The sequence below is a fragment of the Galleria mellonella genome, unplaced genomic scaffold, assembly GCF_026898425.1.
Source record: "Galleria mellonella isolate WM207_F2 unplaced genomic scaffold, CSIRO_AGI_GalMel_v1 utg300, whole genome shotgun sequence".
Classification (NCBI taxonomy): domain Eukaryota; kingdom Metazoa; phylum Arthropoda; class Insecta; order Lepidoptera; family Pyralidae; genus Galleria; species Galleria mellonella.
This window is the reverse complement of record NW_026442068.1, coordinates 3,249,769-3,393,947: the sequence shown is the minus strand read 5'-3', so window position 1 is coordinate 3,393,947 and position 144,179 is coordinate 3,249,769. Positions and strand designations below refer to the sequence as shown.

Below are 144,179 nucleotides of genomic sequence, written 5' to 3'. Positions count from 1 at the left end.
CCACCCTTGTGACATTTCGTGATTTTTTTGCAAACCCCCTCCCCGTTCACTTGATTAAATAGACGACCCCTTACTGCTGAGATAGCTCATACTCATTGCTTAATACAGCTTACCAAATACGTGACATCTGAGATAAATTGCCACGACAATACGGAGTAGTAAATAAACGGCCACTTATTTCATCTCAGTTTTACTCGTACGATATAGAACATAACATGATGTGTTATGAGTGGCCTAGTATAATCTGTGATAGCCGTGGTATTATTTACATTTATAGATAACTACCTCTTTCTTGCAATTTCTTCCATAGCGACCAGGATATATTCTGATCGCAATAAAAAGCATCCTATGTCATTCTCTATCCTATTTAGTGTGTGTATACTAAATTATATAGTAATTGGTCAAGTTACTAAGGTGTCAAGATGTAATAAACAAATAAACTTCTTTTCACAGTTTTAGTTTCACAATTTTAATAAGGATTTCTTCACGTTGTCTGTGGCATTAAAAAAGTTCTGACCACTCGTATAGCTACATTACAATGTCGAAGTAACAAACAGTGACGGATTTTATCACAATCATATGTCATTTAATGAACTATATGTCGATTTGAAAGAAATAAGGCCACAACAGACACACATGAGTCGCTATAAGTCTTATTTTATATTACGTGATATCAGTGGCATTATTCATATTTATAAATTTATTTTGTACATTTTTTTAAACCACTACTAACTTAGTAATAAACAAACATACAGTCGATAAATACTTAATATATATTTATAAACCATAAACTATGCTACACGAAAGTCTAAAATTTAATATGAATACAGCCCGTCTGATGGTAAGCGGTTACTGCAACAACACCAGCGATGTCATGTGTGTGTGAGTGCGTGTTTTCAATGGATGATAATGGAATGATAACCCATTTCCAGCAATATACCATATCAGGTTGACCTCTACGCGGTTTTCCCTGGAAATCAACGTGATAGATTTATTGTTGAATTTGTTACGTTTTTTTTAATGGATGATAATGGAATGGTGACCTCGCCCGCGCTAATGATATATGCTGGCGAGGCACCAGTGAGGGATGATAAGTAAGAATGAAAAGACAGGTCAGTTTTTTTTAATGTGTGAAAATGGAATGGAAACGCTACCTTTGCTATCGGTATACACTGACAGGGCACCAGTGAGGGATGATAGGTGAGGATGAAGCAGGTCAGTTAGCCCACCGTGACGAATCCAACAATAAATCAAACACGATGGTTTTCAGGAGGAACCACGAGGAAGTCGACCTGACAGGGTATATTGCTAGCAATGAGGCTACAAATACCCATTACTAACAATACCTGCTCCCCCCAGGCAGATTAGTTAGCCCATCGTGACAATTACACCTGGAATTCACACGATGCTTTCCAAAGGGGACCCCGTCGACGTGATCATTGCTAGGACAGGGCACATTACTAGCAATAGGATAGGTAGTTCGCTGTACTAACAATCCCTTTCTCCCATTACATGCGTGTTGGCGACCCTACAAAAATCTTAATAAGTGCGCTCTTTTTGAAGAATCCCACATTGTAGTCTCAGGGAACACCACGGTAGAATACACATTGTCTAAATATAGTACTAAAAGCAATTGTCTACTTTCTCGCACCATCATCAACTTAAAGTTTTATAATTATAAACTAAAGTTTCATCCCAACCATCTGGACAAGTAGCAGTCTTCCGTCCTGCGTTTTTCAAGGCGTTTTCTTCCACGCACAACTCCTCTTTGATCAACTTCCAGTAACAGTATTTCTGAACCGATATGACATCATAACTTTCAAGAAAAGAATATATTCCATTTTGAAAGGCCGGCAGCACACCTGCGATGCTGTTGGTGTTGTGGGTGATCATGGGTGGCGGTAGTTACTTACCATCATTCTCATCTCATTTGCCCCCTGTGTTGTAAAAAAAAATGATTATATACAATTTTATTGAAACTAATGTAGAGTTTCAATAAAGTTTATAAACATTTACACACTAACAGAAATTTTATTATTTATGCGAATATGGATATAGAAATATTGTTACTTTTATTTTCCCGTGTTATTTATTAGGTACCTATAAATAGAATGATTTAGTGAGACATTATTTAAGCATTAAAATGCAGCAAATTGCATTAGGTTTGAACAACAAGTCGTTGTAGAGAATCTTTCGTCGTGCAAAAACACCCTAATGCAACGCTCGGAGCAAACATAAGCTCTCGAGAATAGCTCTTCTCACAAAGTGGAATAAGTAAAATGTTACAAAAATGAATGCACGCTTGCTTTTTATGGTGTGTTGTTTTGTTTGAGGATCTTTTATCATATTTTTTATAACTTTATGATCATGTTCTAAATGTATATAAAAGTATTAATAATAAGAGAGATAATATTGTTGTTAGCAACAAAATATATTTCATAAAAATGTATGTTTGTATTTAACAAGTGACGCCATCTAGTGTCATGGTATAAAAAAGTAATGTTGTAATGATGTCCGTACTCCAAACAAGACGCAATTTATTAAATATGTGCAAATACACCAAGTTTATGTAATTAATGTTTTTTACTCCAACTCCAACTGCAGTTCTCAACAAATATAAATTAGTAAATATAAACAAGTAGAATTAGTGATTATATATAAAACATTCAAATTCAAAAAGATGTTTTCAATATTAGATACATATTTTTATTATGTTTAATATTTTTATATGACTATTATGGAACGTGTCAATCAAATTATTTTTCAATCAAAGAGATTGATTTCAACTATTTTAGAAAATATACCACTCATTACTTTATCCTCATTATTTCTGAAAAAGTAACACTGTGAATTCGTCCGCACTCAGTACTTATGTTCTGTTACATGAGTAAGTAACCAAAGCGCTGTAATTCAACTTTATTTTACTACATTAAAATACGTATGATGTTACGTAAGATTTTATATAATAATATGTAGAAATATTTAAATAAATATAGCCTAGCAATATATGAATACGAATTTATTTCATTAAGTATCATTATTTGAAACAATATATCATAAATCAAAAAGTGAACAAATAAACTTACCTCATTTCTCAACTGCGCTTGAAACTTAGCTGGGGTGACTTAAGGCGCAAACCTCTCCACTCCCCCTAATGAAATGAAGACGTTGCCAGTTTACATGCCGTTTGGTGTACAAGACAGGGCTTGACTGGCTGCCTGCCTAATTTGAGTGGCTTGCACGTGGTGGGCGCGAATTAGTATAATACTCCAAGAAATTAGAAGCTCATTTCCAATATAGAATGGCGTTAATTTAAATTTTTATGGTTTACGTCTGTAGAAAATTCAAATTAGATAAAGAAATACTTTATTTAACAAGTGTGTAAAATGTAAAAAAATGTCTAATTAATGTGGATGTCTCATATCTTTTTTTAAAATAGCACTGCATGTAACCATATGTTATCCTAAGCGAACACAGAATTAATGAATATTTATTTGCAAGAAACATGGTAAATATATAGACAATAGGTATAAGTTCATATATGTCGCCATAATTAGTAATGTAAAATTTAAAGAATATAATAGCTACAAGGACAATATGATCCATCGAGATCAACCGTATAGTAAAAATGTAACATTGATGCAAATATGATGTAATTATTAATCGTAAAAATAATACAATCGTAAATATAATATTTTCACACAAAATTTAAAAATAATTTTGAGATTTTATTCGTTAAGAAACATATTTCAATTTTTACTTTTAATAATACGAAATATATATGACAACTAAGTAACGACTTCTTGCTGCCTTGTTATGATATTCACGGGCTCAAGAAGACGATAGCTCCGTATATATGCATATAAAGAACCTTGTTTCCGGAGCATAGAAGCTGAGCAGATTTCCGGCGCATAATTTTTCTCCAAGCTGCATATTGAGGAGATACTCGGTGATTCCATTTTTGATGGGAAATCTATAACAGCGATAGCTGGTAAAGAGATATCATTAAAGTTTTTCTTTCTTTATTCTTTTAAGATTAAGAATAACTTTATTTCATTGAGGAGATGATTGAATAACTAACCTCTTAAACAATGATGACCCCACACTAGGTAAAATCAAATTCATACGACAATTTAATTACGTGAGTTTACATATACATGTGTTCGTGTGTGTGTGTCTGTGTGTTTGTGTGCGTAAGTGCGTGCGTGCGCGTGTGCGTCCATACGTACTTGCTTCGTGCGTGCGTGCGTACGTGTGTGCATACGTGCGTGTGTGTGTACATGCACTTAAATGTATATGAAAGATGAAAAAACTGCATGTTTTAACAGAAAGCATAACTTTTAAATTAAACAATAAAATTATAAGAATCAAAACTTTCCCTCTAAACAATTTAACCTAAATGTTCAATCGCGAAAATGTAATTCTGAAACAGAGTTATTTTAATTATTTCTATAATATTACTAAACTTTAATATTAATATTTAATTTTAAGAATAGAAACGTAATTGATATAATTGTGCAATGCAAATAAATATGTATATAGATTAATTACATTTTAATTTAATTAATAATTTACTTCATTTATGCCTACATCTAATTAAAAAAGGTACGAGACTTTAATAACAATCACAATTTAAGTAAGTCCAATAATAACTTTATACGCAATATTTTGCATACAATCCTTCAACGTCATCTGTGTAGCTTTAATTTCGTTTCAAAATTAATCCCCACTACGCTGGAAGACATCCGCGATCGAAAATCCTCAATATACGCCTACATAACACAGTTAGTCGGGAAATTGTCCTTCAGTATTAGGAAATAATCTCATTAAAACAAAGCTTACGCGTATCGTGATTGATGCGAGTTCGTTTGTTGTAGGCAAAGATGACGTGATTTGAATGAAGTTATGCATCTGTTCTCATAGTGACATTTTGACATTTTTTGATACTAATAGTTTTATTAGTGATTTTTATTTGACAAAAGATACAATGTATCTTTCTAAATCATCTAAAAATAAAATAGCCACTTTAGTGGCTTATAATATTGACTACATGAACAGTTTACATGGTATATATAAACATAAAAATGTTGACATAACAGATAATTCTATTAATATTTGTGACATAAGGACTATGACTGCAGATTTAAACTGCTCACAAAGACAAAGGGAAAGCAATCAGAATTAATAATTGTTCATCAGAACATACAAAGTTTTCCCGGCAGCGAGTTAATTATACAATTATTTTTAGAAAAGTATAATATTGATATTGTCTGTTTCACAGAACATTGGCTTAAGAAAGCAATATGATATATTTAAATAATTATAACGTTGTCAGCTGCTTCAATCGAAAGTCAGTTAACAGAGGCGGGTCTATGATAATTGCAAGAAATAATATTAAAGTAAAGGAACGTGCTGACATTGTTAGACTTTCTATTGAGTGTTGTATAGAATTATCTTGTATAGAACTAGAAAATTATATCCTTATATGTGTGTACAGGCCTCCTAATAGTGATTACAATGTTTTTGAAGGGGTGATGGAGGATATTTTAAAAAAAGTATTTAATAGTATTAAAAAAATTATTGTATGTGGAGATTTTAACGTTGATATTCTTTGTAACACACCCACATGTACAAAATTTATTAGTTTATTTCAGTCGTTTGATTTATGTCATGTCTTTCATGAACCCACTCGTGTAACTGCCACGTCTGCTACTTGTCTTGACAATGTTTTTTGTAACTGCGAGTATATTGAAAAATTCATAATAAATAAACTTCCTTCAGATCACTGTGGTCAAGTTGTTAAGTTTAGCAGTCAAATCAATAAAGTCAACAATAATAAAAAATCAAAAAGACAAATAAATATTTACAATATTAATAAATACAAAAGCGCGATTAAAAATAAATTGGATTTGCTGTTACAATCTAGTAATAATCCTGATTATCTTTACACCAAGCTAATTAATATTTTATCCTGAGAATATGAACAATTTTTCAAGAAAAAAGAAGTTCATGTTAAATCTAAATTCACGGAATGGGCAACAGTAGGAATACTTAAATAGAAATATTTTGTTTGATTTATACGATCAAAAAAAATATCGATTTGATGACAAATTCACCACTTATGTAAAAAATTATTCTAAAATTTTTAAAAAAAACGTATTATGGCTAAGTCTAATTATTTTAATAAACAAATTAAGCAGTCTTCTGACAAAATTAAAACCATCTGGAGCATTATAAATAAAGAAACTGGAAGATCTAAAATAGCCTGTAATCAATTTACATTAAATTATGATAATAAATTAATATCAACAACAAAAGATGTAGTTAATATTTTTGAAGATTTTTTTGCTAATATTCCGATTGATATTACATCTTCTCTGGACTCATCTCAATCTCGAGCAAAAAAATTACTAGAGACTAATATCGGTTGTTGTTCTTTAAGATTTAAATTTTCACATGTTAGCCCCTTTCATATCATAAAAATATTCAAACAGCTAAATTTAAAAAATACGGAAGACCTTTGGGGCATGTCTGTAAAAGTAGTTAGTTCTTTCATAGATATTGTTGCTCCATATCTAGCCACTATTTTTAATAAATGTATTGATAATGGCGTTTTTCCACATTTAATGAAATTTAGCAAATTAATCCCACTATTTAAATCAGGAGATAAATTTGAGCCAGGGAACTATAGACCTATATCTATTTTGCCAGTTCTAAGTAAGGTGTTTGAAAAGATAATGTTAAATCAAATGTTACATCACTTCAGGGTTAACGGACTGCTTCACAGTCAGCAATATGGTTTCACCGCCGGCAAGTCTACCACTGACGCAGGTGTTGCGCTAGTGACACATATTTTCGAATCTTGGGAGAGGTCACAGGATGCACTCGAGTTTTTTGTGACCTATCAAAGGCATTTGATTGTGTGGATCATAAAACGCTTTTGTACAAGCTCGAACATTATGGTATAAGAGATAATGATCTAAAATTAATGAGAACTTATTTAGAGGATAGGGTTCAAACTGTAGATATTGACGGTGTAAAATCTAAGGGAGCTAATATTAAGATGGGCGTTCCACAAGGGTCAATCTTAGGCCCCTTTCTCTTTTTAATCTACATAAATGACCTTCCCTTTATGGTAGAAAATCGATATAGTGCTGTTTGCGGATGATATATCGTTAGTGTTTAAAATTGGACGTCAAAGTAATCAATTAGACGATGTAAATTGTTATGTAATATTAAAATGTAATAACCTATTATTAAATTCCAGCAAAACAAAGTGTATAAATATATATTCCTAATGTAAGACTAATAAATACACAGTTATTGCTTAATGACGAAATAGTAAATTTTGTTAATGATACAGTTTTTTTAGGTATAACAGTGGACTCGAAATTACAATGGGGGCCCCATATTTCAAAATTGGCCAGGAGACTCAGTTCTGCTGCATATGCAATTAGAAGAATTAGACAATTAACAGACGTGGCAACGGCTAAACTTGTATATTTTAGTTATTTCCATAGCATAATGTCTTATGGCATACTGCTGTGGGGTAAAGCATACATATAAATACTATATTTGTTTTACAAAAGAGAGCCATACGTTCTATTTATGGTATGGGTTCGAGAGAGTCATTACGTCAGTGCTTTAAAGACTCAAATATCCTCACAGTTTATTACAATTTTATGAAAATATTATGTATACACGGAAGAACTTAGAGAGTTTTAAAAAACTCAAAGACTGTACAAGTAGAAACTTACGCAATATAAATAAGCTTATTTTACCTAAATGCCGTCTGCACAAAATCAGTAATTAATTCTATGGTAATTGCATAAGATTTTATAATAAACTGCCTGAATATGCATTAAATCTGACAGAGAGGCAATTCAAATCTTATTTAAACAATTTTTTATATTAAGAAAGATTTTTATTACAGGATATTTATTCATAGATGAATATATATATGTAAATAATTAGTTTATATATGCATACAACGTTATAATTTTATATTTTCTCATTTTTATATAAAGATTTAATTGATTAATTTTAGAAATATGAAAGCGTAATAAATTTTTTTGTATTAATTGCCGCATGCATTCTTATTCCAAAATGTGAATACTATAACTATCAGATGGCAAAAAAGTAGCGACAAAACGTGGTTAGTTTTTTTTTTTTTTTTAAAATGTCCAGACTTGTGGCAACACAGGTGGGCCGGGTCATTGGGCTCACCTGATATGGTCGAGCGCAGTGATGGCTGGCTCATCCGTCATACTCGTGAACCAGCGGCATGCTGCTTGTAGGGACTGGTCTGCTCTAATCACTATGACTGATTTCCTTTATTAATTGTTTAACCAGTTGTTATGTATTCAATATTTTTTTTTTTTTGAGTATTTAATTGAATTAGTGCTAATTGGTGGTTTGTATTCACACAATTAAACTTGAAAATGTAAAGTAATAATAAAATTATTTAAAAGAGCAACACGGAAGTTTCTTGCTCGTTCTTCTTGTGATGAGACAGCTTTCCGAACGAGCGGTAGATTAAAAAAAAATGTAATGACTTTTCAAAAGTGCTTCAATGTAAGTTTATTTGAATAAATGATTTCTATTCTATTCTATTCTATTCTATTCTCCTATTAATCATTTTAATTTTAATGTATATTTAGAATCTAATAATAAATACATATCGATTTGTCTAATTATAATTTTTACTGGTTTTACTGAGAATATGAATTAACTTTTTTATTTATATATAATCCAATTAAAATGTTATAAATAAAGTTTTAAGATTTGTTGTCTAATACTTTAGTATTATTAACTTAAATTTTTTCAACATGTTAGTATAATATATTCGTTACTTTATCGCCCTCAAATAGCTAAAAGAGTTTGAATAATAATTGGTACAACATGGACCCATATTAAAACATATAAATATATATTTACTAGGTCTATCCCTAAGTGTTTCCCATATTAATCAATACAACAAGTATTTCATGTATTAATAAACTACACTCCATAATGGCCTATCCTTGCAACAAATTTCATTACAATCTGTTCAAACATTTCATCGTGAAAGAGTAACAAACTGCGTGACAGACTTTCATATTCTCATATTACTGGCATATAACTCATCGTTCAAGAAATCTGTGTTTATATTCAATTCTAAAAAAGTTGGTATATCAAGCAAATAGCTATTACATTATGCAAAGAAAACACATCAGTCACTTCGGTGCCGACTTTCCTTACCCTTTCAGCAATATTAAATACAAGAAAAAAGAAAGTTCCATCTCAAATGTATTGGATTTTTTTGCGAGATAATTTCAGATTGCTTTATTTTAGAGAACCATTGTGATTTTTATTTGTTTTATATAAAAAAAATTAGTATCAATATGTTTACTGACCGAGATAAAATAAAAAATATAAATAAATAAATATATAAATAGATAAAGTAGCCTTCTATATCCATAATAATACTTATAAGAATATCACGTAGTAATAAATTGAAAGTGATAAATTGAATTGAAGTGATTGAAATTTGATAGATTTTTGTTGGATTTTTTGGTTAGAGAACAAATAAACAAACTCACCTTCACATTTATGTTATTAGAAAGGATTAGTTTTTCTCTGCGACTTCGTACACGTGGTTTTCAAAAATGAGAAAACCAATGAAAAACACATTTTAAGTTAAATCTTTAGGAACACAACTGCGTGAACTGCATCTATTTTAGTGCAGTGTTTTATGCAAAAGAAACAGGCAGATATACACTATTTCGTAATAATTTAAGATTGTATTCCACATAAAAAAAATTTACTTCAATTGTAGCCAAACCAGTTATTTCAATTTAAAACTAAATTACTGAACGGCTTTTGATAATAATTTTCTATGAGACTAAACTCTGAGTATTTCCTTTCAGATAAAAAATAATTTTCCAAATCGGTAAATATATCTGAGTTGCGAGGTAACAAATATAAAAAACCACACAACTGAATTCAAAATCTCCTTTTTGAAGTCATTTAAAAATCTTGTTTTGATATCTATTGGTCTTGATTAATACCTGATATTAATTTTTCTTAAATATCTCCCATGTACAGATACCATTTAGTTACAATTTTAGTATAATAGAAAGATGTATATTTTTATGTATGTATGTTACACTTAAGAAAACAGACAAATTGTGTAGCTCCTCTATATGGGTATGTATATAAAAAAAAATAATAGAAAAGGAAACTGAAAATTATAGTTAAGGTATAAAAACCATACTCAGTAGTCGTTATCATCAGTTTATCAGTCGTTATCTGTTCACTATCTGTAATAGATAGCGTTACCTCCAAATTAGCAGTAGTTGAACACCGCATGCAATAGGTATAATATTTTATGTAAACAAAATTAATTTTAAGACGTTTACAACGAAAACGATCCCATTTATATTTATAATTTGGTAAAATTGCTCAGCAAGCTATTAATATAAACGAGGGGGCCCTATGTAAGACGGAATCGGTAATATGATAAAACGTTCCCCTTACCCCCGACTCTAAGCAATTTCCCCCAAAAAATTGAATTAATTTCTGCCAAACAATCGATATGAGCATCAATATTAATGACCGATGGAATATGAGCTTTTTGATTTGCTCGTGAACAAAAATGTAAATATAATTATTAATAATAAAATGTTGAGCTAAATGGGAGACAGGCGTGACAGATATATATGTATGTATGTAATAAAATGTTATTCCGCAAAAAACACCAACTTCGATCGTGACAATACTAGTTTTAATTTAAGAACTAAACTTATGAACTGATTTTAATACAATTTATTTTATTTTTTTATACAACTTAGAATGACAAACAAGCTGACGGCCTACCTGATAGAAAGTGGTAACCGTCGCCTATAGACATGAGCAGTACCATGGACATAACAGAGTATACTGTTTCGCCCATGATACCCCCCATGCGTTGCCATTTCTGAGGACTCAGATGTTATTCCTCTGTACCCTGTAAATTCACGCCATATCCCACCCTTCAATACAATTTCCAGGATCAATCTAAATTTATTCTTTCAGATAAAAAAAAAGAATTTTTGGGTTTATAAATGATAAAGTTATGAGGTAACAAACATAAAAAATACAACTGAATTGAGGAGCTCCTCCTCTTTTGAAGTCGACTGAAAATAAAATGGTTTTATACATGTTGGAATAACAAACAAGCTGACGATCTACCTGATGTACAGTAATAACCCTGACCTATAGACATCAATACATGTATTTTTTTAAAACTATGGTTTTTATTATATACTAAGCTGTTTAGATTTTTGTTACCCCATCATACTTATTCACCTGAATGGATATATATGAAATATGATGCATAAATCTTTATTATAGTACAATTATCCAATTATATAAAGAATATCTTTTATCCTAATTAAACAAAAAAGCAAGGCAATAATAAATAAAGTAAAATAAAAATTCTTCTACTGCAATATTGTTATTCCAAACATGAAATTGTAATAGCGAAAAAAAAGATACGACAAAACTTAATTTCGATACCCTACATTTGGATATTATGCGTATCGATACAATCAATCGTAAATCTGTTAGGTATTCAGACAATAAAGAATCGAGAATCAGTCCCTTGGGCTAAACTATCGTTTAGTAGTACACGGAATATCAGGTTCTTATCTTTGGCACGTGTCCATACACTGATACCAACTTAATCCATCACCCCAAACTCTTTGATGTTTAACAGTGGGGAGCATTTAATATTTTTATGTATCCCCATTGCGAGTCGGAGGACAGATTTCATCTGAGTTAGGATTTCTGTTATAGTAATGTTTAACTATTAGACTTTAACGTTGCATGATTTATAGTTAATAAGAGACAAGAAGTAACGCATTAACTTTGAAAAACTATTATAATTCGATGATATCAGCCATTAAATGTTTATTGTTAAACATGTGTCTACTCCAAAAGGGGATTTTGCCAGTAGTTGTTACGCTTGGCAGGTGGATTAACAACTGCAATTAGACTTTGGTGATGTTTTAAGAGGGCTGCTGTCCAACTTTCGAATATTAAGTTATTTTAGACACCCACGGGAAAGAAAGAACCGGCCTATTTATATGTATGGTAACCCCGTCTGCGCTATCGGTATACAATGATGGGGCACCAGTGATAGATGACTAATGAGGATGAAAGCAGGTCAGTTAGCCCATCCTGACGAATTCGACTAGAATTAGCCACGATGGTTTCCAGGGGGAACCATGTTGAGGTCGACCTGACAGGGTGTATTGCTAATAATGGGGCTATTTGACCCCATTACTAACAATCCAAAAATCCCCGGAATGGCCTATTCTATGCTGGGACCACACGGCTATTGTAATTTGTACCAGTAATAATTATACCTTAGTATAGGGACAATATTTGTATGATATGGGATAACGAGTAGGTAGACTTCTACTTTGGAAGCTGAGGCATGATTGCGCTACATCAGCCTACTCGTCATTATGGCAGGTATAAACTGGTAGTAACATCGAGATAGTTCAGGTAAATTATTATAGTTTACCTAAATTGTCTCTTTAATTTCCATCTGTTATAAAACATAAACAATAGAGTTTAATATTAAAAGATCACATGCAATTTACATAACATGACGCTTTAATCCTTAGGAATGGCAACGCACTAAGGATATCATGGACAACACTGTATATATATTCTGTAATGACCAGTTCATTCAGATCTATGGCGACGGTTACCACTTTCCATCAGGTAGGTCGTCAACTTGATTACCATTCTAATTTGAATATATAGAATATATATCTACATAACCTTCATTTCTAAGTCCTATTTCTTGGAGAAAATTTACTCATAAATACTATCGTTGTATGTACTATTTCTATTACATTTTAATATTAATATAATATTGTTATTATTTATCATTCACTCAAAGGTGCTAGAGATATTTTATACTTCTAAAGCAGGTTCCGATCAAATCTGTTCTTTTATGGAATCATTCCCTTTTTTATTCAACTTCAATCTCTTCGCCTGATCGAAAGTTGTAAACCTCATAGTTGTAAATCTCACATGTGTTGTCATTCGTGATAAACAAATAAATGTTATAAAAAAATCACGATACTTTTAGAAGAATGTAACAAATAAATTATTAGTTTTTACCCGCGACTTCTTCTGCATGAAAGAGATATGTACACTAAAAGGGAATAAAAGGAGCTTATTTCTTTCTCGATCTCATAGAATATCTGTATACAAAATTTCATAATAATTGGCGATTAAACTTCCAAGAGGTCATAAACAAACGAACTCACTTTCTTATTTATTAATAATATAAATATATGCTGGTGATCACTTTATTTCCCCAAATTGGAATTTAAAAATGAATCTGTATTATTGTAAATATGTATAACATTTATTTGAAAAGAATACGAGCTGAGTTTCTTGTCAGTTCTTCTCATCTCGAAATCATTCCGAACTGACGGTAGATATGATATATCATAAAAGTCTGTAATAGACCTACATGAATAAAGATATTTTAAATTGAATTGGATTAAATTGATTTGTCTTACTTATTATTGTACTATTTTAATTTGACGCACCACGAACTGAAAAAAAATTACTTTCTCCCTGGTATATCCATATGTGAGGCAATTCCAGATTAAAAATATGCATCAATAATTTCAGCCTATATATATTTAGACTAATAATAATAATAATTTTGTTTCAAACTACAATTTGGTCTATTTTGTTAGTAACAATTTCATTACAAAGAATATTATTAAAAAGTGAACACACAACTAAAGCGATTCACCCTTTCATGTAACCCAGCCGCTAAAGATTGGCATCGGAATGAAATATTTAATTTTAGACGATTTGTATTTCTCACCTATTACTTTCAGAATGCTAGTGGTGCTTGTTCTAACTAATAATTCAACAACATAAGTTAAATAGATTCATATTTATGTTTGAGAATTTATAGTAAGTGATCCCCAATTTGCAGCCCTCTGCAAGAAATTCCCAATTTCGGACACCGATGTCCACAATTTAATGCTTTTATTTGATTCTATTGGGGTAATATCGAGGGTGTCGCATGTCACATTGACTGTCTCTGTACTCGTATATCTATTAGGGCACTTATTGGACAATGTATAAAATAATGGACAGTTTGAAAGACACCAGCGAACAAAATAAGATTAAGAAATTACTAATGTTTCTTATTTGTTTCTTGGCTTTAGTTTGTATTATTTAAACTAATATTATAAAGAGGTCTGATTTTTTTGCGTTTATTTGTAATAGATAGATAAAAACTACCAAGACGGTTTACAAAAATTATTTCACCTATAGAAAGACATATTGTCAGTGTCATAAGCTACGTATTATGTTAAAAAAGTATAAAAATTCTTACAAAAATTATAATAACCGTCACCTATAGACATGATTAGTACCATGGACATAATGGAGTATACCGTTTCGCCCATGATACCCCCCATGCGTTAACATTCTTGAGGACTTAGATGTTATTCTTCTGTACCCTATAAATCCACTGCCATATCCCACCTTTCAAACCGAAACACAGCCATGCAAACACAACTGCTTCACGGTAGAATCACGAATGAGACACAATGCCCAAGCAAATGACTTTTGTACAAAGTCTTCATCTAGTGAGTATACTCCTCCTCCTCCGTACGTTTTTCAAGGCACTTTCTCCCACGCACAACCACTCTTTGGAATTAACTTCCAGCAGCAGTATTTCCGAACCGATACGACAACATAACCTTCAAGAAAAGAGCATATTCCTTTTTAAAAGGCCGGCAGTACACCTGCAATGCCGTAGGTGTTGTGGGTGACCATGGGCGGCGGTAGTCACTTACCATCAGGTGAGCCGCATGCTCGTTTGCCCCCTGTGTTGTAAAAAAAAAATACTGGTAACCATAACCGAGTATAAAATATTTAGTCATATCCACAAACATTCATCTTCATAATATACACTTATAGAATTACACGAGAATTTTCATTTCATTCAATTAGAGAAAGCATCTTTTGAACTACTACGTATTTCAACTATTTCTTGGGGTCTCCTTGATCAACTCAAACAAGATTAAAGAGATACTATGAACGATACTCACCCTTGGAACAACAAATAGTCTTACCTGATAAAGATCACCTATTGCTCCGTAGCCGAAGGCAAATTTTCCTAAACAAGGGCCAGTTCGGCGGAGAAATGACAGCGTAGACTTGTTCCTGACTACTAATGCTGGTCCCGAGACATCCCAGACATTTATATCTGCTTTCTAGTAGACTACGTAACGAAGCGGCTAAAGGTGACCGGATACTGGTGCATTGAAAATAAAATTAACAAAATTGTATTTGTGTATGAAGTTGTTTTTTTAATAATATTATAAATTTAAAAGAACATTCTGGTTGCATCGTTATTTCTTTTTCTGTCGTAAACAATATGAATCATAGGAAATATTATTTAAAATTTAATATCCCTGTCTCTTCTTCTCGCATTCATATATTTCGTAATGATAATTATTAAGCATATTTAAAAGGTATGTTATAAGTCGACTAATTTGATGACCTTTATATTTAAGCGTTTGTTTAAACATAATTGAGTAAAACTGGCAGTCTATTAGGTTTATTTTCAGCAGTGTAAAAATATGATATAATGATGACGATGATGATTAAAAATTATTCAAATACTTAACAAATTTTCACATTATTGATATTAGTAGGATTAAGATAATTTGAAGATTCAGAAATTTAAACTTTATATTACTCATTGTGCAATTTTGAAATCGTTCACTAAATTCAAATGTTCTACAAAAATAAAGATAAAAACAATATTTTCAGTCATCAGTAACCGTTGCACTTTAGCAAGCATATCAAACCGCGACCGTGCCGGAGGCGAGTATAACTGAACGCCATCACGTGACCAGCTTCCCAACTATTCCCAGTAAAGGAAACACTCCCTGATGATTTTGAATGTGTCTTTTATTCGATTTTACTGCTACAGTTTGCTGCGAAAGATTTACGTAGGTCGTTTAGGAAAAAAAATTGCATATTTCATACTTGATGATCTGGTGAATTTATCGCCGCAATTTCTAGGGCTATACGTATTATAAAAGATAAAAAAAATATTTACTATTATGAGATTCGATGTTAGTTTGCATATCGCAGTCTACCTAATCATAGGTTAAGGCACAAATATATATATATATATATATATATATATATATATATATATATATATATATATATATATATATATATATATATATATATATACATAGAGAGTAATATAGTAATATAGAGAGAGGAATATTCATTAATATAATATAATATAATATGTCGCTTCTTGACGTACAGGAACTCAACGGTTTACATATAGAATAAAAACATAAGAACAAAGAATACCAGAGGGTCTACCATAAAATGAAGTCTCGAATTTTTGGACTCAATTTCGTGTTTTTATTCATACCGAAATCGATCCAGTAAATGAAGTTTAGCATTTTGTTCTTCATAAATCCTACTATAAAAATCCAAGGGAACAAAATTTTAATATTTTAAATATTTTATAACGGTATGTATCATGTCATTTTAACATCAAATTCGTATTTCGTTCGACTCCGAAATGTCGAAAAACATTTCATGGTAGGCCCTCTAGTAATACTAAGACTAAATAAATCCTTTCTTAAGTGTAGTTCTTGAACAATACAGCAATACTAAGTAGGGGTATTCCTGTTACTATAACCTAATATGAGCAAATTACGCAAAACAAAACGAAATACTGCTTGTAAATATTATCAAATTAAATAAATACAAACAAAGATTGCCATGCGTTACGATAATCGGCATCCATTAGTTGTATTCATCGATGGTGCCACGTTGAAGAAATCCTTTACACACAAGCATAGCTTTATTTACATTTCACCTTAGCCCTTATTGTTGTGTACATAAAGTTGCAAGTACGCTACGTGTTTGTTTAAACCGTAGTTGTGTATTAAGGGGAGACTTTACCTGTACCAATAATTTTTAACTAAAGTTGGCACGGGCGAGGGCGTAAGCCTAAGTGAGATTAACAGCTAAAAGCGGTCGGAGCAGTAATTACTGGCATTATTGCCAATCGATGGAGCCACGGGCAGATTTTGGATTCAAACTTTATGGTTCAGAGATTTGCTGAACCCTAATTATATATCTGAAGTGTATTTCGGTTTCCTTGTTTATTTATTTAACAAGTCAACCATATTTTTTATTTTTTTATTGAGATTTTGGCTTGGAAGCGTGTCCTTTAGCCATATTTTAAGGGAGCGACTTATACCATATAAAAAAGAAAATATATCGATGTTTCAAAAATCCCGACTGTTGCTGACGTACTGGCAGCTTTTATAGCCAAATATTTTTTTATGTTTATATTGCTTTCATTTTGAATTGTATTAGATTAAAGTTACCTGTGGTCCTGTACTTTGTATTAATTCTAATATAAATGCCCTAATAGCAACACATACTTCAATTTATTTTTAAAATTTATAGTCTCCATATTTATTCATGATACAAAATTTTTAACATATTAAATAATAAATATGATTAGGTAATACATATTTTCTAAATACGTTCCAAACTATTTAAAAAATATAGAATTATTAATGGCATAAGAAAAAAAATGTTAGAATACTTACAAAAATAAATTGAAACAAATTATTAACTGGCAATAAATAAGTATTTGAGAGGCTTCCTTGGTAAACTGGCTTGCTTCCAAAACCGTGATATGAGCACCTCTTATTCTATAATAGGTGGAGTTTATATGAAATAGATACTACGATATCGATATATACGATACCAACCGTTAATTGCTCACTCCTGAAGATAGGCCTCCCTTTATTAGGGGTTTTGCCTGTAGTTACCACGCTCGGCAGGCGAGTTAGCAACAGCAGTTTAGCTTTGATGATATTTAAAAAGGGGGCACTGCTGCCCATGTCTCGACTATTAAGTTCCCTTAGTCGCCTTTTACGACAGCCACAGGAAAGAAAGAGATAGCCTATTCTATGCCGCCAACACACGACATCGATATCAATATATGTATATGTGATATGAAATATGAGATGATTAAAAATTAAAAATAGTTGCTAATAAAAATTAGGGCGTTATAAGTATTAGTGCATAATAGTAGGTAGCATAATAGCTTTAATTAAACAAATCAATACGATGTAAAATTTAATTCTTTTCTTTTTTTTTTTATTTAAAGTTTTATTTCTAAGTCATTAACAGTAATTTCAGTTTTTTTTTTGTTTATAGAAATCGTAAAATATTAGAAGTAAACTTTATTTAAATAAACTTAATTACAAGTTCTTCTCAAAAAGTCAATTCATAAAATGTTAATGTTTATTATTCTACAGCTTGGTTTGAAATGTTCTGTTAGAAGGAAATTCACAAAAATAATAACAATGACTAATGTAGGTACGTTTTACATTTATAAATACGATTAACAACAAACACTAGTCAAATGGATAATGATGATGCTGCTTATTACAGTAAGTATTTATAATGAATAATTTAAAGTTAATAAATAATTTTAAATTATTCATTTATTATCTTCTTTTATTGTAATTGACTCAGGTCTGGGTTTTATCATCAGATATTTGTTGTCTGGTTTTACACAATACAGAGTATTTTTGTTTGAAGATCGGGCACTTAGTATAATTGTACGTTAATTGTATAGTATAATTTTCTATATTTATATTAAAAACATTTATTCTTAATTTTAAAACTTCTATTATTTTATTTGTATGTTTTTTATATCGCCACAAAGTAAGGAATCTTCATACAGTGGTTTATCGCTATAGAAATCTGATGTCATACCACTTTTGTTGCAAGGGTTGTCACATTTATGTTAAATAGACTTCAAAACAAAGAGATTCTCTGTTTGAGTATTCTTGTTTTCACATTTTCACAATGTATACCGTTTCCAAACAATTTGTTAGGAATTTAAAAAGTTGACAATATTAATTTTTGCAAGGAAAATTTTGAATGTAAAATTTTCCATTTCAAATTTTCATTCATATACAGTCTAACAATATGGATTTTTAAAATATTTAGGATTATAGAAGGTAACAAATATTTTATTTTTCAATAAATTGAAATAAAAAGTGAAAATAAAATTAAACCAAATGAGACCCACTTGCTTAAACATGGTCAAATTTGGTCAAACTTAACCAAACTTGACAAAGTCGACCAATCTTGGCTAAAGTATATCAAACTTAGCCAAAGTAGACCAAGCTTAGGCAAACTATACCAATTTCGATTGAAATAATCACACTGAACCAAACTTATCCAAACTTGGCAATTAAACCCGACTCAACTAATAAAATTTCGAGGTGAGTCCATTTCACCCTTCAGGTTACTCTGTCTAGACCCCTTCATGAAACTACTGTATGAAAAGTAGAGTTCTTTATACTATAATATTGCGTTGAATTTAAAAAAAAGAATCACCGAACAAGCCTTATGTATAAAAGGGCGGGGGGGGGGACACTTTTCACACGTCATCGTCTCTTGCAGTGTCAGCCATCGGCCTCAATGGCGCGGAAAAACCAATAGATAGTGCTCACGACGTCTTTCAACCCGTCTCGTTTATGAAAAATATTTTTTGACATGTGACATTCTTAAGGAGCTTGGCTGTGACAAAAATATCAACAGTGTATTTTCGACCAAATTTAAAAGGAGTATGCTCTAAATTCGAATTTATTTTTAGGTGGGTATATATAAATAAAAAAAAATCGATATAATTATCATGAAATATATACAAAAAAAACCTAAGATGAAAAAAAGAGCAATCATGTAAATTATGCTTAAAATTATCCTGAATTAAATAACAATACATAAGTGCAGTCGAATACTTATAACACCTAAATGTAAACCAAGTGTCTAGACGTTATAATTTTATAAAATTTGTAACAACATTTGAACTCGTTTGAAAATAAACAACACTGGCTGGTTAGAAATGAATGCGGAATTTAATTAAATTTGATCTATTTTTAGTACCATTTTCATTGTTAATACAATGAGCTGTATATCCAAGACTATCACGAAAACACCTCTTGAATGGCTGCCATATTAATACACAATACTTTTGAATTTCTAATTACTCTATTCAAAGTGGTATTTTTAGTTAAAACTACATTTAAAACTGTTACAACTATTGCTACTCAGTTTCCGTTTGAAAAAAAGGAGCGAAACCTAAGAAAAAAACCAAATTTCTTTCCTATTCTTCTCAGCTGAAATTGCATTCCGAATGGACGGTAGAATCATAAAAAAAACTATTTAAAAATGCTTGTAATTAAGTTAACTTGAATAAAAATTATTCCTATTCTTATTGTTAAGTTAATTTCCTTTATTATATCATAAAAATAGATTAATATAATTTACCTGTTTTATTATATAGGTGTGAAAAGATGACATTCTCGTATTTATGCACAAAGAAACAGACTTTTGAATTTATAATTATTCCATTCCAAGTGATATTTTTAATTGAAATAACACAACTGTTAGTATTACTCGTGTAAGGGCGTGCCACTCATTAGTGTCAAGAGATTTTAAGGTAACTATGTCTTACACGTTATAAGAATAATTCACATTTAACAAACTTAGATTATATAAATAGAGTGTCTTCATACAAAAGCTCCACCAAAAACAGGTCGTATTTTTTATCCATGTATTCATGCATGAGGTTACTATGTTTAATGCACATATTTTACTTAGTATATATATATATATATATATATATATATATATATATATATATATATATATATATATATATATATATATATATATATATATATATATATATATATATATATATATCTTTATTGAACTTAAACAACATATGCGACGATTAGTTTAACAACTTGTTAGCAAGGGAGGACTTATCTCTAAAAGAGATCTCTTCCAGCAGAGTTATATTGTCTTACGAAAATATTTGATAGAACAAGATAAACGTGCATGGTCGTGATTTTGTTTATATTTACCTGTTAGTTTGATTTATATCTGAAGGTATAAAATATGCTTTCGTTTTTATATCACTAAAAATGGCCACCATTATAATTAATATATAATATATATTAATATATTGTAAGTAATGCATACATGTATATTCATATTATATAAACAAAAAACAGTGCCATTCAAGTTTTAAAAAATTACCTGATTTGGGAAATTTTTAATCTAATTACTTGCAACACTGAGATAAAATGCGTTTTATTTAGATGTGAAAAACTATAATTCAGCTACTAGCTGACTAAATTTTGACCCATTTTTGAAACTTGATTTTCTTTTATTTGATGTTCTATCTATATAATCTAAAATTACAAATTGTTGAAAGTAACATATATTTTATCAATTAATACAATTACAATAAATACAAAGTATTTTGTATATTACTACGTTGTAGTCATCAGAAATGGTAACATCATATGTTGCCATTTTTAGATACCAGAGGTATCATGGACATCGCAATATATTTTGCGATTCCATGATGCTTTGACGGTACTACTTTCTATCAGTGAGCAGTCAGCTTGTTTGCCACTCTAAGTATCATAAAAAAGCTTATATAATTTATTTCAATATAACTTTATTATATTGTTCTTATCTATATGAATGATGGTTTATTTAATCTCGACTGCAATCGAATTCGAAATGATTTTCCTGTGAAGGTTGTCGTCGAATTACGATGCGGGCAGAATAATCATCTGAGTAGTCTTTGTTGTTAGAAATACCCTTTGGATTTGGAAAATGTTCAATGAGATCGGAAAAAATAAATATTATCCCTTACTTCAATATACGTAATTTATACCATCTATATCTATATCTATACATATAAATAAAATTGGAGTGTCTGTTTGTAATATTGAAATAATCATTTTTTAGTACCTGTATATATATATATATATACGGTACATACACCAAAATAACATTTTTTACAATTTTTGTTTGTCTATCTGTCTGTCTGTTTATTCCGGCTAATCTCTGAAATGGCTGGACCGATTTTAACGGGACTTTTATTGTCAGGTACCTGATGTAATAAGGAGTAACTTAGGCTACGTTTACTTTAGAAAAATAAATCAATGTTGCAATGGCAATGTCAGTGCAATGCAACGCATGCTACAGCTACTATACAAATGATTCTTATCTACATATTTATTTATTTTTATTTATTTATTTTAATAAGGCACACATAACAAATTATAACCTTTTGTTAGGCTTATATATAGATAATTATGGTGTTAATGCTAGGTTATAATTCAAAAACATGTGTACACAACATGATTAACATTTAAACATAACATTTCAATTTCGACACGTGGAAAACATAACAATTAGTAAACATTATATACATATATCATAATTTACATTAAAAGAAATTGAAACCATAAAACTATCATCACACAAGAAAAACAGCCCAGCCTTAGGATGGCCTTAACATGAACCACATCACTAAATACCAGTAAACGTGCAAGTTCATTCCAAACGGCTCACGCACTTCCTGAATGATGACAGCTTCATGTCGAATATATCAATGAATTTGTATGTGTCTAATATTCTAATATTGGCTAAATATTATTACAGTATGTTTTTTATGTAACTTAGAATCGCAAACAAGCTAACAGCCCACCTGATGGAAAATAGTAACCATCGGTTAAAAACATGAGCAGTACCATGGATATAACAGAGTATACTGTTTCGCCCATGATACCTCCCTATGCGTTATGATACCTGAAGACTAAGGTGTTATGCTTCTGTACCCAATAAATTGTGTTTCAGTAATCTTCATTTATATATTCTATAGGTTTTTGTTATACTAAAAGGTGACAAAGAAATGAACAGACGAAGTAAACGATTTCGGTATCGTGTAACACTTAAGCAACACTTAATAAACGCCTTTTGGTATCGTAGGTGATTGATTCGAAAGAAAGCAGTAGGCTCGCCTGATACTGGAACAAGCATACAGAGAAACAGACAAAAGTTTTATTAAGACGCTGCATATAAGTTGTTCTTAAATATCTCCCATGTTTCTTCATGTCTACAGACATTGTCTAGTTCAATGTTATTTGTATTAATAAGATGATGTCATTGTCTTCCATCGCCGGATTTAAATCAATATGTAAAATATATATCAGCCAGATCGAAGCCGTATAAGTCCCGGCATAAAATAGGCCATCCCTTCCGTTCCCGTGAGTGTCGTAAGAGGTGACTAAGGGAGCTTATGGTAGAAGGATGGGCAGCAACGTCCCTCTTAAAACATTACCCCATCCCCTAGTAAAGGTTGCTGTCCACTGCTGAATATATTGGCAGTGAACTGCTGATACAACAGATCGAATTTACCCTGTTTGCAGTTTCATATCAGACTAGTAAATTACTGATCTATCACTCTCTGAAACAAAATATTTACACCGTCAAATTATTAATATTATTATTATTTAAAATATTTATCGCATATCAAATTCGTCCTTCTTACGTAATATGTTAAACGGCTTACTTATTATTGGATAGTAAACGAGAAATGTCTGTACCCGGAGGCAAATTACCGTTCACATGTTCCAGAATGTCTCACTAATGGAAAATGGTTGTGAATCAATCACCACCTGTTTCGAGAACGTTTGTTAATCCTTTAGAGCTTTAAACAAAACATCAAAATACACATAGTGTATGAGTACATTATGTACCTAAATTATTATAATAAATCAAAATATTGCTTCATACAAAAGCCGATAATTATAATCGTCAATAAATTAATAGGAGATCAACATTAGAGTATAAACTCTTACGATTTCAAAGTTAATTACTAAAGTCGATTCAGAATTGCTGTCGGTATTGCGTAACATACACACAAAAGGTTTTACAGATATCCTAATTTCGGATTCTCACACACACATATAGTTCGACGCAGCGACTTCCTCATATAAAGAATGAAATATGCACTAAAATCATCGGTACCTTGGCTATTAAAAAAAATAAAATAAATTTTGCTCGTGATTTGAATACCTAATATAGTAGTTAGGATGTCTCAATGGTCGAGGGATGGGCAGTAAAGTCTCTCTTAAAATATGACCAAGACCTAACGGTGGTTGCCAATTTGCCTGCCAAACATGGCAACTACTGGAAAAGCCCTTCTGAATAGAGGAAGACCTATGTTCAGCAGTAGACAATTACCGGCTGATATGATTGTTGCTGTTGTAATAAACGTAACACTCGACATATCAACATTATTTTGATTTAACAGATTTAAAAATAGAAATGCATTCGGCATATCACATAGGAAGTCAAAATAGGAACTATAGAAAAGAAATTTATACAACTTAGAATGGTAAAATAGAAAGACATTAATAATAATATTACAATTAGGTAGTCGCATGTGGGTGTCACCCTTTGGTGTCAAGAGTTTTTAGGCTACCTCCGTTATACAAGCCTCCTGACATAGCTTACCGTACAACGCCTCAAAGTGTTCTCCGAAACACCAAAATTACTAATAAATATATACGGCATATAAGTAAGAGTCATTTTGTTCGTTTGTTACCTCTCGGCGTCTTAACGACTGAACCAATAAATACTACATGAGATGGACAAAGATATAACAGAGATAACAGAGAGAAAGAACATATTCCGATCACGCGGACGAAGTTGCGGGTAGTAAATATATTTTTGCATTTGTGTTTAGATATTGAATACTTTTCATTTACTCGTACCACATGTGTATTGATTTTATACAAATCGGCGAGCCACTATAAATCAGGACCGGCCCGAAACCTACCGGGCATTTATTATGGTTAAAAGGATGAAAAACGTCGATACATTTACTGCGCGCCATACTGTACCAATCAGTGTGTATTACAAGGGAATTTGTATTGAAAATAATTAAACAACAAGATAAAGCAAAATTCTTTTTTATACAACTTAGAATGCCAAACAAGCTGACGGCCCACCTGATGGAAAATGGTAACTGTCGCCTATAGACATGAGCAGTACCATGGACATAACAGAGTATACTATTTCGCTCACGATAACTCCCATGCGTTGCCATTCCTGAGGACTCAGGTGTTATTCCTCTATACCCTATAAATTCACGCCATATTCCACCCTTCAAACCGAAAGCCATGCAAACACAACTGCTTTACGGTTGAAACACGAATGGGACAGAGGTACCCAAGCAAACGACTTTTGTACATAGTCTCCCTCTGGAATTATTTATCTATGTATTTAATGCGTAGACCAATCTAACATGTATTAATAAAATATTATTTGTTTAATTAACGAAATTGACAATGAATTAAACTCAATATGTCTATGACTTGGGTAGTCAATTAATCAGATTCATAATATATAATATATCGCCGTGTTGGTCCCGGCATAGAATGGACCACCCCTTCCTTTCCCGTAGGTATTGTAAGAGGCGACTAAGGGAGCTTATGGTGGAGGGATGGGCATAAGCGTCCCTCTTAAAACAGCTGTAAAATCCTAACTACAGATATTTTTTTTAATGAGTGGTGATGAAATGGTAACCCGCGCTATCGGTATACACTGGCGGGGCACCAGTGAGGGGTGATAGGTGACGATAAAAGCAGGTCCGTTAGCCCATCGTGATGAATTCCACTAGAATTAACCACGATAGTTTCCAGGATGAACCGCGTGGAGGTCAACCTGATAAGGTGTATTGCTAGTAATAGGGAAATTAGACCCCATTACTCACAATCCCTTTCCTCCCATCCTAACTGCAGTTGCCAACCAGTTGCCTGCCAAGCGTGGCAATTACTGGCAAAACTCCCTTAAGGATTTATGTTCAACAGTGGACAGTTAAGGGCTAAAATAATAATAGTATATATTAAAAAAATCTATGAAATAGCATTATAAATAGATTAATAGATGAAATGCATCAATTTAATAACAATTGAGTAAAATCACTTATATCTCCGCCATAACTAAATACTCATAAATAATTCCTGTTCGGTAAATAATTGAAGTAGTCCCAGAAATCTTCACGTCGTTCAGTTGTCTTATGTAGTCACTAATCATGGCTTATTTTGCTATTAACCAATATACAGAACCCACGAGTAAATTCCATCATGCCGTTACGGATCGATCGCTACAACCGTAGTCGCGACGCCTCGTTAGTGGTACGTGAGCGCAATTGGGATAGCCTATTTATACACATTGTCGGCTTCAGGAGCACTCCGGACCGAACCACGTCGTAACCAGCGTAGATTGAACTTGATAACCTGAAATACTACCTCTTTTGTACGTGCTTTAGTAAGAATGCGGAGGTATACGAGGCTCTCGACAAACTGGTCGACTATTAGGTAAAAAATACAGCAAAATGAAACATTTCGCGAATTCGATCGACCCTATATAAAAAGAGTGAAATGAAACTTAGTTGAACGTTAACTCTGTGATGAATGGAAACTTTTCGAATAGCCTGATACGAATTACTCCTCCGTTTTTTTTTTTTATTTCAATTAGATTCAACATCATTTTATATTCACTGGGAGTGCCTACTCCAAAAAACTTTTTTGTTATTTATTTATTTATTATTATTACTCCCCTTATGGGTATGTAGTGGACAGTTAACGATTGATATGATGACTATTAGAAATACACTTGTACTGTTCCACAAAAAAGATTATAAATACCTGACCGGTTTCGCTTTTTAGGGTATTTTTGAAGGTTAACTTTAAACTACTTTTGCTATGCAATCAATTGAAGGATGACTGAAAATTATGTAATAGAAACAAGTTTGTCGATGAATTTAGTAGGAACCTTTTTTTATGGAAGAGTACTTACAAAGGTTTTTCTAACAATATTAATATATATACAAAATTCCACCAAGTGTCGACAAATCACGTTTATTAACACATTTTATATTATAATTCGTAAGAAATTTAAAAAAATCTATCATGAAATGACAGTGACAAATGAATCGGTGTCGTGATAAAGTCAAAATACACTACTCGCTATCATTTACCGAATGTTATAAAAGGCGATAATGGTTATATAGTGTTTTATTGCAAAAAAAGAGAAATTAAAAAAAGAAAACCTATACCAAATTGCCTGACGAGATTGATGTAAGGGAAATGTGCTCTTATTATAGAGCAACTTGTGTGCTTAGAATAATATATACCTAACTACAATTTATATCTATCAAAAAGTATTATATTGTAATTCGTGTATACGACTATTATCAATTTTTAAAATTATTTTATTTAACCAAATTATAGGCATTAGCTTTTTCTGGGAAGTTTTTTTTATTTTATTTTATTTTATAGGAAAGTATTCCTATTAAAAACTACGAAAAATACATTTTTATTAATAAGACAGAATTCAAGTGCTAAGTTTTACCTATATTACGACGAATATGTTTTTTAGCTTCTACTTTTACTAATATTATAAATACAATAATTTGTAATGTTGTTTAAGTTAATAGATAGTGAAAAATTTTGGTACGAGTTAAATCCACTTGAATTAAGATATAAAATATTTTTTACTACGAGTAACTCTGACAGGAGAAGCCACATATTATAGTTAACTTTTAATGTAAATATTGCCAAACATATTCGCTACTGAAATTTTCATTTAAATACTAATCCATAGCTTTGAAATCGTTCTGCAATTAATTTCAATGTACTAAACAGATCCAACGAGCTCGTACAAAAAGGCTCATTTAATCAGCACAGTCCGCAGTGATTCAGTACAGAGTTGATAGCACAAAACGCACGTAGGATTAATATAATCGGCGGTCAGGCCAGTCCAGACAGAGGTGGACGCAGCGTTACCTGTACTGAATACTAATTTCACAAAATTCATCCCCGGTCCGAAAAACATTTTGCGTATTCGATATTGTGGGACCGGTAAAACCCAAGACGTGTACAACCCTTTTAGAGCCCTTATGCTAATAGCTTCATGATATTATTTGTTTGTAGCTGTTGATTTCTAAAGAAAAGAGCAACATTTAAATAAAAAAAAAAACATTTTAGGTACAGCTACTTAATAGAAAATAATTTTAAAAATAACACTCAAACTTTATTCAAAAATAAAACTCAAAACATGAACATTTGCAATTGTTGTGAAACAACCGAGTAGGATTAAAACTGATGGACATAAATAACCTGCAAATATATAATTTGAGTTTCGTCTGAATCAAAGGTATTGGATCTCTGATGTTTGTACCTACCCTAATAAAAGTTATGTATTTTTTTTTATTAAATTAAGTAATTAATAAAGCTAATTAAAGAACTATTTAATATGTATAACAGTGAATAGAAAGGTCGTTAATCGGTACGCACTTCGTATTCTTTCTTTCAAAAAGAGTAGTATATAGAGTCTTTTTTCAGACCTTTGCGATTTAAACTTTACGATGAGTGTAGTTAGTAGCAAGAGATCTATAACCAAGATAATAGGTATGAAATAAGTGGTAACAAATGTGTTTACAGACGAACAATGTACGATATCATTTTCTACGGTGAGGAAAACAAGAAATTATGTGATAGATTAGAACCTATATATCTGTAGAATTCCTATTTTAAAAAATGTTGTCATAAGAAGCTGTGGGTTTAAAAGAAAAGAGACCGCTCCCGATTCATATGCATCCATTGTTCGCGTGTCTCTCAGGCATTATCCCACTGCCAACCTCACGGGAGGTGACCCACTTCGTCGCCATATCCCTAAGTGCTTACGCATCGACGTTATTATACTATAACGGTATCGAAATCGATAGCTTGATATACGATATCGAATATCGGCCGCTTTTACCACAGATTGCGTAAATGGAAATCTGGCTTTGCGGCTGAATAGGAAAAACAACGCCCCTGCCAAATGAACGCAGTTGCCGCAGTGAAATAAAATTGTGAATTTTATGAACGCCAAAACAATAAAATGTTATTTTTTGCTATTGAAATCGAATCTACGTCATGCGAGACATTTTTATTTTATCCAAGCTTTATATGGATCTTAAAAAATATATATAACCAATATAATGTAATTACGTAATTCTTTTTTGCTATATGTGGATATTGCTTTTGCATACATTAAATGAAGTGAACCCAATAATTTGAATAGGTAAATTTAAATCCAGTCATATGAAGACTGCATAATAAAAAGTTATAAACCGTAGTAAAAAAAGCCCTGAGTTTAACATTTCATCAAAACTGCAAATTCAAGTTTCATTCATGACTTTGTGAAAAGCTTTATCTATGCTTTTAAATGCAGCTAGTAAGAGATACCCTATTACATGGTAAATCCCATGATAGTTCAGACTAGTTGCATTGTCAACTCGCGTTATATTACACATTTATGTTTACAGTTCACCTGAATTTTGTTCAAGGAATATTAAACTTTACAACCTAAATGATAAGGATCAAAGAGGATTATGTGAGTTGAAGACACAAACAAGTTAAACAAAGTACTCTCTAATACTGGCACGTGGCGCAGACGCAACTGTGTGTAATCTTCATCCCTTGCTTTGATGTGAGCTGAACGTCCCTATGTTTGTCTAAACGCACCGCTTTAATTACAAGCTCATTAATTTTGGATTATTTACCGACGGATCTTGTTGGGTGAGACATGACCGGTAGCAACGTTGGGCTGAAAGTCCATTTAAATATCCCTTTTGATAAATAAAAAAAGAAGTTGATTCTTTAACATATTTTATTGATATTTTGTGTTTTATAATATATAAAAATTTTCATTTTTTATATTTACTTAAATATAATAATAATACAATAAGTTTAAATAAAGTATTAATTTAAATTGTAGTCATAAGAGTCACAACTCATTTTTATTCATCAACCTTACACACACATTTACGTCACTTTCGTAAGCCCTACTCGCATCGCACCCGGCGAAGAAAACTGTAACAAATTGCTGTAATTACTTTAAATTTGTTTCTTGAGCTAAACAATGCTAATTCTGAACCATCTGCTGCTCTGTATGCAGGAGACTTTCGTACAATTACAGGGATTATTGCGACTGAGTCGCGACTGAGGATCATTAAACGGGCGTTATGAGACCTTCCGCTTTTTGCGGAGGTGTGAGGAAGGCATCAGATGAGATATTATTCTCGGCTCATTGAATTTTGATTTGTTGCAGATTTTGTAATAATGCAGTATATAATGAATAATTAAACATTAAGTATTTAGTAAAAACATACGTACTAATTTGTAACAATTAATTAGAAAAAAGTAGTATATGCCCATATATTTATGATAATAATAATTAAAGATTTTTATTTTTACCTACACATTAAAAAAAATACATAGTCACTAACTACGTAGTTTTAGCTTAACTCTAGTAGCTATTATTAGTAAAGCTGAAATTCTAATTAGATATCCCAAGGATTTACCCGACTGATATAAATATACGCAGAAAAGTAATAAGCCTTGTTAGCAAAGAATAATCCCAAATCAATTGTCCAACTATATAATTCTACAATCCTTATTAATAGTAAAAGTGAAACGAATATGAACACATAAGTATTATCACAATTTAAAGTTGCTCGACAAATTAAATAAAACTATAATCGATTTACAAGTGATTAGGCACCATTATAATCAAATCAAATGATAGATGGCTGTGAATAACTTTTAACAGTATAAAACACAAGTTATAACGACAATTAGGTAGTAAAAGTGCTAAGTTTTTTCTTTGTTACAAAGTACTATTAATCTCCATGAATCATAATGCTAACTGGAGCATGATTCGTCCTAAAGTTTTCCGCCGGGAAAATTGTGGTACATTTGCCTCGCTCTTGTAAGATTTGCTGCATACTTTGACACCAACATTGGATCCAATAATATTGGTATGATGCGAATATTTCATCAAATACTAATGATTATTTCATTATGTTATTTCAGATGTCAATTTGTTCTCATTAAATCTCTTATGTTACGCATAAACAGATTGATCTAACTAATCTATCCAATCTTTCGTTTAGTTTTTTTTTTACCTTCAAATTTTACTCTCTTTTACTTTATATTAAAATATTTATTAAAACATCAAACGTCTCACAAAATTATTTAGCTATTGGAATGTTGTCTTTTTTATTTAATTTCCAATTTGAAATGAAGTGACTAAATACTAATAATAGCTAAAGTAGTATTTATTATTGTATATTCATATTTGACACAGATAACAAATTATAAAGGAAATAACAAGGTACACGTGCGATCTCATTACTTAAAAAGACTTCCTTGAGAAAGAATCTATAGGGTTTATATGTGGAGCGTAACATATAATATATTTATAGTTCATAAATAATATTAGAAATAACAAAGTATAATCGATATCTATTAATTTCTTACTTTTGTATGAATAAGGAAATTATTTTCTAAATGCTATATAAAATCTGCGTAGTATGAATCCAGGTATGAAATATTGTACGAATCCAGTACACCAACCATTATTATATACCAAATATATTGTGGTACTAGCATTTTATATCTTAAATTCGATTGATTAAAAATGATGAGGTAATATTTTAATTAGTTGAATTTAAGGTAAGGTAAAATAAAGTCTCTCAAGATTTAAGGCATTAAGTAACAAGGTAATCTAAATACACAGGCAAATAAATAAAATGACTTCAACATTTTTAATATATAAAAATCCCGAGTCATGATGTTCGTTCGTTAAGTACCAAAATCGCTTAACCAATTTTAATAAAATTTTATAAAATGTATATTGTTCGCTCCGATTGCAGAGTTAGGATAGTTTTATCTATATAGATGATCTCTCTCTCTCTCTCTCTTTCTTTTCATTTAAGGGTTTCCTCTTGTCGATGCAAATCATTCATGCATCTTCTTCCAGCCAGTTCTATCCCTGGCCATATCCTTGACCTCCCTATACGACATGACATAGTGTTCCTTTTATCTGTCCCATGTAGTTATTACTCGGTCTTCTTCTTCCTCTTTTGCCCTCTATTTTTCCTTTTACTATGCTCTTTAAAAAATCGTCATGTCGTATAAGATGGTCCAGCATTTTGTCTCTTCTATTCTCTATAGATTACCTACAGAAGCTAAAACAATGTTTGCCAATACGAATGGAAATGCACTGAAAAATATCCACTAGATAGCAGTTACATTCAGCGTGCAAACGTTGGTTCCAACATGTAGAACGGGACTAAGTGTTATCTCCGCGTACCAGGTGACAAAGTAAGAAAATAAAGTTGCTACAGCAGTCTTGGACATCGGATGACATTATTCATGTTTATCGCACCACGGCGGCCGGTGCGACACCGCAATTAGAGAATTTTCCCCCGTTCCGTTTAAATACGCAAAGCTTTCGAATGTCGTCTTTTTTATGGCGATTTGCAGTAAACAGTATTTAAATAGAACGTGCCGTGTTATATTGAGGATGAATTGATCTCTTATTGATTTTATTAAGGGATGACGAAATTCTTATACAACATTTATAATTGTTTTATACCACTAAAGTAACAAACAGGCCCACCAGATGGTAATGCAGTTACCGTGGCTTACGAACGTCTGCATTACATACGTGTTGCCGACCTTAAAGAAACCTCTTTCCCCTTTTTTCTATGCTGAAGTCTCTTAGAAAAACCTTGACACGGAGCTTATTCCATAACCTGAGCATTCGTGAAAGGAAACATATCTGAAACCACTGTACGCAACCATCAACGCTTCAAGGTAAGAGAGTAAACTCCCTGTTGATAGCAAGCTGTTCGATGATAGAAAATGGCCATAAGCCAATTAAACAATAACATTAATATAATTTTACTATATAATTAATATATCAGAAACCAGTCATTTATAAACCCTTACTATGAAGACTATATTTTCGTACAGGCTACTTTGAACGCTAAAATCTCGGGTTTATATTTTTAATTTGTACTTTGTCTGTCTTTTAATTTAATTATCCACAAATCCAGATAAATTTAAGAACAATGAAATTAAAAAAAAAAGTTTCCTGAAAGAAGATTTCGAGAAATTCTTACCGGACCTGTCAGTTTCTTGTCGTGGCTTCTCACAGGAACCGACCAGTATAAACTAATAACAAGCATCCTAAATCCACCAAAATAATTGTAGGCATTAATAGTTGCTCTATGTAGGTGATTCAAAGATAGTGGGGAAGGGATTGTTGGTGATGAGGATATAACAACTCCATTGCTAGCAATTTACCCTATCAGGTCGACCTCCAAGCGGTCCACCTGGAAACCATCGTGGTTGACTCATATCGAATTTGTCACAATAGGCTAGCTGACCTGCTTTCATCATTATACGAGTACTTATCATCTCTCCCTGGTGCCCCGCTAGCGTATACCGATAGCACAGGGGGGGGTTGCCATTGCATGTTCACCCATTAAAAAAAAATACAAAGATGGTAGTTAATTTAAAGTTCTGTGCTTAATATTTTATTAGAGTATAAAACACTAGAAATATTTCAAATTGAAGGTGAATATATTTTACTTCTAATTATAATGTTTGTAACTATAGAGTATGAAATAATTATACATTAAATACTTAATAAAAATATATTACATAATTAATAATAATTCAATGAGAACAGTAACAAAGTAGCATAATCCCGTCAGAGATACGCACGCTTTGTGTCCGCGGGTTTATCAGGGTTCTGTAGAGAGGGATCACTCAGTATTAGAGAGAACCACGGGAGTAAAGGGGGGTACAGTCAGACAGATAAATACGTCATATACTATCTTTTCTATTCGGAAGTAATAATTTAATATTAATTGTAAATAAAACAAATCATCACAAATATGGCGGATAAAAAAATATCATAGAAATCCATTATCTTAATTATTTTCACAAAATGAGTGAAAATAGCTATTTGGGTGTAGTTATTTATATATTCTTCATTAAACTAGTTAATTAATAAACTAAATACCTAAAAAAAATGAATCTTTCTAATAATTGAGTTTATTGACTTTATCCAATACAAATGATACTGGTTATAAAGATTAACAATATGTACAAACAAAGTGAATAATTATTTAAATAAACTTTGACAGAATGATAATAGTTAACAAAAGCCACATCTAAAATTGTAGCCGTGATGATAATATTTTTAGTACCTATTTTTAAATACACAAAATAAAATAGTAATTTTATTATCTTAATCCCATGGACTACTCAAGATACAAAATATCTTAACATGTTAACATCGTGCATACATAGAATTAAGCATCCTACATTAAAATCCTTTTAAATGATATAAACATAAAATAGTTTTCCATTAAATGTTCAGTTTACTTGAGTTTCCGAATGTACACTAAATCTGCATTAATATTCTAACTTTGTCGATCGTGTTTTGTTTTCGTGCGACAGTGTTTTTGTTTTAATTAGTTGTCGGTTTCGGACTATCGCTTTGGGTAATCGAGTCGTTGTAATTTCGATGGGGTTTGTAAATTTCAATAATTAAAATTCAGTGCAGTTCCCATTTTAATGTTTATATTATATGAAAACTATATCCATTGAAATGTAAACAAAAGTTTTATTACAGTTATTTGCTTAACCTAATCAGCTATTTGCTTAGTTGTTCATCTGTTTGTTGTATGTAAAAACTGTTACTTCTTTTTCTAATGTTATAACTATCAGTTTATCTTACGTATAATTAGATCGAGAAAGCTCGACTAGTTTCGGAATCAATTCGTGATCCTTAGTCATGAGCAAACTGTGTATTTTTATTTTATATAGCTGTGGAATTAAGTGGGCAAAATTATAATACATATATATGCTTTTAAAAAATGTAATGTGTACCTTCGAATTATAAACGTTTAAATATTGAAACAATTGTTTGAAAGCTAATTTGGAATTAATAATAAAAAAAAAACATATAAACAGTACCTACTCTTTATCTAAATTTAATTCCAAAACATGCTAATGGAGTGTTACCAAATTATTTACTAAACACCCTTACGTATAGCAAACTTTTGTCGGAAAAATGGCAGCTTATTTTGAATCAAGAGGCAAACCTTAGCCGCTAGTCCCCTTTTTACACGGATTAACCGCCACAGGTACCACCTTGGGGTAGGATAATATAATTACAGACAATCGATGGCTCCTCCCTCAAGACATCGAGGACTGAGGGCTCGAGACGTCGTGCTGTGATATTTATAAGCACAATTTTCCAAGTCACGCCGGGTATCCGACGTTAAATTCGCATTTTAGTTGTGTTATAATCAAAATATCTTATCACGTAACGACACTTATGTTAATTAGTACTAAAAGTAAATTTTCAAGTTATTTAAATTTACTCTCAAAATTAATTTGAATAAAACGAACAACAGTAACGTATGTGCCAAAGATTTTATCAAAATTTTCACTTATTAGGATTATAATCCTATTAATGTTTTAAAAGTGAAAATTTTATTTTAATTATTTTACTAATTATAATTAGTAAAATAATTAAAATCAAATTTTAAATTAAATCGGTCCAATTTAAAACGACTTCAAAAAGAAAGGGGTTCTCATTTCGGTTGTATGTTTTTTTAGTGTATGTTACGTCATAACTCCGTCAATATTAAACCAATTTGGATTTTTTTATCTGAAAGGATATACTGACAGATTAATCCCATTGAAATTTATATTTTGGTTATAAGATTGGTTCATTAGTTTAATTTTTAAATCAAACTAGTTTTGCCACTAATGAAGTCGGTTTCTTTTTGTAGAATACAAATTAATTATTATTTGCATAAATTTCATAACTACTACATTGCTATTTGAAACTATCAGGCGTTTACCGCAAATTAATTAAAACAAACTAGTAGAAACATTTTTCTTGCTCAGTTTATTATATTCTTTCTTTTTTATGACATAGAAACATATTTCACACTATTATCTAAGCTTATATATTATCACTGTATCATACGAAAATAGCAAAGACCCACTATTTTTATTATAAGCGGAAATTTCACCAGAGATCATGCCGCGGAAATGCGACTTTGAAAAGAAAAACACCATTCATCATAAGAGGAAGCTCAAGGGATTCCCGGGAATATGCATTCAGGACGGAACCAAATCTTTTTCCTCCAGTGGTTCACTTCGACATTGTGTCCTCCGATGACGAATGCGTATAACTGAATAGGCGCCAGTGAGTGGTAAGTAATACGAGGGCAGGACTTTTTCCTACAATACGACGTTTTAACTTATTCGTTACGTTTGAAATAAGATCATATATTCAACATAGTTGGGTACCGTAATGTTTTACAAATTCTATGTGCCCTTTTTGTTCCTTTGTCAATATTTATAACTTGATTGTTTTTACATGTAAATGATGCGATATCTTCGGCAATTCCGAAATGATTTATTATATTTATTTTTGCAATCTATACTATTTTCCTGGACGCATGTTGATACTGTAAGTATACTAATTTTGTTACAATTAAAGTAGTTTCTTTTTTCATTACATAATTTTAATTTTTTTCTTTCGTTTACGTGTTTTTTTTTTTTTAATGAGTGATAATGGAATGGTAACCTCGCTTGCACTATCGGACGGGTGAGGATAGAAGCAAGTCAGCCCATCAAGACAAATTCAACAAAAATTAGCCTCTATGGTTTCCAAAGAGAACCGCATAGATCGATCTGGTGGTACATTGCTAGTAATGGAGCTATTTGAACCCATTACTAACAATTTTTAGGCTCCCATTTTACGTATTATATTATATCTAGACATAAAAATAGAAAATATTGTATTATGCTTATTATGTTCTAATGTCAACAAAATAAGCTTTTGTACCCACTGCCTTTTAACTACATGACATAACCTATGCAACATAACACACCCAAACAGCATTAACAATGAATGACGTTGTATGAATTCCAAAAGATATGAGGAATACGGGGGAGCCGGCTGTTATGATAGCACCTTGCCGAGTCATTTCCTTCTAGAACCCTCGATAGGTCATTAACCTTGACATTCACAAACAAATGAAAATCGAAGATCGATAGATTCAAAATGGAAACTTTCATTGAATCTTACATGGTTTAATTGCTGTACGACTAAAAATATTTTGAGATGAACAAATATAATTAAAACTTAAAATATAATCTAAATCAATATTGTTAAAAAAATATTTGATTTTTTCTAAATTTATTTACATTGGGTACACTTAAAAACTACTTAACTGATTTTAAGGATTCTTTATCTCTAGAAATCTACAGTATTAGAGAATAGCAAAGCCTATAAATAACTTAAAGAAATACTATTCAATACCCACAAATAAGAAAAAGAAGAAGAACTTTTAATAAATAATAATAAATTAATTTATCTATTTAACTAGCTTTTTGCCTTCTACTTCGTACACGTGAATTTCGATAGTTTTTTCTTATCTACAAAGGTGGCAAACAAGCATACAGCCCTTCTGATGGTAAACGGTCACTGTAGCCTATAGTCGCCTATAATATAAGGGGTGTCATGTGCGCGTTGCCGACCCTGAAAAAACTTTAATATACTCTTTTTGAAAAAAATAGTAAAAATCTAATAAAATAGACCACTTTTAGATGGCATAATAAGATATAACATATACCAGACTTTAAGACGGGACGAGCGAGGTTTAGAACTTCAGGAGTACACAACTGTGGATATTGCTATACAATTTTACATTATATTATATCTAGACATAAAAATAGAAAATATTGTATTATGCAATTTAGTACAGTATTCATTATGCAACATTACACACCCAAACAGATTAACAATGAATGACGTTGAACAAATGTACAAACAGATGAACCCTCGATAGTCATTAACCTTGACATTCACAAACAAATGAAAATCGAAGATTTTCAAAGAAATTTTCATTTCTTCCGCACGAACACTTAAAATATAATCTAAATCAATGTGGAATATTTGATATTTTATAAGTTTCTTTGCATTGGGTACACTGCTACTTAACCGATTTTAAGGAATCTGTAGATCTACAGTATGGGGTTCTTCAAAAATACTATGGGAAATAAAAGAAGAAGTTTCTTCTATTTAACTAGTTTTTTTTTGCCTTCTACTTCGTAAACGTGAATTTTTATACTTTTTTATCTACAAAGGTGGCAAACAAGCATACAGCCCTTCTGATGGTAAACCTCTGGTATTGCCTATAATATAAGGTGTTCATAGGCTTGCCGACCCTAACCACTTACCATCAAAAGACTAATAAAATAGTGGGCATAACAAGTATAACTTGTTTAATTTAGCCACAACTGTGGATAATACAATCAATTTAGTACAGTAGTCGTTACGATGGTGAACAAATGTACAAACAGACAAAATTTCAAAAAATTAAAATCTCTTCTATTACTCTTATTAAAACTCCTCACATATTTTTTTAGATGTTCTATGTACAGACATTGTCCAGTTACAATTTTATTACATTAGTAAGATAATATTTTTAAAAATTATCCCTAATTAGCTTTATAGTATCATTATTGTTTTCAAATTTCGAAACACTTCTGCTCCAGCCAGACGACATATCAAATAAACGGTGTTTGAGTGTTGAAATCCTCGTTATTGGTAGACAGAACCCTCCGAGGGGGCCCAAATCCAAAATATACGAGCATTTAGCGTTTTCGTTTAATCCTTTATTTGCGTTGTTCCGTCAGTCTAAATAATTTTCCCGGCCCGGACACGCCGCAGGATTAATTTGAGTACAAAAACCAAAATGGCGGCAGGTGGATGAAAGTTTCCGTGGTGAACCAACGGTTGCACTCACCTGCAAATCCTAGATTATCACGTGTTGCATTATAATAATTTAAGATATACCTACTTTCAAGCGTGATGAAAAGCGGTACAAAGTTTGTGAGTATAGTTTTCAATTAAAAAATAAAAAATTTAAGATTGTGTTCCACTAAAAAAAAATACCGAGTACCTGCAGTCGTAGCAAAACCAGTTATTATGATTTAAAAATTAAATTAATAAACGCATTTCGATAAAATGTCTACTAGACTAATCTGAAAGTACATATATCCTTTCAGATAAACAAAACAAAAACATTTTTTCTAAATAAACTTATAAATGACCGAGTTCTGAGTGAAAATGTTCTTAAAGGAGCTCAGACTTTTAAGTTTTCCTTTTGTTTATGTAAGTAGATGCTGAATAACAATTCAACATTAGTTGCCGTTTTACCTTTTTTTTTACAACACAGGGGAAAACGAGCATGCGGCTCACCTGATGGTAAGTGACTACCGCCTCCCATGGTCACCCACAACACCTACGGCATTGCAGGTGTGCTGCCGCCTTTTAAAAAGGAATATGCTCTTTTCTTGAAGGTTATGTTGTCGTATCGTTCGGAAATACTGCTGCTGGAAGTTGGACCTTTACTTTTATACACAAGTCAAAATATATTCTTTATAAAATCTGTATAAAGTGCTTCGGTAATCTTAAGTAACATCCTTAAAATTTATAAATGTGAAAATGCATTTGTTTATTTGTTTTTTTTTTCCTCTTAGCGCCTTAATGCTCGACAAATCCCGTTAATATTATAAATAAAGAATTTTGTAAAGACCTTTGTTACTCGATCAGACATTAACGAAAAAGCAAATTTGAATGAGATATGGAATAAAGATGAAATTACTAGATTAATAGGTACATAGGTTACTTTTTATCATAATTTACGGAGGCAAAGCTTTGGGAAATAGCTAGTAAATAACAATATCATGGCAAGTTGCAGTTTATGTATGTACGTACATTACGTAGCACTTCTACGCTTGCTACGAAATTAACTTGTTATGTGAGAGAAAACTGGTAGTAACAGCCCCCTATAAAAATGTAACTTGTTATCAATAATGAATAATACTTACCATTTTAACATGTAATTATATAATTTAATAAAAAAAAAATCTAAAATAACTAAAATACGAGTATAAAAACTATAGAATGACAACGTAATCAATATATAATAATTCTAAAAAATAAAACAGTTGTAAGTTAACAGTGTTAAGTTTAAAAAAAAAATACTATTTTCATTATTTTTTCTTCCAATTTTGGTTTAATTCTTTACAAACTAATGTTGAACAAGTTACTTAAGCATTTATTTTAGTTATTTTAACGGTACCTAATTATAGTTATAATTAAAAAAATATATAAAAAATAAAATTGTTTAAAAATCAACCTTTTTATCGTTTTCCTAAACGTGCCGGTGTTTGTAGTTATTAAAGTAATAACTGAAAATGATAAAGTATTTATTTATTTACTAATTTCATCAATTGGATGAGCTTAACAGTCTCCCAATATGCTCATCCAGGAAACTCATACACATAATTAAAAGAAATAGTATTAAAAAGATTTAACTTAAATAGAAATAGCATTAGAGCTTAAATGTCTGAACATAAACACTATATGTGTAGAGATGCTTAATATAGCTCACACACTTTCAGTAAGTAATAACACAAGCATAACAGTTATAGCGCGGAAAATCCAGAATGGTGTTTATGTCTAAATCGACAAAAAATCATCGCAAGTGTTCCCCTCCCCTCACTGAGGGGTGTAAGTTACCCCAGCGCGACACCTGCTGCTAGCAAGATGTTCACTGATGTACTAAGCCGTCTTACTTTTTGTTTTCGCCGTTTGTGCGTGTGTTATAATTTATTTACTTAATGTTGTATCCACTTTTGTTCTTCGAATAAAATATATTTTTAACGTCGTTATTAGGATAAAAAAATAATTAATTATACTTACGATTATATTTCTTAAAGGGTATTCAAAGACATTCTACTGTTGCGGTTTTTTTTTTACAGATGATAATGGAATAGTGACCCCGCCTGCTCTAACCGTATACGCTGGCAGGGCCATCAGTGAGCGAAGATAAATGAAGATAAAAAGGCAGGTCAGTTAGCCTATCGTGATGAATATACCTTAAACTCAGTGCTATGGTTTCCAGGAGGACCACTTGGAGATCAACCAGACAGGTTACTTTGCTAGCAATGGGACTGGTAGTCTGCATTACTAACAATCCCTTCCTCCCCGACTGTTGCAGTTTGTCTTTAGGATAAAAATAATAATAAAATAAATAAATATGCTTATAATTATAGTGCCTAAAAATTCAAGATTCAATCAAGAACATTCGTCGATTCTTATATTTGTAGTGAACACTGGACTAGCCCTGCATAATATCTTACAATATTTTTAAAATCATTTTATTAAACTTATATATATTATAAAAAGTTCTAATAAAAAAAAAAAATATATAATGTTATTATACTTTTATGTGTATTTTTTCATCATTCCTAAGTCGCTTGTCAGAAACATATTGTGGAATATTTAGTTCTCGTATTATTTTTAAATATTAGAAACGGAAACCGTCACTTTAATCGTGTGACCAATAAAAATAATCTTTCCTACTGCATAGTGCAACCTTAGTACTTCCATGTAGACAATGGATGGCTACGAAGGCGGTGCAAGTGCAATTTTCGCACCCTCGCTCACGTAAAAGATACGGGCTCGTGACTTCCTACTGGTGAAAAATTACTTTGAATATTAAACAATTGCTTACGTAACATACGTTCTAGATAATAGCAAATCAAGCCTCACTCCGCTGTGTATTTTGTTGCATTCTATAATTAATTAATTCAAACCAAACTTTACGTATTCAATGATCGATATATATATGATTATGTCTTTGTGAACTCCCAGTACTCTTCTTCTCTCTCATTTCTCCATTATTGAGGGTTGTCTATACATGAGAATATTACTTCTTGACTATGTGGTTCGCCAAGCCGTGTAACCTTCGGTCATCTGTGTACAATTTTGATGCTTTATGTGGCCGGCTTCCTTCACTCATATAAATTGTAAAATTGTAAAATAAAAAACATAAATACAACTATATATGTAACATTAAATTAGTATTAATTTCATTTACTTAATTGCAACTTAATTATTATCTAACAATACACAAAATGGCCATCATCATCATCATGTCTCAAGCATCTAGATGAGTGACGGTCCTCTATCGTGAGTTTTTTCAGGTACTTTCTTCCATGCAAAACCACTCTTTAGAATCAGCTCCCCGCAGCAGTATTTTCGAACCGATACGACATCATAATCTTCAAAAGAGCGTATTCCTTTTTAAAAGGCCGGCGGCACACCCGCAATGCCTCTGGTGTTGCGGGTGATCATGGGCGGCGGTGATCACTTACCATCAGGTGAGCCGCAAACTCGGTTGTCCCCTGTGTTATAAAAAAATGTTGGCCATTAACTGCCATAAGAAACGGTCGCAAGCTACCTGTACCTACTGACACCATACAATAATACCTTATAAAGTGTCGCTTTATCTAGTGGGGTGGTCGTCCTACACTGCGTTTACCTCTACGGGGTCGCCACTCAAACACCAAACAGTATCTACTAGTACTTAATGAATTGTGCATTATAATTTCATCATCATCATCGTCATATCAGCCATCGTCTGCCCACTGCTGAACATAGGCCTCCCACTATTGAGGGGTTTTGCCCGTAAGCGTGCCACGCTTAGCAGGCGGGTTAGCAACCACAGTTAGGCTTTTGTCGATATTTTAAGAGGGACGCTGCTGCCCATCTCTCGACCATTAAATTTCCTTAGTTACCTCCTACGACACCCGCGGGAAAAAAGAAGTGGTCATGTCGGGACCATACGGCAATATGTGATATTTATTATTTTTTTATATGTGAGATGTATGTTTATGAATTTAATTAAAAAGAAAAACAAAATATACAAAAGTCCACCATTCCTGTGAAAATATACAAAATATTTAACCTTAATTATTTATTTATTACATGGAAATACCCAGGAAAATATGAGCACAATAACATATAAAAAGGAATATTACACAAAAATAATATAAAAATTTAAGATTTATCTCAAACAAAATTTCAAAATGTTTCAAACAAACAATGGTATTTCTACAGTAACTATGTACTCTACATACATACGTGTAAAAGAAAAGTAACTAGAACTTTGCTTTACCGAATATTGAAATTTAATTTCTCGTGTACACGGTACAATTTTCTACCACACAAATTTCAATTATAAAGAGAACAAAGATAAATTAAACGGCAGTTTAATTTAGTAATAAATAATACTGTTACATATCGTATAACTAATGAATTAAATTCAATTTGCTGTAACTGTCTAATTAATAAAACGATTATCTGTAATGATTAGAGTAATAAATGGGTATTATCAATTTATTGCTTCCCACTAAATCACTACACGTCACCTGTATACATTGAACCAGTAAAACTAGACCCCGCTGTTGCCCGCAAATATTAAATTTGTTCGAAATTATAAGGATCAGGGCGGGCCTCAATAAAGTGGCGTAGTCGACACCTCTGCTACGGTATTAATGAAATTAATTAGTTCGAGATAGCGTCTCAGGCTCGCGGCTATATGCATAATAATTATTTATAGCTGTACGAATTCTTGTATTTGCTAAGTATATTTTTGTACATTTTCCTATATGATGTAAATTTAAGAGATTTTTTTTATATAATACAATTTTTTTATCAAAAATATTTTTAATAGATTGCTCTATTAAAAATGTTTTAAAAATAATAAAAATCCCTAAATTTCACCCAAGGTCATCTAGCAAAACTGACTCCATATAATAAGAGCTCTGATATAGAGCTCATATAACAATATTTTTGCGCCAACAAAAATAAATCTCTTTTATTACGCCTTTACGAAGATACTATCTTGAGAAGCTATTTATGAGTACTCTAGCTTTTGCCTGCGATCTCATCCGCGTAACTGGGATAATTTTTCTCTCTCTTCGTCCACTTCATTACTGAAGGTCGTGTCCTTGAAAGGTGTCTGTTGCCTCTCTTATGATGTTATTCTATTTCGCACGGTCTTCAGCTTCTAATAGGGCAGCTGCAATTGACAGGGATAAGTACCTATATTTACTGACCAGGATAAAAAGTAGCCTATATCCTTCTCCATCCCATACAGTAAGTGTATGCCAAAATGATAGGTCCTGAATCATATATTGCACTTGCATCAAGTGCTGTTAATTCTTGATGCATTACGCATATGCCCTTGAGGAGTACGTGAGAAAAAAATAGCAAAAGGAATAGAGGAATTTAAAGGGTCTTAAACATATTAAAAAGTTTTTAAACGGCAATGCTGAGGGATGGGATAAAGTCATCTACAGCGGTGGCAGACAACAGGCAAGACTCATTATGGGTACCCTAACTGGACATATGCCAGTAAAGCATATACAGACTACAGATATCTTAAACTACGGGATATTGTTTAGGTAATACATAGGATCTATGAAATGATGGCATAAGGCAGGGGGAAGCACAAAAATCTTCACGAGTTGACGTACAACGACTTAGTGACCCCATATGCGAATATAAAATAAGATGCCAATTTTCATAGTGATTGATTAGTCCGTTAAGGTGCTATAAGGTAACAAAAAACAAACTCTCTTTCAGATTTATAATATTAGTAAGGATTGGAGCAACCTTCATACGCGATGGTCTGGTGCCATTATAGAGACATCTGGTGTACATCCTATGTAGTATCTTCGAGAATCTAGATACTGAATAGGATCATACTAGATGGGAGTAAATTGTTATTTAATCCCATTAAGTAAATTGCAAACCTGAGATATTAGTGATCGAAAAATGAGAAATCAGTAAACTTAGTATACAGCAATACTCTAATGTGAGTAGCTAAAGTAAAATTAAATAAATAAATAAAGCGAAAACATCGAACCAAGTACAGGAAGAAAACAAACATGGGTAAGTTAGAAAGATTTTTCCATAGTAGTATTAAATAATTGAAATAGACGCTAAAATTAAAACGTTGACGGTTAGAATTATTACTAACATTTTATTAACTACTATCTTTTTGCCCGGTACGTTTCATTTATTCGCGTGGATTTCAGAAGCAGGAAAACCAATGAATTAGACCGCTTTTATATGACATATTAAGATAAAGTATATACCAGTTTTTAAATTAGATCTTTAGAAACCATTCATCTAATTTAGTGCAATAATTTTTGGGTAATATCAGAACAAAGAGACAGACAGACAAAATTTATAAAATTTATTATGTTGGATTCTATTATTCTTATTAAGACTCTCCTATATTTTTTTCTTAAAAATCTCCCATGTATAGAAGTCGTCTAGTTACAATTTTATTATATTAGTAAAATAGTTATCATAAACATACTTAGTCTACCAATTAAAACAAAACTTTTTGTGGACAAACGTGGGCAACTAACAGAACATAACTAACATTACTGTAAGAAAAATCATTTCTGTTTCCAAAATATTTCCTTCGTAATTCTATCAATTTCCCCTACTGCACATTCCCGACTGCATTGTCAATCACCGCCTCGTGGGAAGCCTAGGGGACTATAGCGAATCATCATCAACTGTATAACCGAATCATACCGACTCTGTCACACTTCTATATCTAGAGAGAGAAGTCAAAATACCGAAACGTGTTCAGTTAGCACCGGATATTTGTTCCGGATCTTATTTACTGCTCCAACAGCTTGTTGATGCGAAATTTCATTTTCATGTGCATATTAATGTGTGTATGTTAACATCTGAGTTTGAAACGTTTACATACGTTTCCATCCCGTATTGAGTTGAAATCGTTAATATTAATTTATTGTTGCCTTAAATGTATTTGTTGGTTTGAATTAATACATGAGATTGTGATATAGCGTCTGATATAGTTTATTGTGAGGTTTTCACGTATGTTACAGTATGGTATTCTTTAAAAAGACTTTATTAAGATATATTCAGGATCAGCAACATGCATATGATATTTGGTATTGCAGAAGTCCAGAATGAACTGTTTATGAATTAAATAAACTTTATATACAATCCTTTACAGTTTATAAAATAAAATACGGATATTAAATCAAAATTGTGCTAAGATCTATCTAAAAATAATTATCATTAGCACCATAGTTTTTATTTGTTTTATTACACATATATACAGACACAGTGAAATCAAAATTAAGACACACGAAGACGCATACGTACACGTACACACGTACACACATACGCACACGCACACGCTCATCTCACGCTCATCTCACGATCACACACAAGCACACGCATTTACACACGCATTTGCGCTCGCATTTGCACACGTACACACACACACACAAACACGTACACGCGTTCGCACATACACATACGTATACACACACACAAATACACGCACACGCAATAATTTATTTCATCATTTATTTTATCTGTTTTATGTTAAATGTGGATGTTGTAAGTATTTGTACTTACATAAAGTTAATAATAAAATTATACCAATAAATTATTTTCAGTAAACACATCCGAGCAACATAAACCGCCTTTAACAAGCCCGTAAAATGACGGAGTCCGACTGCATCGTTAACCGCTATTTGCAGAAGAAAATAAACTTCTTTAGTTACCCGATGCAAGCGTGAAGTTTTTCCTTTTTTATGAACTTTGTGGACGCAATCACTGCAGCTTTGATATTTGTAAACTTAAAATTAAATCCATTCTATTAAATTGCCTATAGAGAGTTTTTAATTATATCAGTGGTTAACTCTGATATCCAAATGATCATTATATATATATACATATATATATATATAGTCTCGGCAGAGAATAGACCCTTTCCCGTGTGTGTCGTAAAAGGCGACTAAGGGAGGGCGAGGTATGGGCAACGACATTACTCTTAAAACATCTCCAAAGCCTAACTACGGTTGCTAATCCGCTTGCCAAACGTTGCAACTACTGGCAAGACCTCCCCAAGGGGAAAACTTATGTTCATCAGTGGACAGTTAAAGGCTGATATGATGATGATGATGATGAATGCATCTAATATGTTTATTATTATTACAGTAATGAATTATATAATCTTCATAAATGTGAACACTTGTACTCTATCACAAATTTCATTTCACAGTGTTAATATAATAAATATTGCACCCTTTAAAAAATACTTAAAAAATTATAATCAGTTAATAATTTTTACTTGCATCTATTAAAAGTGATAATATTATAAAATTCACATCCGGTCCATATTTCCGCATAATGAAATATGTAAACCCTACATCTTTTATAAAGCATGTTTTATTTTTCAAAATGCTAATACAAGTATGATTATAAAAAAATACATACTAAAATCTGGCTTACAACTTAACGTATCATTCATGTGAAAAATCATTTTTCAGGCTAACATTAGAATATGCCAAGATTCATTAAAATCTATCTCATAATACCTGAGCATCCAATTACACTCTTTCTACGAAGCTTCAATATATCTTGTATCGGAGAACACGAGCGCTATTTGTGGAATATGAATGAAATAGAATATATTTTTTTATGAATTCCACGTTTGAAACAACGATGTCATGCCTTCAGTAATTGGAATGCAGAGTAAAGCAAATATTCGTGGCGGTATTCCATAGAATTCCATGGGTGCCCATCAAAGATGCTTTTAGGGAGCACAAAAAGGAAAAACGGATAGCGTCCTGTATTCCCCTCGTAGACAAGGTTGTCGACCATGGCACTGATACATAGTCCGTATTCAGAGATGAATATACTGGTACTGTGAGGTTTGACGGTGACTAATTTAAATACGAGACTAGAATGTGAATACATTGTCACCGGAATTTAACAATAAATTTATGATCTATAAATACTAGCACGTAACAATATCATTTTTAAAGCAAACAATGATTAAAATACTTAATATTTTTAAGTAATATCCAAATGCAGATGGTTTTCAGTTCATTAGAATTTATCAGATTTCTGTTATGTTATGCGATTATTGAAAAGATTTAAAAGGTTTTTTCTTTTGCTAAGAATAGCGTTCCAGTTCTCGTGTGATAGTGTCTAATCTAGTATCAAGTATTTCTAAACGGTCGTCCTTACACACAAGAACCTCTGGTATGGCTTACCAGGCGACAGTATACCATTCATGCCCAGAACACGAAGCTTATGATAATATTTTTTTAATTATTTTCCAGATATGAATTTAGAAATTTAAGTCGGCATTCGATATTGGGATCTCCGAATTGCAGTCAATCGTTATCCGAGAAAATTATCATTGTTATCATCTTAATAATTATTATTCTCTCTCTATTTTACTCAGTTTGTAAAAGCTTAATCAAATCCACCGCCCTCTAGCAACACGGAATTTGCCGTCACACGTGTCTAATATATAAAAATCAATAATGTACTTTTTCCTGTTGTGTACGAAATATTCTCAGCCTTTCATGATACCGCTAAATCGTTGATAACATTATCTATAATACTGTTGACCATACCAGTATACTCCAATACAAGTGTATGTTGGCGTCTGTTTTTACCACTCTTTCAAAACTAGTCAGGCAAACTTGAACTTAAATACGTAAGTAAAAACTACTATTTTATCCTATTATCCAATCAATAATGGCCAATAAATAAATATCTTAGACATATTCTCTTGAATTTATTTTATTTTAATATATGAACTACCTCTGGCTGTTTAGAAAAAATTTTCTAAATCTGTTTTTGCTTGTTATTCCGCAAGTATATTGCTAATCTCTATCATTAACAGGAATTTTAGGAATATCGATTAAAATATGAAATGCTCAGCAATCGACAAATGTTTCTGACCTATCCATTAATAAAAATAATAATCAATTGAAACCCACGACATCATACGCTTGAACTAGAACAACAAGTACTGTAAGTATTATCTGTGGTATAGTCCAGTATAGTAGGCTATTTACTACATTCATTCCAATCCATTCGGCTAAGTAAAAGTTATTGGAAACCATACATCTAAACATTCGAAAATATTTACAAATTTTCATATTTATGATATTAATAAAATAAGCAGGATCAATGTATTTTAAAAAAGTAGGAAGTTCTTAATTTGGTCTTACTTTTTTATGTTTGTTACCTCATAACTCTGTCAGTTTTAAACCGATTTGGAAAATTTGTTTTTTTACTGAGAGGATATATTTAAATTTTATGAAAATTAGTTCAGTAGCAAGTAACTGGATTCGGGTTTTTGGTAGATAATTATCCAGTTTCATTAGTTTTATTACATTGTTTATCTGAAGCCCTTTCCAACTATATATATATATATATATATATATATATATATATATATATATATATATATATATATATATATATATATATATATATATATATATATATATATATATATATATATTGACTTTACGTATAAATATTAACTTTCCTAAGAGTGAATATGAAAATAGTTACACTGTCACTTAACACGACAACCTCTTTTTCACTTGCGATATTAACAACTAAATGTCATTGTAAGGTTAGGACCTTAAGCCTATGTAAGGGTCACCCTTGACCGCTATTTAAAATTCCTTGCGCGCATACCGGAGCAGGTAGGTATTTAATTTTGCTAGCGCGCGTGTGTAAAATATTAAATGCACTTCAAAAGTTACTTCCTCTGCTCTCTGGTTACATTATTATCAATTATTATAATATGAATATACATAGGAATTTTCATACGTATTTTAAATTTAATTGTACAATAAAATGAAATATATACATTACATCCAAATATTATTATAAACTATTAAGTATTTATTTTAATAAATGTTTTTGCAGATTCAATTTTATTATTACTATATTATTTATCTGTAATAAAGGAAGCTTACTGAATAATAAATTAACGATAAAGTATATATAATAATTGTAAGCTAAAATCTACTACATATAGTCTGGACACTAATGAGCAGTTTAAATATTAGCTTAAAATAATAACCCTTTATTTCAGGTATTTAACTCATACAGATAACTTTTATGAAATGTGAATTAAATTAATGAAATAACAATATATATATATATATCTTGGATAGACTGCCACGATGAAAATACAAAACAAAAACACTGTACTCAATGTGAACAAGACAATTGGTAGAAACGACAAACATAATAAATTCATAAAATTTCCGTTACATACACACATATACACACAGACATTTCTATAAAACATTTATGATTTAAACAGGAGAAATAAGAAAACTTTTTGCAAAAGATAAACAATTATGTCTAAGGATATGTCAAATTAATACGTAGCAATTTACAAATATAAATATGAAATATTTTGTGGTAATATAAATGGTACCATATACAGAGTGTTGTTATAACTTATAACATGTTTTAACTTTGTAATGTGATGTATTTTTACTTAAAAAAAAAGATATCAATTGATATAATACATATAGGATATTTTGTAAATACTGTTATATATTATATTTTAACAAGATATAAAAAAGCACTCTGTTTTAGTACAAACAAAAACCATAAATGGCTTATAAAAAGCACCTGTGAGCATTCGAAGGGTCGATCACTATTGCTTGACTCACAGCTAAAGGTGTGATATCGTAAATACGTATATCGTTCGACAGTAAACGTGTTCGACGACATAAAAATCATCGTAAAATCATGTAAGAAACTCGTCTCTGTCTCGTACAGTAAAAATTCACGAGCGCTCGATATTTGGGACGGCATTATTTAAAAGCCAAAGCTTTTTCGTCGCCAGGAAATTATGACAGATGAAATCCGAGGAGTGAGAAGATTTCGCGGTTCGGGCTTTTCGCGGCGAGGATGCCGAATCCCTTGAGCCTTCGCTGGAAAGGCGAGCGTTTTTATTCTCCCTGTTGGCTGAGAAAAGTTTCCCTTTCGTTCGCTTTTTCCTCTCTCACGAATCACCTTCACGGAAACATCGTTTGCGATTGATAGCCTGTTTAAAAATCTTTTTTTTTTTCTTTAAACGTTTCTTTTCCTCCTTGTGAAATGTTTGAATATATCATTAATCAATGTCCAGTGAGTAACTAATTTCTTTAAAACAAACATTTATTTTTTTTAGATTTATAATACTTTGAGTTCGAATTTATATTTCAAAGATCTCTCTATCTATCTATAGTAACACATCCTGATAATACAATTGTTTATGCACAAATTTCATCATTGTACAATTCGCTTCAAAGCTAAAGTTACAAGTTACAAGCTAAAGTTCCATCCGACTATATAGATTGATGCTTTAGGATAACGATAATCACTTACCATTAGTTGAGACCCATGTTAGTTTGCCTCCTGTGTAACAGCAAGAGGATGAAGACCATAAATTAATACTTAGTTTCAAAAACAAAATTTTTCACTCATAATTTTTTTTTTTATAACTGTTTTTTTACTTTTCAAGATACAGTGAATAATATATAAAAACTAATAAACTGATAGTTAAGGTAACTAACCTTAACTATAGGGGGGAAGGGATTGTTAGTAATGGAGACTGAGAATCCCATTGCTAGCAATATACTCAACCAGGTTGACCTCCTCGCGGTTCCCCCTGGAAACTATCATGGTTAATTTCTGATGAATTCATCATGATGGGCTAACTAGCCTGTTTTCACTCTCATCTATCACCCTTCACCGGTGCTTTGCCAGCGTATCCTGTTAGCGCAGGCGGGGTTACCATTCCATTTTCATCCAATAAAAAAAAACCTTAACTATATTCTATTTATTGTCATTGTCCATTTTTTACAATATATCTTAAAACGTGTCATGAACATATACGAACTAACAAAACTGCATAAAATGTATATATAAATATATTGAACATACCTAAAACATACATAAACTATCTAAGCATATTTTTTAACAATACAAAATGAGTAAATAAAAATAAGGTAAAAAATCTAAATCATTAGTGAAAATACATAAAATCTAGATGTTTTTAATATACACAAACAATCTCTATATAAATATAGCATCTATTAATAATTATCAGATTAATAATTCCTGACTTAAGGTAAATAATATCAAACGTAGTTAATATTGCCGGATTCAGCGATTTGAATTTACAAAGATTTCACCTCAAATCATTCCACTTGGGAATGACACGATAACAATATCAGCGAAACACGTAAGACAAATAGCAGTGGGTAGAAATGAAATAATGCTAAATAAGCAATATGTAAAGTGTCGGAGACGGAGTGCCGGAATCAATATGGGCCTCCGTGTTAGGTAATAGACGATAGCGGAACATTAATATCGTATTTATTTACAAGTAACTAACCTCCTCACTTGAGGGTAGTTTTTTTTTATTTTCCATACGATTTTGCAAACATTTTCTTTAATACAAACTTTATCTTGACAACAACAAACACAACAAAAAAGTGAATAAAATAGGTACAGCCGTTTTGAAGTGCTACGCTTACATATTCAATTCAATTCAATTCAATCATTTATTGCTATTTCATGTTGTAACAATATAGGTCTTAATTTATTAAAAGTAAAGAATCAAGGTGAACCCTTGAAGGGCACAGCAATCACATTAATAAATATTTCATAACTAACTAACTAACTAAATTTTTATATTATATATATGTATCGTCGATTAACATAAAATAAATAAAACATTATTACATTGAAACAAATAGGTACAAATACAATTAAATTTTCTCATTGAAAAATTCCTGTAGTATATAATAACTTTCTGTAATTAAATATTCAGCAATTGAATTTATTTATATATAAATATATATATATTCGGAAAATATGCCATGAGTTTCTTAATAAAATTTCACATAAATTCATATTAGATTTTCGTACTCGATGTGCTTCTGTTAATTATCTATTACTATTCCCGCTTTCGCTTGTACCTTAGAATAAACTCCCAAAGGTTAGGTTAAGGGTAAAGAAGCAAACAGCTCCAGGGTAAGTAAATACGCTGACGAAGGCGCGGGTACACCTCACCGCTTATATCCAGATCCAGCCGGTTTTTATCTGTCACAGCCAGCTGAGGGGACAACATTTTAGTAAACCCTTTGATAATGTTGATTTTATGATTCAAATATCGTCTGCTTATTTGCTAGTTTATAATGTGCGTTGTCATTTTATATTATTCATTTTAGTTATTGTAGCTTTTATTAAAAGATAACCGACTTCAAAAAAGAGGTCGTACGACTGAACTTATTTTTACGTGTATAGGTACATTACGGAATATCTTCACTAACTCTAAAACGATTTTATATTTATATTTATTATACAATAGACAGTAAAGAGGTTAGTGATAAATAATATCTAATATTAAATATATTCACTGGTGTATATTTATTATTTATTTATACTTCTAATAACAGGGATCAACCAGGGACCTTCAGGATAGGACCAGGATACTTCTAATAACAATAAATTATAGAGAAATCTATGAGTTATATTAAATTAAGAATTTACTCAACAAAGCTAAGGCCATGTACACTACCTTGAAATAGTAAGAGACTTTGTACAAGAGTCGTTTGCTTGGGTACCTTTGTCCCATTCGTGTTTCAGCCATGAAGCAGTTATATTTGCGTAGCTATGTTTCGGTCGGAATAATACCTGAATCCTCAGGGATGGCTACGCATGGGAGGTATTATGGGTGAAACAGTATACTCTGTTATATCCATGGTACTGCACATGTCTATAAGCGACGGTTAACACTTTCCATCAGGTGGACCGTCTGCTTGTTTACCGTTCTAAGTTATATAAAAAAAATCTTTATTTGCTTTGAATAGGTGATACATAGAAGATATTTAAGAAGAATTAATATGAGAAGTTTTAATAAGATCAATTGATCATTGATTCCAAAACAATAGTTTTTAGAAAGTTTGACTGTCTATCTATCTGTATATTTGTTCCGGCATCACGCAAAAACTACTGTATCAAATTAGATGCGGTTTTCATAGTTGTATTCCTAAAGATCTAACTTAAAATCTGGCAAGTTTTATCTTAATACGTTATGCAGGAGTGGTCTATATTATTGGTTTTCCTAGTTATTTAATCCACACATACGAAGTAGCGGACAAAAGGAAGTCTTAAATTTGTTCGTTGTTGCCCATCCCTCTAATGGTTTATTATTTATTATATTATATATATTCTATAGTTTGTCATTTTATTGCATATTACCTTTATAATAATATAATATTACCTTCCATAAATCGTCATGCATGCTTAGCCTTACAGGGTCCATTAGGACCAATCGAGCCACTAGACGTCACGTCAGCAATATAGAACGAGAGGGCGATGCGAATGTCAATCCCGTCATTTAACGACTATTTCAGTGGGAAATTCGATTGAGAGAATTGATTTTCTATGTTCTATTGACAGCATGTAGTTTATAGTTCCTTGTCTTATTTAAACGGTTCGGTTCTAACTGGATGACCTATTAAAGGACACTCTAAATCGCAAAGTTTAGAATATGGATTTTTTTACAAGTTTGCTTTTTGTGATAACATTATGATAGCTGTCCTACAGGAACTATAGGTAACAGCCTTCGCGCGGATCTAACTGTCTCACTATATAGTTAACGTCAATAAGTTTATATGTTATTTCATATTTTGAATGTAATGTAAGCATTTCGATTCTACTTAGAAGCTGACGGCCCCCTATAAACATATCCATGATAATAGAATCATTCCAATTACAAAATTCTAAATAAAATACTAAGACGAACAATTTCAAATATCGTTTCATTAAAATTTAAATTTGGAATGTACGGGCTCGATGTTCGCCGAAAGAATTTTCATTAGCAAGTATAAGAATGAAGCGGTACCCACATCACCTTTTACTTCATCCCGGTCACTCCTCCATCTGAATGAGTTTATACAGTGTAAAAAATACTTAATATCTACAACAATTTTTTTATCATATACATATTAATTTGATTTAAAATTTGTTTATATAAAATTAAATTATGCATAAATAAAAACAACAATTAATTTATTATTAAGTAATTTAAAACAATCTATCATAAATAGAATAGTTAGAATGAATGAGTATTATATATAATCAACTTTTGTGAGTGTGTTATTTATGTGTTATAACAATAATAAGATATAGAGTGCATAAACTTAACATTAAAACTTATTTCTAGTATATAACTTAGGCAAAGTTAACAAAAACACAAAATACAGACTATGTGAGCGCGCGCGCGCGCGTGTGTGTGTGTGTGTGTGTGTGTATGTGTGTGTGTGTGTGTGTGTGTGTGTGTGTGTGTGTGTGTGTGTGTGTGTGTGTGTGTGTGTGTGTGTGTGCATGTGTGTGTGTGTGTGTGTGTGTGTGTGTGTGTGTGTGTGTGTGTGCATGTGTGTGTGTGTGTGTGTGTGTGTGTGTGTGTGTGTGTGTGTGTGTGTGTTGTGTGTGTGTGTGTGTGTGTTCAACCAAATAGAGTAGAGATAGATATATAATTTAATTGTATCACTTACAGCATATAAATAACATTAGCCATTAGTACTTATTTAAGGAGATCTTAAATTGATGGAGACAAAAGACCTTCAGTTTGCTGATAATTGAGGGATTTTAGATATTTGATAATTGATCTTTTGCAGCTTGATCTATGCAAGGCATATACATTCAATAAGGAATTCAGTTTATTGTAAATGGGGGGAAACAGAAGAAGTTTTGAGAGAGACTAGTGCGGAGGGCAGGAGAACGGCAGACAGAACCTTTTCTGCGCTTATATATAATCAACTAGTGTGTTATTATATTATTATTATATGAGCCGCAAATATCCATTGTTAGACTTCAATATTTTTTTAAAAGGGACACTGCTGCCCATCCCTCGATCATTAAATTCCCTTAGTCACCACTTATTACACCTACAGGAAAGGAAGGAGCATTCAAGGGGTCAGCATTTGGTCAAAATTTGCACGCCTCTATCACACGAGATCATGTCGCCATAACTTTACTGCCATTTAACTGGTGTGGAAACCCTATCAATTGCAAAAAGAATCATTGAAATCATATTTTAAATTTAAATAGTAAAACAAGTACCAGTATTTTAAATATTAATCATTATAGATACCTAGCCGCTATCACTATACCTAATTTGTAATTAAAATTCAGTATCTGATAAATAAAAAAGTGTTATTAAGGATAACGATAACATTTTAATATTCCAAAGACGTGTTTGGAATAATTTCGATATAATTTAAAGAGTAATCAAAACAAAATTAAAATAAACTCTGCACCTACGGAATTATTAATTAAAACGTAGCAAGAGCTTTATGATAATAAAAAAAAACTTTTTAATTAATTTTCCGATAACTTACATTAAACCAAAAGTTTGGTCGTAGTATGTGAGCGGCAGTGTTTGATCAACTAACAAACAATATTTGCGATGGTAGCATAAGTTATTCCATCGTGGTTTGCTCGGCAATGTTTGGCCTACGCCCTACTTCGCAACGATTCCGCCACGCTACGGAATATCGAATAAAATACAACACTAGCCGTATTTATTTGGGCTGTATTGTGTTTACACAATTCTTTATAAATAAAGCCATCATATTTTTCGTCTATATTTGTTTTGTTATTGTATTCACCTTAACTTTTCTGATGTATATATAATATTGAATATTGCATCGCGTGTGTGTAGTTTTGCATTTAATAAATTAAATACTTCAGATTTCTGCCGTCGTGCAGCTGAATTTGCATGGCTTGATTGTTGGATATGGTAGTGTAAATTTAGAATAAGGACAAACAAAGAATAATTATAACTATTTTAAATATATATATATATATATATATATATATATATATATATATATATATATATATATATATATATATATATATATTTTTTACAATACCTGTATTTATATACGTATAATGGGAGTTTTATGAATTTTTTCTTAAAGCGACCCGCCCCTTGCTTCACACGGGTGCAATATTTGTTTGTGTAACTTTTAGACTATTCAAAATAATTACACAGGGATAATATATCTTTCTAACAATGAAATAATTTTCAAAATCGGTCCTGTAGTACCGGAGATTATTCTATACAACCAAATTCACAAATTTACCTCTTTATAAAATTAAAGTATAGATTAGTAACCTCTAATTATGGTAGTTATAATCTACTGAAGGGTTAGTACCTCGGAATATACAGTAGCAGAATAAGTCAAGGGTGTGAACGCAAATCTGTTATCTTCAACATTCCCATTTATACGACCAACAGCCGCATATACTTACAAGATGACACCAGCAATGTTATTGTATCGCCTACTACTTCGTGGAAACCTTCAAATATTAAAAATAGGAAACAACGAATATAGTAAGTTTCTAAAATTCCCTTTATATATACATATAGATAAAGAATAATACCTTCATCTTTATACGTACTGGTTACCACCCTCCTTCAAGTAGAGACAGGATATTTAACATTCCGAATTGCATAAAAAAGCGATCCTACAATATCACTATAGAAGTATTCTTATAAATATGTTATATATACTTTATATTACTTATACAAAATATTTCAAGACTAGTACTATCCCGCGGATTCGCTCATGTGAATTAGTGCATAAAGCATCATATGTGCTAAGTTAAGATATAACCTACCCATGTTTATGTTATGTTACACCAAATTTTATTTAAATCCATTTATTATCTATTATTTATTATCCTTCATCCTTATGTATCATCCTTATATATTTATTATCCTCCATCCATTTATTCACCTATCCATCCCTGTACCTTACAAACTTTCGCATTAATTTTTTTTTTATTTAATATATTTTTTTTTATTTCTTCTTTTTTAGATGATTCCTACTACTGCTTATTTGTTAGAATGATGACAGCCCAATTGAAAAATGCTGGATTTCAATTTGAAGATGCTAAGTTCGAATCTTATTCTATAATTCATTTTCGGATCATTTAAAATTATTGCTACGTACTTCGTGCTTTGGAAGTTATAAAAAACCATCGTTTTTAAGCCCTGTCAGGGGCTTTCGTATATGATGAATATAATTTAAAAAGGCTGACACCAGAGTTCACCATCTTCACATGAATAATACTAATAGTCGTCCCTGGGGGGAAGGGATTGTTAGTAATGCAAAGGTTAGTCTCCATTGCTATCAATATACCTTATCAGGTCGACCCCCACGCGGTTCTCCCTGGAAACTACGAGTATCATGACTAATTTATCGTCAATTTCGTCACGATGGGCTAACTGACCTTCCTTATCATCCTCACCTGCCATCCCCCACTGGTGCCCCGCCAGTGTATATCGATAGCACAAGCGGGGTTACCATTCGTCGTCCCTTACGATAGCTTGATGATATAAAAATGTGGCGATATATTGTATTCTTGCTCTGTCACTGCACTCAGATGATCATAAAAGAAGATTACCTTCGCCCATAATTACAAGCAACATTAGAAAAATTGCAGATGTGTTGCCACCCTTTGAAAAAGTAATATGCTCTTTTCTTGAACATTTCTATATCATATCTATTCGGAAATACTGCTAATTATTACATAATAAATTTTTATTATTGTTTATTTATATAAAACTCCTTGTTCTCTAAAGGTACATAAACAGAGGACCTCAAACGATAGGTCATTAGTAATCGATAATGACCAGCGCGTGCCTAATGCGTATCCAAGCCGACCTAATTGGATTTGCAAACCAATTAATGCTGAACATTCTCCTCATTATGTGTGCACACAAGCTATTATAAAGTCAATAGGTACGTGGTATTCTATATTAATAATAGAATTATATAGACACACGTGGTGGTATATGTTTAGTCAGTTACTTACTCCAAACTGTAGTCAGCAGGTTAACTTCTGGTGCTAATGCAAATTCAAATTATCTTTATTCAAATACACTTGTTTACAAATACTTAAATTGTAATTTTTTTAATCTACTGCACGATTCGATCTGTTGAGTGTTGAGAAGAGACCGCAAGAAACTCAATGGTAACCATTGTGTGTTTTTTTTAATCTCTGTTAACATACATGCATATATATATATATATATGCATATATCAGCTAACTAAAATTCAGCGTATTGATCAGTACTAAGATTACCTGCCACTACCTTAATATTTGACACGAGATAGTGCTTCATTGATTTGAAATAAATTTATACAACAGCAGTATCGAACCAGCATTGACCTATCTCAAGTTTAAAATCAGCAACTTACCTAATGTAAACTGGCGTTTACATTGTTAATTTCCTTTTAATACGCAATAATATAACAAACAACGATTAGAGAATTATGATTAGAGAATGAATCAAATTGGGACAAATTCCCGTTAAAGTGTAAGATCGAAATATTCAGCAAATTCCCACACGTAACAATAACTATAATTATTATAAATATAATAATAATTATCCTACTCCTTTTGTTCGTTATTGTTTTTGATATTCCTTTTCTTTCCTTCTATTGCATGCATGCTTTATATCCTGTTTATTACAATTATTGGTTGACATAATAAATTAATCATCAATAGCTGTCAGACTAGCCTTGTAGCTTCCAATATTAACGCCCAGCTTTGTTCAATCACCATATACTTACCAAACAGCGAGGCAATCAGCTGTGAATAGTGCCTTTACACTAATGACTTGAAAGCATTGAACCTAATCAATACGAGTACATTCTATGGGTTACCATTAGTTTGTGTATATATTCTGATCCACATTACATAGTCACAATATTAATAGGTATTATGTCTTAAATTTCCAAGAATAATTGATTTAAAATAATTAATGTACAGGATAAACCCCAATTTATATTGCAAAACTTGTTTTATTATATTAAATACATCGACTGATTGACATGTGAATCTCTAATTTCGTAATAAATAATTAATAATTATAATGTGAGATAATAATAGAGATAAAGAAAAGAGAAAATATAATATTGTTTTTAAAAAAAATATTCCTATGAATAAGTTTTATGAAAATAAAATAGTTTCTTGAACCTCACGATTTTCTGTTCTAATTGCACAAATTATTTATTTTTTATTATTTATTTAACTCTTTATTGCACCATAAATAAAAATATACAATGACAAGTGAATAATTCAAGTGAAATACAGTAACATAAATACAGATTGATCACATAAAGGTACAAAAGGCGGTATCTGCAATCTCTTACAGACAACCTTTAATTACCTTATCTGCAATATGCTCGTTATATAACTATTAGACAATTTTTGTGACAAGTTTCACACATTCTGAGTCATGAAACGAATTCTTTTTAACCAACTTCATTGCAATAAATTACGTCATATATTTATACCCATTATAAAATAAAAATAATTTCATTTCATGACGTATGAAACTAGTTTGGTACTTACATGATACAGGACCATATTTTAAGATATAAATTATTATATTGTATTACTGTGATACTAGATTTATACTTAGTAGCTTAACCCTTAAATTGATTTTAACCATTTTATAGGACCGTGTATCATTACACACGGTCATTGACAATCGATCCAAACATTAGCCTATCACGCACGATAGGAATAATAATAAAAAAATATATCATTAGAATACATAATTATTGTCATTTGTAGAAAGCAATGAACTATTCGTGCACACGCCGACAGTATAAACACCGATATGAGCAATGATTTTATGTTGCCGACTGACTGTTTTACAGCTTAACAGATATCTGTGAAATCTGTGCATTAAAATATTCGATAGCTTAATTAATATCAAATTAAAATAATAAGTTGGTACTTAGGCGCTCAGTTCTCTCTGCCTGTTCCGCAAATATACTTAAAGATGTATAAAACAGTATTTTTTTCTGTAAATTATTTAAGATTTCAAAATGCATGCATTTAAAATATTTTGAAATATACTTTTATTATTATTATATTCTCAATTCGCCTGTATTTTGTGTGTACTGTGATTGTATCATTCGACAAAATTCTCCGTGTGGTGACTGACTACATTGTGTCCTTTATTTATTCTTTATTGACTACGTTTACAAAAACGTATACTTGACGTCTTAAATTTTCGCACATTTATGAGTACCTATAAAATAAATAAAAAATATATTTTTTTATTTTTATAAAGAAAATTTCAATGTGAATAAATTTTCTGTAAAAACTATCTCTTAATAGGAAATAGGCTTTCTCACCATTTGCGAATCAATTTTCATAATGATATATATTTATTTTTAGTTTTAGTTCCTATCAAATCTTATTAAAATAAGAGTCTATTTAATTTTAATTACATTAATGTCTATGCAAACTTTGTTTTCTAGCTTTAACTTATCTCTTCGTATATTCGTGTTTGCTAATTAACATATTTGCCCCGGGACCTGTTTAGAGAGCACGCCAATGTGATTTTCACGCCATGCTTCACAATAATCAAGTACCTTACCTCAAGCAACTGAAGTCTATTGACATTAGGTATAAATGATATTCTATATATTATTACTATGATAGGTAGAAATTATATTATGGCCAACTATAATTGAGGGTTAAAATTATATGTCTGATCTGAAAATTCTTCTATAGTGTAAAAACATGGACATTGTAATAATACTTGCACATAATAACTACCTAATATTTGTATTATGTAATAATTTATTAATAATAATAAAATACCAGTGTTCATTAATTATCAGCTGCCTATATATTTACTTGATAGATATCTTGTTATATTCCACGTATTTATTTTTATCACAGACATACATAAAGTTGCAAGAAAAATATTATCATAAAATCATCTACACATACGAAATACTTGAACGTACTTGTAAATACAGATAAAGAGTTTTTTTTTATGGATGATAATAAAATGGTAACTCCACCTGCGCTAGCAGTATATAATGGCAGGGCACCAGTGATAGATGATAGACGGGAATGAAAAAGCAGGTCAGTTAACCCATCGTGCTGAATACACCTGGAATTCAGTACTATGGATTCCAGTACTATGGATTCCAGGAGGGACATCGTAGTAGTCAACCTGACAGGGTATGTTGCTAGCAATGGGACTGGTAGTCCGCTCTATTAACAATCCATTGCCCGTAAACATATAAAGAATTAGTTATATAATCATTTACCTAAGTATATGTCTTACATTTGTAATGAGTCTTTTGATAGATGAAAATGGAATGTTAACGCCGCCTGCACTATTGATATGCACTAACGAAGCACCAATAAGGCACAATAAATAAAAATAAGTATATAATAAGTAAAAATAATAAAATAATAATAATAATATATTATTTATCCTCTACATCCATAGGTTGCCTAAAAGAGTTCGCTTTTAAAAATAAACCCGTCCATTGTTTTCTCACTGTGATCATGTAATTGTTTGTATTTATAATAAGTTTAGTATTGTAATCTTTTGGAAAGAACAATAAAGAGTATCTATCTATCTACCCAAATACTAAATTTTAAACCGGATAAAATTTTATTTGAACAATGGGTATTGTGTGCAACGAATTTCAGTTCAGCTATTTGCAGCACAGACGAGCTAGTTGCTTAACCAATTTAGCAAATACCTTCAAAAATACCATCAAGCAAACCTACATGGATGGTATGCTCGTATGAAGTTTACCAATTACTATTCCTGCAATGAATATACCTTGTTTGTACAGGCAAGTATGCACGTTAGGAATCAATCGATTCATGCGCACTTTGTTTGAATAACAAATGCATATTGCATTGCGAAAAGAAAAGCGACCAAAGTCGAAAATACGCACATGACGAGGTATTTATGGTAGATTCTAGTTCTAATAAATGGCTACTATAAACGTAATAAAATTAATATGAGAACAACATGAAAGCAAACTCTTATGTTTGTTACCTCATAACTCCGTCAGTTATGATCTGCCACTTTATTGCCTCCTATCATCCCTGACTGGATGCTCCGCTAGTGTATCCCGATAGCGCAGGCGAGGTTACCATTCCATTTTCACCCATCAAAAAAAACCCCTGAACTATCAACACAAAGAGAAAAGACCATGCACTTGTCGTGGTACCGAAATAGATATAGGAATATAATAAATTAATGAGAATATTCCACAAATATCCTCCAAAGATTTAGTAAACTCTCTGCTGATCCAACTCTCTTAAACGATTTAGATAGCTATTTGCTATGTCAGCCATAATGCATTCTGCCTTTGATCCAGCAATAATGTAATTTGAGCATAGTGTATGGCAAGAGTTTCGATCCGTCTTCAATGAACAAACTTTCCACTAACCAATTTAAAGTCTTGTGGCTTACACGAATACGACTGGACGCTAGTGCATCAAATTAGATGTGCAATACTAGTATTGCATATGCATGCATAAATTAAATAGAAAAGTTATAGTATTATTTCTAATATTATAAACTAGCTGCCCGCCCCAGCTTTGCATGCGTGTATTAATAAAAAAAAATACAACTAAATCAATATAAGAAAGATTTTTGAAGATCTCTCTAGTCTTCTGCCTCACTCACTCACTTTTTATATGAAGATTTTTTAACATTCCGTGCCATTTTTTAAACATTTATTCTCTCATACAAACTTTGTCCTAACAATTACAAAAACAACAAAAAAAATTTAAACAATAGGTGCAATCGTTCAGTGATATGAGATGATACGCTTACATACTTTTAGCAGTTTACTTTTATTTATACAATTGTGAAACATACATTTTGTAATACGTATTTTTCAAAATCGGTTATGTATTAAATTTTAGTTTATTGGTACTACACTATTGGTTTAGTGTGAATCACTAGTATTACACTAGTGATCCACACTGCCTTAGAACGTATAGACAGAATTTCCAAAAATAATATATTATTTACCCGCTGATTATGTAGCTTTGTATTGGCGAAAAAAATTTTAAAATTGGTTGAGTAGAGTTTAAGTTTATGTACTATGGTACATAAACTCAACAATCAAACTTTCCTCTTTATAATATTAGTTTATATAGACGTACATTATTCATCATTATCTCGGTCCCCAAAAAAATATCTAAAAAAAAAATAAGTTGCTTTATTTTGACGTGAAAAAAAGACATACAACGAACAAGCACATTTTCATTTTTATAACACACTAGTATTTAGAATTAATTAAATATGACTGAATAAACTTAATTGAACGCGGAATGTTTTTTTTTTATTCAGCTGTCCTCTAAACATATCTAGCTTTTTAAATAATGAAGAGCAATTGGCAGTTTTATAAATTTGTATGACTCTTCAAGCAATATTCGATGAATTTTACTAAATTCCTTCTGTGAAAGCTTGAATCTTTTATGCAGACGAAAGATATTTTTCCGCAAAGTTGTTCCTTTATGTTTACTACGTTAAACGCTACTTAGACAAAATTTTAAATTATTTGTTTAGTAAAACCGTTGTACCAGAGGGAGACTTTGTACAAAAGTCAATTGCTTGGGTACCTCTGTCCCATTCGTGTTTCAACCGTAAAGCAGCTGTGTTTGCATGGCTGTGTTTCGGTTTGAAGGGTGGGATATGGCGTGAATTTATTGGGTACAGAGGAATAACACCTGAGTCCTCAGGAATGGCAACGCATGGGGGGTATCATGGACGAAACAGTATGCTCTGTTATGTCCATGGTACTGCTCATGTCTATAGGCGACGGTTACCACTTTCCATCAGGTGGACCATCAGCTTGTTTGCCATTCTAAGTTGTATAAAAAAAGATAGCTCTAAAATTCATAATTTTTTAGATACACTTTTTTATAAACCTGAACAATTAGAGTGATTAGTCAATGTTACAATATATTAAGATATTCTTGGTATTTATGTCAACATATACATGAAATGTTTTAACGTCTTATTTATTAGTAACAGTATTTGAATAAAATGTATGTGAGCGCGCGCGTGCGTGCGTGCGTGCGTACGTGTGTGGTCAACCATATGTAAAAGTATTCTAAATTTCAAATCGATAGTATTAGTAGTTGCTGAAATTTAGTACTGTAACAGACGGATGGATGGATAAAATTGCACCATAATAGTCCCTTTGTATCTCTTTGTTAGGAACTCTAAAAAAGTGGATTAGTAAATAGGTACAAAAAAAGATTATTTGTGAATCAAAAAAAAAACTTTATTTCTTTATTATTAATTACATTCTTATTTTTGTTATAAATGTGAAATTTTAAATATTTGTAACTCAATCATTCTTAAACGACTGACCATATGAAATGAAAGTTGGTACAAAAATAGACCACACCTATATTAAAATATAGGGTACTTTATACTTATAATAACTTACATGCACAAAGTCTCGAGATATAGCTAATAATTACGATAAACTTATTTAACTCATAAATGCAAATAGGTTTATAAAATACAGCTTATAGTTACAATAAAAATTCTAATTACAAATGGAGGAAAAATACACATACATTTTTTCTTTGTAGATATCAAAAATATATTTATTGCCAAAGTTGTCGATACTTGTTCAATCATTCTAACAACCGATCAATTATTTCAAAATCAATGCTTTATCTCAGTTGCAATAATGTTTCTGTTTGTTTTAAATAGGTATACAAATAGAAACACCTAAGTGGTTTGATTAATTTTCACAATTATTAATATTAATTGTAAAAATTTATCAAAACACACTCTATTTGAACTCGTTAGTAAATTGAAATCAAAAAAATTGTCAAGCTATCAGATTTTCTTTACAAAATCCTAGTTGACTAGTACAAGTTACATATTTTATAAGATACAATATATTTATTCGAAATATTTGTATTCTTTCATAATATCGAAGAAAGATGTAGTAAAGTGTACAAATAAAAGACATAATTGAAAAATATTTAATTAATATTGAAAAAATGTAATCTCTTACTAATTTCTTTTTATTTTTGTTTACAATAAATCTTCATTTTTAATCTGTAATTTTACATATCTTCTAAAACTGATAATCCTATAATTTTCTTCCACTTTAAGGCATGATACATCACAGACCATTAATGGTATTATTTTCAAAACTTTGCTCATTTTTATCTGTTGCCTATATACATATATAATGGGAAATTCACGAACTCACTGTATTTTGTCGTTTCCGACAATTGTTTCGACTTCATCTGGAAGTCTTCTTCAGGGGGCGTTTGAAACTTTACGTCACATCATCTCGCCTCGCACTGCGGGCCGCAGTTCGCATAGCCCGTAATGACGTCGGTGAGAGCGAGGGTAGGGATGGAGATAACGGTGACCGGAGACAATGGTGTTGTCAGACTTAGACCTTGTCAAAACGTATATAGTGCATTACACTGCACACACATTCTATGAAGAATGTGGACACAGACAAGTCCGCTATGACGGACGCTTGCCCTCAGGCGTAACCACTATATACGTTTTAACAAGACCCAAATTTTAGCAAAAGAGAAGCTATTTATTCCTCGCAAGATCCGTGAAGCAATAGAAATTAGTCATCACCCTAATTTCAATAAAGACAAAGGGTGGACTTTGTCGCAAGTCTCGAGAACGTATCTCCAAGAATGTCGGAGATTACTACATGAATTACTGAAAGAAGATATAGCGAGCTCTGCGTATCAAATTGTGTTGGACAACTTAGAAAAGAGCAGCAGCAAAGAGGAGAGTCCTTTATAGTTAATGATAACTACACAAGATACAGCTACTCATCTCCGACAACACCATTGTCTCCGGTCACCGCTGTCTCCGTCCCTACCCTCGCTCTCACCGACGTCATTACGGGCTATGCGAACAGCGGCCCGCAGTGCGAGGCGAGATGATGTGAGGTAAAGTTTCAAACACCCCCTGAAGAAGACTTCCAGATGAAGTAGAAACAATTGTCGGAAACGACAAAATACAGTGAGTTCGTGAATTTCCCATTATGTATATATAGACAACATTAATGATCTTATAATTAATTTTACAAATACATCACCACACAGTCAAAAAACATTATTTATTGATACTGACAGTTAAAAATTAGGAATTATCATAAATTATCACATTAACAAATAAATATACTTAAATCTATTAACTCTGGTAAGTACCCAAATAAGAGTTACAATTCGGACAGTAGTGATCAGCGTTACGGCACGAGTTTGTACAATATGGTACACAAACACAGGGCCAGCACCTGAAATAAAGTATTTGACACACGTTATTATGTACTAAGTATTTGTACAATTGAAATATGTCTAAGAAATAGTAAGTTTATTAAAATCTGACAAACAATTTGAGTTGTTTCATTTAATATCTGGATCATCAATAAGTTATTGGTGTAATTCAAATAAATTAGGTAAGATTTTTCAGCTAAAAATAATATACCCATATATATATATATATATATTGAAAATTTGTAGCTCAATATTCAGCCAAACCGGTTTGACAAATTTAAAAATATATTAACATCTTTAGATCAACGGTGGGTCATATATGGCAATATCTATATATTTTAGTTACAATACCTATATAATAGCCTAATAACGAATACAGTAAATATCGCTTACTTAATATATAATAACGAAATTAAGAACTTCAACTTAATGAATATAAATCAAGAGCGATATCGAATTTTACCGATATTATACATGTCTACTATATTATATTATGAATTAGGTATATCATATGAATTCTTAGGCCACATGACGGCCTTTTCACAATTTGATTAAACAATCAAAAAGTTCATTCACTATGAACTAAATAATTAGGCCACGCTCCAATTTTGCTAAGAGCATTTTAGAAATGATTGCTAATATATTAATGTTCATATAATATAATATAGTTTTAAATGCAAATTAACAGGTGGAGTTATGGGTTGGTGCACAACAGCAATTAGAAGCACGTTACGTTTGACATACATACTTAGCTTGTATCGTGACCATTCAATGCGACGAGTAAAAAATTAAAACTATAAATTGATATAGTGAAATAAATATACATAATATTTTTAGTTTTAGAAATTATTTTATAAATCAAAATATTTTAAAATTTATTTGAATGGGCCACCCCTTTCTTTCCTGTGAATGTTGTAAGAGGTACCTAAGGGAATTTAATAATAGAAGCGTGGGCAGTAACGTCTCTCTTAAAACATCACCAAAATCTAACTGCGGTTGCCAACTCGCCTGGCAAGCTTGGCAACTACAGACAAAACTCCCCTTACGGAGAAGGGGAGTATATTCAACGGTGGACAGTTAACGGCTGGCACAATAATAAAATAGTTACATATTATAACATAAAATGTAGTCTATAAGTTATCAGTATTACAATATATTAATATAACTTAATACGTACATTCACTTTTGCTTTTTTATTATTGCTAAGAATTTCATATTTCGTTTGATTTTACCTTATAGCCGTTCTAAAAGAAATATTAAACGCATTAAGTAATAAAAACTTAAGAATGTCCAAAAACAAGCCAGCAGTCACTTTGTTATGTTCCACAACCTATTGCTTTGGTGCACGTTGCGTCTAGCCGTGCCTCACGCTGAGGTCACGAACCAAGGTCACAAATGTCACAATAGGTGTTAGCGGATGTTTTATAAATATACCTATACTTATTGTGATTAAGCCCCTAACAGGATTGTTTCTGTACACGGGATATTATAACATAGAAATTGTATTACGGAATATAGAAATTTTATATGGTATTTCGATCATTATAAGTTACTACAAATGGTGAAAATTGTTAGTTATACCTTTTTTGTTAATCAATTCTGAACTGATATTATTTTTACCTTATAAAAATTTTACTACTATATTCGTTCCATATAAATATTATCAAGATTGTAGTTTAAATTTTTTTATAAAATCTGTTTCCCAGCAAAGTTATTACTTGGCACGTGTTTGTTTTGTTGTATTGATAACTCCAAAACTCTAAATGTATGTAAAAATATTTTAAAATACGTTTAAAAGCCCTTCATTTGGGAACCCTAAATAATGGGTTAAAAATGTTTCCTTTCGGCAGTACTAGCATTTATTTAAACATATTACTATGTATTTATAATAATTATTAATATATTATAAATAGTAATACACCTCATATTGGTTCCACAGAAAATAAACGTTTAGGCAATATGTATGAATACCTACACACTGGGGGAAAAGGGATTGTTAGCAATGGAGTTCGACATTGCTAGCAATCTATCAGGTTGACCTCCACGTGGTTCCCCCTGGAAACCATCGTGAACAATTCTTGATGAATTCGTCACGATGGGCTAACTGACCTGCTTCATCCTCACCTATCATCCTTCACTGGTGTCCCGCCGGTGTATACCAATAGCACGGGTGAGGCAACCATTCCATTATCACCCATTAAAAAAAATACCTACACACTTAGCTGAGTGTTGTCCATTTTGGTCGCATAATTCCTAATTAGGTATAAGTCTATTTTTGTATATCCTTTTTTTATTGATATGCGCCAAATTAATACCTATCAACTGGGTGCTTAACAGTTGAACAACCGATAGTATTCCTTCCGTGGTGTAGTTAAAAATGCATATGACCTAGCTGCGACATGCGGGTTCACATCCCACTTGATAAAACTATCAGAAAGTATACTCATTTGGTGTATATACCTATCTACTTTATATATTCCTTAGTAAACACACGTATCTATTTATAATCTGTTATGAAGTAGGTATACGGTCGGCATGTCGGCATGCATATAAAGATAATGATCAATGATTACATAATCACTTTGTACTAAATTCTACACGGCATACAAATTACTTAGTGACATAAATTTTGGTGACGCAGACAGAATAATGTGTATCAGTCATAGATCAGTCAGGGTAGATCGAAATATAAGTAATTCTTAAAAGTTTTTATAAACTAATATCTGTCTATCATAGTCATATGAAGTCCCTTATAAGGTGAAAATGGAATAGTAACCACACGAGCGATATTGGTTTATAATAATTGAACCAGTTTGATGATTTTACCTAGAAATTCCAGTAACGATGGCATGGAGTTCGACCAAACAAATTCTATCGTTAGCAAAGGGTTCTATTTTAATAAAATGACAGTAACAAAATAATAAGTTAAGGCCACTTTAGCGCGGGTCGATTATTCCAAAATCGAATACTTAAAAAGAGTAATTTTAAGAAAAGTACCCACGCATTCCAAGATTATTAAAGAGAGCTATTTTAAGAGAGCTTGAATACGGAGAAACGAGGTTCATTATAATATTTATTGTATATCAATCTTGAATCTTTTCTAATTTGCGACAAAAGCGTACCCGGCAGCAAATTGGGACAGGACGACCGGCGCCGTTAGTCAGACATGAGATTTACGCTGATGGCGCAGTGGGTGGATCAAGGCGGCAGCGTAACTGTTGACGGGGAGCAAGCAGGCAATAGATATATACTTTTACATATAGAACTGTAGGATGAAGAAGCAACGAGATTTATTTCGACAAGTACCGATCACTACACTGTTTCCAACCAACTTCAAAAAGAAGTAAATTCTCAATTCAGTTGTGTTTTTATTATGTTTGTTACCTCATAACTCCGTCGGTTAATAACCGACTTGGAAACTTCTTTTTCTTATCTGAAAGGACATATGTTCTTTATAGATTAATCCCAAAGAAATGTTATCAAAATCGGCTCAGTAGTTTCATTTTAAATCAAAACAACGAGTTTTGTCACAAGTGAAGCCAGTTTTTTTTTTTTTTTGTGGGACACAATCATTACTGAACTACATATTTTGCAAAAGTACTTACAAAAATAGGCACAAAACTAGTGCAATTATGTGTGTTTTTGTTGTTGATTTATGATCAACTTTAGTCACTATCGTCGAATGGCACGACGGACAGATCAATTGAGTTGGTTTAGGGCCAACTGGTGCAATGTTCATTTTGAACCTGGAACAAAAAGAAAAAAAAATTTACCAAATTTTCAACGATTCCAATACCTTGAAAATTCTACTCTACAGAAAAGAAACATCTTGTGTGTGGCAAGTAAAACATCAAGTGTCGTAACTTTAATTATCCTTAACCAAATTTTAAGTGAATAAAGAGGAAAACTGCAAAATTATCTGCATCGATAATTCTGCCTCTAATTCTGCTTATAAGTAACTATAGATAATCTACGATAACATAGCACGCGTTTCCAAAAACAAAAAAAATAAATAAAAATGTGTGAATAAAAATATGTACAAAGTTTCGATCAAACCGAACAAATACAATACTCTCTGGCCGAACCGCTACTAAAACTTCACAAACATTACAGAAAGAAAATAAAGAGTTTCCTCACAAACATAAACAGTGCACCACGTTTGTATATGGTCACACATATTGAGGTAAAAATTTGGACAGACATGCCATGTGGTGTAGACAGTCTATACCTATGTTTGCAAGATATTTTCAGTTTTAAAAAATTGGATACGACAGTTAAATTACAGGATTCCGATGAATAAGAATTGTAGCCCATTAGGTGCATCATTGGCTGATGAGAGTAATACCCACCACAGTGTATTTTGTGCATGATACAGTTCATGTTACTATATATATAATATGTATTTAAGGCTCGCCTATTTTATGTTTAGGCTGATTTAGACTAAGCTTCTACTTATTCCTATTTAGTTTAGTCTATTTATATGATAAATTACACTACTACAGACAAATATTAACAATTTGGTGAACTAAATGTAATAGTAAATAAAATTAAAGCAATATGAGATCATAAAAGACCTTGAAATTAATCATTGCAAAAAACCATACATAGTATAATTTTCATAGTAAAACTAGCTGACCCCGTAAACGTTATTTTACCACTTATTGCGAAATATAAAAATCGTGATTAAAATACAGGGGTTTATCGTAAAACGATGAAACTTTAAAGTTGTATGTATTTTTCAATGCTAAATCATAATAAAATAAAAAAAAATTGACAAAAAAAAATGTGTGGTGTGGTGTAGGGTGGGTCACCCTATTATCATTGATGGGTATGAAAAATAGATGTTGGCCGATTCTCAGACCTACCATTGCATATTGATGCACACAAAATTTCATAAATATCGGTAAAGCCGTTTCGGAGGAGTTTGGTAACAAACACCGTGACACGAGAATTTTATATATTAGATATAATTCCTCACGTTATGGCATTCTCAAAAATATATAGCATTATTTATGTGCAATTATGAGATATAATATATACTATAAATTTTGGTACGTTGAATAACATTTTTTAATTCTGATAATGTTGTAGCGGCCCCATTGTTAATTATATACCTATTCAATCAGATCAACTTCCACGTGGTCACCTGTGGAAACCAACATGATTAATTCCTGGTAAATTTATCATGATGGACCAACGGACGTGACATCATCCTCGCCTATATATCTATATCATACTTTTCGAATTCTAATTGAATGGCATCCAAACGATGTTTCAATATAAAAGGCGTAAGATCACAAAGAACTGCTGCGTGGTATTTACCGCGGTGACATCACACCTTATTAAATATCTACACCGCTTTTTTGAAAGATGTGAATGAATGTGTGCGATATGTTGATAAACAGTGATATCCGATGTATAACTGTGTAGTCGTATATCAGAAAATATGACTCAGTTAAAACGTCAACTGTCGGCCTTGTGTAATTATTACATATTTTAGCACACATTTTAACAGTTCCTACCAAATTGCAAAGACCGATATGCAACGTCGATCTTTTTTAATTCTTTAAAAATAAAAATGTAACCTCGCTTGCTTTATCGTATATACTGTCAAAGCACTAATGAGGGAGATAAATGATTGTAAAGTCAGGCTTTCATTAGTCCTACCGTGGATAATTTACTAAATAATAACCACCAGAGGGAGACTTTGTACAAAAGTCGATTGCTTGGGTACCTCTGTCCCATTCGTGTTTCAATCGTGAAGCAGTTGTGTTTGTATGGCTGTGTTTCGGTTTGAAGGGTGGGATATGGCGTGAATTTACTGGATACAGAGGAATAATACCTGAGTCCTCAAGAATGGCAACGCATGGGGGGTATCATGGACGAAACAGTATACTGTGTTATGTCCATGGTACTACTCATGTCTATAGGCGACGGTTACCACTTTCCATCAGGTGGGCCGTCAGCTTGTTTGCCATTACTAAGTTGTATAAAAAAAACCACCATCTGGAAGACATTCCAAGGAAGATCGCGCGAAGGTCAACCTCGCTTGATATATTGCTAGGTTCATTGATCTCCATTACTAGTAATGTTTCAACCTATATACTCGTACATGTCTTGAAGGTAGGCGCGGTGCGACATGCCATTGACACATTATTCAATGATGTCGCAATTACTATGACTTACCTTGATTCTTCTGAGGTAAACGACCAGATATCTGCAGTTTCTAACAAATTATCTTTTGCAACAATGTCACCACTTCTGATCTCCTAACGAAGCCTAAGTTCAGCATGTATGCAAAAATAACCAAGGGAAAGGAAAGACAGCGCAAACAACTAATTGCGTTTATTAATGTAAACAATGGGGCAGATAGCATTGCCTCAATAGCTTGTAATGGTATTACCCTTATACAAAACAGGAAATATCTTTGTCAAAATAATTTTACGTTGATAATAGAGTAGTTTCTACCTACATACCATTTATTTCCATGAAATCTGTTCTACAAGTGTAAATCAAACATAAAGTTTACACTGACTGCGTTATCAGAGATAAAATATTCTCTACTTCTGAAATACACACGAGTCATTTTGTACCATAAACAGCTATTGCGTTTCAGATAAGACAAATAACGTCTAATTCCGTCATCAAACAATGATTAATGAAATACTTTCCTTCTATCTTTATGTCATAATCTCAAAGTTTTTAAACAGCCTTAAAAAAATTACAAAAAAAAGACTGTTATATTTGACATTCACCTCATATATTGCCTTGCATTTTCTAAAGACTAAGATACTCGATTTCTGGCGTATATCTTACCCTATAATTTTACTGATATGTCCAGCCTTCAAGCATACACGCAGCGATGCACAACTGCTTGGAAGCAAACACACGAATGGTACAGAAACCCCAAGCAGACTTTTGTACAAAATCTTCTCGTAATATTTTTAGAACTACTTGACAAATAATTTCTTAGACATTAGAATTAAAAATTATATTTTAATAAAAATCCAATTATGTTTAAAATTATAAATACGGAACTGAACTCATTATTAAAAAAAAATCGAAACTTATTATATTTTAATTCTAACATATTTATTGCTTAACATAAAAACTGAACACGTCAAACTAAGAACCTCCTTTCTTTCGTCGGCTGAAAAAACTAGGAAATATTCTATAAAACCTTGATGCAAATCTTCAATCAATTGTTGTACGATCAATGCCATTTTTTAGTTGGATTTTTATGTCGTTTTTATGGTGTGCATGAATCATTTGTTAGCACTACCAGTAACATAATTGCTAGGTTTGGCAATACTATTCGTATTTACATGGCATAACAATTTCTATTACCTATATATATATTATACTCTTTTTGTATGTTTAAGTGTTTATTTGTAATTTATCCATTCTATAACCTATAGAAAGCTACATTATCAAAAAGTAACGTAGACCATGTAGTATTTAAAAAAAGAATAGAAATCCTTACAGAAATTACATTAATATAACCCAAAATATCAAAAATTTGCCTAATAAAATATAAAATACTAATTTATCTTTCTATTAAATAGATAGCGATCCCATGCGACACCAAAGCGAATTACTAGTCATTCCTAAATTGATAGGTTAAATATACATTATAATATACCTATTATGATATCATGCATTACATAAATCCTGAAGTACCTATTTTTAAACATTTTCAGAAAACAAGGAAATTCCTAATACATTGTCTTACTAAAATGAGTCTGGACAAAAGTTGACTTAAGTACCTTCGTCCTGCTCGTGTTTTAACTAGCAAGAAGTGCTAGCAAAATTATTTTCAACCAACTTCAAAAAAAGTGGTTCGGTTGTATTTTTTTTTTTATGTTTATGTCAGCCCTTAATTGTCCACTGCTGAACATAAGCCTTCCCCATAAAGGAAGTTTTGCCAGTTGTTGCCACTCTTAGAAGGCTTGATGACAACCGCAATTAGGTTTTGGTGATATTTGAAGAGGGGCGCTGCTGCCCATCCCTCAACTATTAAGTTCCCTTAGTCGTCTCTTACAACACTCGCTGGAAAGGAAGGGGTGACCCATCCTGTACCAGGACGATACGGTAGATTAATAAGATTGTGTTCCGCAAAACAAAAGCCAACTTCAATGGTGGCAAAACCAGTTATTTCGACTTTAAAACTAAACCACTGAACCGATTTTCATAAATTTCCTAGGGGCCAATCTATAAGTATATCCTTTTGAGATAAAAAATTTCCAAATTGATTTGCGATTGACAGAGTTATGGAATAACAAACAAAAATAATACAACCGATTGAGAACTTTTTTCTTTTTGAAGACGGTTGACAGTCTCTATAGATTCTACCTATTTTTGAAATAAAAAATAATTTTCCAAATTGTTTTCCAATTGACAGAGTAACAGACATGAAAAAATACAACCGAATTGAGTACCTTAAAGTATTAGATTCTCATAAGAGTGACTAATTTAAATGGAACTCGATCCGAAGTAGGCATATAATTATTATACTATTATAGCATGACCGCGCAAGCGCAGTCCGAAGCCTCCGAAGGATTCAATAATCAAAGTTACTCATAATAAAAAAGAACTCTGTCCTTAACTTGTCACGCACGACTATTTTCGAATTAACTGCACGCTCAGGTTATCTATTGTAAAAAGACTTATTAAAATTGGTTCATAACTTTTAAAGTTATTGCTTAATATACACATGCGAATTGAGAAACTACTCAGTTTAGAAATAACTTAAAAATATATAAAACAGCATTGTTTATAGTCAGTAGAATTGTTCTAATAAATCCAAAGCAAATAATACTCGTATTCTGAATTCTTCGCGACCATGAATCTGTTTAACAACATTAAGATACATTAAAGGTATAGAAGGCTTAGATATAAACGAAAGTGAAAACTTACCGGTTTTATGGACAGCACAAAAACTCAGAATTAAATGGCCAACCACTTGTTGTAGTCACGGACGCGTCCGACTCCTGCGGCGTTGACTAATAACTGAGTTCATCCAAATGTTACACGCGATCGTATTGTCAGTAATTATCAGTAACTTTTACGTTCATATATTAGATATCTTTCACTTATTATTTATAGATAAATTACCTGCTCTTTAAACAAATTAAAAACCGGCATTCTTTTGTTGTTTGAATTAAAATAAACATGTAGGTATATTGACAGCCAAAGTACAAAACAATGATTTATATTGATTTTACCTACTTGCATGTAGAATTTATTACTTTTAAGAAGCGTGTAAAAGAACCGCGTTTTAATTTGCTTTATTTATATATAATACTCGATATAGAGGTTTATTTAAATCGAAGCATTTGGCGTTCCATTGTTTCTGCCTACCCTAATGGGAGACAGGTGTGACAGATATGTATGTATGTATGTATGTACTTGACATTATAGTCAATTCTGAATTAATTTTGATAACCATTTTTATAGTCTAAAGTATTTAATACGGTATTGGTCCCATTTTAATTTTTTTAAATTTTTATTTCCCTTTTATTTCCTTTTTATTTCCTTAACCTAACTTAACATTATTTAGAAATTGAAATTATTTTCGAACTTCTATAATTATATATTAAATATTAGATAAGTAACCAACAACTCTACTAACATCTATTATTTTTTCGATTCAGATTTTAAAAAGGTGTTTTGAATGAACTTTTATTAAAGTATATATATGTATACTATAGATATTAAACCATTTACATCAATATTAGGACTCGTGAATAAACCTAAAATGCCTATCTCTTGAATGAAGTTATCTAATATAATAATAATAGATATTCGTTTGACCATACTTCCTGTCAATTTAAGGTAAAAACAACACTTGAGAATAAGAAAGAAAAAAGATCAATCTATCTGTTTAGTTATATATATATTTATATATAAATAATAATAATAAATAATCTATAAAATATAAATAAGGCAATCCAACGTGGAAATGCCGCAAGTGTCATGGGGACCTTTGGGTCGGGTCTCCTACGGATCATGAATACGACTGATCATTATTTTTTTATGTGATTAAAACTTTATTGCATGTATTATATAAATATAATATATATTTCCAATAAAAAATAATAATAAATAAATATATATTGTTACTGAGGACTATCATGTTATGCTACTGTAAGTATACCCTCTTTTTTATGCAATTTAGAATCGCAAACATGGTAACCGTCGTCTATAGACAAGACACCTTCATACTGAAACAACGAAGCAAGCAGAGCTGCTTCATTACAACAAGACAAGTGGGACAAAAGTGCCAAAATACTTACACTTATATGGAAATTTATTACATTTTTATTGATTGAATTAGCTAAATATATTTTTTAAATGCGACTACAAAATTATAAATGATAAAATATGAAGAAACAAATACAAAAAAAAATGCAATCAAATTAAAAATCTCCTTTTTAAAGTCGATTAAAAATCAATCAATTAAATTCTTCAACTGCTGATTTTAAAAATTATCAACAATTTTTTGGGAACAACCTAATTCTTGATTGCTGATTACTTCAATTACTCATCCAATGATATTGATCATTTATCTATTTATATTGATTATTTATCTATTTATCTTATCTGTATTTTTATAGAATAAATATGAGTCAGAATTTAATAAAAATAGATATCAAGCTATATATATTAATTACGCCATTTTGTGTAAGCAATTTCAAACAAGTATTTTTTTTATCTCATACGTATCATGTGTGAGATAAAAAAAAATACTTGTATTTAGGCAAGAAGGTAAGTAGATATAAATGTATAATCATCTACTTCATTTACAAAATTGATAAACGGGTATTACCCCCTCACACAGTAAAATGTAAACGGTCATGCATTACGGTTTTAAAGGTATTTCCTTCTGCGCAGGTTGTTAAATAAGCTTTTTTCTTCCTTCTTGTCAAGGTCTTATTAGAGGCTAAATCTTCTTAAAGAAAGGCCACTTAATTTTCAGTTTTCAGCCTAAAGTTGAAAATCGGCAACACGCTCTGTTGCTAAACAATTTATAGACCACTGTTTTTTTTTATACAACTTAGAATGGCAAACAAGCTGACAACCCACCTGATGGAAAGTGGTAACCGTCGCCTACAAACATGAGCAGTACCATGGACATAACAGTACCGTAATCATTTAGCATCAGACTGACCTTTTGTTTAGTTTAATTAGTTAAAATTGTCTCTCAGATTGTATTTTATTATAACTTACTTATCAGATTGTATGAATTGTTTAATATACAATAAAATCAATTCATTGATTTATTTCTTTATATAATATAAATACTGGCGAGGCACCAGTGAAGGATAATAGGTGAGGATGAAGCAGGTCACTTAGCCCATCGTGACGAATTCAACAAGAATTGTTCACGATGGTTTCCAGGGACGAACCACGTGAAGGTCGACCTAATAGGGCATTATGCTAGCAATGGGGCTTTCAAACTCCATTGCTAACAATTCCTTTCCCCCCCCCAGCTCCATTATATTGTACACTATCTACCACTAAACAAATCTAGATCAATATATATAATCCCTTGATGGTAGTATTCTACCAGCGAAATTGAACCTTTTTTATTAAAGAAACATGGATCATAATGCCGTTGCCATATGGTCCTGAGATAGAATGAGCTACTCCTTCCTTTCCCGTGGATGTAGTAAGAGGCAACTAAGGGAATTTAATTGGGGATGGGCAGCAGCATCCCACTTAAAATATCACCAAAAGCCTAACTGCGGTTACCAAACTGCCTACCAAGTATGACAACTATTGGCAAAGCCTCCCTAATGGAGAATGCCTATGTTCAGCAGTGGGCAGTTAACAGGTGATATATATATATATAGTAAAATAAAAAAATTTGAATATAAATAGCTGAATGCGCCTTATTGTATATGCTTTTTATAGCACATTTATAGCGCCTATATTTTTTGTGAATGTTATGTAGTATATTTACAGATTACTTATTATTAATAAGAAAGGTATATCGTCTGTTGCGTATAATTTAATATTTATTAGATATTTGAAATCATATGATTTAAAAAAAACGACCTTTTTAAAATACCTCTTTAATAAATGAGTAATTACCTAAAATAATATTACTTACATATTAAAATTAATTCATATAAATAAAAATAATAATTTAATTTATAATATTATAGAATAGGTACTCTCTCCTGTTGTAGTCAAATTTAAAAATATATATAATAATTATATATCATATTTGTTATATATATAAATAATAATTTAATTTATTTAATAATCTATTATGCATAGAGTTTTATACACCACTACAACAATAAATGCACAAATATTACTATTAATAATGTAATAATTATAGAAGTACTAATACATTATAATATTGTGTATTTTATATCCGTCGTCTCTTACATTTAATGTATTGGATTTAATCACCTCTTGCAATATTTTAGTAGTAAAAGAGAGTATTAAAATTTATTATTAATTACTTAAACAATTACCAACCTAATTCTTATATGTACCTATATAATTGCCACATTTTGAGCAATAATGATCCAAATTTAAACACGAATCCGCACAGTATGGTAAACATGCACAGAACCATAACCTGAAATGATAAAATTACATTAGTAAAAACAGTTCTGTCGTGATAGAGAAGAAGGGTATTTAAACAGAAGAATAGGTACATTTTGAATGTAGTTGTTTTTTTCTTAGAGCTGGTGTAACGGTGAAAATAAAACCAGTCAGGCGCATGTTGAACTCACACACTGAGGGGCTAATATAGATATAAAATAGCATGTTCTTATGTACATATGTAAACTGTAAACATAGTAGTTCCAATTATTGATACAGCAATTTGGAATTCCTTATTATGGGTTTAAATTGTAGTTAAAAACTGAACTACATAACTAAAACTGAAATTAAAATTGATGACCATATGTAAAAAGATAAAAATGAAAAAACGCCCTGCTCACTTTATAGAAGGCTCAAAATTCTTTGTCCTTTGTGGCCCAAATTTCTAAATGTAACTATCAAATATTTCATAACACCACAAATGTTACAGATTATGTTGTATAACCATACATGGTATTTATACTACTTTATCACTTCCCAGAACTAAAGTTTCAAGACTCTGCGTTTAAGATTCAAACAAATAAAAAAAAAATTGTGACTTATACTAAAATAGCTACAACTACTTCGATGTATTAATTTTTTTATGCTTGTAATCCTGAAAAGTATTGTATTGTAATATTTATATAAATAGGTATCTACTGCAGTGTAAATTAATTAAAATGTAGTACTTCAAGTTTTTAGTAAAACTAATAAGGAAAAGACGATATCTTTCTATGTAGTGAGCAATAACATGTGTTCGTATGTTCATTAATGCAAACCTGTATCTGAATTATGATAAGGTAATAAAACTTTATTATTCGCTTAATCAAAGTAAACCATAAAATGAATGACAAAAAGTTTAGATTCGACAAACATGTCAGCTCCTTTTAGGTTGACTTACCCGAACACGCAGAACAGTAAAGCTATTAAATGTGTGCGTATTGTCGGGTTTCTACTAATTCTCGTCGTTACATTTTGGTAGCATGATTTACATGTCACTCTGGTAGGATTTGGGCCCACCGATTGTTCTAGATTGACTGCTGAAATTGTTGCAGGCATTGGAGTTGCAGCCCTCTCTGGAGTCACCTGTGAAATCCCAGGTGCTGAGGGAGCTTGCGGTAGACCAGGATATGGAGGTGGATTAATATAAGGTAGACTCTGTTCGGCTTCGTTGAGCGGTGGGTAAACGGATTGGTTATCGTCTACACGTACTTCTTTATCTGAAAATTTGAAAGTTTATATTTTTTATTTTTATAACACAAGGGGCAAACGGACATGCGATTCACTTAATGGTAAGTAACTACTGCCGCCCATGAGCACCCGCAATACCGGAGGAATTGCTAATGTGCTGCCGACCTTTTAAAAAGGAATAACCTTTTAAAAAGGAATACAGTGACAATACATGAATCGAAATAAAAATACACCTTACTCTATCACAAAACCACGTTTATACGAAATTTGATTCCAATTGGAAATTCATGTAAAAAACTAGAAAACAAAGTGGCATTCCTAATTATAATATTAATAAAAACGAGAATTGTTATATATCTATGTAAATACAATACATTATTCTTATGATAATATTTAATATTCAATAATTTAAATATAGGAGTAGTAATAAATATAGAGACAAAGATTAAAACGGAACGTGATCCTATTTACGCTGGATAATAATGTAATAATTTATAAAGGAATATTTTTCCTTAAGAATTTGTATGTATTATGAAAAGGTAGTGGGTAATAAATCTCCTATCGTAGTAATCTCGAAACGGTAAATAAGAAAAATGAGTTATAACATTTTCCAGCCGAAATTTCATATATCTCAAATAAAAATAAACAGTATTAAATCTTATTGTTTATATTGTTATCAAATTTAATAAAACCGGTTAAGTGAAGGAAGGGATTGTTTTTTTAATGGGTGATAATGAAATGGTAACCCCGCCTGCGCTTTCGGTATACGCTGGAGGGGCACCAGTAAGGGATGAGGTGACGATAAAGCCAGATCAGTTAGCCCATCAAGACCAATTCTACTAGAATTATCCATGATAGTTTCCAGGGGATTCGCGTGGAGGTCGACCTGATTGTTAGTAATAGGGACTAACAACCTACTAGCGACTATGACTATGTTTGCTTTATGCTAAGATTCATATTCGTATAGACAATTAAAAAGTGTACATTGAAATTAGCTTTATCTGAGCTGCTACTACTATTTTAAACTACAAACATTCGTTTCGCCTCAATTTCTAGGAAATTGAAATTAATCAAAGGTCAATAATAGAAAAATAGATCAAGTGTTAATCGTTCTAGCCGTATTCTCTCGGCATAGAATAGTCCATCTCTTTCTCTCCTATGAGCATCGTAAGAGGCGACTAACAGAATTTAATTGGGTAGCAGCGTCTCTTTTAAAACGTCACCAAAGCCTAACTGCGGTTACCGATATATCAGCAAAGCGTGGCAACTACTGACAAAACTCGCCAAAGGTTCTATTAAAACCGATAACATGTATCACTTCCAATAGAGATCAACGTAGATGGCGCTCGTGGTTTAAACAATTTATCTCTTTAAAATTATTCGTCTACTAACGGCAAAAAATACACATTTATAAATAAAGGACTTTCTGAGTATTTCTTAGTGTATTAATAAGTTTTAAAAGTCTAATTAAAAATACTTACTATCTGCCGCTTTCATTTTGGAAGATACTGAAAGCACCGAAACAAAATATTTATAATAAACGGGAACGTACTGCGTTCCCGTAGAACAGTAGCCCGAACGAACGAATACAAATGACTAACATTTTTATGGCTCACTTCCAACTCCGATAGGCATGCCTAGACGTGATATCTTAGACAAGGTCGCTGGGTGAAAATTAATTTCGGAAATAAAATTACGAGTATACCATTAATTTTCACGTATTCAAACATAACAAAACCAAGTTTTGAAATCAACTCAGCGCAGCAGAATTTCCAAACCGATACGATACCTTCAAAAATATACGATGTAGATACCTTCAAAAATAACATATTTATTTAAAATAAAACTGCTGGGACACCTGCCATTCTTCCGGCGTTGTAGATGCTCATGTGCAGCGGCATGTTTGTTTGTATATTACTGAGATGCCAAACAAGCATACAGCCCACCTGATGATAGCAATTACCGTAGCCTATGAGCGCCTGCAATACCAGGGGTATTACATGCACGTAACCAACCCTAAAGAAACCTCTTTACCCCTTCTGTGAACCCCATGCTGTAGTCTCTTTGAAAAACCTCATTCAATTCAAGTTCATTCTCTTACAATACTCGCTGGAAAGGAAGGGGTGACCCATCCTATACCAGGACAATACGACAGATTAATAATATTGTGTTCCACAAAACAAAAGCCAACTTCAATGGTGGCAAAACCAGTTATTTCGACTTTAAAACTAAACCACTGAACCGATTTTCATAAATTTTCTATGGGGCCAATCTATAAGTATATCCTTTTGAGATAAAAAAATTCCAAATTGATTTGCAATTGACAGAGTTATGAAAAACAAACAAAAATAATACAACCTATTGAGAACTTTTTTCTTTTTGAAGACGGTTGACAGTCTCTATAGGTTCTACCTGTTTTTGAAATAAAAAATAATTTTCCAAATTGTTTTCCAATTGACAGAGTAACAGACATGAAAAAATACAACCGAATTGAGTACCTTAAAGTATTAGATTCTCATAAGAGTGACTAATTTAAATGGAACTCGATCCGAAGTAGGCATATAATTATTATACTATTATAGCCTGACCGCGCAAGCGCAGTCCGAAGCCTCCGAAGGATTCAATAATCAAAGTTACTCATAATAAAAAAGAACTCTGTCCTTAACTTATCACGCACGACTATTTTCGAATTAACTGCACGCTCAGGTTATCTATTGTAAAAAGACTTATTAAAATTGGTTCATAACTTTTAAAGTTATTGCTTAATATACACATGCGAATTGAGAAACTACTCAGTTTAGAAATAACTTAAAAATATATAAAACAGCATTGTTTATAGTCAGTAGAATTGTTCTAATAAATACTAAGCAAATAATACTTGTATTCTGAATTCTTCGCGACCATGAATCTGTTTAACAACATTAAGATACACTAAAGGTATAGAAGGCTTAGATATAAACGAAAGTGAAAACTTACCGGTTTTATGGACAGCACAAAAACTCAGAATTAAATGGCCGACCACTTGTTGTAGTCACGGACGCGTCCGACTCCTGCGGCGTTGACTAATAACTGAGTTCATCCAAATGTTACACGCGATCGTATTGTCAGTAATTATCAGTAACTTTTACGTTCATATATTAGATATCTTTTACTTATTATTTATAGATAAATTACCTGCTCTTTAAACAAATTAAAAAAAGGCATTCTTTTGTTGTTTGAATTAAAATAAACATTGACAGCCAAAGTACAAAACAATGATTTATATTGATTTTACCTACTTGCATGTAGAATTTATTACTTTTAAGAAGCGTGTAAAAGAACCGCGTTTTAATTTGCTTTATTTATATATAATACTCGATATAGAGGTTTATTTAAATCGAAGCATTTGGCGTTCCATTGTTTCTGCCTACCCTAATGGGAGACAGGTGTGACAGATATGTATGTATGTATGTATGTACTTGACATTATAGTCAATTCTGAATTAATTTTGATAACCATTTTTATAGTCTAAAGTATTTAATACGGTATTGGTCCCATTTTAATTTTTTTAAATTTTTATTTCCCTTTTATTTCCTTTTTATTTCCTTAACCTAACTTAACATTATTTAGAAATTGAAATTATTTTCGAACTTCTATAATTATATATTAAATATTAGATAAGTAACCAACAACTCTACTAACATCTATTATTTTTTCGATTCAGATTTTAAAAAGGTGTTTTGAATGAACTTTTATTAAAGTATATATATGTATACTATAGATATTAAACCATTTACATCAATATTAGGACTCGTGAATAAACCTAAAATGCCTATCTCTTGAATGAAGTTATCTAATATAATAATAATAGATATTCGTTTGACCATACTTCCTGTCAATTTAAGGTAAAAACAACACTTGAGAATAAGAAAAAAGATCAATCTATCTGTTTAGTATATATTTATATATAAATAATAATAATAAATAATCTATAAAATATAAATAAGGCAATCCAACGTGGAAATGCCGCAAGTGTCATGGGGACCTTTGGGTCGGGTCTCCTACGGATCATGAATACGACTGATCATTATTTTTTTATGTGATTAAAACTTTATTGCATGTATAAAATAAATATAATATATATTTCCAATAAAAAATAATAATAAATAAATATATATATTGTTACTGAGGACTATCATGTTATGCTACTGTAAGTATACCCTCTTTTTTATGCAATTTAGAATCGCAAACATGGTTACCGTCGTCTATAGACAAGACACCTTCATACCGAAACAACAAAGCAAGCAGAGCTGCTTCATTACAACAAGACAAGTGGAACAAAAGTGCCGAAATACTTACACTTATATGGAAATTTATTAAATTTTTATTGATTGAATTAGCTAAATATATTTTTAAATGCGACTACAAAATTATAAATGATAAAATATGAAGAAACAAATACAAAAAAAAAAATGCAATCAAATTAAGAATCTCCTTCTTTTTAAAGTCGATTAAAAATCAATCAATTAAATTCTTCAACTGCTGATTTTAAAAATTATCAACATTTTTTTGGGAACAACCTAATTCTTGATTGCTGATTACTTCAATTACTCATCCAATGATATTGATCATTTATCTATTTATATTGATTATTTATCTATTTATCTTGTCTGTATTTTTATAGAATAAATATGAGTCAGAATTTAATAAAAATAGATATTAAGCTATATATATTAATTACGCCATTTTCTGTAAGCAATTTCAAACAAGTATTTTTTTTATCTCATACGTATCATGTGTGAGATAAAAAAAAATACTTGTATTTAGGCAAGAAGGTAAGTAGATATAAATGTATAATCATCTACTTCATTTACAAAATTGATAAACGGGTACCCCCTGACACAGTAAAATGTAAACGGTCATGCATTACGGTTTTAAAGGTATTTCCTTCTACGCAGGTTGTTAAATAAGCTTTTTTTCTTCCTTCTTGTCAAGGTCTTATTAGAGACTAAATCTTCTTAAAGAAAGGCCACTTAATTTTCAGTTTCAGCTTAAAGTTGAAAATCGGCAACACGCTCTGTTGCTAAACAATTTATAGACCACTGTTTTTTTTTATACAACTTAGAATGGCAAACAAGCTGACAACCCACCTGATGGAAAGTGGTAACCGTCGCCTACAAACATGAGCAGTACCATGGACATAACAGTACCGTAATCATTTAGCATCAGACTGACCTTTTGTTTAGTTTAATTAGTTAAAATTGTCTCTCAGATTGTATTTTATTATAACTTCTTATCAGATTGTATGAATTGTTTACAATAAAATCAATTCATTGATCTGTTGTTATACACTGGCGAGGCACCAGTGAAGGATGGTAGGTGAGGCTGAAGCAGGTTACTTAGCCCATCGTGACGAATTCAACAAGAATTGTTCACGATGGTTTCCAGGGGGAACCACGTGAAGGTCGACCTAATAGGGCATTATGCTAGCAATGGGGCTCTCAAACTCCATTGCTAACAATTCCTTTCCCCCCAGCTCCATTATATTGTACACTATCTACCACCAAACAAATCTAGATCAATATATATAATCCCTTGATGGTAGTATTCTACCAGCGAAATTGAACCTTTTTTATTAAAGAAACATGGATCATAATGCCGTTGCCATGTGGTCCTGACATAGAATGAGCTACTCTTTCCTTTCCCGTGGGTGTAGTAAGAGGCGACTAAGAGAACTTAATGGTCGAGGGACGGGCAGCAGCATCCCACTTAAAACATCACCAAAAGCCTAACTGCGGTTACCAAACTGCCTGCCAAGTATGACAACTATTGGCAAAGCCTCCCTAATGGAGAAGGCCTATGTTCAGCAGTGGGCAGTTAACAGGTGATATATGTAATAAGTAAAATAAAATTTTTGGAAATAGCTGAATGCGCCTTATTGTATATGCTTTTTATAGCACATTTATAGCGCCTATATTTTTTGTAAGTGTTATGTAGTATATTTACAGATTACTTATTATTAATAAGAAAGGTACATCGTCTGTCGCGTATAATTGGTTATTATTTATTAGATATTTGAAATCATATGATTTAAAAAATATATCTTTTTAAATACCTCTTTAATAAATGAGTAATTACCTAAAATAATATTACTTACATATTGGCATATAGACATAATATTATAGAATAGGTACATAGTCAAATTTAAAAAATAAATAAAATTAATTCAGTTATAAATAAAAATAATAATTTAATTTATTTAATAATCTATTATGCATAGAGTTTTATACACCACTACAACAATAAATGCACAAATATTGCTATTAATAATGTAATAATTATAGAAGTACTAATACAATATAGTATTGTGTTATCCGTCGTCTCTTCCACTTAATGTATTGGATTTAATCACCTCTTGCAATATATTAGTAGTAAAAGAGAGTATTAAAATTTATTATTAATTACTTAACCAATTACCAACTTAATTCTTACATGTACCTATATAATTGCCACATTTTGAGCAATAATGATCCAAATTTAAACACAAATCGGCACATTATGGTAGACATGCACAGAACCATAATCTAAAATGATAAAATTACATTAGTAAAAAAGTTCTGTCGTGATAGAGAAGAAGGGTATTTAAACAGAAGAATAGGTACATTTTGAATGTAGTTGTTTTTTTCTTAGAGCTGGTGTAACGGTGAAAATAAAACCAGTCAGGCGCATGTTGAACTCACACACTGAGGGGCTAATATAGATATAAAATAGCATGTTCTTATGTACATATGTAAACTGTAAACATAGTAGTTCCAATTATTGATACAGCAATTTGGAATTCCTTATTATGGGTTTAAATTGTAGTTAAAAACTGAACTACATAACTAAAACTGAAATTAAAATTGATGACCATATGTAAAAAGATAAAAATGAAAAAACGCCCTGCTCACTTTATAGAAGGCTCAAAATTCTTTGTCCTTTGTGGCCCAAATTTCTAAATGTAACTATCAAATATTTCATAACACCACAAATGTTACAGATTATGTTGTATAACCATACATGGTATTTATACTACTTTATCACTTCCCAGAACTAAAGTTTCAAGACTCTGCGTTTAAGATTCAAACAAATAAAAAAAAAAATTGTGACTTATACTAAAATAGCTACAACTACTTCGATGTATTAATTTTTTTATGCTTGTAATCCTGAAAAGTATTGTATTGTAATATTTATATAAGTAGGTATCTACTGCAGTGTAAATTAATTAAAATGTAGTACTTCAAGTTTTTAGTAAAACTAATAAGGAAAAGACGATATCTTTCTATGTAGTGAGCAATAACATGTGTTCGTATGTTCATTAATGCAAACCTGTATCTGAATTATGATAAGGTAATAAAACTTTATTATTCGCTTAATCAAAGTAAACCATAAAATGAATGACAAAAAGTTTAGATTCGACAAACATGTCAGCTCCTTTTAGGTTGACTTACCCGAACACGCAGAACAGTAAAGCTATTAAATGTGTGCGTATTGTCGGGTTTCTACTAATTCTCGTCGTTACATTTTGGTAGCATGATTTACATGTCACTCTGGTAGGATTTGGGCCCACCGATTGTTCTAGATTGACTGCTGAAATTGTTGCAGGCATTGGAGTTGCAGCCCTCTCTGGAGTCACCTGTGAAATCCCAGGTGCTGAGGGAGCTTGCGGTAGACCAGGATATGGAGGTGGATTAATATAAGGTAGACTCTGTTCGGCTTCGTTGAGCGGTGGGTAAACGGATTGGTTATCGTCTACACGTACTTCTTTATCTGAAAATTTGAAAGTTTATATTTTTTATTTTTATAACACAAGGGGCAAACGGACATGCGATTCACTTAATGGTAAGTAACTACTGCCGCCCATGAGCACCCGCAATACCGGAGGAATTGCTAATGTGCTGCCGACCTTTTAAAAAGGAATAACCTTTTAAAAAGGAATACAGTGACAATACATGAATCGAAATAAAAATACACCTTACTCTATCACAAAACCACGTTTATACGAAATTTGATTCCAATTGGAAATTCATGTAAAAAACTAGAAAACAAAGTGGCATTCCTAATTATAATATTAATAAAAACGAGAATTGTTATATATCTATGTAAATACAATACATTATTCTTATGATAATATTTAATATTCAATAATTTAAATATAGGAGTAGTAATAAATATAGAGACAAAGATTAAAACGGAACGTGATCCTATTTACGCTGGATAATAATGTAATAATTTATAAAGGAATATTTTTCCTTAAGAATTTGTATGTATTATGAAAAGGTAGTGGGTAATAAATCTCCTATCGTAGTAATCTCGAAACGGTAAATAAGAAAAATGAGTTATAACATTTTCCAGCCGAAATTTCATATATCTCAAATAAAAATAAACAGTATTAAATCTTATTGTTTATATTGTTATCAAATTTAATAAAACCGGTTAAGTGAAGGAAGGGATTGTTTTTGGCACCAGTAAAGGATGAGGTGACGATGAAGCCAGATCAGTTAGCCCATCAAGACCAATTCTACTAGAATTATCCATGATAGTTTCCAGGGGATTCGCGTGGAGGTCGACCTGATTGTTAGTAATAGGGACTAACAACCTACTAGCGACTATGACTATGTTTGCTTTATGCTAAGATTCATATTCGTATAGACAATTAAAAAGTGTACATTGAAATTAGCTTTATCTGAGCTGCTACTACTATTTTAAACTACAAACATTCGTTTCGCCTCAATTTCTAGGAAATTGAAATTAATCAAAGGTCAATAATAGAAAAATAGATCAAGTGTTAATCGTTCTAGCCGTATTCTCTCGGCATAGAATAGTCCATCTCTTTCTCTCCTATGAGCATCGTAAGAGGCGACTAACAGAATTTAATTGGGTAGCAGCGTCTCTTTTAAAACGTCACCAAAGCCTAACTGCGGTTACCGATATATCAGCAAAGCGTGGCAACTACTGACAAAACTCGCCAAAGGTTCTATTAAAACCGATAACATGTATCACTTCCAATAGAGATCAACGTAGATGGCGCTCGTGGTTTAAACAATTTATCTCTTTAAAATTATTCGTCTACTAACGGCAAAAAATACACATTTATAAATAAAGGACTTTCTGAGTATTTCTTAGTGTATTAATAAGTTTTAAAAGTCTAATTAAAAATACTTACTATCTGCCGCTTTCATTTTGGAAGATACTGAAAGCACCGAAACAAAATATTTATAATAAACGGGAACGTACTGCGTTCCCGTAGAACAGTAGCCCGAACGAACGAATACAAATGACTAACATTTTTATGGCTCACTTCCAACTCCGATAGGCATGCCTAGACGTGATATCTTAGACAAGGTCGCTGGGTGAAAATTAATTTCGGAAATAAAATTACGAGTATACCATTAATTTTCACGTATTCAAACATAACAAAACCAAGTTTTGAAATCAACTCAGCAGCAGCAGAATTTCCAAACCGATACGATACCTTCAAAAATATACGATGTAGATACCTTCAAAAATAACATATTTATTTAAAATAAAACTGCTGGGACACCTGCCATTCTTCCGGCGTTGTAGATGCTCATGTGCAGCGGCATGTTTGTTTGTATATTACTGAGATGCCAAACAAGCATACAGCCCACCTGATGATAGCGGTTACCGTAGCCTATGAGCGTCTACAATACCAGTGGTATTACGTGCACGTAACCAACCCTAAAGAAACCTCTTTACCCCTTTTTTGTGAACCCATGCTGTAGTCTCTTTGAAAAACCTCATTCAATTCAAGTTCATTCCATAACCTAAAGGTTTCTGGGAGAAAATATCTCTGAAACCGCGCTGTACGCGACCATATAGGCCAGGGGTTCCCAAACTTATTTTGTCTACCGCCCACTTTGAGAATAAATTATTTTTTAGCGCCCCCATTTTTTCACCACTATTAAAACCACTATTACTTCAAGATCAACAAATCACCCCCCCAAGTCTCTACACAACGCCCCCATTTTCTTCTAGGTCTCTTACCGCCTCCCATTAGGCCTTCAGCGCCCATAATGGGGGCGTTATCGCCCAACATATATATAATAAGTGCAGATGGGAAAGTCTTTGATCTAAAACCGGCTGTATAATATATATATGGGCCAGACTGAACATCCACAAAGTCAATAGCTAGCGAGGCGATTATTGTACTTATACAATTGTATCATTACATTTATTAGTTGTCTTGCTTTATTTCCTTTATCTTATAATTTAATAAGGGATATATATTAATTCATTTATTGATTTATGCAATTGATTTAATGAGTGATCTTCTTCAGTCTTACTATGGTAGTCTTTTTGACATAAAGTCGGTTAACGGCCATTTCAAGGTTAAAAGAGACTGCTATTATAGATCGTTATGTCATCACTGTATACGAAACTGTTCCGGGAATGAACTAACAAAATAATTGAGACAATTTTGTAGCAATGAAGTTTTGCACTTGTTAATCAGAATATGCCTACTTAAAGAGGTTAAACGTTGATTATTTAAAACTTTACGATACAATATTAACAAAATTACCATTATTGGACTAAGATTTTTCAGTCAAAAGAATCGTAAAAATCAGTTAATCAAAAAATCAATAATATACATTCAAAAAGTATAAATGAACTGAATTTTTTTCAAAGTTTACTCGTGATGCGTGTGCTGATGCCTACAAGGGCAGAGAAAGTCCTAAAACGACATGGATGGACTATGTGAAAAACTATACTGCCAAAAGGGGAGTAAATGCTATAATAACTGCAAATAGAGGAGAATGGAAGAAGAAAATATATTACGTTAATCGCAAATAAATAACTATGACAAAGGTAGGAAGATAATGTTGATTGGAATAGAGAATAATAAGCTTATGTAGATTCATGAGTAAGTGTAAAATTTCAAGTTTGGAGGTTTTATAATTCTGGTGATTAAGAAAAAAGTATATTTTTTAATCACTTAAGTATTTAATCTTTTTATATTTTATACGAATAAACTTAATTCAATTATAGCATATTTTTATACGATATCAATGTAACGTAACTAGTTAATTACAACACAGTCAATATATAAATTAATATGTAAGAACATTTGTACCTTATCACAATTAAAATGTATTTAATAAACTGGTTAAATACATCCTTAGTATAATCACTAATCACTATGACAGGGTACTAAATTATTTACAAATATATCTTCATGCCAGGTCCTTACAAAATAAAAAGAGAGAACCAATCTCAATACAATAAAGTTATTGATTTAATTAGTTATAATTAATTTATTAGTTATTTTTCCCGCAATTCTAACAGGAAAATAGTTTTGTAATATCTTTGTAGTTTCCTTATACAAATCAAATATACCTAGACACTTCTAACCATCACTCTGTCAGACGCTGCCTCAAGATTTGAGATCGTGTTATCACAAAACAAGTGTTTACACTCACGTTCACAATTATCTCAGACCGCAAACAAGGTGAACAACTTTAGTTACAGTATACATGGAATACTAATACATTTATTTAGTTACTAATCTTTACTCGCAACTTCGTCCGCCAGGCCTATAAAGATGATAGTATTAATAAAGAGTCTCAATTTTTTTATCCTAAAAAATAACCTAAATATAAAAAAAATAACATTCACGAAAAAAAGAACAAAGATATAACAATGGGTATATTTTTTATGCAACTTAGAATGGCAAACAAGCTGACAACCTACCTGATGGAAAGCGGTATGTACTCATACCTTATACTGTGCAGATACAAGTTGTTCTTTTTTCGAGAAGAAGTTGGTTGAAATTTGGTGGAAAAAAATATAACTAGTAGTTTCATAAATCCTGTCAATTGCAGTATAAATTTTTTAAGGTTGATAAAATTTTTGTAAAATATTTTGAGAGAAATAACTAATAAAACAAATATATTATATATAGTAATTGATGTAACATATCTACTATCATTCTATGATTACATGTTTCTATGGACTGTGAAAAAAAAATTACATACGGTCTTATAAATTTTATGATAAACTTACATTTCGAAATTCACCATAGATAATCACAATATTTCATATACTACGATACATTTATTCGTAAAAATAAATAGTCCAGTATCAAAGTACACTTGTAAAAGACAATTGTTGTAAAAATATGTAATGTACTAAAATAAATTAGTATGTCTTGATAGAAATCTTCTTAAAATTCAGTAGCAAATATAGAACTTTTAATTTGAACTAAGAACACTTAAACTTTTTTTTGGATGTATCCAGAATATGGCGTATCAAATCTATACTCTTCATGATCACCACTGATCTGTCCTTATAATTGGTTTTTATTCAATTATATTAGTTCTGGTACGTGCCAACATAAGCACCGCAATTTGTACAATAATGGTCTACATTCATACAGGAATCCATACAGTATGGTATACATACGCAGGGCCATAATCTGAAAGAAAAAACATAATGAGTAAATTTATAGTCTTACGATTTTTGTTTCCGAAAAAAGAGCGTCTAAAATCATAACAAAATTATTATGAAATCCACAAAGAAGTAAATCCTATCTAATGCAACTCCACGGTAATAGCGTAGATATCACATAACATTAACACAAAGAGAAATGTCAGTCGAAATGAGAATTATTTATTATTATTTCCATTTTTGTCTCCAGTTTCATTTCTCGATCTTTTAATCATTACAATTTTTACAATTTCTTAAATCTTATTTCAGATACAATGTAGTTTTAAAACAAAAGTTAAAGTCTTTTATCTGAGATAGTTGTCATCTTTGTAATTTGTATCTGATTAACATACTTACATTCTTTTTTATTTTTATAACTACATTTGTATGTATGTTGCTATATGTATGAATTTGTATGCATTTGTATTTATATATTTATATGTACGTATAGGTATACGGATTTATTAAAGTATGTATCAGTAAGTTATAATGTACATTTATATATTCACATTATTGTACGTATTCTCTATATGCGTTTTAAAAAACGAACAGAATTTCGTGTCTTCAGTCAAACTGTTTATTACTCTTTTCCATACAAAAATTGCTTTGAAGAAATCACCCTCGAAATCTAAAGAATTAGGCCGCCTATTGTTTTCTCAATGTAATATTTTCTTATAATTGTTTGTATTTATAATGAGTTTACTACTTTAATTAATATTTAATTTACGGCAATGCATGGAGGGTATCATGGGCGAAACAGTATACTCTGTTATGTCCATGGTACTGCTCATGTCTATAGGCGACGGTTACCACTTTCCATCAGGTGGGCCGTCAGCGTGTTTGCCATTCTAAGTTGTATAAAAAAAAAACTTATGTACTGATGCTTCACATATCAGTGCGCCTATGTCATATATGAGACCCATCAGTTGATTAGTCAGACATATCTCTCCACAAAAAAATCAAAGTGAACCAATGGAATAGAAAAAATCTTAAATGATGATTCTGTATTCTGTATAGACATCTCAGTTTAAAGTTACCTTTTACTAAATAGTCATGACGATGACCTCAAATGTGTATCGTACATAGCAGTTACATGTAGTAAGAGATGCAATACTCAAAGCCTCATAATGATCAGAAGTATCATAACCATAACAGTGTACTTATTCTTTTATTTCCATATATTTTAGATATTTTATTTTTGTTCAGGTAGATTGTCATCTTATTTATCATTCCAAGACGTATATATATGCCTCATGATGAATGAATAGATTTTACAACTTATTTCCAACATTGGTTACAATGATATTTTGGTAAGGCTGTTACATCGCAATACAGACATATTACAAACATTACATGGTAAACACATGTGTTGGCATATAAGAAAAAAAAAATGGTGTACAAAAAAAAAAACATTAACTTACCCAAATACACACAGAAGTAATGCCATCATATGTGTTCGCATGGACGCTTTTTGTTCAATCCTTGTCGTTATTTGCTCGTTACACGATCTGCAGGTTAGTCTGGTGGGAAGTGGGCCCATCTGCTGTCCAAAAATAACACCTGAGACTACCCCGGGTCCCACAGTTACTACCGTCGGACCTGTCACCGGTTGATAGACTGTAGGACCCTGTGGAATGTGAGGTCCACTTGGACCCGGTGGTCCAGGGTATGGAGCATGTCCTGAATCATTTCCAGGGTACGGAGGTGGACTTGTAGGCGGATATGTCGACTGAGGATAATTCACAAACGAATCTTTACCTGTAAATTAATTTTTAGATTGATTTTATTTTATTATTTGATATTACTGTAATTAAAGATTGTGTTCTAAACTTCAGTTATATTTTTATATATTTATTACCTCATAACTCCGTCAATTATAAATCAATTTAAAAAATTCTTTTTTAACTGGATGAATAATTATCAGATTAGTCTCATACAAATTTTATCAAAATAGGTTCAATACTTTAGTTTTCATATCAAAATAACTGGTTTTGCCACAATTAAAGTCGGTGTTTTTTGTTACACAATGTTAAATTATTATTTCAAATATTAACATATTACATATTTTTGGAAAATTCCTGGTTGTGATGACATTTCATAATATCATTATATGATTTCGCAAGTATTTGTCAACTTATTGGGGAATTACGCAGTTGTATGAGTCGTCTGACATTTATTCTTATTAACTCTTTCACCAAAACTTATTTCGATTTTGTTACATTTATTATATAGCAGACGTAACAAATTAACATCATTATCATGTACATTAATAAATGCACTCAATTTGATTATTTTGTTTACCACACAATATTTCTTAAACATTATTTCAACTATCTTCAATTAATGTAGAAGCATATCATTGAATTTAAATACTGTATTATATAATAATAACTTTTGTATACCAGATATATACATACATATATAAAAATAATTTAAAATTATATAGGTGAACGAAATTAAATACGTATATTTCGTACAACTTAACAGAAATACAGTAGATTATTTATAAATACAGTAATATATATGATAGAATTACTTTTCACATTAATTCCACAAAATTTACCGAATAATGCCTTTATAATATTATTTCGTAAACAATTAATCCAACTTACCACTTGACTCCATTTGCTATCTATCACTTACAATCACAAAATAAATAAATTTCAGTACAATTTCTAATATAGTTCCAATCGACACGGTAGACTTATGAAGACTAACAGAAATATAACACTATACATTACCAGAGCCGTAGTATCGTGTACACAATTGTGTTCGTTCCGATAACAATATATGTTTTAAAATTTAATTTAATATAAAACTTTAATAAATTTGAATTAAATGGGACATGATTACATGGTATAATAAACTATTAAGAAACTTATAAACCATGCACTTATTTATGTAGGACAGTAACTTTTAACTGTCCGCTGCTGAACATACACCTTAGGGGGTTTTGCCAGTAGTTGCCATGCTTGGCAGGCGAATTGGAAACCGTAGTCAGGGATTTAGAGATGTTTTAAGAGAAACGCTGCTGCCCGTCGCTCGCCCTCCCTTATTTGGCTCTCAGGATATCCATGAGAAAGGAAGGAGTGGTCTATTGTTTGCCGAGACCACGTCATGGCCACACGGAAATTATATATTGTTAAGTAATAAGACTTAAACTGTGTACATTCTGTACGTATTTATTTATTCGGTTCCATTAATATTATAATAGCCTCTAGTAAGATATAATTTATTATAATAATATACAATTTATTTAATATACAAGTAACATATATGAAAAACCTACAAATTAAAAAATGACAAATAAAAAATTCAATAAATATCCAAGTTAAAAAATATGTAAATCTTTAATATTTTCAGTCAGAAAAATATATTACTCGTATTATTATTATAAAAAATCTTGAATCTATAAAGATGTTGATTTCTAAATAGATGTCTCTACGAGAACCTCTGCATTTTAAACTTGACTAAACAAAAATCTGAGAGAGAGGAAGAAGAAGTATTCGCTCACTTAGTCTTACAAAGAATTTATAAATTCAGCTTTTTTCAATACATTCGACCCGTATAAATGTGCGTTCAAAGGTAAACACTGATTCAAATATATCAATATAAAAGGGAAAATTAAATTAACAACTTGCTGATCCATCATTTGACAACATCGCAACCCTATGGGGGTTGAAATCAATTCGTATCGCGTATGTATTCGTAATCTATTATGTCTTATTCCATGCTTTTCTGTTGTATTCTACAATCCTAAACCCTTACCAGTTGTATGGAATAGGATATTAATACAAGTAGACCGATTTTTATAGAATTAAAAAGGGAATAGTAAACTCGTCTGTTAATGGAGAAAGAAATAATGAGGATGGAGTCAGGTCAATTGACTGATCATGGCGAATTCACTAGGAATTGACTATGACGGTTTCCAGGGGAAACCACTTGGATGTCGACCTATACTGCTAACAATAGGGATTAGCGTTCCCGTTACTAACAATCCCTTCTACTCTACTCCCAGTGACAAAAGAGATCAATTATATTTAGTGCATTAGTTGATACGATAGACATAACTCCAGTAAGAGTGGCATCACTGATGATGATGAATCTAAATTTTTTACTGCCAAATTCTATAATTCTCAATCGAATTAAAAAATCAAGAGGTTTTCATATTTCAAATTTAAAATAAAATCTCAAATTATCGTAATTTCAAAATAAGATTTTATACAAAAATGTCTCGTTTATAAAACTCTGCGAACGTATTGTAATCTTTTCGTAACCTCACTATGATAAGAATGAATATAGATATGATATCACTGATAGTAATATACATACGTATATACCTACTATCTAACAGTTTGATATTTTGGAAAAAATAATTCATATCGTTGTTATCACAAAAGTCTGTAATGCAATGCGATGTAAATTTCATAAATCTAAATCGAATATTAGAGAAAGTACTGGACTCACATTCTTTACAAATAAAGGCTGGGGTAATTGAACACATTTGTTTTATACAATAATACAAGATTTGTATTCCACAAAAAACCGAATTTTATTGTGACAAAACCTGTTACTAAAACCTAAAAGCTATATTACAGAACTTATTTTGATAAAATTTCTAGGGGACCAGTCTGTAGACCAAATTGATTTAAAACTGAAGTTATGCGATAATAAATATAAAAAATATACAACTAAATTGAATTGAAGTGACAAGATTGATTGATTAAAATAATTGAAACTGAGATTGAGAAAACCTCCTACTTTTTGAAGTCGGTTTAAAAGAATCAAAATAAGTTTTTTTTTTTTATTTTAATGAAATGGCTAGTTGCACTATCTATATTCGCTAATGAGTTAGTGAAAGAGGATAAAGTCAAAACAATAGCCCATAGTAATCACCACTGTTTCACCAAGGATACCATCCTTGTAATCTATCTGTAACCTAATTGTGGAATTATTTTTCAGGGCAAGAACGCAGAAAGGTCAATTTGACAAAGTATATTATTAGTTATAATTCGGACCATTAGTCCCCATTAGTGACAATCCTATTCGCCTCCTAAATTAAGATTTGTTAGGGTAATATCTGCAGGTAGGGAGGAAAGGTCAGGTCGACCTCTACGCAGCTAGCGAGAAGAGATTGCCAGTAATGTGATCTAAAAACCCCATTGCTAAGAACATACCCTATTAGGTCAACCTCCACTCAGTTCTCTCTAGAAACCATCATGGTTAATTCTTGTTAAATTCGTCACGATAGGCCAACTGACCTGTTTTCGTTCTCACCAGTCATCTCTTACTAGTGTCCAGTTTCAAACCATAGTGATCAATACCTGGTATATATATATATATATATATATATATATATATATATATATATATATATATATATATATATATATATATATATATATATACCACAGAATGCACTTTGGATCACAGACATTGTATAATGTAGATGTAGATAACACATAGATAAACGGCGATAAAGTTTCAAACGAGCGATCAGATGATTCATATTTTGTAATAAATAACAAAATAACTAACTGAGAGTGACTAAGTTTTTATGATAGGCACTTATTGTTATTAAACTGTTTCACAATACTACCGGGAATACCCAGTCGAGTACGAAAATGGTAGATCGTTTATAGATACGAATACCTAGTACGATTTTAAAACGATTATATGGTTGTTTATCTAATTAGTAACATTATTGTTTCAGAATACTACCAGGGATACTTACCCGACTGGTGGAAAGTGGTACAATGGTTGTGTCTACAGACATGTCTATTGTATTCATTATATATTCTTTATTCTTTATTATACAGAAATATAATGTTAAGAACAATTAATTTTAAACGTAATGTACAAAGGCAAGCTTATCGTAAAGAAATTTCTTCCAGCAAACCTTATATATGTCCATTATATGTCTATTATATCCATAAATAATGTCTATGAATAGTGCGAGTTTTTTATCAACCGATTATGGTGATGTTTTTTCCAATCAATAGGTTTTTAATAAATAATAATAATAAATAAATAATTTGTGATTATAAATAAAATGGATCGATAGATTATCCCCGTGATGATTCCTGCTAATTTTATCAAATTTAAAGTCAGTTTTATATAGAACAAAACTTAAAATTTGTGTTTCGTATCATATCGTATGATTCACTTACAAATAAATGTTAATTTACTTTGTCGTAGCGTTAATGCCATATAAAAGGTACTAATGCCAATTTAATCACTAACATAGTGAGACATATAATGACTCCGTTGTCTTCATAAGTAACGTCACTATTCTATTTGTGATGAGTTGTTCATGTTTATTGGTGACGTTTATTAGTGGGTCATTCGATTTTTTCTAATCTTCCTAATTACATTAAATGAGTTGCCAGCTTTGCAAATATTATGTATAATGTTATCGGAAGATACTGTGTACACAGGTATGTAGGTATTATGTACCTTGTATTATTTGCGTTATCTATTTATATCAATATCTTGTGTAGATAATTTTGTACCACAACACGGGACAAAATATATATTTTGTCATTGAGAAATCGATATCCTGCCGAAACTATATATTATCATAATATGAAAATTAGTAAATGTGTTTGGAGATTTGTGTTTGTAACTCGATCACGACAAAACGACTGTACTAAGTTGAATATCATTTGATACACATTCCACGGAATTAAAAATATTACTTTTAATTCTTTTATAAAAATACTTCAACAATCTTGGCCACTGACAATGTTATTTTTTTTTGGTGCTATGTATAATAATTATTACTATATGCAATAATATGAACAAATGGTATATTTGTAGTATATATGTAGTTTAATACAGGGACCTCATTTATAAATAATAATCACACCTTTTTCTATAAATATGTACTATATATTATGTATACAATTTTATGGCTTATAATATGTTTTTATTATTTAATGTACACTTATCCTAATTAATATCTATTATTAGATAAATAAAAGGTAATATATACAAATACATAATTTACATAATTTTTATTTTATTGAAAATTACTTTAATTAATATCTGTTACTTAGTATTAACATTGATGCAGTTTATTTCTTCTAATAAGTCACAATAAAATATTTTCTTAAAATTTTCTCTCTCTATTTATACATCCATATTTAGCCTGAATCTTTTATCATTAATTTTTCTATAAAACCGTGCCCTTTGCTTTCAATGGAACAATTTAAAATTCTTTTAAACGAAGCCCGTTCGTTGCTCTCAATTTAAAATTCTATTCATCCGGTCCTCATCGTTTTATCGTATATTCCATTTAGTTTACAGGTATCTGTATGCTTTACCAATACCTGTAAGCTATTTCAATAAAACTAAATGAAGAAATAACTAAGTTTTATTAAAATTAACATATCAATACATTGAATTAATTAATATGTAATCGATTATTTATTTGTATTACTATTAAACAATTAGCGTACTGTTTTATGGTCAGATCAATTTTTAGTTTTTTACATTATCATTAAATTCTGTTAAAACAGAACATACAATATTTCTCTAATTTAGTTTAGTTTGTCATAATGCAAATACCGATTTTTATGGAAGTTATATAATTATGTTTTATAGTCTATAATTATGTTTTCATGCAATTACCAAATTTTATAGGCATATTTTTTTTATTATTCCTCTTATTTGCATTCAATATTGGTAAGAACCAATGTAAGCCCCGCATCTTGTACAATAATGGTCGACTGCCAAGCACGAGTTCACACAGTAAGGGACGCATACGCAAGGCCAACATCTGGAATGGAGAAAAACATTTCACTTATATCTTAATCAGAATAAAATAGTCATAATAAATGCCAGTGCTACAAAATCGTACCAAACGTCAGATGCTTAAGATACCATGTGTTATGGGAAATCAGGCAAGGAAGCTAGACCCCAGAAACCGGAACATCCAAACTCAAACCTATTTAGAAAAGATCGAACCTGGGACCTTATTACGCGAAATTAACTATAGCTTCGCCACTGAGGTTTAAAACTGTAAAACCTTATTAGTTTTTTCATCCGACTTCAAAACAAGAAGATTCTCAATTCGGTTGATCTTTTAGTTTTGGTATCTCATTACTCCATCAATACTAAACTGATTTGGAAAATTCTAAACTTTTATTTATCTAAAAAAATATATTTAAGATAAGGTTTATTCGTTTTAAATTTAACACGACATTTATGGATTTCCAAGAATAGAACTAAAAATAAACGTTCTAAATACAAGTACATTGATAAAAATTATATAATATTTTTTTTTATACCATTTAGGTGGCAAACAAACATACGGCCCATTAAGTGGTTAAGCCTATGAACACCTGCAATACCAGAGGTTTTTTGCCGACCTAAAGAAATATATTTTGAAAAACCCCATGTTAGTCTATTTTATTTAAATAATATTTTTTTTTATAATATAACATTGTAATGTAATAAAACATAAATAAACACTGAACATATTCACACAGCGCCATCTAGTCCTAAACTATAATAGATAGATAGATAAACACTTTATTTGAGCCATTTATGACACACGTAAATTAATAAATAAATTTATACAATCTGATTATTTACATTTTTTCAAATATAAAACAAAACATGAATATTGGAGATATGTTTTCACCAAGTGTGTCGCAGTGACCCAAAAAGGCTAGTATAGTTAGTATAGTTTACTTACTTTTAAATAATGTTTTGAAAATATTGATATTTTTTTAATAGTTTTTGTACATTGAAAAATAACTCTGATTACTCAAGATTACGGTAAGTAAAGTGATAAACTTACCCAAGTAATAACAAAAGTAAAGCAGTCAAGTGTGTCCGCATAGTTGGCCTTTGGTCAGTTCTGGTGACTATCTGATGATTACAGGTCTTACAAACTGTAATTGCTGGTTCCGGACCCATCTGCTGAGCGATGACCACTACAGCAGGAGGATGGGTCACTGTGACCGTGCCGGGTATCAAATGTACATGTTGTACTGAAGGTTCAGATTGCGGAGGACCAGGGTAAGGTGGCGGACTAGAGATCGGTCGGTCGTCAACCCTCTCTGAAGCTGGTTGAGCATCGATCACGGTTTTTGCTGTAATATAGAAGTTACTTATTATACCGTCTAATTCTGTACTAATTAATAACAATCAAAGTCTGTAGTTTGTCTATACGTTTAATTGTTTGAATTTTTATTACATAATTATGCTTAAAAGACTCAACGGATCGAAATAAAATTTAGTATATGGATATATTATATATTAAAACTATACGTCTTGATGAACTTCAATCACCCGCAACGCCATCTCGTAAAATTAATTCGAAGTAGCAATTCCCATACAAAATTACCTAATTGTAATTTTTCGATTTTTCTGCTGAATGTTAGGGTTTTCCTTTATTATAGTATAACAAACAAAACAAAAAGAATATTCAAATCTGTCAAGCTGTTTTCGAGTTTCAGTGATAGTAACGAACAGTAATTGACACATTGTATATATAGGGCAAAACAAGAGTATATAAATAGTGATCTATGTGTTTATAAAAATAAATTTATAACAAATCATAAAATATTCTGCTGGACATCAGTATGTCATTGTATTTTTGTATAAATGTAATGAATGACTACAATGACGCATCGCCTGAAAAGATAAGAATATATTGAATCTACTAGAATAATGATGAAAATTTATGAAAATAGATAAAAGCGACGGGTTCGTCGTGATACTTTAAAACAATACCTCTACTGTGGTTCAGAAATTATAGAATACAAAACCTCTTTTTTGAATTCGTTTAAATAATTACATTCCTTACAAAGTAGGGAAAGCCATATGCTAAATCATTTATTCTGGCATGCATCGTTTCGTCTAGTTTCATAATTCTTCTCATACAGAAGATTAGCTATATCCCGCAGATTTACCCGTGAATTATTGATTCATCATCATAAGGTATTGTATGTGCTAAGTTAGTTACCTACATATACCTAATAACATCATATGAATATCATATATGACAGGTTACTATGATATATTGTTTAAAATACCATTCAAGTGTTTAAGAGTAATTGAATAACAATAAAAAGCATCCAAAAAATGCATAAATACACAAACATCTTTACAAATTACCATAAATCTACTACCTGACTGCCAAAATGTATTTTTTATTCAATATTAATGCAATACAAATGCAGTTAAAGTCATATTTATAAAACTATTTACTTACCCTCTGGCTCGTTACTCATATTGATAATTATCCTGTATGAATCCCCCAACACATTCAGCACTCACAGCACATTTATTAATTTACAGTTTGAGCGAGCTGCTATGAATAAATGACCAATATCAATAATGTTTGACTTTATCCATACTTATCGCATATTTAGTTATGATAAAATTTTGATGATAAACGTTTGCGTTGTAATCACCTTTAATAATAAATACTGCTAGGATAATAAAACTATTGCATTTTTTGGGCAATATGATATATTACGAACAAATAACATTAACTTCACTAGAGGAAGACTTCGTACAAAGATCTTCTACTTAGGCAGTCCTGTTTCTGTTGTTCTTGCTACCAAGCGGTGGAATATAGCAATGAAATTATAGTATACAAAGACATAACAAATTCATCATCATCATCTGCTACCTTCTAAACATAGGCCTGGGAGAGGAGGAATTGTTAGTAACGCGGACTACCAATCCCATTGCTAGCAATATACCCCGTCAGGCCGACCTGCACGTGGTCTCGAAACCATCGAGCTGAATTTCAGGTGTATTTATCACGATAGGCTACCTGACCTGCTCTTTTATTTTCACTTATCATTTCTCACTGGTGGGCACCAGTGAGAGAGGTGGAGTGCCCACCTCTCTCACTGGTGCCCACCAGGTTTATATCGATAGCGTAGGCGACGTTACCATTCCATTATCATCCATTAAAAACAACATAAGCTTCATCCAAAGTCTGCCATAAGGAACGATCCTGAGCCATCTACATCCACTGGCTCTCTGCATATCAATTTAATTCTTAGAAATGGCATCATATGATGGATACCATAGGCGAGAAAATATATTTTACTAGCTTTTACCCGCAACTTTGTCCACGTGACCTGGATATATTTACTGTTCTGGAAAAAAGTAGTCTATATCCTTCTCTATCCCATATAATATCTGTATACCAAATTTGACCAAGAGATGTTGCGTTGGTTTGGTCATTTGGAGAGGATGGATGAAAGAAGAATTACGAAAGAGATTTATCGAGCAAGAATGAATGGAGATGTCGGTAGGGGCCGCCCTAGATGGACGTATGTTGACCAAATAGGCGACGTACTGAAGAAAGGCCAAATTAAAAGTACCTGTAACCGGCGAGCTTGTATGAAAAGTTTGATGAATGTGGAAAAAGTGAGAGGTTTGTTTGAATCGAAACACTTGGCGTTCCATTGTTTCTGCATACCCTGATGGGAGACAGGCGTGACAGATATATATGTATGTATGTATACCAAATTTGAATGTGATTGGTTGAGCCGTTAGGGCACTATATGGTAATAAATAAACAAACTTACTTTTATATTAACTAGGTAACTAGGCAAACGTTATTCTGCCACATAAAGAGATACCGTAATTACCTAGCGGTATGAAATATACTTACGACTTATTCATATATCTACCAAATATACATAAAAAATTCTTAAAAATCGGACGAACCTTTTCGGAGAAGTAGGACTACAAACATCGAGACACGAGTTTTACATGTATATAGATAGTAAGACTGATGTTCATAGTGCTGATAATATTCGACCCACTGAAACTGCGTAGAAATGTTGCATCTCTGTGCATCTTCTAATGAATTTGTCATAAAGAGTGCTCTGAAGAATTGTTCGGATTGATACCTGCTACTGATTTTCACCATCGTACAACCCGCCATAATTTAAAATTTCATCCCAACCATCTGGACGAGTGGCGGTCCTCCACCGTGCGTTTTTCAAGGCACTTTCTCTCACGCACAACCACTCTTTGGAATCAACTTCCAGCAACAGTATTTCCGAACCGATACGACAACATAACCTTCAAGAAAAGAGCATATTACATTTTAAAAGGTCGACAGCACATGCTATTGGTGTTATGGGTGACCATGAGCGGCGGTAGTCACTTACCATCAGGTGAGCCGCATGCTCATTTGCCCCCTGTGTTGTAAAAAAAATTATAGATTCTTGATAAAACACTTTTCAATCAATTTTGATAAAAAAATGCTTAGTTGGTTAGTTTCATGTTATTAACAGAGTTGTCAGTCCTAACACCTACTTGGGTAAAAAATGTTAGTAATGAAGACTAAGAGTCCCATTGCTAGCAATATACCTAACCAAGTCGACCTCCATGTGGTCCCTCCTGGAAATCATCTTTCTAAATTCCAGGTATATCACTATAGACTAACTGACCTGCTTTCATCCTCACCTATCATCCCTCGATGGTGCCTCACTAGCGTATACCGATAGTGCAGGCGACGTTACCATTCTATTATCATCCATTAAAAGAAAACACCTACTGAGTAACAAATAACGTTCTTCTTTCATTATCAATATTGACTTATGCAGGCTTTTTGAGTCTATTAACTTTAAACTCGTATTGTTACCAGAAACGAAAGTGTATGAGTTCTAAAGATATATATGTATATATAATATAAAACATAGTTTAAGTTTTTATTCAAAGATGATGATAAAATTATAATATTATTTTATTAATATAATAAAATTATTTATAAAAACAATTTATTATGTAATTAATAAGTATATAATGAATAATGATATTAATCAATCAAATCAGTTAAAAACACATAAATCACAACATTTATTAACAATTTTTATCATTTAATTTATTGTTTTCATAAAAATTGTCTAAAAGTCGTAACAATACTACTAATATTATAGAAATAAATATGACCGTTACTGTCTTTTTATTCATAAGATACGTTTTATTCTAATACATACAAATAAAGTCACGAATTACAGCTATTGTTTAGATCAATATTTGACGTAAAAACAGTAGATAAGCAGCGTGACGTCAACAATACCAAGCACTTTCAGAATAAATTCAATCGATATCAAAATGATTCATAGTCTTATTTATGGTCTATTAGTAGATACTAAAGTGAATCACCATGCGTACTAGATACTGTTTATGAACATCACCAATGCCCCAAATCACAGCGACAATTATATACAAAAATTAAGTAAACAACTGTATTTTATCAACATAGATGTATTTAAGAGGCGGTCGGATGAGCACCCCACATTTGTCTAGTTTTTTTATATATTTTCTTTGATCCAGATTTTTACTATTACCCTAATATTTATAACGTTTTAAAAATAATCTTTTAAATGATGAAGCTCCATAATTAGTGAAAATATGTTTATTACTAACAAAACCCCCTTATGGGGGAGGCTTATGTTCAGCCGCAGATAGATAACGACTGATGGGATTGTTCATAATATAAGAATTGAAAACATGCACATGCACCTTTATATTTAACCAGATTAATATAAACGCCCATAGATTGCGGTAATACTTATAATTAAGTAAGTCATATGTTTATTCGCCATCATTATTTCGTAAATAAGTTTCACAAAACTGCTACTACTCCTCGTGTTGAAGTAGCTTCCTTTGGTGCCAATAATTTCTAGGCTGCCTTGAACATATTGACCTATTTTACTAATTTTATATACTTTAATTTTAATTTTATTTACTATACTTTTGGAATTTACTTCAATAATAATATACGTGTATATTAAAACTAACATACATACCATTTACGTATTCCTAAAGGGTAGAAAAGATTTCACGATAATTTACTAACAGTGTGCTGTCCAGAATCCTTTTCGTCTCGAAAAAGTTACCTTACGTTGCGTGCATGTCAATGCTTACCAAGTATATAAGTAGACATACGAACAGAAAACTTAGTACGTGAAAAATTCATAAGCTACGACTTTATCTCAACAAAAAGTATTCAATTATCAGCCAATCACTACTACGGCTATTCCTAATTTTATATATCAGTAAATATATTAATAAATATGTTAAATAACTTTTACATTATCTGAAAATATTTAAACAATATCTTAATATTGTTTAAATAATTTAAGATTATTTTCTATAAAAAAATTAAAAAAAGAAATCAATAGATTCGATACATATTTTTATACGTATGTATGTATTTTTTGAGGAACTTTCTTTCTAATTTCGATGAAAAAAAAATGTTATAAAACATATGAACAAATCATATGAATAAATTTATAAAATGTTAAAATACAGATATAATGGTAACTAAAAATATGATTAATTACGTACTTATAAAAATAATAACGGATAATATTGTTAACATAAATACTATTTCATATCTTAAAACTAACTTTAAATTAATGTTATGAGAGGCCGCGATTGGGCACTATCTGAATTATCTGTCAAAATTAAATTATATAATTTTAAAAACATTTTTCAAATAGCTTTTACCCGCGACTTCGTCTGCGTGACCGGGATATATTCACCGACCTAGATAAAAAAATTATTATATCTTTTTCCATCCCATATAGTATCTGTATACCAAATTTCAGTATGATTGCTCGAGTAAAACACTATGAGATAACAAACAAACTCACTTTTATACTTATGGTAATATTATAGTAAGATCCCCAAATCACCAGAGGGAGACTCTGTACAAAAGTCGATTGCTTGGGTACCACTGTCCCATTCGTGTTTCTACCGTGAAGCAGTTGTGTTTGCTTGGCTGTATTTCGGTTTTAAGGGTGGGATATTACGTGAATTTACTGGGTACAGAAAAATAACACCTGAGTCCTCAGGAATGGCAACGCATGGGGGTATCATGGGTGAAACAGTATACTCTGTTATATCCATGGTACTGCTCATGTCTATAGGCAACGGTTACCACTTTCCATCAGGTGGGCCTTCAGCTTGTTTGCCATTCTTAGTTGTATAAAAAACAAAAATCCCCACAGTGATGATAATATTTATAGATTCTTGAGAAAGCCGAGATTAAAAGTAGCCTATCTACTTCTCCATCTCAAATAGCACTTACATGTGTGTCAAATAATAATAAACATATATTAGTAATGATATCATTTATCCTTTTAAATTAATTAACTTCAGTTATAGAATCCAATGTAAGCGCCGCATGTAGTGCAGTAATGGTTTGTCTTCTTGCACGAATCGATGAAGTATGGAATACAAACGCAACACCAACATCTGTAAATATAATTAAATATTATAAATTAACTCGGCTATTCTTAATATCAGTTTCAAATTGGCTGATTTTGTATGTAACAAAATGTTCCTTTATTTTATACGAAAATTTGTTAAGTAGATTTCCTATCATATTTTTATTTTAAATTATTTATAGTAAACTCGATGGAGTGACGAGCTGAAATGGTCTATGGATGCAGGTGGCTCAGGACCATTCCTTATGGCAATAGACTGCAGGATGGCTGAAATTATGGTGATGACAGTACACTCAAACTTCCCAATAGCAAAGGCAGTTTATGTGGAACCTATGTTCCATATTGGACACTTAACAGCTGATGTAATATACTGTAGTTAGACTCTTTTCCACGCTTAGCCTCTCATTTGGGCCGTTGTGCATATGACTTAACGGCTGATGTAATGGTATATAAAATTTATAATAATAAAACAATATTATGAATACTCATGACCTCCATGACATAGTAGTTAGCATGTTGTTTTCCATAAATGGAATTCTAGGTTCAATTCTCAGTTAAATCAATATTTATAATTGTTCTAATTAATTAGCTCTTAATGTACTGGGTTCATTGTCTAGTTTCGCATAACATAGAGTATCTCAGCTTCAGCAATTAAAATAATAAGGCAATAAAATATTTTTATTCAGAAAGAACCAAGTGGCAAAGGTCTCTGTCCTTACATATATCCCGTATTTCATCCAATTTCATGATCAATTTTAAATAAAAGCAGTACAAAACTATCAACGTTAGTACCTATTTTTTACTAATATTTCTACCACCATTGTGCGTGAATATCTTTGTATCGATTTGAAACGTGGCAATGAAATTTTTGAGTGTAGAGACACCGTAATCCTCAGAAATAGCAACGTATAAGACGTATCCTGGACGCTACAATATATTATGTAACATGGTGCTGTTCATGTCTATAACCAACAATTACCACATTATAGTTCGGCTTATTTGTTGTAATTTATTATTTGAATACTACTAATGTAATTACCACATTATATTTCGGCTTATTTATTGTAATTTATTATTTGAATACAATAAAATGTAATAAATACGAAAGTTTGTAACTTATATATATTAAAAGTGATAAAAGTGGTCTATGTTTACCTCTATCCCAAATACTTCATATATACCTAATTTCAGGCTGATTGAGTCGTTAAAATCTTGGCAAAAGGGTAACAAACAAACTCACTTTCACATTTATGATATAAATACGTGCCTAACCTATATAAAATACTTACCCTAAACCACATAAAAGAAGAGCAAACAAATGAGTCTTCAATGAAGCGTTTGTTTCAATTCTGGTAACCATTTCTTGATTACACATCCTACAGATTATTCTCGAGGGTTTATTGCCCATTTGTTGGCCGAACTTGAACTGCGATGGGCGGAGCTACCACAGGTTGATTCACTGTAACTATCGCGGCAACAGGCTGGGGGTTTCCTGGTGACGGTGGCCACACAGGAGGCCCAGGATACGCAGGCGGGGCAGACATTGGTACATCTTGTGAACTCATTTCTTCTGCTTTTGCTGGAATATTGATTAAATGGTTTCGTTTTTATGACACTTTTAAGACAACAATGGTAAACGCTAATTTACAAGTACTTCATTAATTTATTATTTAATATATACACATTTACTTAAATTAGAAATTACATCATACTATAAATTAATCATAATAATAAATAAATAGCAATAACTTTTGTTATTGCTATTTTTTTATTCTAGTATTTATCACAGTCACTAGCTTACCACCGTGTGTGCCTCAACATAGAATGGGCCACCCCTTCCTTTCCAGTGTGTGTCGTAAGAAGCGACTAAGGGAGGGTGAGGGGTGGACAGCAGCGTCCCTCTTAAAACATCTCTAAAAGCTTAACTGCGGTTGCTAACCCGCCTGTCAAGAGTGGCAACTACTGGCAAAACTTCCCTTATGGGAATGACTTATGTTCAGCAGTGGACAGTCAACGAAATAATAATAATAAAAAAACTAACTTACCGTTTGTTTCAGGATTCATTTCGGCACTAATAAAAAATTTCCTAACTATTACAATAATTCTAGTCGATCAAGTTCTTCATTGATTACTGCCACAATATTTATGAATTGCCCTGTTTTATTCATTTTTGTTATAAATAAGATAAGAACAAAATATCCCCATGATAAGGTTTGCAGAACTGATAAACCATAATATTATATCGCCAAAATGAACAATCTGATAAACACATTTCAGTATAACATGAATCTATATTTTACTATATAGTCATATCTAATTATATAGATATGAGATAAAATTAACAACCTCTTGCAATTTTTTTTTTTATATTACCGTAAATAAAAAATCGCTTATGGACTATCTCATGACAAGTAGAATCTGCTACCTACAGATCATGGAACAATGCAAAATACACAACAAAGCGACTGATGAGACCACTTCATCCATCTCTTGTTATTACTCTGAAGTTTTTTTTTTTTCTTTTTCTCTTAAATATTTTATTTTATAGTATTTTATTTATGCAACTTAGAATGGCAAACAAGCTGACGGCTTACCTGATAAAAAGTAATAACCGTCACATTTAGACATGAGCAGTACCATAGACGTGTATATATATGCTTTTTATATCGAATATTGCATAACTAGATGACTGAAAAATACAAACAGTTGTTTAAAATGGTAACATAGATTTTAATATTGTATAAATATAGCAATGTATTCCCCTCTCCCTGTTTATTGCTCCGGCTATTTAACGTATGTTTATCAATACTAATGTTATAAATGTGCAAGTGAGTTTGTTTGTTTGTTACTTCTCAACATTATTTTCTTTTTTTATTTTATATTTTTTTTATACAACTTAGGATAGCAAACAAGCTGACGGCCCACCTGATGAAAAGTGTTATATCATGGACATAACAAGTTTATAAATCATGCGTTACCATTCCTGAGGACTCAGATGTTATTCCTCTGTACCCTGTAAATTCATTGCCATATCCCATCAAACCGAAACATCATTTTGTTCACGAATGGGACAGAGGTATCTTCTACATTTTAGTTTAGAAGTTTAGAGGCACTTTTTAAGATGGAAAATACTCGTTGATAGCTATGGGCATCATAATGATGTTCTATGATGTACTTGTTATATACATACGCTGTATGGCGGTTACCAATAAATAGACCGTTAATTTATTTGCCGTTCCAAGTTTCATAGAAAACAAAATCAGTTGTAAGACTACACGTTAGAAGCGAAAACTTCATTTTTGTGTTTTTAAAAAAAATTTTTTAGGAAGTATTTTAGTCATAAATGTTTAAAATCACTCTACGTGATTTTCTTTCATAGTACATATACATATATTAAATAATAAAAAAAATACATAGTACGGAATAAAAAAAAATCAATGAAATTTGTTAACATAATAATTAAAGATTGTATTCTACAAAAAAAAAAACTATTTCAATTGTAGCAAAACCATTTATTTTGATTTCAAAACTAAACTACTGAAGCAAATTTGATAAAATTTCTTTACAATCTACATACGTATATCCTTTTAGATAAATAAAATAAATTTCCAAATCAGTTTAGAGCTGACAGCTCCTTATTTTTGAAGTCGGTAGAAAATAAATGTATTAAGTAACAGTCAAATACCTATAAGATTTTTATACTCGTAAGCATATTGTTTTATTTTTTACTTGGCTTTGGTTTAATTATCAACTAGATGTCACTACTACTGCTAAAATGCTATAATAAATTGGCAGTTTACATTAATTAGAGCATCTCAGTGGAAAATATTCTAATCCACTTTAAGTATGTGGCCTAATATTGAACCGATGTCGATTATTCTTTTTACAATCGATAGTGTGTACACCTGTATTGGCCCCACACTTATTTTTTTACTTTGTGGTATAAAATATTTTATGAAACGAAATCAACAAAAACAAAAGTCGGCTTAATAATGAACCGTTGCGCGTTTCCTAATTAACATTACTATGTTCAAGCTAATTTTCTTACTAGATTTATAGAAAAAACTCTATTATATACATAAATATCTTTTATTTTATAAGAAAGAGGGACATAATAATATAAGGCTGTTGAGTTAATAACCTACATATATTGGCAACACTCATAATTAATAATAAAATAAAGAAATCCTTGGATAATCCCAAAAAAGTTTAATGTATAAAAAAATAATAAATAATATTACTGATGTGATTAACTTATCAATCATCAACATATACATAGCCTCTATCAGCACAAACTTATAGACAACACTCCAAGAAGATTGACATGTATTAAATTTTGCATAGGATCTCCTAGTAGGAGACTCTATAACTTAGATCTGCAAAGATTCCTCTAAAAATACGGGAGTAAACGGAATCCTGCTGCCAACATATATAATTATATAGTAGATAATTGTATATAGTAATAAAAAAAACAACAATAAAATTTTATAAAACATATAAAATCTCATTAGGTAATTATTCTAATAACAAACTTAAGTATTTTATTTATATACTTATATCAACACATTCTATTAGTATGAAATTTTTTTTTTAATAAATTTAACTATTAAACCAGCTATAACTCTAATCCATAACTTGACAGTCTTGCAACTATTCTTTATCTGTATTCATTATCATTATTATCATTATTCATTATCATTATTTCATTATTATTAAATAGTTTAATTGATATTACTTAAAATTCTTATACCGTATTCCATTGTTTTTTATTACAAAATATTTTATTCAGGCAATATATACATAATAACATGAGAAACTAGTCGCTTTTATAAATATTAATAAAAAAAAAAACATTTACAGTAACAATAGAACTGAGTAAAGATATTTTAAATAATATCACATCACTTGTCTAATCAAATTATGACATACATATATGTATTGACATATAATTCTTAGAATACCTCATCATACTATAAAATTTGTGTATTCAGATACATTACAAGACATTATTGTAATTTTTGGAAAAATTGTGTATCAGCTTTTAACTGTCCACTACTGAACATAAAACTCCCTTTAGGGGAGTTTTGACAATAGTTGCCACGCTTGGCAGGCAGATAGACAACCGCAGTTAAGCTTTGGAGATGATTTAAGAGGGACGCTGCTGCCCATCTCTCGTCCTCACTTAGTCGCTTCTTACGACAAAGGGAAAGAAAGGGGTGGCCTATTCTATGCCGAGACCACATGGGATAACAAGAATATATCAAACATTATTACAAAATTATACAAGGGATATATTAATTTACAAAATTTTAAGTTATTTAAGGTTACTGAGCATGTCATAATAATACTATTACTGTATAAATATTATGATAATTAAAATTATCATTTACATTATTAAAACAAAAGAAAATAAACCGTAATATAAATATAATAAATCATTGTCAAAATTTCAAATGATAATTAAAAAAAAAATACATCATGTAACTGAATAAAATAATTGAATGTGGATTTTACAGTCATTCATGTAGGTAATTAAAAATTATAACTGCCTATATACGCGTTACAGTTAGGGCAGTAATGATTGGCATTGTTGCACGAATCCACACAGTATGGTACACAAACGCATGGCCAGCATCTGAAAAAATATATATTATTATGTCATTAATTAAAATAGATTTTGAATAAAATTTAATTCTTAACGGTGCATTTCTAATCGCCGGAGAGATAGTCAGAAACTGAAATTGGCTCTCAAGCGCAAAATCTTTTTGTGTTACTAGTCAGAATGTAACTCATAACCATCTGGGTTACAAAATCCGAATAGTTCACGACACACTTAATTAATTGTAATAATAATAATTAAATATTTAATAGTATTTAATTACAATAAAATCCTTTATTAAACATTTTTCATTACTAATAGATTACACAATACCAGTCCCATTGCTACTAATATGGGTATATTATAGTATATATGTCAGGTCGACCTTCATATGGTCCCCCCTGAAAACTATTGTGCTAAATCCAGGTGTATTCATCACGATGGGCTAACTGACCTGTCCTTTCATTCTCACCTATCATCTGTCACTGATCCCCCGCCTACGTATACCGTCAACACGAGCAAGGTTACCATTCCATTATCATCCATTAAAAAATAATAGATTACACAACAATATTATGTCATAATAAGTGTGCCTAATGTCATAATCCATTAGTGTTCCATTAACAGGCATGTGCGTCTCCCAATAAGCGAATGATATAGGCCAATATCACCATACTAAAAATTAGGCCGCTTTATATCAAATTTTATTTCGAATTTCTCTTCTATATTGTACTTTGTCAGCTGTTAACTGTCCACTGCTGGACAGAGGGAGACTTTGTACAAAAGTCGATTGCTGGAGTACTTCTGTCCCATTCGTGTTTCAACCGTGAAGCAGTTGTGTTTGCATAGCTGTGTTTCGGTTTGAAGGGTGGGATATGGCGTGAATTTACTGGGTACAGAGAAATAACACCTGTGTCCTCCGGAATGGCAACGCATGGGGGGTATCATGGGCGAAACAGTATACTCTATTATGTCCATGGTACTGCTCATATCTATAGGCGACGGTTATCACTTTCCATCAGGCGGACCGTCAGCTTGTTTGCCATTCTAAGTTGTATAAAAAAAAGCATTGCATAAGGGGGAGTTTTCCACTAGTTGCCGTGCTTAGCAGGTGGGTTAGCAACCGCAGTTTGATTTTAAGAGGAATGCTGCTACCTATCCCTCGATCTCCCTTAATCGTCTCTTACAACCTTTTTAATACCGGGACCACACAGTAATGACATCTATCATAATGAATAAAAACAGATAATTTCAGATATAGATATATTATATATTATTCTAAAAAAACTACCTATTTATTACTAATTTGTATACTTACACAAATAAACACAATAAGCAAGCTATGATATGAGTTTTTGATGATGCTGCTCTTTCAACTCTCGTTGCGATCTGGTGACGGCACGAGGGGCAGGCCATGATTATAGGCTCTGAGCCCACTGGCCCAGTCATTACCACTGCGACGGGAGGCGCCACGGGCTGAGCAATATATGGAGGGGGCGGCTGTCCGGAATTTACAAACACAACTGTAGCTGAAAAAGATTAAATATAAATAAGAATAATTTTTAATCGAGTAAACTTGATTATATGCATTTTTAGTGATATTTTTTTATGAATGTACCACCCAGTTCAGACTGCAATTTCAGCTGAGAAGAATGAGTCAAAAAAGCAGCTGTTACTATTTTAAAATAAAAATTGAATTTTACAAATTATAAAAAATTTTAATGGATACTAGTCTAGAAGAAAACTTCCAGCGCAACCTAACATACTCTAACGAGCGTTCTAAAAAACTTGTTTAAATAAAAAAACTAGTTAGACAACCAGATATAGAAACAATTTTAGTAAAACAATAACGTTTACTTTTGGGAGGGGGAAGAGATTGTTAATAATGAGGTTTAACAGGCCCATTGCTAGCAATACACCCTATCAGGCCGACTTCCACGCGGTTCCCCATAGAAACCATAGTGATTAATTCTTGTTCAATTGGTCACTATGAGCCAACTGACCTGCCTTCATCCTCACTTGTCATCCTTCACGGGTTCCCCTCCAGCGTATACCGATACCGCATGCGGGGTTACTATTTCATCTTCACTCATTTAAAAAAAGTTTACTTTTTGTTGGGTATAACAATGTCATATACTAATAATACATGAATATTATTAAAAGCTATATTAAAATAACAGTAGAATTCAATACACATTCTGTATTTACTCGTTGCCAATTAAATGATACTGCTATCAAAACGAAGATAAATGAATAGGTATTATTTTTAAAACTAGGATATTTCTTGACACACATGCACACGCCAGAGGGAGACTGTACAAAAGACGATTGCTTGGGTACCTCTGTCCCATTCGTGTTTCTACCGTGACGCAGTTATTTGCATGACTGTGTTTCGGTTTGAAGGGTGGGATATGGCGTGAATTTACTGGGTACAGAGGAATAAAAATCCTCAGGAATGGCATCGCATGGGAGGGATTCATGGGCGAAACAGTTGTTTGCCATTCTAAGTTGAATAAAATATATATATATATATATATATATATATATATATATATATATATATATATATATATATATATATATATATATATATATATATATATATATAGTCCTTACTCGTATGACCATATTCATAAATGAGGTTCTATCGAATCAAAAACTATTCAAATAATCTAAAAATTAAATCCAGTTAGTAAATCCAATACAAATAATTATAATACATCCATAATCTGAATTTTCATTTATGGTACACTATGATATACGATAGTTCAACAAAAAAATCTGATTATAATTTCATACATGAATCATTTATTTTTAAACTACCATTTAATATTAATACTGAATCGAATATTGTATGGCCTATAGTAACTATAAATGTAATTTTTCAATAGTGAGATTCCATCCTATTATGTACAATTTTTTTTTATAGAACTTAGAATGGCAAACAAGCTGACGGCCCACCTGATGGAAAGTGGTAACCGTCGCCTATAGACATGAGCTGTACCATGGACATAACAGAGTATACTATTTCGCCCATGATACCCCCCATGCGTTGCCATTCCTGAGGACTCAGATGTTAATCTTCTATACCCAGTAAATTCACGCCATATCCCACCCTTCAAACCGAAACACAGCCATGCAAAAACAACTGCTTCACTGCTATGCATTACAGAAATATTTCATATAATCAGCGAATGTTGTATCATTAAATACACTGATTAAATCTTTACGTCGCTATTCCAACTGAAAACTTGATATATTTTATCACATATTAGAGTTTACAGTTAAAACAGTTTTGAAAAGGGACCATTTATACGGTATGAAGTAGAATATGTGATAAATAATAATACTCACAATCCGTCATTTTTTTAACACTGAACCCAACACAAACACTTGTACAAACTAAACCACTTAGTTCCCAATAGAAATATAATCAATGTGTGCGCATCAATACTTGTATTATCGTGGAAGTCATTCACGATTATGAACGTCGATAAGGCAACATTAGATAACGCCAAATCCTTTTCGATTCGTATAGAAATATTTTTTGATGTTTTTACCTCATATATTTACGTCATTTCAACTCATATTGCATGAGTATTGATTTGTTCCTTTTTGGAAAACAGGTTGGTTACGTGTAAAAAAACAAGTAAATTGTCAATAGAGGTTAAGGGAAATATTTTATTATATTAATGATTTTTTTTTATTTATTTATGTTCATTTCTAACGATGTCTATATACATACATGCATGACAGGAGTTTTACGATGTCAATTGCTTATTTGACAAAAAACTTAAACTACTTGGACTATGAGAATTTTCTTCGTACCGACTTAAAAGTATTTTTTTCAATATACATACATACATATCTGTCACGCCTGTCTCCCATTAGGGTAGGCAGAAACAATGGACAGTAACAGAACTAAACATGTCTCTATTAAACTACTTTTTGTGATGTTACAAAAATTCCTCCCACACTTATCTTATTTGAAAATAATTAACATTGTGTATTTATTACTTATTTATACCATTTTAGAAATTTTATGTACTAACTCTACAAGTATATCTATTTATATTCATTAGAAAAAGTACAGAAAAGAAAGGCTCTCGAGGTGTTCCGGTATAAACAAACGACACTCGCGTTATGGAGTGAAAATCTATAAAAATCTTTCATGAAGTCACTGACCGTAAGTAGCACAAGACCGTACTTTATGGAGAAATATGAAAGAGACGTATGCTGAGCGGTGAACTGAGAAATGATGAGCCTAATCAAAGCTAAAAAATTTAAGACATTTATTTGAAACCATGTTTATATTCATGTGTTATATGACATCAATATTTCAAATTAATTAATACTCAATATGTGAAGTACCCGCATATTAGTATAGATTTTAACCTTTATGTCTAATATGATAAAGATTGGCTATATATAGAGAGACGTGGTATGAGAAACAGAATAGGGGACGCTGTCAGCGAACAGATAAGTTAATCTTGATGGAAAAGCTATCTAACTAATGGACAGACAGGCAGACATACGGCGAGCCCGGGCGCCCACTTCGATCGATCACTTACCATGGAAAACTTTGTGGACTTAGAAATTTGGATTTTTGGAACTATATTATGTATAGGGTTAGTACTGTAAAAGTCTAGAAAATATGTAGCTAAAAATTATAACTCCATCTGTCAATGTTCTAACTCAGTTGAATAATTTTCAATATTTCTGTTTGTTATTTGAAAAATCCATAAGAATGGCAACACATAGATTGTATCAGGGACGTAACAATATACTTATGTCTGTGGTACTGTTCATGTCTATAGCCGAGGGTTACTGCTTTTCATCAGGTGGACCGTCAACTTATTTGCCATTCTAAGTTGCATAAAAAAATGCTCTAAAGTGAATTCAAATGTTTATTATGGAAATCACAGAGTAACACTCTTCACCCGTTCATACCCGAAGACTAAGGTGTTATATCTCTGTAATTACACTGCCATATCTGATCCTTCAAACCGATATAAATCCACTATTTCAGTTTAACATTTTTCATAAGATTTTGTACTTTATAAACATGTAAGATTAATAATATATTCCCTACTCGGTATCCATAATCTATTTAACAAAACATATTCATGATACCCAAATTAAATTTTGAACAAATCCGAACCTTATTCCAATTGAAAATATTACGTGTACCGCATTCTAATATTTGAAACTCTATGAACCACAAATGTAACCCATGTTATGTAAACATTATTAATGTCATTACATATACAATTGTTTAAGCAAATACCTTATACTTTTATATATCAAATTGGACCTTCCAAAGTAGACTGATAAAAATTGAAAATATATTTGTTTATCTATAGTACATATCGTAACTAAAATAGTTATAATATCATTATTTTCAACTGATTTCTAAAAGGAGGTTCTCAATTCCGATGTATTTTTAATGTTTGTTACCTCTGACTTCGTCTGCTCTAAACCGATTTGGGAAACTCTTTTTTTATTTCAAAGGATGTACTTACAGATGATGACCATGAAAATTTTATCAAAATCTAAAAAAAAATTAGTTCTTAAATCAAAATAATTGGTTTTATCACAATTGAAGTCGATTATTTTGTGGGACACAAACTTTCATTATTTAATAATATAATTAAAAGATTATTATTTAGCATATATTTGGGTAGGTTATTAACCGAATAAGTACATTAAATTTATATTCATAATATACGGATTAGAAAAAGTTAACATAATTTTAATTAAGCGTTCAGTGTACAATTTCATCGAAAAGACATAGGTCGAATCGAAACAGGTCATGCCTATCCCCGCCCCCATAACTCTCCTAGAAAATAATGTTATAATGATTACTTACTTATTACCTGCATAATCATATTCTCCTCTCGATCACTACCTACCGAACTTAAGATGATCACAAAAAGCAGCCCTCGGCACTATATTTTTTCATATCGAAATACGTCAGTCGTTTCCAAAGCGTAATATTTCTGATCGTAAAACGTAGAACAATTCAGAGCATCTGTGCCCGCGGAAAAAAATTGCACCGAGCCTGTTTTGAGAATTCTCTCTTCTCCCTATAACAATGTCAACTTGAATAAATACTAAAATATTACTAAATGAGCCAACCCCTCTATTATGTATTTTTCATTTTTAATTTATCATTAACAATAATACAAAGAGAATTGGAGGATAGCGTCTAAGGATCATTGCATTTAATATAAGAAATTATATATATATATATATATATTATATATTTATTCTAACTAACAAGGTTGGTAAATCCAAAATCAAGGTTGGGTAACCTTGATTTTGTATAATTTTTTTCTCAATAAATATAGTTAATTATACTCGTATTTAAAAAATATATATTTAATTTACTTTATATTGTTAATTAATATTATAATGAATTATATATTAAATACCTTTGTTAATTGTTTTCTTCTCAATTAAAATTGTATTACAAATTCGGCGATAGAATTACAAAAAAAAATTGTATTAAAAAATGCCTATTTTTAAGTTTACTTGAAAAAAACAATTAATTCTTTCTTTAATTAATTTTTACCTTACTGTGCCTTAACATACAAACAATCATGTTCATTCTTTAACTCTCAAGGCAAAAAGAGGGGTGTTATATATTTGACGTGTCTTTGTGTCTGTCTGTGGCATCGCAGCTAATACAAACTAGGGATGCGTTTTTTTTTTTTTTGTTGGAACGCTGATATGCTCGATATAGTTCTTAATTACAATTTATAAAGTTCTGTTCAGGCGTTTCGAAAGTTACTGAAAATTGTTAATTTTATTTATCTTTTAAATTTTACAAACATTCTCATCTCCCCTCTTAAGGAGAGAAGATGGCAGCTAACCAGAAGCAGAAGCACAGTCGGCCGGGGTTCAGGGCCCCAGGGAGAGAAACCGGCGTACAATGCGGGCACTAAGAGCTTTTTTTTTTAGATATTTTATTTATCTTATTATTGTTATTTCTATAAACAGCATTATACTTGCACCTACAGCCAATAGTAATTAATTGTCACTGGATCGTAATAATCAATGGAAATACAATGAGACCGATTCGAAGGTGCCATTTCTCAAAATTAACTCACATAATTCCTAGTAATAGAGTGTCTATATTTGTGTGTGTATTTGATTAGCTTAATGTTCAGGTGGACATGAAAAAATACTTACAGTCCGTGTCTCTTATTATAATTGTATATTACTTCATATTTAAATAACATCGAGGCTCATTAGCCTTCTGTAGTATAAACTGTAATACAATTTTCTCCTGCGAACGCTCAAGCTGTGGAATGAGCTCCCCGCCGAGGTTTTCCCTAGAGACTACAGTATGGGGTTCTTCAAAAACGGTATATTGAAGTTTCTTCAGGGTCAGCAACGCGCATGTGACACCCATAGAGTTGCAGGCATCCATAGGTTACAGGCACCGTTTACTAGCAGACGTATTTATTTATTTATTTGTTATAAGTTACAATAACAGTTTGCAAACAGAAATGAACCATTAAAAAGAAAACAATATATAAATTTATTAATACGCAGTTTGCAACCTTACATTGTAAACATCATTTAACAATAAGTTAGAAGTAAACGTTATAACATTTTTATAGATGTACATTACATTACTGATTACAGATATGATCCAAACTTATTCCATCTCAAAACCATAAAACGACCTCTTAAATCGTATGCTTTGTATGTATGCTTGTTTACCACCTTTATGTTATAAAATACTGCATTATAAATGCATTTCCCTAAACAAAAACAAACTTAACTAATTTAATTTACTAAACACTGAGTTTTCCATTTGTCTGTAATAGAAATAATGCCTTTCAAAGAGCTTATTCCTCCCGGTCTAACCTCTAAGTAATTGTTTAAATCAAACCTTTGACCTTGGAGAACTAACAAACAAATGAAATTTAATTCCTTTGTCATTTCATAATTAAAATAAAGATGAATAAAGTCTAGTCAACTGATGTTTTACATTTCTTTAATGATAATACTTAAAAAGACACGATATCACATTGTCAAATATATATGGGTATTATAAAGACATAGAAATAAAGATTTATAGATATTCCTAGATTACTTTCTATTTAAGGTAATGTAATTACCCTATACCCCCCTCCCCCCCGGTGACCTTTTCATCAAATTAGTCAAAGTACATGTTACAAAATAAATGGGTTCGTTTAAATAATATTTTATATATGTGTTTCGATATTTATATGTATAAAACATGATGCAAACTATGTATAAGTAATACACTATGTAAATACCTATATTTTCTGGAAACTCAATATTAGAATAAAATTAAAAATACATAAATATCTTTATAGAATGCTCTGTCATTTTTATAATAATAATAATATAATAATAATAAGCAAATATAAAATATAATAAGTAAAAGTAGGTACGAATTCATTTGTACATTTGGATCAGTTTAAACATCTGTGTCTGAACTAGGTTATAAAACCTGTATCTCAGACAACAGCGCTCAACCCTCATTACATAGTATAATATTAGTTCAGCAAAATTTTAGTGCTACATATAGAATGTTGATTATATATACAGTTAGTTTATCTAATTATAACAATTGGCAATAATGAAAATTGTGAAATAATGTGCTCCCTGTGTGTAGAGTGTAATTTGAATGTATGTGTATGGGAGAGTGTGTAAAATTATTTGTATGTTTACAGTAATACTATTTATTTATGTATATATAATAGATCATATTTACACTCCAAAAAAATTATAACTTAGATATTTCTAAACATTAATTACTAATTAGTTTTTGTTGAAGTACAGCTGCGTCAAAGGGTCAGTGTTTGTCCTTCAGTCAACAAGCAATTACCCTAATGGGTAGTCAATAATATAATCAACTGATGCATGTTTCAAGCTGTTTGTCTATCAATATTTATAAAGTCTAGCTACTTTGTACATTAATTTCAACGACTTGTACATTTGGCTGAACAAAAAACAATATTAATTATAACAACACCTAATGTATAATAAAAATTTTGTAGACATTTTATATAGAATTTTCTTTGTAGTTATTATGTAAATTTAAGTCTGCTCACATCTATATGTGAATATTATTTTTTATATTTTACTATTCAAATGGTTTTCTTGTATTAGATACTATGGTATATGCTATACGTATTATATATATTGTAATTCTTAAGAATGTTTTTTTTTACTGCAACCCTCTACATATTATCGAACTAATATAATAAAATTGTAAAACCTATTAATGATACAAAAAATTATCAATATCAATTAACTGCTTAACATAGCTACAAAAGAATTAGACTAATTGAGAATATCTTTCATGTTAAAGTCGCTTAATAATTAAACTAAACATTATTTATGTTCTTACTTCACAAACATAAAAAAAAATTGTAAATCGTCTTTGTTAAAAATACACCTACTTGTTTTTAATCGTTTTTTTTTTACTGAGAACTGAATTATTTTTGCATAAATGGAAATAAATTATGTACTATGGTATTTTTACAAAAGCAATGCTTATAAACTCATCCGATTTAGACTATCTATCACAAGTTAAGCTTTTTCTCAGAGCCTATTTCACGTACATAAAATTGAAATTTTGTATACCTAAGTACTTTTCATAGTAAGCCGTTAGTAAACACAGGCGTATACACTAGATCTTTGGACTGGCTTAGATTTTGATTATTAAAAAACTAACGACGCGCCCCGGCTTCGCACGAGCAGTAGAGCATATATATTTACATTTCATTGCATCAGTTTATTAAGTCAAATTTGAATTAGATGGGTATAATAAGCTATCCTTGAAAGATAGGCATATACCATTGCCGATTTTTTTTGTAAACATATAAAAAGCAATCAATACCACCATACATTGTTTTGTTATATGTCAAAAAGCAGCGTCTTCTATGAATGCTCCCAGACAACTTAATTTTTCCAAAATCACTGTCACATTTCAACTAATTTGCATAATACCTTACCGAATTATGTACGTATATATGGTATCCCATCTGTATAAAAAAATTACGCTAAAAAAATTGAATAAATATACTTTAAACTCGTATATTTTCATGACAAATATGCTTAATTTTTGCCTCCTTTTTATCGTCAGAATATCTACATACATTCTGATGAAACTGTTATCGTGCACATTCGTATTCGGAAAGTGAAATTGAAAATAAACTGCGACAGACGACGGGGAAACTTTTGCGACGCACTCGAAGTGACCGTGGTCTCTCCAATGTTTTATAACTTTATTATTGCTATTCATGCCAGTCTACTTACGGAGTATCTAATTGCAGACACTCGTGCTCATTGAAATTAAAAAGATATTTATACACTTATTTTTCAAAATAAAACAAGTACCAGTGGACTCTTCAAATTAAAAAATAAACAGCGACATTTCTTATCTAAACACTAAAAATTCATAGGTATATTATTTGAATTTAGAATGCGTAATTGCGTAAAAGTTCAATGGAAAATCTACAACCTTATATAACTTTTACAAACAAAAATTAACTTCGTCGCCTAATGAAATATATATATTTTAATTTAGGATTTGGCTTTTGTTTAGCCATTACATATTTTGGAATTAAACAACTTATTTTTTCACACTTCATTAGTAAATATGTATAAGTACTATCAAACTTTCATTCATAGTGGAATCCTTTTATAATGTTACCCTGATAATTTTATTTCGTCGTACAGTTGGTCAGAAATTTAAATTACAATAATACACAAACTAATTGGGGTAAATGTCAACAAAATTCGAACTCACCATATCCAAAGTTAATGAGATCTCCTTTTGTACATAACTTTGTCAATTTCCATTCCTTTTTCTATGTTACTTTTATGTTTTATGTAATAATAAATTAAATAAACAAGGTTCTTTTAATAAGGGTGATAAACTATTAGTCCAAAATGTAAACTTTTTGAACTCCGAATAAATATTAAATAAAATTACACATTAATGGCCATACTATTTCAGTTTACTTCTTTTAAATTACGTTCATGTTATATACATATTTTTTACAGAAAGTTTATATGAGCAACTTGTATCCATGCAAAACTGGAGCAGATCGTTAGTATATAATAAAATAGAACATTTGTCATACTGACAGATCTGACATACACGATTAGTTTGTGGTTAATTCCCGGTTCTATGTATATGTAAATGCTTTCTTGGGGCGAAACCACCTTGGTAAATTCATCGGTCCCTAAGGAGTTAATGTTTTCATCCATTAACTGGATCGAGCACTTATGAAATTCGTGCCCGCGATTCGAACGAGATTACATGGGCTAGCTGACATGTTTATAATATTAGGGTTGCCTATAAACACAACAACGCTCTCAGTTATAATAATAATTATTATTAGTTTAGTCCTGTCTCGCAACTTTGCCCGCATGAATGAGGATATAAAAAAGACTAAATGCTAATTTATACAAAATGTTACAAGTCTTTATCAATTTAGAATAGCAAACAAGTATTCAACAAATAAAAAATCGAGCCGTGTGGTCCCGGTATAGAATAAGCATCGATTCCTTTCCCATTGTTACCATCAGGCGGACCGTATGCTTGTTTACCACCACGTAAGTATAAAAAAAATATAAGAGGTTGTTGATTGCCTAACTGATTCATACAGTAATGCACAATCGAAACCGCTAAATTGAGGATCTTAAAATTTTGCAAATAGATATATAAAGAACCTGTTTGCAAAAATTTAAGACAAGTGTAAATGAACTGTAAGAAAGGAATTTTGAAAATTCAACCCCTCAGAGGGATAAGAGCTGTTTACAATATTTTGACAACCCTAACCCCAGCTACTCGTTACCTGGTTGATGGCACCTCAGGCGTCTACTGCGTCTTGCGCTTGCACCATTACAATTGGAGCCTTGATTACTCTTCATATTTCCTGTAACTCCTGTAGTAATATATTGAGTTAGAGGGGTGGAGTATGTCAAAATGTACTGGTAATTCGGGAGGGATGGCTCAACCGTGTTTACTAATAGAATATAGAACAGATGTGAAGATGTACAACATTTTGTGGTTCGCTAAACACTATGCTTTTCACATAAGTAGGTGCTATTATTATTTACTTAAATATTAAACGAGCAATGCGGTTTCATCGTTACTATAAGAGATACATTTGTCTTATAGTTTCTACCTATAAGATATTACAAGTATTAATATGATAATCTCACGACCCTCATCTTATTCGGATTAGGCAGACAGATTGATTGACAGACTCTCATTAACATGAAACTAAAAACACTTAAAACTGCATTAACATTAAACGCTTGAATACAAAGTTTAAAGTTTCCAAATCCAAAATTGATAGAATTTCATACAAATTTTCAAACCCTTTTTTACCTTTAAGGGACGAATGTACAAAAATACTTTCATAAGTCTTGTTTTCCAATAATTTTCGTATTTTTTTTACATTCCTTTAAAGGGCAAATTTTCAAAAATCTTTAATTGTTTTTTATAGATTTTTTAAAATCCGCCCTTTAATTTTAATTTTTAAATTATAACTTTTATTTTTCGTCTCCTAATAAACAAAGTATCCACAAATTTGGTCTTTATAAATTCAGGCTCAGCGGTAATGAGTCTGAGTAAAGACTCACCTCTTTATAATGTCAGTATAAATGTGATTATCACTTTCAAAATATTTATGCTATCTATAATAACTTATTTCTTTCAAAGATTAAATAAACTAGTCAGATAACATAAAATACTCCTGATATCATACTAACATGACTTAAATGTGACACAACATAAAAAACAAACGCCCCGACTGTACTTCTGGTTTTCCAGGTACTGGAGTCCAGTGCGGAATAATAGGTGAGCTTGAAATGAAAATATAATTAATTGACCCATCGTGATGATCTTACTAGGAATTATTCACAATAGTTTCCAAGAGTTGATACTCGGTTGACTCTGCTCTGCTCCTCATCACTTATAATCTCCCTCCCCCAAAATATAAGTGGATACAGATGATATTACTTTTAAATAAAATTCGAAACAAAACTTATTCACAAATTTTAAAACTACGATCTAAAGCAGTGATCCCTTCCCGAGTTAACTTCCAACCCAACGAGTCGTGAACATAAACCAACTGGAGAAGGCAGGGGTCGCGTGTTTGACTCCTCGTTTGGGCACAACAGGATAATTTGCTTGATTTTAAATACACACTGCCATTGCATTTGACAAACAAATCCTCATTTCTTATTTATTTTCCAACTTTACTGTATTTCGATTTGAAGGGAAATTATATGAATTTGAAAGGGATATGACAGTCAAATTACAGAGTATAGAAGCAATTATTTATTATATATGACATTCCTGTAGATTATGATATTATGTCTGCATACCCTATACTCTCCCTGCTATATCCCAACCTTCAAAGCGAAGCACAACACAAGTGTCATATTAAAAATTTCATCAATTGCATCATGCAATTTAATTTTTTTCATGCCGACTACTTGGCACCTCCGAGAAAAGCTATTTATAAATTACAATTAATATCATCATCATATCATATATTTACTGTTTTTACCATTAAACATACCATAAATTGGCACCACCAAGGATTGGCAACCGCAGTTAAGTGACGTTTGAAGAAGGACTGCCCTTCCCTCGAGCATAAAATTCTCTTACGACACCCACAGGAAAGGACGGCGTGACCCAATCTATGTCAAAACCACATGGTAATATAATATGCAGTCGCATAACGTTTGCAACTGTATATCAGTACAGATACCTGCAAACTTAGAAAGACGACCCGGGGCCAGAAACTGTTTAATTAGACAGTTATTTGTAATTGAGGAGCTGAATTAACATTTCGCAGGCGGGCCGGGGTGCACCTGCAAATATTTTATACGCTTAATAAGAGTCATAGACTTATAGTAATTGTGTTGTTTGTAGGTGAAATTGCGAGTTTATTCTAATATATATATTAGTATCCTACTATAAATATGAACGTTTATAAAGATGCTTAGATGTTTGTTACTCAATCACACTTAAACGGCTAAACTGGTATGAACAAAATTTAGTACAAGATAAAATTTTATCCTAACTTACGATACTTTGTATACTAATTCATACATATGTATTGTGGGTAACCATGGACAGCGGTAGTCACTTACCATCAGGTGAGCCACATGCTCGTTTGCCCCTGTATTGTAAATATATATATATATATATATAAAGCATTTGGAAATCATCATCATATCAGCCTTTATCTGTCCACTGCTGAACATAAGCCTCCCGCCTGGAGTAATTTTGCCACTAGTTGCCACCCTTGTCAGGCGGATTGGCAACCGCAGTTAGGCTTTGGAGATGTTTTCAGAGAGACGCTGCTGCCCATTCCTCGACCGATAAATGCCCTTAGTTTCATCTTACGACACCCAGGGGAAAGGGAGGGGTTGCCCATTATATGCAAAGACAAGTTTTTTAGTTTGTATATAATTTATTAAAATATGTTTTAAATCTATATTTATTTGAAGGTAGCTTTTTATAACGATAAATAAATTCTTTTTGTTATTTCTACCTCTTTTATTTGTCTGGCAATAGAATCACAAAATCAATAAACACAAACAAACAGTAAAATTGATACTGAAATGTCATAATTATATCTACAAATTTAAATCAAGTTTGAAGACAAACTTTGACGGAATTATTTTAAAAAGAAAGAAAAGGAAGAAAGTTTATGTAAGGACTTAGAATCGACCACAAAAAATTTTTTTGAACAAAAAATATACCTTTTATGAAATTTATTACAAATCAACGAACGCAATGCCTGTTTGACTTCACAATCAATGGGCATTATAACATTAAACCAAAAGAGAGGGCAACACAAGCCACTCAGAGCGGAAGTGACGTTGCAGGTAGATAATAACCGCGGCGCCCCCGTGCAGCTTCCGTTCGTCGGGGTTCTACAACGATAATCTTCGACGTACGTAATTTTCCGATTGACTAGGGAAATGTATAGAATAGACCTCAATATAAATTTTAATCTCATCGTACTTCTTCTTTTCCGTTATTTTTTTTATATCTTGCTAGCTTTTAATCGTGACTTCAAGTGACCAGGATATGTTGGTTGACGGAAACAAATTGTATACATTTTTCTCCATCTAAAATAGTACATAGTTCCCTTATTTCATAGCAATTCATGAGGATCAGTAAAGTCGTTATTACGCCAAGGGGTACGCCAACAGTCAAACTTACTTTCGCATTTAGAATATTGGTACGAATTATGAAATATAAATTATGCTTAATCTTATTGAAAACTGAACAAAAGTACAATGACTAAATTTATCTTTATTATTTCCTTTAAAGAATATAAAGATTAACAATATGTACACAAACAAAATGAATAATTAATAACATAAACTTAATTACACATAAGCGAGATAAAGAGGCAACAATAGGTGGCCTTATCGCTAGATAGCGATCTCTTCTTTCCAATAACATTTAATTGGAAATGTTCACACCGAAGGCAGCCAATATATACTTTCTACGTGTTAAACTGAAAATGTTCAATACTGCTAAAATATCATTTAAAAATACTCTAAAACTTAAACCATCAAAAGTTTTGCATTTTATTAATAATAATTATTTAATATTTGACTTTTTTTTTAAATAAATTTTTGTAATAAATAAAAATTGAATGTTGTACGCTGGATGCATCACTTGAGAACAAATTTATGAACCGATTTGGGTAAATTTTGTTCAATTAAGAAAAAAATATAAATTGGATCTGTGGCATCTGTGGAATCGTATATATAATTCAAAGATATGAAAAAACTGTTGATTTTCAAAAATTGACAGCTTATTCAGAAATTACCAAAGTCTCATATGAACGCTCTTAATTTTAAATATCATAACGTACCAAAAAACTTATAAAGTAATATACTAAATACCTTGAAGAAAAAAAATACCTAAGTAACCGTAAACAATAGTTTTATTTGTAAACATTTGTTTTTATTTCTATTTTAATATTTACTATCAACAATAAATAATAAACTTTAAATGTAAAAACTACATTTGACAAGTGTCAACTCCACGTGTTCCCTTATTCATTGCACCCTCCACAATTCAGTGTAGTGACCCCGGGCGGTGCGCAAACAGTGCCCGGAACATTGCGACACCTGGGTACGATGCTAAAACATCAACCACTTACTCTCAATTTACCAAAATTAACAAAATTAGTAAATTTACTGCTGACAATTAATTAATTAAGTAAATTAACTAAAAATATACATATAACTAATTATCCGGCCTGGCTTCGCACGGATAGATAGATTTTTTTTAAATAATGTCAATGTCATACGCTGATATTATAACATTCTATAGGTGAAATTTTTTTTTTAAAATCCATTGAGTAGTTTTTAAGTTTATCCATTTAAAATAAACAACCAAAATCTTTTCTCTTTATAATATTATTAAGAGATAGAACAGACTAACTGAAATAGAAAAACCCATACTAGTGCAGTTGTTTGAAGAAAGAAATACGACTGGGGCAAAGGTGCCAAGCAGACAACTTTTGTAGAGTAAAATTCTCTTAAGTTTATTTAACGTCCTAACTAAATATAATAACAGTATCTGTATCTCTTTATTAATTATTAATTCACACTGTGAAAACGTAAATAACTGTTGGGAGAGAATAATTCGAAAATACACTAAAAACCTCAAAGTTTCGGTCAAAACATCCCGCCAGTCCGAAATAAATCCTTATATCGTGACAGTATTTATGACGTGTGAGGTAGAAGCCGTATCTATGCCTTTCCACACACTTCCACAACATTGAACCGCCATAACTAAACCGGAATCCGGAGGGACAGTAGCCGATTTCACGAAAAATAGACTTTTGAAAGCCCACAGGAGATTTTAAAACAAAAATATCTTAGTTCTGTATGGGTCGATTTGTGGGCTAAAATATTTGCTGTTTATTTTACTACATGTTTACGGATCAGCAATTTGAGCAAAACAAAAGCAAGCAGACAAAGCCTGTTAAATTGTATATATCTGAGAACAGTAGTGATATTGTTACGGTAATGTAAACATTATCCGTTATATTTCAAAAAAAAGAAATAACAAACTAATAGCTGCAATGCATTTCAGGTCATCATCTCCTTTCTTCTTCTTTCTCTTCTTTGGGGGTCTTTTTTTTAATAGGTAGTAATGGAATGGTAACCCCACCCGCGCTATCGATATACACCGGCGGGGCACTAGTGAAGGATGATAGCTGAGGATAAATCAGGTCAGTTAGCTCCTCGTGATGATTTCAACTAGAATTGTTCATGATGGTTTCCAGGGGGAACCACGTAGAGGTCGACCTAATAGGGTATATCGCTAGCAATGGAGCTGTCAAACTCCATTTCTAACAATATTTTTCCCCCCATCAAGTAGGGATCGACCTACACTGCGTTTGCCCGTACGGGATCGCCACTTTTTTTTTTTTTTACAACACAGGGGGCAAACGAGCATGCGGCTCACCTGATGGTAAGTGACTACCGCCGCCCATGGTCACCCACAACACCTACGGCATTGCAGGTGTGGTGCCTGCGCTTAAGAACCATCCCATTGGTTGTCGGTTCTTCGAGCTATCTGACCAGCCAGTACCACTTCAGCTTGCTTATTCTAGCCCAATAAAATCAACTTTAATATCCAGTTACGGTTTTAGAATTAGTATTTTATCTTTGATTAAATCTTCCAATGCCTACTAATTGTACACTACAAGTTACAACTACGAGTAAATAACAATATAGCAGCCATCCTACATTCGGGGACGTCAAATAAACCGACACGTTAACCGAACAACAACCCTTTAACAATACTAACAGCTCGTAGAAACTTGCAGATGGAGTTACTAATTGATCTTATACATCGACACTCTGTCTATCCTAAGAGCCATTTCAAAGGAATAACAATATCTCTTAGATTGTATAGACAGAGCATCAACCATCAAAAACTGGTCAACTTTTTGTTAGCTAATTGTCAAATTAGCTGACTCGCTTTTTTTATCAATGTTCTATATACTTACGCATATAATATACCTTGGCGTAACTATATTTACTTATTTAATAAATAAAATTAGTTTTTACGCATTGAAAAGGTGCAAAAATTATAAAACAAACTAAATATAGAAGTTATAAACGACTCAGTATAAACTCATACTACTATTTATCGCGTAAAATTGTATGAAAAAGTTGACCGGCTTTTCTCGAAGCATTTGTATGGAGACACTCTATCTACAAAACCTAAGCAGTATCTTTATTGGTAAGCTACTGTTTATATTACCTATACTATCTTCAACACGAGTACACTGCGACTATTTCTGTCGGAAATCGCTTTTTCGATACGACGTAAAAATAACACGTTTTTTTTAACTATTCTGTCCGGTATTTTATGAATAGATACAATAGGCAGCTAAACTTTTGAAATGAATGTAGTCTCTCATCTTTTAAACATATTATAAACTAGCTTCCCACCTCAGCTTCGCATGTTTTTTTTTTAAAGTAATCCATCAATCCATATTACTCATAATGTTGTTTTATATGTCTAGATAAAAGAATGGAATTTGTCCATTACAAATAAAATATAAATTCTTTCCTCTTTCTAATATTTCTTCAAATAATATTTTATACCTGTAGTCAACTATACTAAACATTAAAAGAAAATTTTAACATTTCTACAACTCTATCTGACGAGATTCGAACCAGCATCTGTCAGCTATCCTAACAGTGTTCCCAGCAAATCAGCTCCCAGTAATTTAAACATCATTACTGCTCCGTATACTATCATCATCATCACTATCTATCATCCACCATTAAACAATGTCCTCTATGTTTAATATATTGCCAAAATTTTTCATAAGAAACATCCTCGCCGTATAAATAAATTAATAAAGAGAAAACACAACATGACCATTTAAATCTTTGTATAAAGGAATAAGGAACTATGAAATCAACAACAAAATGTATCACAAAATTCTCTAAAACTTTTGACTACCTTGAGTAATCCATCAATCAATAACATAAACTCCAAATACCACAAATAGCATGCATGTAGTACTTATGTATGATCACCCATCCAAAACATACAGATTACTTAACCTCATTGATTGACATCGAGTTAATACGTAGTAGTAGTAATCCGTAATATTTGTAGTTTTAATTACAGCACACAAAAGTTTTATCCGATCACCGACCTTTGAAGATCTAACTTAATTTCAAATGAACTCCACTCGACCGAAAACAGTTACATACTTCCATTAATAAGAGGCAAATAAATTATTGGGATTATATCTTTCAAAGCGATGCATGTACATACCTTTCAGTGGAATAGTGAATGAGCACGGACTTATCTTATGGTGACAGGGACGCTATCTCTTTCCATCCCTTTGATGTAAACCCCCATGTCCACGCGTCCGATGTTTGTCTCAAAGCCATATTTAATTGCTAGCTCGTTATTTTTGGATTATTTGCAGAGAGAAAACGTTTTTAATCACACTGTCCCGTCTACTGGGACTCTCGCTTCAATTTACCCATCAAACAATTTATTCCGCATGTAAGTAACAGTTGCCTAATTGCCGTTAAATTGATTCCCAGTTAAAATTAAGTTGCATTTCAAAGGAATTCACATTTTGAGTAGTAATGGAAAAAGAGCCGATCATTGTGTTCGTGTCATGTTAATAATGGAAGGGTAACGGACTGTAAAATAGTTATTGAACTATATTAAAACTATTAATTCGTACAACACAACACGCGGCTACGGGACAATTCTGGTTTATGTGAATTTATATGGAAAACTTTCCAATTACGACAACATTTTTGCATACAGTGGCTGTGTACTATTAGATTAGGTAGCAGTTGGAAGGTACTAGTCATGAAACTAGCTACGTAAAAACTGACAGAATTTTTCTATAAATTCGTTGTTACTCGTATATAATTCTTTATAGTATAAAGATAGCATACAAACCCCCTTAGGGGTGGGGGGAAAGGGATTATTAGTAATGGGGTCAAATAGCCCCATTACTAGCAATATATCCTGTCAGGCCGACCTCCACGTGGTTCCCCCTGGAAACCATCGTGAACAATTCTTGTTGAATTCGTCACGATGGGCTAACTGCCCTGCTTCATCCTCACCTATCATCCCTCACTGGTGCCCCGCCGGTGTATACCGATAGCGCGGGTGGGATTACCATTCCATTATCTCCCATTAAAAAACCCCCTTAGGGGATAACTCTACGTGATAAATACTGTCTATTAGCATATAGTAGTAATAATGTAAAGAAATTTCTGTATCATTTCAAATACAACAAATGTACCAAAAATTGGTGTCCAAAATGAATACCTGGTAATTTTATTATGTAAGCCTTGACTTAATAATGCCAGCCCTCGGGATTTACTCAGGTACCAATTATAATGTAATCCTTTTAGCAAAAGTTTTAACGGCGTCAAATTTTCCTACGCTGCGTATTTAAATGCCCTCATGTCAAAAATTATTTTTTATGTGAATTTTCGTACGAAGGTAATCCAAGTAGGTATTTTTTCGCATAAATTGACAACTTCATAAAGAACACTCAAAATACATTGTAAATTAAACAGTAATACGCATTTTTTAGACAGAAAATGAACTTAAAATGCTTTCATTTGATGAATAAATTTATATTTTTGTATGTATGTTTTTTTTTAATGTTTATTGTATGTGTTTACTTTTATTATAAATATTATAAATAGCTTCTCGTTGCCCTATTTTATCACTATCCTGTTACTAATATTAAATAATGTAAGATTTTCAATTTTGCATGTGAATGTATTAAATAATGATGATGATGAAGACGTCGCTCACTTCAATCTTGTCGTGACCACGACGTGGTGCAATCTACGTCGAAATGTCGGCAATAAAGAAGCAGATATGTAGATACTATTTATCTGCAAAAAATTTTCATCGCGTTAAGTCCCGGTACAGTAGTATTTAAAATAATGACAACGATTCAAATCTTTTGCAAAATAGGAGCAAGAAATGTGATATAGTCAAATTATATCAGTTATTTATAAAAAAAAATATTCTGTAAAACGGAACGAGGTAACCTTGTTCTTGCATCCTATCAGAGTGATTTACTATAGGGACCATATAAGTACACAACCTATCAAAGTGCCTGTAGAAATACCAGGCACATTCGCTGCTAATAATATTTACCTATATACCTAAATTCTTTCAATAATACTTTCAGAAACGAAACACAACAAGCGATTCATTTAAAGTAAACATGTTACACCAGTATAAATGTCCCACATTCGTATTCCCGGTTAATTCGGCTTCATTGTCTGGCATTTTTCGCTTCTTTAAGCAAATCCTTTGGCGTGAGTCGGCGTGACACGGGTCCTGGAATTGTGTTTACATACTTTATATAGTGATTCTTTCCCACCTTCTGAATACAAGTGAGTATTTTAACCCATTGCAAGACTTTCGCGGAATTTCGACCTAGATTTCAATCCAGAGATTGCCAGCACCATTACTTTTTATTGACTGAACGTGTTCCCTGATCGAGAATTAAAGCGTTGTATTAAAAATTCTCTAGATGTAATCGTCGTCTAATAACTCAGCGAAAATGCAGTTTAAAGTTGAAAATCAACCAATTCCGTTATACTATTAACGTAAAAGGATATTTAAAATGTCTAGTACTACATTAATTTTTATTTTATTTTTTATTTAATTATTTTATTAAAATATTATTTAAAAAGAAAAAGAAATATGAATAAAGATCTTTATATTATTATAGAAATAGTACTATAATAAATAAAAATGTTTTAATATTTATTGCGTGATGGCAAATAGTTCGTAATTTCAAAGCAGGTAAAATTTAGGTCCATACTATCTTCGCCCACCCTCGAAAAACATGAGGCAACATTTCCATATTTAAATTCTACGTCTTCTTGTAAATATGGTATAATAAAAGTCTTAATTTAATTTAATTATATTTTAATATATTTATGTATTTATCAAACACAAGGCATGCTGTGGTTGCCTATAAATGTAAGAACAGTAAGATCTAATCTACCAGTGTATTGTATTAAAATGTTTAGCTGTATCTTATGTTGGTAATCCTATAAATAAATAAATAAATTTCTCATTATCATGAATCACGAAGTATGATTTTTACGCATTCATTACAGCAGATATTAACTCTCCACTGCTGAACATAAGGCTCTGCCAAAAGAGGTTTGCCACACTTAGCAGGCGAGTTGGCAACCACAGTTAGAGTTTCTGGATTCATACTTTATTTTATAATTATACATATAAGAAGTAACATATAATTGTACATATAAAACAAGGCCTAACTGTTGTTGCCAAGCGTGGCAACTACTAGCAACCCCATAATAGAAGGAAACCTATGTTCAGCAGTGGACAATTAACAGATGATATGATAACGTATATGGCTAATATAGTATGCCAAATTAGTTTAAGTAAAGTGTTATTTTTTTTTAAATATTTTAAACTAAAAATAAGCTTTATTTCTTAATTTTTTGTTAAAAATTATATATAATATATTACATTGTTTTTTTATATCTACTTAAATTGGTTATACTCGTACATACCTGTTCGATGTTCTGTAAAAAAAATGTACCATCGAATGCACAACTTTACAATATCCAACTCAACGGAGTATATGTGAAGTGTAAGGAGTTATAACGAGACAAACTTACTCTGCTAACAAGTCTTGTTGTTGGACTATTTCCGGTATTGTAATCGGCTTAGTTGCTTACTTGTGTATCTACTTCAACATAAACCTACAATGGGATTTAACGTCCCATAATATCTAACATGAGCACCAATTAATTCTCTTTTGGGATAACAAATAATAATATTGCTTTTGTATATTATACTATATTATATACACTTACTTTTTGTTGACCTTCTTAGACTATTCTCTCAATATATTCCCTCGACGTCGAATTTCTACTGAAATTTATTACAATAAGTAACTATATGGAATAAGTCACTGTACCTACTCCTTAGCGACAATGAATATGGCATAGCTTATACTAACAAAAAAGGCTACATGATGTTCAAACAATCGTAAAATTAAAAAATATGTTTCATCATCATCATCTTCATCGTCATCACCATCATATCAGTCGTTATCACTGCTGAACATAAAATAGACTGCCAGAAGGAATGGTCCTAAAACACCTGCACCCACTTACACCCTGAAAAATATGTTTATTACATACAAAATAAAAGAAAAACCTAACAGAAAATTTCCTTATATATTTTCTATCAATAGTGTCCCATTAGGCTGTCAACTGGTTGACCATTTGCAATGTTATAAAAGAAAAATAGGTATTCAAGTATATATTACGGTTATTATAGAATTAAGACAAATATCGGTTCAGAAATAAACCAGCTAAAGTAACTTTAATACTTCATATACTAATATAAAAGAATATAAGTTTAGAACCAACATTAGATAAGTTAAATTAGCAACAATCACTTAAGCTAGCAAATGAATTAAATGATATCACAATGTTTGCATCGAACTCAAATACGTCTTCTTTAGCAGACTACTTTTTAGGTCCGCACGCTGTACTAACTACAGAGTACTACATTGTAACATGTTAAGGAGAATTTGATCTAAATAAATATATGTCTATTTATCCTCTTCTTTCCAATTTTTGTTAAGTTAATTGGTCAATTACATTCACTGAAAATTTAACGTAATTTACGTGCTTGGTTTTTTTAAATTTACATGTTAGCTCTTTTTGTGAGCTCTTTGTTTATTTATTTTTTATCTTAATCTACTTTTAGTTTAAGTTCAAATAATGCAAATCAGACACCATCTTTATAGTTCGTGGGCACAGAAAATTTTTCTCTATTCCACACCAAAATTAAATAGTCTATAAACCTCAACAAACAGTAGCTTGTGCATCATCGATCGACACTTCCCGGCACCGACAGAGCTCAACAATAAAAGTTAAGTGCATCCTCCCCTCTTCTTAAGCTTAACTGTTACGTGAGGTATTAAGAATTTAGGAGTGACACCCACGAAAACCTCTACATCGAGTTTATATTCTGTTGTTCTCTTTATAACCTTGTTTTGATTGTTAGCCTTGAGGTTTTGAGTAGACAGATTCTACCCAGCGATAGTAGGTCACACGCAATACTGATATATTGACAATCGTGTTGAATCAATTTAGAAAACGAAAATGGTACCAAATAATTTTTTTATCTAGTATTAACCAGACAAGGCTGGGATACCTTAAGGATCAAGCAATTTTTTGAAAAAAATTATTTCTATTTCTTATCCTAGTGGCAAATATCATCACTTTCATCAAACAATTTTCTATTACAAAACAGTGTTTGTTGACGTGTTTCTACAGTGTCTTGTTTATTTTTCGTACTTTTTTTTTAATAGCAAACAAGCATAGGGCCCACCCGATGTTAAAGGGTTACCGTAGCCTGCAATACCAGGTCTATTACGCGCGCATTACCGACCCTGAAGTAATATCTTTTTACACCTTTTTTGTTGTAGTATATAGGAAAACTTTACTAATACTTTCCTACTTTACTTAATCAACTAAACTTTTAACTTTTAACAGTAACCAACATATACATAAGTATCAATATTGGTATATGTTTGTAAGTGAATGTTCACCGTCCTACGATTACATCTATAAACATCCGACTTTCCACCCTAACAAAGGTCACAATTTATCGAGGGAAGCAGACGAATTAAAAGGAAAAAGTACCTACTGCAATGCAGTTAGCAGTAAACTGAATGATCAATTCGACAGAGGCTGTGTTTTTATATCACTCGTTCGCATGAAAATGTTAGTATGCTTGTTTTGTTCTCTCATTTTCCAATTGATATTAATAAATTAACTTCTCATAGACATAAAAGATAACTTTATAGATTAGTAAGTAGCTTCTTCTATAGTATGACGATATTTAAAATAGTGTTACTTTATGGAGATATGGCATATAGTGACATGGAATATAAAAAATTTAAAACAGAAAAATTAATTCTAACAAAAATGTAGGCCCCATTCGAAGTGACTTAATACTTGAGGCGCTATCAGTTTTTAGTATCCATCTTATCTTTTTATTTGCATATGGGGTCAGCTAAGCCATTGAACATCGACCCATTGGGATCTTTTGTGCCTCCCCCTGCCTTATACTACCATTTTATAGATCCTATGTCTTACCTTTGAGACAACCCGCGGTTTAAGATATCTGTAGTCTCCTGGCTCTAGATAAGCCGTACCCAGTAGACTCATACGAAAACTTGTCACGAATCACAGTTACACATTAGGTGTTCCATCGATTCCTTACTTTACAATCTACACAGTTTGTCCAAACATAAACCTATCTTGTATAACATATGCTTTACTGACATATGTCCAGTTAAAACACCTATTATGAATCCTACCTGTTGTCTGCTACCACAGTAGACAAGTTTATCCCATCCATCAGCCTTGTCATTTTTTAGTATCAATGCTATTACTTATATTATTATCTTTAGATCACAAAATTACCATCAAATATATTATGTTACATTTTAACTGAAAGCACCTGGTAGCAAATATAATAATTTATTTTAAATATATTGAAATCTTTCATTAATGAAAATAATAAAATGATTAATTAAATGTCAGAAATAACGTTAACCATCGTAACCATAACGTCTAAAATCAATGTAGCGCATAACATGTATAAATGCACAAACCTATATGCAAAGCGTAGCGTACATGACAGGCGAATATGTCACCGTAGGCCTTGATATATGACATGCTTCAGCTAGCTGTTAACTTATGGAGTTCCTTACGTCGTCGCCAGTGATGGCTTGTTGTCGATTTTATTGTTCTATCGATATTTTTATTAGAGTAGGTACCTTTATATTTATATTGAAAAACAGTTATAGTATCGCAAACGCTACTGCATTATGTTACGTAGAAAAGATTGAGAAACATTACATTGGACACTCCTATAAGTATAGCACGTACATAGTTATTATTTAAATCGATATTACATTTGAAAATATTTTTATTGTTCACACTAAGTTTTATCCTATCAAATCAAACTGTCGCTTAAATTTTTGTATCTGTGATTATTTTGAATGATTAATGTATATTGTTTATGTTTAATTTAGTTATATTAGTAATATAATCATATAACTAATATATTTGTTGAATTATTTTCTTTTTCTATTGAAAATTGTTTTATTTTTTGTATTATTAGGCCAATTGATGCCTCATTAGAATGAGGCATCAATTCAAGAATCAGAGGCAGAATAGATTCTGATGACTGATTCCTCAAATAAGTTATTTTCATTATAAAAATAATCTGTAACTCACTAATACTAATACTAATACATGTTGAGAATATTCTTGTGGCATGGTAATATACATCTATAAATATTGTTTATAACATAATATTACGTATTTGATGCTTGTAGACAGTAACCTCTTTGCATCATGAGCTGTGCGTAATGGACAACACAGAATAACAAATTGTAACGGACTTAATATTTTTGAGGATTATCTCATGACGCTAATGTATTAGATCTCTCCTCATTAAAATCTAGATGATAGAATTCCTATCACAAATATTATCACACATATGACATCAGCAACTGGTTGTCCTATCCAACAGATTTCGTAAGACTATAAACGGTTGCCTGGATATTCACCAAATTTTAGCGAAATAATATTACATACATTTTATTATTTGTACTCTTTCTGTATATAATCGTAAAACTATTTTTTTAACGAGTGAGAATAAAATAGGAAACTCACCTACGCTATCGGTATACGCTGTTGGGGCACCAATAAAACATGATAGATGAGGATTAAAACAGGTCAGTTGGCTCTTTATGATGAATTTAACAATAATTAACCTTAGGATGGTTTTCAGGAAAAGCACGTGGAGTTCGACCTGATAGGCTATATTGCTAGCAATGGGCCTGTTAAACCCCATTACTAATAACCCTTACCGTTCTCGTAAAACTATTTTATTGTCGCCTTAAATATATTAAAAATTATTTATATAACAAATGACAAATGCTAATTATGCTAATTATAAACTGTACATTAACGAGCCTTAAAGTTGTATCAACTCTTGAAATCATTTTATGATATCGACAATGTAAGGGGCATCCCTACTTCATCCACTTTACATTCAACGCTCTGCTCACGGCAGCGGCAAACGACTAATCTCTTGATATATCGACGCTCACCTTCCCTTATCTCGAGATCTCCGAAAAAGTGCTCCTTTATTACACTACGTGGATTACCTCAGAGCTACGACAACCCGAAAACCTTTAAAATGTGATTTAATGGAGCTTTCCGCATAGTATTATGCGGTCATCCTATATTATACATTGTTATATTTTACAGTATTTCACATATAAGTATAGTAATAATGCATTTCTAATAGTTTCAACACAATATCCTAACATTATAAATAACAAATTTTGAAAAGACTGTCTTATGCTCACTATTATTAACAAAATGCTTAACAATAAAATGCTCAATACGTATTCAGAAACAATTTAAAAAAAAAAGTTTATATTCGCGACTTCGGACACGTGGGTAATATAGATACCGACTTGATATCTATATATTGGGTTTTTTGGATATTTATGGCGGAAAAAAAGGTCATCACCTATTTCTATATCGGACAGATATCTATTTCCGAATATGTTAAAAGTCTATTATTTAATATTATTTTTGGGATAACAGGCATTACAGGGATAACATATATTATCCACCCCTACTATGTATACCAAATTTTTTACAAAATTTCATAAATTCGTTTAAGTAACAAAAAAAAAGGCCAAAAAGTAACAAACTGAACTTCACATTTATAATACTGTTAAGGATACACTTTAAGTGAAAAAATTTTTAGAGAGAAATAGTCTGATATACTTTCTTTATCGAGTAACATACAGACAACGTCTAAGTCTATAGACACTTTTAACTACTCCATACTACTACTGATCATCGAACTCTCCTGACACTAAATAAAAATAGTGGCACTATAAACAAAACATTTGAGAGTAATGTGATTTGAACAACAACAAAAAGAAAATTGTAAACCAGAGAGACTCGGACGACTGAAACAAACACAAGTCGGTTATCTGTAGGAGCGTGGCGCGGGCAAAGTTTGACAAAGCATTTATTGTTAGTGAAGAAGTGGCGGGCTCTTGCAAGCACCCGGCCCGGACGATAACGAGTTATAAAGTCGCTCGGTATCTGCAACTCGGAAATCTCACTTGCTGCCTTCTGAATTTTGTTACGTGTTTATTTTTATCAGAATGTTATATATCAATAATTGCACGTATTACGATACTAACAATAATATTTACTTATTTTGTGAAAAATTTAAAAATTAGTTTTTACCCTATTTAAATATATCAACCCTATGGTACCATGAACCTATTTAAATACACTCTCGGGACTTAGCGCAATTAAAAATTTAAATATATTTTAATATGTGTAAACAACGCGAAAGTTTAATTTACTGTTAAACTCTGTCTATAGACAGACTTTTTTTAGATTATGATACGAATAAAATAAAAATTATTATGGAACCAGAAGTATCTAGGCTATAGGTTTTTTAATTTATTATAACAACATAAAATGCATTTAGAATTATTAATAGAATTTTATAAATCTGTTTTTATATTTAAAATTGTGTTAATATATTCAATACAATAAATTGAAGTCATAATAAAGTAAAACAGACTCTCTTTCAAGGATTACTAAATACAATTATCATAATGTAGATTACACAATCTAATTTTATATATTTTGTCATTCATTATTTCATTCGTTATTACTGCTGAACATAAGACTTTCCTATTAGGAAAGTTCTGCCAATAGCTGCCACGCCTGGCAGGCAGATTGGTTTATATATTTAAACACCAATATTTACTTTCCAGTCAAAGAGAGATAAAATCAACCCTCTCAAACAATAGTTCCAGAAACTTCTGACAAATAGCTATCACGGATTTGGGTAGATAACGCACTATGATGAAGTGCATCGCATTATACTAAACTATGTGCTATTTCTTCTGAAGCAGTTCAAAGGACGGTTTTAGATGGTTTATCTATTTCCATATTTCACAAGTCCTAGCTACGATATTCTGAATACGCTCGAATCTTATTCGTTAAAACAAAATCGTAGTATCCTCAATAACACCCATATCTCTTTTCAATGTAATGATGAATTTAATTAAAATACGGATTGATGAATGGTGGTGTGATTTGTGAGATTTTCCTTTCTCCCCTGAAAACATGTAACAAATATATCGGATATTGTATAACTTAGATTTGTTTATAATAATAGATCTAATATAAAAGATGCAGAGAGCGTACATTATGGATTTATAACATTTTTTTGACGAATTTTGATTAGTTAGCCATCCTGACAGATTAGACTCTGTCTAAACTGATAGATAAAGAAAATTTTAGATCAGATAAATACCCGAATACTTTTAATATAACAGTTATTATTCTTTTAATACCTAATTAAGTTGAACACTAGTACATTTTAAAAAAGTTGAAATGAATGGATAGATCGTAAAATTTTCATATTGATCATGAACAGCGTGCATTAAATTTTCTTTGTTATTAAATTCTTTATGTATAAAAAATTATATTTTGCTATCTTGTTCATTTACCATTATATACTTACTACTACTACAGACATGAGTAAAATAAGTAAACATCCAAATAACAATTTCCTATGATGCACTCAGATAATCTATAACTAAGAGTAGCTACTATGTTACAACATAAAATATAAATATTTATGTCTGTTCAATAATAATACTACAATAAAATAATAGAATGAAATAGTTTATATATTTTAAATCTTACACACTTTTTAACAATAAAAAATTTTCACTCGTTAATTTTTTAGTGAGTATTGGAACCTACTACTTTTTTCATTATACAACAAACATCCTATAATATTCAATTAGTGTTCTAAATCTTGGGATCTAATAAATTAACACAAAGAACATCGAAACAAAGGATTTAAATAGAAGCCATATTTTAGGATTCACAGACGTATCGTGCTTAGCAAAATCTTTCATTAGCTAGCGGAGAAAATAAAAGAAAAAATACCATAAGTTTTATCGCCTTTTACTTTTGAAACATTTTCCAAAACATACAAATAATAGCATAATTGAAAAGAAATATTTGAACTTATAATTACAATGCAACGGTATTCACCAATTAAATACACATTCAAAAAGTTACAGGTTTAAAAGTTT

At 31.4% G+C, this 144,179-nt stretch overlaps 7 protein-coding genes and 1 long non-coding RNA gene across 11 annotated transcripts; 1 reads left to right on the top strand and 7 right to left on the bottom strand.

The window, feature by feature from the left end:
• Positions 1 to 64,921: 64,921 nt before the first annotated feature.
• Positions 64,922 to 83,658, bottom strand: LOC116412744 (lipopolysaccharide-induced tumor necrosis factor-alpha factor homolog). Of its 2 annotated transcripts, none has more exons than XM_052895659.1 (3): positions 83,560 to 83,658; positions 70,398 to 70,538; positions 64,922 to 66,812 (listed from the first exon to the last, which is right to left on the bottom strand). In XM_052895659.1, the coding sequence occupies exons 2-3, from the start codon at positions 70,529 to 70,531 to the stop codon at positions 66,710 to 66,712; spliced, it is 237 nt and encodes a 78-aa protein (XP_052751619.1). In that variant the 5' UTR covers positions 70,532 to 70,538; positions 83,560 to 83,658; the 3' UTR covers positions 64,922 to 66,709. The 2 variants fall into 2 exon arrangements, with proteins under 2 accessions (XP_052751619.1, XP_031763557.1); XM_031907697.2 differs by lacking the exon at positions 83,560 to 83,658 and adding an exon at positions 75,709 to 75,864.
• LOC113514822 (lipopolysaccharide-induced tumor necrosis factor-alpha factor homolog) lies at positions 79,089 to 82,341 on the bottom strand. Its single transcript, XM_026898913.3, has 3 exons — positions 82,065 to 82,341; positions 80,294 to 80,612; positions 79,089 to 79,387 (listed from the first exon to the last, which is right to left on the bottom strand). Exons 1-3 carry the CDS (start codon positions 82,078 to 82,080, stop codon positions 79,285 to 79,287), a joined length of 438 nt encoding a protein of 145 aa, XP_026754714.2. The 5' UTR covers positions 82,081 to 82,341; the 3' UTR covers positions 79,089 to 79,284.
• Positions 83,659 to 85,329: 1,671 nt separating the features above from the next.
• LOC128200870 (cell death-inducing p53-target protein 1-like) lies at positions 85,330 to 90,163 on the bottom strand. Its single transcript, XM_052895658.1, has 3 exons — positions 89,768 to 90,163; positions 88,053 to 88,371; positions 85,330 to 87,146 (listed from the first exon to the last, which is right to left on the bottom strand). Exons 1-3 carry the CDS (start codon positions 89,781 to 89,783, stop codon positions 87,119 to 87,121), a joined length of 363 nt encoding a protein of 120 aa, XP_052751618.1. The 5' UTR covers positions 89,784 to 90,163; the 3' UTR covers positions 85,330 to 87,118.
• Positions 90,164 to 91,546: 1,383 nt separating this feature from the next.
• Positions 91,547 to 95,816, bottom strand: LOC113509077 (lipopolysaccharide-induced tumor necrosis factor-alpha factor homolog). Its single transcript, XM_052895655.1, has 3 exons — positions 95,661 to 95,816; positions 94,470 to 94,806; positions 91,547 to 93,037 (listed from the first exon to the last, which is right to left on the bottom strand). Exons 1-3 carry the CDS (start codon positions 95,671 to 95,673, stop codon positions 92,935 to 92,937), a joined length of 453 nt encoding a protein of 150 aa, XP_052751615.1. The 5' UTR covers positions 95,674 to 95,816; the 3' UTR covers positions 91,547 to 92,934.
• Positions 95,817 to 100,409: 4,593 nt separating this feature from the next.
• LOC113510961 (lipopolysaccharide-induced tumor necrosis factor-alpha factor homolog) lies at positions 100,410 to 105,063 on the bottom strand. Of its 2 annotated transcripts, none has more exons than XM_052895654.1 (3): positions 104,752 to 105,063; positions 101,855 to 102,149; positions 100,410 to 100,828 (listed from the first exon to the last, which is right to left on the bottom strand). In XM_052895654.1, exons 1-3 carry the CDS (start codon positions 104,969 to 104,971, stop codon positions 100,726 to 100,728), a joined length of 618 nt encoding a protein of 205 aa, XP_052751614.1. In that variant the 5' UTR covers positions 104,972 to 105,063; the 3' UTR covers positions 100,410 to 100,725. The 2 variants fall into 2 exon arrangements, with proteins under 2 accessions (XP_052751614.1, XP_026750313.1); XM_026894512.3 differs by lacking the exon at positions 104,752 to 105,063 and adding an exon at positions 103,274 to 103,433.
• Positions 105,064 to 108,161: 3,098 nt separating this feature from the next.
• On the bottom strand, positions 108,162 to 110,475 carry LOC113510962 (lipopolysaccharide-induced tumor necrosis factor-alpha factor homolog). The gene is made up of 3 exons (XM_026894513.3): positions 110,318 to 110,475; positions 109,562 to 109,851; positions 108,162 to 108,300 (listed from the first exon to the last, which is right to left on the bottom strand). Exons 2-3 carry the CDS (start codon positions 109,678 to 109,680, stop codon positions 108,201 to 108,203), a joined length of 219 nt encoding a protein of 72 aa, XP_026750314.2. The 5' UTR covers positions 109,681 to 109,851; positions 110,318 to 110,475; the 3' UTR covers positions 108,162 to 108,200.
• A 1,991-nt stretch (positions 110,476 to 112,466) lies between these two features.
• LOC128200867 (lipopolysaccharide-induced tumor necrosis factor-alpha factor homolog) lies at positions 112,467 to 117,351 on the bottom strand. Of its 2 annotated transcripts, none has more exons than XM_052895656.1 (3): positions 117,226 to 117,351; positions 115,190 to 115,400; positions 112,467 to 113,907 (listed from the first exon to the last, which is right to left on the bottom strand). In XM_052895656.1, exons 1-3 carry the CDS (start codon positions 117,233 to 117,235, stop codon positions 113,805 to 113,807), a joined length of 324 nt encoding a protein of 107 aa, XP_052751616.1. In that variant the 5' UTR covers positions 117,236 to 117,351; the 3' UTR covers positions 112,467 to 113,804. The 2 variants fall into 2 exon arrangements, with proteins under 2 accessions (XP_052751616.1, XP_052751617.1); XM_052895657.1 differs by lacking the exon at positions 117,226 to 117,351 and adding an exon at positions 115,875 to 115,899.
• Positions 117,352 to 117,358: 7 nt separating this feature from the next.
• LOC128200868 (uncharacterized) lies at positions 117,359 to 121,969 on the top strand. Its single transcript, XR_008252933.1, has 3 exons — positions 117,359 to 117,497; positions 117,954 to 118,057; positions 120,727 to 121,969. It is a non-coding gene; the product is annotated as an uncharacterized LOC128200868 (long non-coding RNA).
• The last annotated feature ends 22,210 nt before the right edge of the window (positions 121,970 to 144,179 follow it).

Bases quoted from the DNA above. Each gene is read 5' to 3' on its own strand.
- LOC113510962 (XM_026894513.3), bottom strand. From the start codon at position 109,680: ATGGGCAATAAACCCTCGAGAATAATCTGTAGGATGTGTAATCAAGAA. The intron at 108,301-109,561 runs GTAAGTATTTTA...TTATATTTACAG, and splicing joins CTTCTTTTATGTGGTTTAGG to ATGTTGGTGTTGCGTTTGTA.
- LOC113514822 (XM_026898913.3), bottom strand. The intron at 79,388-80,293 runs GTAAGTCAACCT...TTATCATTTCAG, and splicing joins TTACTGTTCTGCGTGTTCGG to GTTATGGTTCTGTGCATGTT.
- LOC113509077 (XM_052895655.1), bottom strand. The intron at 93,038-94,469 runs GTAAGTTAATGT...TTTTTCTTTCAG, and splicing joins TTACTTCTGTGTGTATTTGG to ATTATGGCCCTGCGTATGTA.
- LOC113510961 (XM_052895654.1), bottom strand. From the start codon at position 104,971: ATGGCGGGTTGTACGATGGTGAAAATCAGTAGCAGGTATCAATCCGAA. The intron at 102,150-104,751 runs GTTCGTCCGATT...TCTATATTACAG, and splicing joins AGTCCTACTTCTCCGAAAAG to CAAAAACCGTGATCGATGCT. The intron at 100,829-101,854 runs GTAAGTTTATCA...TCTCCATTCCAG, and splicing joins TTACTTTTGTTATTACTTGG to ATGTTGGCCTTGCGTATGCG.
- LOC116412744 (XM_052895659.1), bottom strand. From the start codon at position 70,531: ATGAACATTGCACCAGTTGGCCCTAAACCAACTCAATTGATCTGTCCG. The intron at 66,813-70,397 runs GTAAGTACTTTT...ACTTTATTTCAG, and splicing joins CTAGTTTTGTGCCTATTTTT to GTGCTGGCCCTGTGTTTGTG.
- LOC128200870 (XM_052895658.1), bottom strand. The intron at 87,147-88,052 runs GTAAGTCAACCT...TTATCATTTTAG, and splicing joins TTACTGTTCTGCGTGTTCGG to ATTATGGTTCTGTGCATGTC.
- LOC128200867 (XM_052895656.1), bottom strand. The intron at 113,908-115,189 runs GTAAGTATACAA...ATATTTTTTCAG, and splicing joins TGCTTATTGTGTTTATTTGT to ATGCTGGCCATGCGTTTGTG.